This window comes from Monodelphis domestica, chromosome 3, assembly GCF_027887165.1.
Source record: "Monodelphis domestica isolate mMonDom1 chromosome 3, mMonDom1.pri, whole genome shotgun sequence".
In the NCBI taxonomy this organism is placed as follows: domain Eukaryota; kingdom Metazoa; phylum Chordata; class Mammalia; order Didelphimorphia; family Didelphidae; genus Monodelphis; species Monodelphis domestica.
In genome coordinates, this window is record NC_077229.1 from 73,002,387 (window position 1) to 73,132,586 (window position 130,200).

A 130,200-nucleotide genomic window follows, 5' to 3' on the forward strand; every position below is an offset into this window, starting at 1 on the left:
GACAGATAGGAGAGACCCAGAACCCGCTTCCAAAGGTCTCCTTCAGAGAGGAACTTGTGGATTCAAAGTATATTTTCTTCTTTTTTTACTTTTTGTGTTTGGAATATGGCCAGTGAGTTCATTTGTTTTGCATAATTGTAATGGGAAGGAGGAGCTAAGAATTTTTATAGTGCCTACTAAGTGCCATGTGTTATATTAAGCACTTTCCAAATATTATCTTATAAAATATCTTCACAACAACCCTGGGAGGTAGGTGGTTATCATTCCCATTTTATTCTATTTTATTATTTTAAAAATTCCTTTCCTTCTGACTTAGAATCAATACTGTGTATTAGTTTCAAGGCAGAAGAGTGGTAAGGACTAGGCAATGGGGGTCAAGTGACTTGCCCAGGGTCACCCAGCTGGGAAGTGTCTGAGGCCAGATTTGAACCCAGGACCTCCCATCTCTGGTCCTTAATCTCAATCCACGGAGCTACCCAGCTGCCCCCATCATCCTAATTTTATTTTATTTCTTTATTAAAAATTTTTATTTAATTAATTAATTTAGAATATTTTTCCATGGTTCCATGATTCATGTTCTTTCCCTGCCCCCCCCATAGCCAATGTGCAATTCCACTGGGTTTTACATGTGTCATTGATCAAGACCTATTTCCATATTATCGATGTTTGCACCAGGGTGATTGTTTAGAGTCTCCATCCCCAGTCATATCCCATCCACCCATGTGATCAAGCAGTTGTTTTTCTTCTGCGTTTCTACTCCCACAGTTCTTCCTCTGAATGTGGATATCATCCTCATTTTAGAGATGGGGAACCTGAGGCATTCAGAGATTAATCAAGTTGACCAGAGTCATAGATTTAGGAAGTGTCTGAGGTTGGATTTGAATTTGCATCCCTCAGAGTCCAGGCCCACTGCTCTGTGGGCTCTGATAGGGGAAAGTTAGATACACAATTAGCTGGCATTCTGTTCTCTGTGTTTGCAGGAAGCTTTCTGCCATGGTCAAAGCGCTGGGTCATACTGGGAGGCTTGTTCTGTATGGCACTTTGAGGTGAGAAATAAAAGGTAGTCATTAATGGTACTGTAGGCCGCTCTTCATCGCTCTGGGGAAGGCTGCTTGCTGTAGAGTACAGCCTGAAGAGGCCCCAGAGAAGCAGCCTGGACATGAGATGGTGATGGCCTGGATTCGAATCCTGGCACTACCTCACAGGGCCCTTCCGGCCCTGTTTCCTCCTCTACAAAATACAGGCTGCCAAGAAGCCCCTCTGAGCTGCCAGATCAGAGATTAAGGGCTGGGGGGAGGGGGACTTTGGGAGTGATGTAGGCCAACTCCTCCATTTTACCCTTTGGGAAGAATGAGGTCCAGAAAACGGGGTGATAGGGCCAAGGTCACATGTATTCAGCAGCCAGCATCCAAATCCAGATAATGGGAGGTTCTGAACCCACAGCTCATTCCTCTCTGGCCCCCTGAGCAGGCATCCCCCAGGAGGCATCAGCCTTGGCCTAAAGATTCCCAGGAAGGAGCAGCTCACTACTCACTACCTCCCCGGGAAACCTCCTTCCTCAGAGCTCTGGTTTGGAACTTTGCTTTCCACAGAGCCCAGGATGGCTTCCTGCCAACGTTGTCTGCCCAGGCCAGGAGCCTAGAAGGGGAAATAGAGCATGAGTGCCTGCTGGGTCTAGAAGACTCCTGAACGTGGCTCGGAGGCCAAAAAGGACCACCATTATCCTGGGCTTCAGGAAGAGGTCTTTGTGGTGGCCAGGCCTGCCGTGTCCCCTGGGGAGACCCCGCCATTCAAGAATTTATTTAGGTGTAATTGGGAAATATCTAAAGAAACAACTAACAATTTTCTTAAAAGAAGCTTTAGTGTTTCCTTATTATTTCTAGGATCAAATATAAAATGTTCTGTTTGACTTACAAAGCCCTCCATAACTTGGCTCCCTCCTAACCTTTCTAATCTTCTTACACCTTACTCCCATCATGCTACACAGTCCTCTCCTCCAAAACACACCCCACTCTTTGGATCCGGGAGCCCTGGTTCTTCAGTAACAAGACACTCCCTCTGGGGATGCTGGACATTTTCTCTAGATATCTCCCAATCTGGAATGTTCTCGTCCTTTATCTTTGCCTCCTGGTTTTCTCCAGGTCTCAGCTACAATTCCACCTTCTTCAGGAAGCCTTTCCCAAATTCTCTTATTTCTAATGATTGGATAATGGATTATCTCCACCTTATCTTGTATAGGCACCATTTCAACATCAATGGCTTCATCTTGTCTCCTACTTCCAATTGTAAATATCCTGAGAGCAGGGATTGCTTTTTTCCCTTTCCTTGTATTCTCAGAACTTAACACAATGTTGGACATGCATGAGTAATAGATTAATAAATATCTGTTGAACTTTCTAGCTGTGTGACCCTGGGCAAGTCACTTGACCCCCATTGCCTAGCCCTTACCATTCTTCTGCCTTGGAACCAACACACACTATTGATTCCAAGATGGAAGGTAAGGGGTTAAAAATAAAAAAAAATCTGTTGACCTGACATCTAACCTCTTCATTTTACAGAATAATAAAAAGAAATGAGAATTTGCATAGTGCTTTAAGACTAAGAAAGTGCTTTACATGTTTCATTTATTCTTATAATAGTCCTGTAGAGTAGGTGCTATTCTTATCCCCATTTAAATATGAGGAATCTGAAGATGAGAGAAGTTAAGTGACTTGGTCAGGAAGCTAGTGAGAGAGTAGTCCAAGGAAAGTAGACTAAGTGATCACCCTGATGCAAATATCAATAATATGGAAATGGGTCTTGATCAATGACACAAGTAAAACCCAGTGGAATTGCGTGTTGGCTACGGGAGGGGGTGGGGGAGAGCAGGGAAAGAAACATGAATCATGTAACCATGGAAAATATTCTAAATCATCTAATTAAATAAAATTTTTTTAAAAAGAGAGTAGTCCAGAACCTTAGACATTACTCATAATGAGAAATATTGTACTGTACATGGATTCTCAACTCTTTTTGTGTCCTAGACCCATTTGGCAATCCGGTGAAGCTTATAGACCTCTCCTTAGAACAATGTTTGTAAATACATACAATAACAGAGAGACCAATTCTATTAAATTACAGTCATCAACCTCAGTTAGCTAGTGTTCCATAAACCCAAAGACCCCAGCTTTTGGGACAAGAACTCACTATTTGACAAAAACTGCTGGGAAAACTGAAATACAGTATGGGGAAAATTAGGTTTAGATCAACATCTTACACCCTGTACCAAGATAACGTCAAAATAGGTAAATGATTTAAATATAAAGAGAGAAATCATATATAAATTAGGTGAATATAGATTAGTATACCTGGAATTTAAGACCAAGCAAGAGATAGAGAACATAGCAAAATATAAAATGAATGATTTTGATCATATCAAAGTTAACAGTTTTTGTACAAACAAAACCGATGTAATCAAAATTAGAAGGAAAGCAACAAACTGGGAGAAGAACATTTTCATAACAAAACTCTGACAGAGGTTTAATCTCCCAAATATATAAAGAACAAAGTCAAATCTACAAAAAAATCAAGCCATTCTCCAGTCTACAAAAGGTCAAGGGACATGAATAGGCAGTTTTCACAGGATGAAATCAGAACTATCAATAAGCACATGAAAAAAAGTTCCAAATCCCTCCGGATTAGAGAAATGCAAATCAAAACACCTAGCAGATTGGCTAAAATGACAGCAAAGGAAAGTGATAAATGTTGGAGGGGGTGTGGCAAAATTGTGACACTAATACACTGCTGGTGGAGTTGTGAATTGGTCCAACCCTTCTGGAGGGCAATTTGGAACTATGTACAAAGGGCTTAAAATAACTGCCTGCCCTTTGATCCAGCCATACCATTGCTGGGTTTGTATCCCAAAGAGATAATAAGGAAAAAAGACTTGTACAAGAATATTCATAGCTGCGCTCTTTGTGGTGGCAAAAAATTGGAAAATGAGGGGATGCCCATCTATTGGGGAATGGCTAAACAAATTGTGGTACGTTGGTGATGGAATATTATTGTGCAAAAAGGAATAATAAAGTGGAGGAATTCCATGTGAACTGGAACGACCTCCAGGAAGTGATGCAGAGTGAAAGGAGCAGAACCAGGAGAACATTATACACAGAGACTGATATATTATGACAAAATTGAATGTAATAGACTTTTCTGCCAGCAGCAATGCTCAGGACAATCCAGAGGAATTTGGGAGAAAGAAAGCTGTCCACATCCATAGAAAGAATTGTGGAACCAGAAATGCGTTAGAAAAATATATAACAACCACATAGTACAATACAGATGTGATTAGGGTTTTGATTTTTAAAAGATCACTCTACTGTCAATATGAATAATATAGAAATAGGTTTTGAACAAGGATACATATATAACCCAGTGGAATTGCTTGTCAGCTTCGAGAGGGAGGAGGAGGGGGGGGGACATGGATCATGAATCACATAACCAGGGGAAAATATACTAAAGAAAAATTTAAAAAAAGAAAAAAATTATAGTCATCAAAAACATTTTAAAAACTAGATACCTCATATTAAGAGGGCATGGCCTAGCAGAAAGTAAGAACCATGAGGGCAGACCCAGTTTCAGCTACCTATTTGCATTCTGTTTTTTGTTGACCCAGACTTAAGAGTAGATACTTGATCAATGCCTTGTGATTTAGCAATTGATTCATGGAAGGTGAAAGAAAAAAAAAAGATTGGTCAAAGTATTCTCTGAGCAAGGTCTGCCTTTATTGTGCAAGACAAACTAGTCAGAGGTCTGCAGAGTCTCCATTTGAATCTGAGACCCTGATCATGGATTGGTTGGTTTTTAGAGGCAAAAAGAAGAGCTTACAGAGTGGGAGGGGGTAGACCTACAGGGGTCACTCTTGAAAAAAGGAACAGAAATTTACAGATTATGGAAAGTTCAGGACACTTTGACCTGGGCTTCTTACAGGTCATTCTTTTTTTCTTTAATATAATTTTCATTTTATTAAGAATATTTTTTCCCATGATTCCATGATTCATGTTGTCTCCCTCCCCTTTTCCTTCCTGTTTCAGAGCTGACAAGCAATTCCTCTAAGTTATACATATATTATCACTCAATACCTATTTCCATATTATTTATTTTTGTAAAAAAGTAACCTTTTAAACCCCAAAAGCCGAATCATATATCCAAATAAACAAATGATAAATCACGTTTTTCTTCTGTGTTTCTATTCCCACAGTTCTTTCTGGAGATGTGGAGAGCATTCTTTCTCTCACAGGTCATTCTTGACTGAGTACTGCCTAACTCCTATTTCTAAGAAATCCTCCAATCCCTTTCTGAACTTGCTACCTTCCTATATGAATAAATTTGCTGTAAAGAATAGTTGCACACTTATGATTAATGGAGTAACATATTTAAAACTGTGGGGAATAAAAAGAATTAATTTTTTCTTCTCAGGGTGGATATCCATCCTATACCTGGCCCCCTATTAGGAATGAAAGTCTGTTTAGGGTTGACCTCAAGAATAAAACCTCAAGGACATTTCGTTATTGCCTTGGGCCCAGTGAGTTGGGAGGTCTCTTATCTCCAGGAAGAAAAGAATTTGGCAATCCTACCTCCTTATCTCCTCATACCTTCAGGAGCAAGAGGCATCTCTAAGAGAACATGGCTATCTCTCCATAACCTTACACCTCCCAGATGAGAGCTCATGATGAGCTCACATTATATATTTTGCTGTTTTCTGATTGGGTAGAATTTGCACCAGTTCATCTCCAGACAATGGAGTATCAGATGAAGGGGGAAAGAGTTTTTTCACAGGAATAAATATACTGTTTGTATCTGCATCTGTGCATTGGCATTTGCCATTAGGGCATTTTCCCCTTCCTCATGAGAAAGAATGAAGACTGTTTTTTTATACTACCCACTCTCTGACTCCAGGTTATAGTTGTAATTTGGGTGGGTGGTCACTTTTTAAAAAATATTGAATGGAAAATTTTATTTAATTAACTAATTTAGAAAAATTTTCCATGGTTACATGATTCAGGTTCTTTCCCTCCCCTCCTCCCCCATCTCCTATAGTCAATAAACAATTCCACTGGGTTTTACATGTGTCATTGATCAATTATTGATATTTGCACCAGAGTGATCCTTTAGAGTCTACATCCCCAATCATATCTGCATCACTCCATGTGATCAAGCAGTTGTTTTTCTTCTGTGTTTCTACTCCCACAGTTCTATCTCAGGATGTGGATAGTGTTCTTTCTCATAAGTCCCTCAGAATTGTTCTGAATCATTGTATTGTTACTAGTAGAGAAGTCCATTACATGCGATTGTACCACAATGTGTATCAGTCTCTGTGTATAATGTTCTCCTGGTGCTGCTCCTCTCGATCTGGATCACTTCCTGGAGGTCGTTCCAGTTCACATGGAATTCCTCCACTTTATTATTCCTTTGAGCACAATAGTATTCCATCACCAACATATACCACAATTTGTTCCACCATTCCCCAATTAAAGGGCATCCCCTTGTTTTCCAATTTTTTGCCACCACAAAGAGCGCGGCTATGAATATTCTTGTACAAGTCTTTTTCCTTATTATCTCTTTGGGGTACAAACCCAGCAGTGCTCTGACTGGGTCAAAGGGCAGAAAGTCTTTTAGCACCCTTTGGGCATAGTTCCAAATTGCCTTCCAGAATGGTTGGATCAATTCACAACTCTACCAGCAATGCATCAATGTCCCAACTTTGCCACATCCCCTCCAGCAGTCATTACTTTCCTTTGCTGTCATGTTAGCCAATCTGCTAGGTGTGAGGTGATACCTCAGAGTTGCTTTGATTTGCATTTCTCCAATTATAAGAGATTTAGAACACTTTTCATATGCTTATTAATAGTTTTGATTTCTTTAACTGAAAATTGCCTATCCATGTCCCTTGCCCATTTATCAATTGGAGAATGGCTTGAATTTTGTGTACAATTGCTTTAGCTCTTTATAAATTTGAGTAATTAGACCTTTGTCAGAGGTTTTTGTAATGAAGATTGTTTCCCAGTTTGTTGCTTCCCTTCTAATTTTGGATGCATCAGTTTTGTTTGTACAAAGACTTTTTAATTTGATGTAATCCAAATTATCGATTTTCCATTTTGTAATTTTTCCAACTCTTGCTTGGTTTTAAAATCTTTCCCTTCCCAAAGGTCAGACCTGTATACTATTCTGTGTTCACCTAATTTACTTATAGCTTCCTTCTTTATATTCAGGTCATTCACCCATTCTGAGTTTATCTTGGTGTAGGGTGTGAGGTGTTGATCCAAGCCTAATCTCTTCCACACTGTCTTCCAGTTTTCCCAGCAGTTTTTATCAAATACTGGATTTTTGTCTCAAAAGCTGGGATCTTTGGGCTTGTCATAGACTGTCTTGCTGAGGTCACTCACCCCGTCTATTCCACTGATCCTCCTTTCTGTCTCTTAGCCAGTACCAAATTGTTTTGATGACCACTGCTTTGTAATATAGTCTGAGATCTGGGACTGCAAGTCCTTCTTCCTTCGCAGTTTTTTTTTCATTATTTCCCTTGATCTTAATCTAGTTATATACAAAAACTATATTCTTACTACTAATCACACAGTTGCAAGATACCAAAGTAAAGGGATTCTTAAGCTAATACAAAATGAGGGGCTGCTTTCCTTTCTCTTTGATCTCTTTGGGATACAGACCTACTGGAATTGCTAGACAAAGGAATTTTTTAGCCCTTTGAGCATTGTTCCAGATTGTTCTCCAGAACTGATACAAATTTTAATATTGTTTCCTTCCTTCCTTCTCTCCAGCTCTGAAATTCAGTGTTGTCTGTTTTAACATCCCTGACTTTCTGTGTTCTAAGGTCTCTTCCAACTCTCAGTCTCATGATCCGTGGATTGGGTCATTTTCTCTCAATTCCTGGGATTTCCTCCAGTCAGTTGTCTTCATTTCTCTATCTCAGCCACCAACAGGGACTGTAACATAAAGAGGATAAGGTGCTTCTAGGGAGTAGAGTCCAATGTGATTCTTTTCTATGGTAACCTACCTTAATCTCCCCCAAAGTCCAGGGCAAAGTCAAGGGAGTACAGCAAGGAGCCCAGAAGACTCCATCCAGATCCCAAGTGGGGGCTAGCCTGAGACCTCACTTAGCTTGCCCTTAACTCTTAGGCTGTACCTTCTCTGTTGCTTCCTGGAAAGTGGCACAGGATTAGGGACCCCCAGAGAGAGAGGTAGGGGAACCCCAATTCCCAAATTCCTGAGAGCTTTTACCCCCATTGCTAGGTGATCCTGCTCAACCCATCAGGAGTCTTTAGACATATACACATACATAATTATGTTTCTTTTTTCACATTTATTTGGAAAGTTTGGCCTCCCACCTCTCCCTGCTTCCAGGCCCTGCTTGACCCACTGAGAAGGAGACAATAGGATCCCTGCTATGTCTGTGAAGCCATGCAAAGCACATTTCCACCTAGCCCCCTGCTTCTCCTCCCCCCAAAAGCAGACACATGAAATGACAAGACAGCAAAAGGAAGGCCCAGCCTGCAGTCTGAGGTCATCAGTTCTCCCTGGCCTTTTTCTGCAGAGCATTCCTTTGGGATTGCTGTGGCTCCCTATCTCCCCCAGAGTAACTGTTGGCTACCTGCTCCCCAAATCTCTGTGACTGTGTATCAGACTCTCCTGGTCCCCCTCACTGGCTCCCCCTATTTCAGAGAAGCCCTCCTCTTTGAGGGAAGACCCTGGAACCCACTTTTTGGGCCCCCCAGTACCAGAGGACGGTGGTTCTGGAAAGGTTGGGGACTGACTGCTCCAAACCCCTTCATTTGGGGATGAGAAGTCGAGGCCCAAGAGAAGGGTCCCAGGGCAGAGGGTGAGGCCTCCCAGGGGCCTCGGGGCCCCTCCTCCTCGTGCCCTCCTCACCTTCTGGGGCAGCCTGAGGTCCCGAGGTGAGGTCAGAGGGGGAGCAAACTAGGGGGCGGGGCCGGGGCGGGGCGGGGCAGTCCGTCCTCGGCTGGGCCGGGAGGTTAAAGGCTGGGGCTCTCAGCCCCTTTCCACCGCCCCGGCTGTCGCTCCCTCCGACGCTCAGCTCCTCCCGCTCCGCCGGCTGCCGCCACCCAGCACGATGGCTTCGGTCGCCGCTTGGCTTCCCGCCGCCTCTCTGCTGCTCCTGCTGCTCCTGCTGCCCGGGGTGCCAGGGAAGAGCCTCCAAAACCTCGGAGCCGCCCAGCCGGTCTGCACCCAGGCCGTGTACAATTGGTGCTCCTCCTGGGAAGCCGCCAACACCTGCGAGGTACTGGGTCCGGGGCAGACCTGCCGGCTGCCTCCCGGCCGGGATGTGGGCCGGGAATGGAGGCCGAACCTGATTTCTTCCTCCCCGGAAGCCAGCCGGCCACCTGGCAGGGCACAGACAGGCGTCCCGAGGGGGGCCCGTGGGACAGCTCGTATTCCGCGCTCCTCCGGAGGGCCGGGGCCGGCCGGATCAGTCCGCCAGTGCCCGGGGCCAAAGAACCAGGGGCCCCGGGGGAACCGACGGGCGGGCAACTCCCGGAGGAACGAGTCCCGCCGGAGGGAGGGGCAGAAGCGCGGGACCTGGACCTAGAAGCCGGGAGGGCGAGGCCCTTCCCTTCCCCCTGCCCCAGAACCTCGGGGACCCTGGCATGGGTGGAGTTTCAGGCTCAGCCTTTCCCCCTTTCCTGCTTTTCCGGGCCACTCGGAGCACTTAGTTGAAGTTTGGCCTGGAGGGGAGCGGTGCCCAGGGGAGGTTCACCCGGAGTGGGAATTTCCTTCCTCCGGTGGGTCCCTGGACTCTACCTGCCTAGTGTCTCTAGAGGGCTCCTCGGAGAGCAGTGGAAGCCCGGGGCAGGGCTGGGGAGGCCAGGGCTGAGGGGAAGTCCAAGGTGCTGCTGGCTGAAGGGGCAGGACTGGCTCAGAACCCCCATGACAGAGCCCTGGTGACTAACCTTGGGCTGATGGGTACACAAGTAGGAAATGTGCCCCTCCTTCAAAGGGGAACTTAATCCGCCTAAAAGCCATGTCAGTCCATAAGTCCGAGAGGATCTTGGAACAGATCCAGAGCTGGAAGAGGCCTTTGGGCATAGATGGCTAGGCTGGCGGGGCTAGAAGTTCTGGGGCCTCGAATGCCTGGTCCCCCCTTCCTTTTGCACATTGGGGAGGCAGGCCAGACAATCAGGCAGCTGGCATCTCTTAAGCACCTAGCATGTGCCAAGCTTGAAGGCTGAAATACTAAAGGGGCATTGCCCCCCCCCAAGAGACATTAACCCTGTGAGGAGTGAGCTCCATGCAGGGGCTGGAACCTGCTGGCACACAAGCTAACCTGGCCTATAGGGAGGGGAGAGGTACATGGCTGTCTTCATGGGGAGAAGAAACCCTCTGGTGAGCAACCTCCCTCTGCCAGAAAGGGGGCCTTTTCTCTATAGCTTACACTCCCAGTACCGAGGCTAAGGGACTTCCCAAGGCCTGCTGAGCCAGGCCTCTTGAAGGAGGTGTCACTGGGCTGAACCTTCAAGGAAGTCAGGTGTTCTAAGACGGAACTTTGTAAGGAGGTAGAACTTTCCAAGCATCAGGAGCAGACTATGCAAAGACCTGGAGGTGGGAGATGAGGCATTATGTTCTAGGAATAGCAGTTGGCTGTGATCGGGAGTAATGTTTAATCAGTTGAGAAAGAAATCCTGCTGGGCTTTCTGTGCCAGAGGGGCTTGTATTTTCTCCTAAAGGCAAAGGAGGGCTGGTAAAACTTGGTGGATCCAGGGTCCCATGGTCAGAGCTGCCATTTTTGGAACCCCCTTTGGCAGGTGTGTGGAGGATTGAAGAGAGGGGAGGCTGGAGTCAGGGGTCCAAGTATGGAGGGGACTCAGCTGCTCTTGGCTGTCAAGGCCCTTTCATGCTGCCAGTTGGTGGTGGGGAGAAAGAGGAAAGTAGGGTGCAGTTTGGCCTCAGGAGCCTGGGCCACACCAACTGTTGTACTCTGTCCACCACTAATTTGCCCTGACCTGCCCAGTGGGTCCTAGTAAAATTATAGCCATAACTTAGAAACAGCTAGACATGTAGCCTAGGCATCACATGAGGCCCCCCCAACCCCTCTTTTCCTACCCCCCTTCTCCTGTATTTGGTAATAACTAACTGTTCTAGACAAACCCACTGAAGCAAATATTTCCCTGAGAAGCTGGGCTAGATGGTTATATATTTACCTCTGAGTTATTATCCTATAGAAAACTCTGTTTAGAGCCACTGAAGTGATCTAAATCCATTACCTCTGCAAAAGGCTTACCTAATCCCTTAGCCTACATCATTTTCTCCATAAGAATGTACCCCAAATCGTTAAACTCTGTCACTGATCAGCTTGAGACCTTCGTGTCTGTCTTATTCCGTTCCACGGCCCACAAATAAGTTGTTGAGCTGAACGCTACACCGCCCTTCCTGCAGGTGACAAAACGGTGTTCTGCTCGGTGGAGAAATACAAACTCCAGACCTGTCTCTGTAGAAGTCTACTATGAAACGCTGTGCCCCGGCTGCAGGGAGTTTGTGGTAATGGACCTCTTCCCGGTCTGGGTCTTGGTGGGTGATTCCGTCCTCAATGTCACCCTTGTGCCTTTTGGCAATGCCAAGGTGAGTGGTCCGGGGCAGGGCCTGGGGAGCGTCCCAGGGACTATTTGCTGCCTTCTTCATGTGTGCTGTTTTTATGTGTGTTGTAGGAGAGCTATGAGAATGGAACCTGGCAGTTTGATTGTCAACATGGGGAGCTTGAGTGTAAACTCAACACGGTTCAGGTAAAGCTTCTTCTGCCGCAAACCTCTCCTGGAGTTGTGTGGGACAGCGGACAGGCCATTTTACCTCTGGGCTCCATGTTGCTCCCTGGGCACTTTAGGGGGGAGGGTGTGGAACAGGACCCTAAGATAAGGGGATTCTAGTCTGGTGACCTTCAGCTTAGTCTCTGCTTCTACAGGCCTGTCTGTTGGACATCTATAAGAATGACTTTTCTGCCGCCTTTCCTGTGATCAACTGTATGTTGTCATCCTCAGATATTGAGAACTCACTGGAGCCAGTAAGTACCTGTCAGAACAAAGGGGTGGAGGGAAGAGAGAGGAACACTTCCTACCTGTGTGACCCTGGGCAAGTCTCTTAGCCCCAAGACCTGGCCATTGCCATTCTTCTGTCAGAAGAGATGGAGTAAAAGAGAGAGAGAGAGAAGGGAAGAAAGGATCCATCTAGGATCCTTGTCCTTCTCTGCCCTGGAATTAGTGCTGGAGAGATGGCTCTCTGAGCTGAGGCTCCTGGGAATTCATTGTCTTAGGATCACTCAAAGGACTTTAGAGCTTGTTCAGGGTGGATTCTAGCTGCAGGACCTTAGAAAAGTCACTGTTCTTCTTTGGGCATTGATTTCCTCATCATTGAAATGGGAATAGTTGAAATGAGGCAGCTAGTACTAAGTGCCAATACCAACAGGAGGTAAAGGAAACAGAATGAAAGAAGGCACATAGTAACTCATGCTTCTAGAGCTATTACAATTTCCCCAACATGTCCTTTATGTGGGGACAGCTGGGTGGCTCAGTGGATAGAGAACCAGGCCCAGAGATGGGAGGTCCTAGGTTCAGATTTGGCCTCAGACACTTCCTAGCTGTGTGACCCTGGGTTAGTCACTTGACCCCCATTGCCTAGCCCTGACCACTCTTCTGCCTAAGAATCAATACCCAGTGATTCTAAGATGGAAGGTGAGGGTTAAAAAAAATGTTCTTTATAACTTTCCTTATGAGGTGGGTAGTATAAATGTGGCCACTGTTATTATGTAGAGAGCTAATGGTGGGGCAGTGGAAATCCCCCCACAGCCCAAGTTCTAGGTCCTTAAAGTATGAGGCCCGCTTCCAGACTTCTTCCTTTTGGGAGGTTGGGTTTTCTGTTTTAGATGGGTAGAGGACTGGTGATGGTCCCTAAGGAAAAACACAGGCAATTTCCTTGCCAATGAGGCTAATTTGAGGGGGCTCCCTAGAAGTAATACTAGCTCAGACCTTCTCAAGGGGTTTCCTGCAGGGAATGCAACTTCAGTTGAAACTCCTCTGAAAATGTCTCTGTTGCTTGGGGATCCAAAGGAGGAAGGATTTCAGGAGATGAACTTCTTGCTCATCGGAATGTGTCCCTTAGAGTGTGAGTGAGTTCCTTGAAGGCAGAGGCCAGGTCTGTCTGTCTCTCTTTTTTAAAATACTAGGTATAGGTATTGGTTCCAAGGCAGGAGAGCGGTAAGGACTAGACAATTGGGATTAAATGACTTGTCCAGGTCACACAGCTAGGAAGTGTCTGAGGCCAGATTTGAACCCTGATCCTCTTATACTCTATCCACTGGGCCCCACCTGGCAGACCATATGTCTTTGCTTTTCATTCTTCCCAATGCTTAGCACATAGTCTTTGCCTATCGAATGATGAATAAAACTAGTCCAGGCAAGAGGTAATGAACACCAAACTTGTTGACTACGGATGGATTCGTCCATGTCCTTTTATGGCTTCTTCGTAGAGAATTCATGGAAAGCCTCAGCCTTCCCAAATTCCAAAGCACTGGTGCTCCCCTCACTGTCTCCACCTTTACCCCAGACACTTGTTATGTGACTGGCATTTGGCCTTTTCCAATCATATGCCCCCTTCTCCTGGGACAGTTGGATAGTCTGTACATAGACTGCACCCTGTCACCATGTATCTCCCATTATCCTTTGAGTCCCCTGCAGTTATTACTTTCCCAAGATCATGTTTTTCATTGTTTTCCAGGCATAAAACTTATCAAAGAATAGGGGTGTTTTTTTTTTTAGTGGGAGTGGGGTTGTTGGGGGTGGGCACATCCAGGCCTATTCATTTCATCAGTATAGGGAACTCCTGGTATGAAAATGACTCCTGGATTTCAAATTGCCTGTCGCTTAATCTTAAGAGTTTCCCAAGGAAGTTTGGTGACTTGCCCAAGGTCACACAAGTCCATGACAGAGACAGGACCTAGAACCCAGGTCTTTCTGGATCTGAGATCTGCTAAGTCATACCTCTCTCAGAGAATTCTGGTATTAAAAAGAAGGGCTTTGGGGACAGGGTTCAAATCAACCACCATCTACTGAGTGGCAACTGTGTGCATAGCACATTGTACTAGGCACTGAGAGATACAAAGACAAAACAAAATACTAATCCCTTTCATCAAGGAGCTGACATTTTACTAGAGCAACTCATAAACAGACAAGAATTATGATAACTAAGAAGAAGGATTAGAAAAACTCCCATTTCTAGTGTTGGAAGGTTGACCAAGATCTTTGCACACAGCAGCTCAGAGAGGGAGGTTTGGAGAAATTTCTGTTGCCATCTTATTGTTTTAAACAAATTTTCTTTCCAATGAATGGAAATTTATTCTATCTCATGCCTATGCTCTAGTCTACTCCAACTGGGAAAACTAACAACAACCAACTTATAACAAATATACCTAGTTAAGTAAAAGAAATTCCTGCATTAGCCATGTCTAAAAAAAGGGTCTCTTTCTGCATCTTGAGCGCATCCCCTCTCGGTTAGGAGGTAGGCAGCATCCTTCTCCATCCTCAGTTCTCTGCAAGCAGGAGACTGTTTTTTACAGAAGGGAAAACAGAAACTGAAAAATGAAGGGACTTGTCCAGGGCCCCTCAGCTAGTCAGTGCCAGAGGAAAATGACAAAGGGCCATGAGCCTAATGGGACTCTGTGGAAGCTGGCAGACGGCTCCTTCCTAGTCCCCTTTATGAACTGCTGGGTAGCACCCCCACATTCTACACATGAACTCTCCCTCCAGAAAAAGACTTATCTCAAGGAAGGTCAGTTTTTCCTTACTTTCAGATAGAATGGGCAAATTGAGGCAATTTGGAGCTAGAAAAGAGATGGCTCATAGCCTTGTGTAGGGGAAGGAGGAGTGCTCAAAGAGCAGAAAGATAACTGCTCCCCCTCTTCCCTTTCATTCATTGCTTCAGTGACAGTTGAAGAGATAAGGTTGGCCCAGTCTCTCTGGGGAAAGAAGAAAGGTGGGGTAATACTGATGGGCTAAAGTTCACTCCCTTCACCTCTCTGCACAGTGTCTGAAGGTCTATTCCCCCAAAACTTCTGTGGATGAAGTCATGAAATGTGCTAACGGCCCTCAAGGCAACAAGCTGATGCATCAAAATGCCCAAAAGACTTTAAACCTTTCCCCTCCTCACAAATACACACCTTGGGTTCTGCTTGAAAAGGTAAGAGCTGCAGCCCTTTCCCCTGTCACTTAGTGCCTTCCCTGGCCTGCCCTTCTCCCCGGGCCACTACTTACCCCCACCCCATCACTCTTGCCCTTTATTCCCCTCAATGGAGGGAGCTACAGCTTCCTCCAGGTCACATCACAAGGGTTTCTTCTCAGGCTCTTGTGGGTACTGAGCATTGCCTGGGCACAGAAACTTGTCTAGACAAGAGGGCCCACTTGGGAGAATGGAGGGTGAAATGCAGGGTGGAGGGTGGAAGACCTCAGTTTGGAGCCCATTTCTAACATCTGGTTGTGTGAGCTGCTTTATCCTCTGCCTCAGTTTCCTCCCCTGTAAAATAAGGATGATACCGGTTTGAATGCCCTCCCAGGCCAGTTGAGAGGGAACCATGCTGGAAGCAGGAGATGCTTTTATCTGGTCTCCTCCTCTCCTTTACAGATGAGTTCTTTTAAAGAGATTCAGTGAGTTGCCCTAGTCTCTAGGTAGTAAGTGGCACCCAATGTAAGTAAGACTCCCAATGGAGCCCTCCAGGCTGCTGACAGTGTTTACTCTGGCATTGGTCTCCGGGTGCCTTGGAGGAAGCCCCTTCCACCCTCTGAGCCCCTTGTTATTCTCCTCAGCCTTCCTGAGGGTTGTGGTTAGGGTCAGTCCCCAGCTCTAAAAGCCTGGGCATCCTGGTTTTATTGACTTCTTGTACCCTGACAGCTTCTTCTTCTTCTTTTTTTTTTTGAGCAGAAGCTATTAGAAGATCTGGACCAACTCTTAAAATATGTGTGTCAGACATACCAGGTGAGTTGCCATTACCCACATTGAGGAATACTTCCAAAGATGAGGGGGAGCCCCTGAATCGGGTCGGGTCCTTCAATGGAGATGGGCCAGTGGCTGGGCTTGAGGATCAGGGTCTAGTCTTGGGCTCAGGCTCAAAGACCAGAATTCTCTGGGGGAGGAAGGCCAGAAGGAGGAGAGAAGGGGGGTGGGGAGGGAACAAAGGTTAGAGGGCCTAAGAGTAACGGTGTTAATATCTTCTTTAGGGACCCTTACCTGCAGTGTGTGAAAGAAATTCCTTTGTCTTCACTGAGTGAGGCTGGTTGAAATGAACTTGCAGTGTCTCAGGTATAACAGTGCAGGAGGGCTGGCACATTTCCAGTCATACACATCAGCTGGGCCCAGATAGGCAGCTGATTGGGCCAAGAGGTAGCATGGCCCCAGTAGGTGCCCAGAGTTTGATGCATCTGGGTACCCAGATTTTTTTGTATCCTCCTCACAGGTTCAGGAAATCTCATCCTGTCCAGGGTTTGGTTGAAATAAAAGCCTATTTTGATAAACATGGTTAAAGAGTTTCTTTTCTGTTTTTTTAAAGAAGGCTGTAGGACCTACGTCCTTTCAAAGCACTGACATGTTCTAAGGTTGCTTCTAGATGTAACACTGTAGTCTAACACTGTAGTGTAGTAACACTGTAAAGCCTTCCCAGCTTTAACACTCTACAGCAGTAATGGCAAACCTATGGCATGAGTGCCAGAGAGGGTACGCAGAACAATCTCTGTGGGCATGCAAGCCATCCCCCCTGCCTCGAGTTCATTACTAGAAAGGCAGAGGGACTCAAGTAGAGCTGCATCTTTCCCTCTCCCCACCATGCCTGATGACATTTTTTCACATCACCCCCCTCTCTGCCCAGCAGCCCAATGGGAGCACTTTCTCTCTCCCCTGGGTGGGATAAGGGGTGGGCAGGGTGCTCAGCACTCAGAGAGGGGGGTTGGACATGGCACCTGGTCTCCAGGGATGGGGTGTGGCACAAGGTCTCTAAAAGGTTTGCCATCATTGCTCTATAGACTCGATTCCCTTCTCACTTAGACTATGTCCTGGATTCTCTTCTAGCTGCCATTCTCTTCCCTATACTTGGAAGCCCTCCCCAGAAAGGACATTCTGCCAACCTGGAGGGTCAAGCTCCACAGACTCTTCTTACAAATACATACTCATTAATAACATCAATATTTCCCATTTATATGGCACTTTTACTATTTATAGCAAAACCTCTTTTTTTTCCCCTCCCACTTAAGTTCACTTATATACCCAAGGCTGGGTGCCCAAATACTTGGGTTTTGTCTAGGAGATAAACTCAAACACATGGGCAATTAGAGAGCAATTAAATTCTATGATAGTGTTGGGTGATGGGGCCCCCACCCTCTTCGGGGATCTGGGAAAACAGGTCCATTGTAGCATCAGTAGTCTCTGAAAATCACTGTTGGCTGAATGGAGGATGGATTGGTATGGGGAGAGACTTGAAGCAAGAAGACCCTTTGCAATCTTCTATTATACTGAAGTTGGGAGGACCTGGGTTCTACATGACCTCAGACACTTCTTGGCCACGTGGCCCTGGGCAAGTTACTTAACTCTGATTGCCCAGCCCTTGCTACTGTTCCGCTTTAGAACTGATACTAAATCAGAAAGTAAGGGTTTTTTAAAAATAGTCTATTGTAAAGCTGATGAGGTCCTGAAGTGAAGTGGAATAGAGGGAGAAGAGGACTTAGGACAGAGCTTTGTGGGACCCTCAGACTTAGTGGGTGTAATCTGGATGGAGATATGGCAAAGGAGACTGAGGAGCTTACAGACAAATGAGAGAGAACACAATTCCAAGGGTCTCATCAGTAATCAAGATATCCACTTCCAGATAGGAGCTAATGGACTCAAAGGACAGCCTGAAGCATATTTTCTTCTTTTTTGCTTATTTTTGATTTTTGGAACATGACCCATTGGCCAAATTAATTTGTTTTGTATATTTGTAATGGGAAGGAGGAAATAAGCATTTATAAAGTGTTTACTATGTGCTGGGCATTGGTAAACACTTTCCAAATATTATCTGGTTTGATCCTCACAACAACTAGGGGAAGTAGGTGATTATCATCCCATTTTAGAGATGGGGAAACTGAAGCAAACAGTTTAATAGAATTGACCAAGGTCATAGAGCTAGGACGTGTCTGAAGCAGAATTTGAACTTGGATCTCAGGACTTCAGGCCCAGTGCTCTGTGCACTCTGATGCTCCCCACATGCATTGAGAATGGGGTGGTTTATTGACTGAGTTTTATTTTTCTTGGGCTGCTAGGGGGCGCAGTGAATAGATTGCTGAACCCAGTCAGGATGACCTGAATTCAAATATGATCTCAGACACTTATTAGCTGTGCTGCATGACCCTGGGCAAGTCATTTCACCCTCTTTGGCTCAGTTTCCTCATCTGTAAAATGAGCTGGAGAAGGAAATGGCAAACGACTCCAGGATCTTAGCTAAGAAAGCCCTAAATACAGTCATTTAGTGTCGGACACTACTGAAACGTCTGAGCAACAATATTTCTTACCTACTTAGAGGGTGAGGGAGGGGGAGGAGTTAGGTTGAAAATAAAACAAAACGAATTTAAAACAAGTACTTGAGACGCAAATTCAGCCCTTTTGAAAGGCTGCTGCAGGACACGCACAGGGAGGAACTCAGTATGAGTCTGCGCAGTTCCAGCTTCGCTTCCGGAGCCGTTCTGGCCGTGGGACGGGCGGCGGGTCCGTCGCCCGGTGATGTCACAGACGCGTCATAGGCTGTTGCCGGAAGTGGGCGCGTGTGGCAGCAGCGCGGGATCTTTAGGTGTGGAATCTTAGGCTGACGTCCTGGTGGCAGGTTCTGAGAACTTCTGTTTCCTGCTCCTACTCCGGGCCCCACGACTTATGAATCGATTGCTCTCGGTGCGGCCGCTCTTCCGGGGCCGGCTCCTCCTCGTTACCAACACTTTGACCTGCGGGGCGCTCATGGCCGGGGGGGATGGTTTGCGGCAGGCCTGGGAGCGACGGCTGCCTAAGGGTGCCCCCGGGCCGCCCCGGCCCATCGACCTGTGGCGCACTGGTGAGCTCTTGCCCTCTGACCCCTAGCCATTTGTGCCATGTATGACCTGAGTATCACTCCTTTCCAGTTCCTTTCTCCATCCCTCCCCATTCCTTCCCTCCCTCTTACTTTCTCTTTCGCCCTTCCTCTCCCTCTTTCCATTCTCTCTTTTTCGCCTCTCATCACTTTCCCAGTCTTTCTTTTCAACCCCCCTTTCTATTCTCTCCTCTCCCCCTCCCCCTTTCCATTCCCTCTCCTTTCCTTTCTTTCTCTTTTTCCTCTCTCCCTCTCTTTCTCTCCATTCTCTTTCCCAATCTTTCCTTTCCCCCTCACCCCACTGCACTAAAACAGGTACACCTCAACCTCTCATTAACTCTTAAACCCCCTTCACATCCTTCCTTCCCCCTTCCCCTCCGGTTCAGTGTTCTCAGACTTTTATAAGTCCATCCCTGCACTGAAAATTCTCCGACTGCATGACCCCGGCACACCAACACTCCATATTCTGGCCTTGTGCCCTTTTCACCGGTTGTCCCCTCATGCCTAAAATGCTTTCTCAGACTACAGCTAAAATTCTCCCTTATGCCAGGGGCCTTTCCCAGGCCTCTTAATTTTACTGCCTTCCCTTTGCTCCTGGTAGTGCATTCTGTTCGCAGGTTGTTTCTTTTGTCACCCTGTTGAATTCTTCCATTGTTATCTAGACCTTTAGCCTCCAGGCTGTAGTTATGTAGTATCATGGTTCCTAGATAAGTTTGTTAAACTTCACTTTTCATTTATTGTTCACTTGCATCAGACTATTCTAGATTTTCTTGACACAGATAGTAGAGTGGTTTGTCATTTCCGTTTTCAGCTGGTCCCCTTTTTAAAGATGAGGATCTGAGGCAAGTGAATTAAGTGACTTGCCCTGGGTTACACAGCTAGTGTCTGAGGTTTGATTTGAATTTAGGTATTCCTGACTGTAGGCCCAGTGGTTCTATCCACTGTGACACCCAGCTGCCCCTCAGGCTTCAGTTACCACCTCAGTTAAATGATGGAGGGTAGATTAGATGACCTTAGTGGGTCTTTTCAGCCCTGCATTCGGGATCCTATTGTTGTGGGAGAGCTTTAAGGTAAAACCCTGCATCTGGACAGGTTGTTCTTGTCAAGAATGAGAACTCAACAATTGACTTAAAAATAAAAGAAAGATTTATTAATTTGGAAGCAATGTTGAATGGTTGTATGATAGGTACAAGAGTGGACACTATCTCCTATAGGAAATGGGTTCTAGGCTTCTTACACCTTTTAGACAACAGGGGTTCAGAGATGAGGAGATGGGATGATGTTACTACATCAGCAGTGGGGAACTGCTACCTGATTAGGGATGGAGTGATGCTTTGTGTCCTGAAGACACAAGGGGTGACCTGGAGTAGTTCAGGGAACTGTTAGATGTCCTAGATACAACCCAATACTATCAGAGTATAACTAGAAGATGTATATCTGGATCCATCTTGAAAACTAGGGGAGAATCCAAGGGGAATATTTCTCTCAAGTGTTTTTCCTTATTTTGGGTCTCTGATGCTCAGGACTATTACCTTTTCCTCAGCACTTCAAGAATGCAAGGAAAGAAAGAGATTTTCTTATGTCCCTTTTGACCTGGAACACTTCTGGAGTGTCTAGGGGAAAACCTGGGTCCCATGCCACTATGATCCTTAGAGCATGTTCTTTCCAAAAAAATGTCCTGGGTTCCTCCTGGAACACATTTCTTTTCTAACTCAGGATATTTATCCTTTCCTAATCTCAAGTACTTCCTCCCTAAACCCAAAGCTTAACATGTTTCCTTTTACCCCAGCCCCCTGACCTCTCCTCTCTTATCCTTCTTTTGCCCCTGTCTCTCATTTCCCAAGAGCACCTAAAGGGATTCCTGATCAAAATACAGAGTTGCTGTTCTCTGCTTTTCCCAGAGTTTTTTTTTTTTAACTGGTTTGAGAGAGCTCAGGAACTGCTGAAACTGATCTGGCTGTCTGGTTCCATCTTTTCTTTCTGTAGGACGTATGTTTCTGATAGGCTGTAGCATGGGCCCCTTCCTCCACTACTGGTACCAGTGGCTGGACAAAATCTTCCCTGCGATGGGATTTAAAGACATTCAAATCATCTTCAAGAAGGTGCTCCTTGACCAGCTTATCGCATCTCCTCTCTTGTGTGCATGGTATTTCCTGGGTAAGTGTAAAGTTCCTTGTGAAATGTCAGAATGTCTCTTTGGTAAAGCCCACTATAAGTGTGAAAGATGCTAAATGCCCTGTGAAGCCATTCTGATTCTAAAGGTAAGATAAAACTTATGGACTTGGTTTATAGATAATTAATTCATGGGGGAGTGGGCTGACCTGTCCCTCATTAGTCAGAGGAGAGAATTGGTAAAAAAGACTAAAGAGCAGTTACAAAATGGAGTTAGTTTGGTGTGGGAATCAAAAGAACCCATTAGATCTTCTCTCTCTTTTTTTTAAACCCTTACCTTCCATCTTGGAATCAATACTGTGTATTGGTTCCAAGGCAGGAGAGTGGTAAGGGCTAGGCAATGGGGGTGAAGTGACTTGCCCAGGGTCACACAGCTGGGAAGTGTCTGAGGCCAGATTTAAACCTAGGACCTCCCATCTCTAGGCCTGTCTCTCAATCTACTGAGCTACCCAGCTGCCCCCTCTCTCTTTTTTTTTAAAAGGTTAAAATACTTATTTAAAATTGACAGTTTTGATGTTTAACTTTTAATGCTGGAGGAAAATATTTTAAAATATATGAAAAGTTTAAATCTGACATCACTGGCAACACCCCAGCCTCTACAGCAGGAAGTGATGCACTTCTTTTGCCTTTCCTACTGGTTCTCCTTAGCCTTCCGTTCCCAAAATGGCAGTGGGTGTAGTGTGTCTTGACTCAAATGGACAATGGAAAGAATTCCTGGAAAGTGGAAATTTTGGATGAAGTTCTTTAAGAAAATAAAAGGAAGAAGGAACAAGAGGAGAAGGCAGAGACAACATGCATTTAAAATAATGGGAATACTCAGTGGGATTCCCTCAAAGAGGAGATGCTCAGAGATCACCTTGTGGAGAGAAGAATCAAGGATTCACTTCATAGGAAGGAAGATGCTGTGGAAGAGATGGGGAAAGAAGATGACTTGCTGGCCATCAAACCACACCAGGAAATGTCTCATAATTAGGAAAAGGCTCATCATGGGAAAGATGAAAAAAAGGAAAGAAAAATGTTGGCATTGCAGTTTTTCAGAATAATGAAGTATAGAAAAGTGAATAAAGAAGCAAGAAGGCACAGAAAAGGCATTTGGAGGAGCAAGATAAAGTTCTGTGGGAATGGGAAAGGCAGAAAAGGAGGGAGATGGCTTGAGAACATTCCAGGAGAGTTCTTCTTGTTTGTCTTGTGCCACTACATGTATTCTTCTTGTTTTTCTTCAAATCATCCATGGGGAACTAGATGGTATAAGCCAGTGATGGCAAACCTTTTATTTTTTTCCCAGAGCTATAGTGATTCATGATCTTTCCCACTCCTCTTCCCTCCCCCCTCCTGGAGCTGACAAGCAATTCCACTGGATTATATATGTATCATTGTTCAGAACCTATTTCTATATTATTCATATTTGCATTAGAGTGATCTTTTAAAGCCAAAATCCCAATCATATTTCTATTGAACCACATGATCAATCATATGCTTTTCTTCTGCTTTTCTACTCCCACAGTTCTTTCTCTGAATGTGGATAGTGTTCTTTCTCATAAGTTCCTCGGATTGTCCTGGATCATTGCATTGCTACTAGTAGAAAAGTCTGTTACATTTGATTGTGCCAAAATGTTTCAGTTTCTGTGTATGGTGTTCTCCTGGTTCTGCTCATTTTGCTTTGCATCAATTCCTGGAAGTTGTTCCAGTTCACATGGAATTCCTCCAGTTCATCATTCCTTTTAGCACAATAGTATTCCATCACCATCAGATACCACAATTTGTTCAGCTGTTCCCCAATTAATGGATACCCCCTTCATTTTCCATTTTTTGGATGGCAAACCTTTTAGAGGGGTGGGTGTTTTTAAAATGTCTTCAGGAACCTATGGAGAAGGGGAGGAAACAGCCCTGAATCCCTCTGGCTTTCTAGTAATGAATTCTGTGCTGGAGCAACAGCATGCATGCCATAGAGAGGGCTCTGAGTGCCGCGCTCACATTTGCCTTAGGTTTGCCACCACAGTACAAGCCATCCATTGTTTTATAAATTCAGATGGATGCAATTAATCAGCATCTTGCCCTGGAAAAGAAAGACACATGGCAATCCTATTCCACCCCCTCCTAACTCAATAGAAACTTCCTCTTCCCCCTCCCACCTCAACAAACTTCTATTCTTTCCTCTAATTAGAAATCAGATTACCTAAAATTGTATTCTATTTTAGATCCTATTAATTTTTTCTTTTAATTAATCAGTCTTATTTAATTAGCTGTTTTTAGTCCTCAAAAATATTATCTTACTCTATTTTCTATGTCTTTGGTTTGATTATGGAGTCCGTTGTTCCATTTATTATGCCAGCTTTGCTCTGATAAATTGTATAGCTCAGATTGTTTCCTCAGTTATTATGAATTATCCAGCACATCTGGGCTTCTGCCCAGGCTGGCCTCTGAGTCTAGCAGGTCTTCTCTCTCTCTCTTATGAATTCTGACCTACCCTTTGACGTGTAACTCAGGTTTCACCTTTTACCCACAAGATGTTCCCAGATCCTACTGTTTGGCAAAGGTTGTGTGGTATTATTATCTGTGTATGTGTCTTATCCCCATGCCAAACTGAAGTTCATGGAAAAAGAGACTAGACAGTTTCAACTTTATATATCAATTCCTATTTATAGCACAGACTGTGATTGATGTGTGTTGAGTGAATGAATAAATGATGGTGAGAAGGTAAAAAAGCAACTAAAAAAGGATCCGGACCTCAGCCACTTCCCAGCTGTGTGACCCTGGGCAAGTCACTTGACCCCCATTGCCTAGCCCTTACCACTCTTCTGCCTTGGAGCCAATACACAGTATTGACTCCAAGACGGAAGGTAAGGGTTTAAAAAAAAAAAAGGATCCGAAGAAATGTATTTTAAGTCTCTGATCAAAGATCATAAGATTTAGAGTAAGAAGGGAGGTGAATGAATCAATTATAAGGGTAGTAACCTTGCCTATGTTTTTATAGTTGACTTGAATTCAGAACTGATAAGTTCTCTGTTGTTATTGTTGTTCATTCTTTAAAGTTATGTCTGACTCCTGACTCTGAACAATTAATATTAATCTGTACCCCTTTTTGACTCCCCAAAATAACCTTTTAATTTTAAAGCAAAAAACTTTAGAGCTGAAGCTCTGAACTCTTTCTGAGGCCATGGGTAGAGTCCTCCCTCTTTTCATCTATTATGCTAGAAGATGCTTATATGTGCTGTGTGGCCATTCTAAATGTGTTGTGGTCACTCCTGGTATTGTATTGTCCTGACTGAGGTCTGAGTCTTCTAGTTGTGGGGCTCGGGGAAGGGATGTCATGAAGAGAGCATAAAATGGTAGAGGAGACGGGAAGTAGCCCTCTTTTGGTGGAATCATAGACTTGGGAGGGTTCAAGGTCTGACTCAGGGCTGGCTTAGCCTGCTTGCAGAGGAGGCAGCTAAGAGAGCTAGCCAGCCACATGTGGCTCTTGCTCTTTCTTTTTTCCTCTGGTCTGCTTTTTGCTATTTAATAAATAACTACAAAATTAAGATACAGCCTCCAGAGAATTTTAACTGTACCATGACTCCCATTAGGGACTTTTCTTGGCAAAGATAGTGGAGTGGTTTGCCATTCCTACTTCATCTTATTTTACAAATGAGGAAACTGAGGCAAGCAGGATTAAATGAATTCCCCAGAGTTACACAGCTATTAAGTAAGTGCCTGAGGCCAGATTTGAACACAGTTCTTCCTGATGCCAGACCCAGTGCTCTAGCTTCGCCACCTTGCTGCCCAGGGTATGTCTAAACTTAGGAGAATAAGGCATAATTGTAGCACTCCCATTTTGGTGATATATATTTAAATAACTACAGCCAAAAATAGAGCTTGATAAGTGCATGAGGGGGCATATATGTTTCTAACCATTACCTCCTTTAATCCACAATCCACCATCTACTTCGTCACACACACATTCCTTTTCTCTAACCCCTTTTTCCTCCTGTTTCCCTGTTGGGTAAGTGACATTCCTATATACAACTGAGTGTGTATTAATATTCTTCCTTCTTTGAAGCTATTCTGATGAGAATGAGGTTCAAGCATTGCCTGCTACCTGTCAGTCATTTTCCCCTCTTTTGTAAAAGCAATTCCTTGCATGCCTGTTTTATTGGAGAAAATTTTTCTGATTCTATGTCTCCCATTCTCTCGTTCCCAATGCATCTCTCTTTCTTCCCCCTTAATTTTTTCAAAAACTGCCTTCATTTGGTGAGGAGATGAAAAATCATAGGACTCATTTTTGGAGAATACTCTAGATTGGAGATGAATAAGAGCTAGAGAAAGATTTTGGTTAGGGCGGGGTAGGCATTGTCTCCCTACTCTTCTTTCCTTCCCACATTGGGTTTCAGTGGACCTTGAGAGCCTACCAGAAGTATTCCCTAAGACCAGTACCTGCCCTTCATTTGTGGATTGTGGTTTCTTTTAGCCATCACCAAATGGGAGAAATTGACCATGAGATTATAGCCAAGGAGAATTATGAGCCTGTGCATGGTTTCAGGCCTTGATGCTAGAGTGGAGGTTGAGGCTGGCGGATCTTGTGAGTTGCAGAAGAGCTAAAGTTAATTGGGTGCCCACATTAATTCTGGCAGCACAATGGTGAACCCTGGGGAAGTGTGAGCCATTAGGCTGCCTAAGGACAGGCTCTCCAGCTTCAGAAATGGAGCAGGTCATTATTTCTGTGTTGAATAGCAGTGGGATTAGGCCCAGGAGTCACTGCTGCATCTCCAGTGTAGGCAAGATAGACCCATTTTCCAAAAGGGAGGGAATGGGGGAAAGGGGAAGAAAGAAAAGAAAAGAAAAGAAAAGAAAAGAAAAGAAAAGAAAAGAAAAGAAAAGAAAAGAAACAGGTGTCCAAATAAAACTGCTGGGTTTCCAAATGGCCACATGCAGGCCACTCAGGAGTATCTGAGAAACAGGTTTCTATAACCAAGAGGTTATAAGGGGAAATTACAAAATTATTTTGGAGAAGGAATCCTGGCAAGAAAGATAATCCACACAATATTGTTTTAGGGATACTTTAAGATCTGAAGTGGGAGACTGAGAAAAAATTAGGACATCATTCAGGAAAACAGCTTTAGTTGGGTGATGTGGATGGAAGCCATCTTCTAAGGGCTTAAATGGAGAATAAGGAGATATATTCCTTTAATCCTTGATTGCCAGCTGTAGTTGGGAGGATTAGAAATATGACTTTTCTGGGCCTTCTGCTCCTCTGAGCTCTCTTCCTCCTCTGGAGAACTGTGACTGCCACTTCCCCCCTTCTGGGACTTAGACTGTCACTGTTCCCAGCCTGACTCCAGGCAACTCTTCTTCCTCCTCTCCTTTTCTCATTAAAAACCTCCTCTGGGGGAACAGAGAAGCTTATGGGACAGCCCAGGCATGATTCCTGTGGACCCAGAGGTAACTGAAACAGCTCTAGAAGCCAGTCTCCACTTACACACTGAGCCACTCTCTTGTATGTGGGCCTGCCTGTCTGATGGTAAGCCTTCTTCCCAGATTTGGGACTTCTTTGTTATGCTCAGTCTTTCTTGGTAACCTTCTCCAATCTTCTTTGGCTTGTAGGCATGGGGACTTTAGAGGGCCAGAGCCTGGATAATACCTGCCAAGAGCTGCGGGAGAAGTTCTGGGAGGTCTACAAGGTAAAATTCCCATCTAGCCTCATCCCTTTTCCTTATGGTCATCTGTTCAGTCATTTTCAGTAATGACCTTCACTCTTCATGACCCCATTTGAGGTTTTTTTGGCAAGGGCCTAGAGTGGTTTGCCATTTCGTTCTCCAGATCATTTTACAGAGAGGGAAACTAAGGCCAACAGGTTGAAGGAACTTGCCTAGGGTCACCCAGCTAGGAAGTGTCTGAGACCAGATTTGAACTTGGGAAGAGTAGCCTTTGTCCTGACTGTAGACCTGATGCTCTGGGCACTATGATACCCCCCTAATATCCTCATTACAGTCACCTGGCAAGGCCTAAGTCAGCATTGGCAAAGGTTTTCAAGTTTGCATGCCTAAACTGCAACTTCAAGCTGCCTGTGAGCTCCCTGCATTATCCCAGAGAATGAAGGGAGGAAGTGCTCACTTTGGGTGGCTGGACAGAGGGGTGGGGTGTGCAAAAAAATATCTTTGGGTGCTGGGCACACATACCAATACTTCACCAATGCTGGGCATTGGGCTAGGTCATGGGTTTTAAAGTTCACAGTTTCTTTAGAGAACATTTGGTTTAACCTCATTTCATAGAGGAGGAAACTGAGCTACAGACTCCTTCCATGACTTAATAAGAAGTTAAGCTGGGACTTGAACATGCATGCCATCTACTTCCAAATCCAGGATTTTTGACACTGCCTGAAAGCAGTCTAAAACTAAACTTCAGTGTACCATCAGCTGTACCCTGAGGTCTCCACTTTCCAGTGTGCTCCCCAGGTCCAGGGGCTCACCCATGAGCTGCTCTTTGGGCCTATACTTAAGAACTGGAGACAACCATTCCACCTCTAGCCTCAGTTTCCACCTATATCAGTGGAGGAATTCAACAGAATGAGCTTTGAGAATGCTTCTGCTTTGGGGTCCTTGGACTGGCAGTTAACAAAGCTTTTACTTCATTAGGTGGGTCTGGAAAAGAACCAAGTGGCTGAGAGCTTGGACTCCTGAGTGTCCAGGCTGAGCCTTGAGCTTTTCTCTTTTTGGTCCCTGTTGTTGTTTAATGCCCAATGGAAAAGAGCCTACCTGAACTCCCTTTGATACAAGTCACCTTTCAGATCAGTGTGGTGAAGGGGGAGCATTGCTGGGTGTTGAAGGACAGAACTGAGTCTGAATCCTAGTTGAGACCAGTTGTGTGACCTTGGGCAAGTCAGCCCTTCCCTGAGCCTGAACTGGACATCATAATACCTGGGACATGGGATTGATTGCTTAGAGGGACATAACCCATGGTGTCCGAGAACCTGGGATTGTTGTTAGTGCAGTGCTCCTGCAGATGGTCCAACCTGGAGGGAGCTCAGAGAATTGACACCCAGTTTGGGGCCTTTGATAAGCAGTTTTCTTAGAGATGTCAATCTGTTCTACTCTTCCCCAGGCTGATTGGGCTGTGTGGCCAGCAGCTCAGTTGGTGAACTTCCTGTATGTGCCTGCCCAGTACCGAGTGATCTATGTGAACAGCATAACATTGGGCTGGGACACCTACCTCTCCTACCAAAAGCACCGGGTGAGTCCTTGCCCTCCCCTGTTCCTGCTCCCCTGTGCTGGCCAAGCATGAGTCTCCTCCCATTTTCAGTTATCAGCTATTGAATTAGGGCAGGAGGTGGCTAGACTTTAGGCTTCTGTCTTATTTCAGGCCCATCCTCAGGGGGACTGAAATGGTCTTGCCAACGAGAGCCTGGCCAGGGAAATAGAGAGGGGGAAAAGTTGGGGATCTCTGAGCCAGACATGAACCCCTGGACTTTGCTGTTGTCGATGTCAGTGCACTCTGAGTGAGGGGATTATACGGGGTTGGGAGGATAGGCTAGGGCCCAGGGGTCTCCCTCCCTCCCCTCAAGCTCTGCTCAGCACATGAAACATCAGCATGAGCCAGGTAGTCATTTAGGGACAGAAGGCACTGGGTACCAGTCCTGTCTCTCAGCAGCCATTCTCCCATCTAGGAACTCAAAGGCCTGTACTCAGTGATCTCCAAGGTTGCTTGAGCCTAGGCATTAGTGAGATGTGCCCCCAGAGTAAGGCAGCAGCAGTGGAAAGGCTCTGGGAGCCCCTCTGCTGAGCACTGCCACGAGTGATGGTTGGAGAGGTGACTGGCTCTGTTGCTTGAACCCACCTATAGGAGCCTCTCTCTGGCTGTGTGAGCCTGGCCTCCCAAACCGAGAGACTTGGAGAAGCCAAGCACTTGGCAGTGACGTCACAGCAGGTGCCGGCAGGAGCATCTAGGACTGGACCTGGAGCAAGGCAATAACCCCCAAATCTCCAAAGGAACACTGGAGGCCAGAAACCTAATCAACGATCGTCATTTAACTTGTGATTTACTGCCTCGAGGGAAAAAAGAGGAAGATGTACGGAGTGGGCCCATGCCTTGAGTCTTCCAAGCCGGACTGTTTCTCTGGAGAGGAGGAACAGGAACCTCCTGGACCAAGGGCTGGCTGGCATAGAAGGGCCATTCTGCACATCTTTACAAGACCGGCGTCCACCGTGAAAGCATCATGATTAGGCCCTCCCGAGTTACACTGCACCCCAGGATGTAGAGATGAAGAGGCTTTGGATCAAGGGCCAAAGAAAGGACAGATGGATCGATAGCCTTGTGCTTCCTTGGCCAGACCAGACCAGAAAGTGAAAATCATGGCAGCCCTTGGGTGGCTCTGGGCCAGGGCCAAGGCCAGAGGGCAGGGCCAGACCTGGGAAGTGCAACTGTTGCCTTCCCCCTGGGGGAGCCTGAGCTGTTTGCTTCCCTTATCTTAGCAGCAGGTAGGAGGCTTGCTCTAGAGTGGAAGATGTCTTGGGCTAATAAAGATTCTAACCCAGATGAGTTGTGATTAGGTCTCAGGTGTGTGCTTGGAGGTCTGCAAGGGGAGAGGAACTCTGAAAGCTTTGGGCTAGCAGCCTTCACACCTCCAGCCGCCTGGGCTCAGCAGGCTTTTATTGTTCTCACGACACGTCTGTGATACAGTGATTTAGACAACAACCTGTGTTTGACACTTGTCACATCTGTACAGTACAGTGTAGCCGTCCCCATAAGGTCATCAGGAAAACCACACAGAGGAGCTTTTGCTAGGTTCACGTTCAGGGATCTGCATGGGCATGTAACCCTCCCGCCCACCCCCCATCCCCCCAAATGTAAAAGTGATACTTGGAGAGTTCGGTTGCTGAAACAGTCACTAACTCACATGTTCCACGTGAAACAATTAGATGAACACATGGGAGCAGACAGCCCAAAGGAAACATGCTCCTTGGACCCCCACCACCTCCCACCTACCCCCACCCCCCCAAAAAAAGAAAGGAAAGAATCCCAGGACTTGGAAGGGGAGTTGAGGCTGGGCGGGGTCACTCCCCACCCCTGTCCAGAGAATCCTTAGTAATTTAAGCCAAACATACTAATAGCGGAGCCAGACCAGGCCTTCACGATCATGAGTCGAGCCCCTCATGTTGTGCAAACCTAAGCAGGTCCAGAGAGGTCACTCGAAGGGTCAGGGGCTCCCAGCCTCAGGCTCACCCAACCCGCTTCCATTAGAGCATCTATCCCCAGAGACGGTAAGAGGAGCAGTTTGCTTATGAGGCAGCTGACACCATGCTGTCCATCCCTTCTAAGTTCTGCCCTGAAATGCTCAGTTTAAGAATCGATGATAAACCAACACCACATGGCTAAAAGAAACCCATCGGCACAAGTCAGCACAGCATGGAACACACTAGGACCACTCACTAATCCTATGTACAGGGTTCAGTCTTGGCTATGTACAAGGAGGAGGAGGGGGATGGGTTTCTACAAGGAATTGAGGCCAGGAAGTAAGGAGGGACCCAGCAGGAGGGAGGGAATGGAGGGAGCATCCAGGAAGTGGGGCCTGGGTATGGCCCAGTTCTCCCCACTCTGTTTTGGGCTAAGGAGATCGGCCTATTGGAGGATGGGGGATGGAGGCATAAAGAAGGGAAGGATAGGATTGAGGATGTAGAGACAGGCTTTAGGAAGTGGGGCATGGTCCCTTTAACAAGTCTTCAAATAAATAGCTTAATAAATTAATAAATAAGTTAGAGGAATAGAAGCTCCGGGGAGCTGGAGAGACTAAGGGAGGGAGGAGGCTCTAAAGACGTAGTACTAGGCCCATCCTTCCCCACTGGGCCCCACTCTCACCTTGGGCTTTGGGCTCTGCAGCCCTGGAGTGAGGGAGTTGGGGGCACACAAAGAGGGTGACCCATCTGGGGGGAGAGCAGGAGGGGGAATGCTAGTGACCGCTGAAGAGAGGACAGAGCCTGGGCCCAGGGCTTAACAGGCACAGTCCTGGTGTGGGGGTGCCTGTTGGTCTGTGAGCTGGGGGCCCTGCTTGGCTCCAGTCACAGCTGGGTCAGCCGTGTCCAGAGACTCTGACATTTTCTCACAGATGATGTCCACCAGTCGCTCGAAGGTCTGTTTCACATTGATATTGTCCTTGGCGCTGGCCTCAAAGAACTCAAATCCTAGCCGGAAGGAGAGGAAACAAATTATGAGGTGGGATCAGGCACCCTTTAGGGATAACCAGTCCCCCACTATTCCCACTCCCACTAATGGAATTGGGCTAGGATGGGGAAGGCAGATTTGGGCACCTTGACAGCCTCCTTGTTACCTTCTTTGTACTCCCAAGAGTAGGGGCTATGCAATCCCAGAATGCCAGAGTTGAAAGACCTTGAAGTCATTTAGTTCGGGGGACCTTAACCTGGGGTCCACAGTTCCCCAAGGCAGCAAGATCGATTTAAGGAGGTCTGTGAGTCTGCTCTTTTTACTATTTTGATAACTGTTTCAACATAGTTGGTTTCTTTTGTCATCCTAAATACTTCATGTTATGCATTTAGAAATGCTTTGCAAAAGGGTCCATGGCTTCACTGTTAGGGGGATCCGGGACATCAAGGTTAAGAACCCTTGATTTAGTCCAGCTTGCTCATAACAAGGAAATAAATCCAGACAGGTTGATAAAAGGCCATCTGAACTGGAATTTGAACCCAAGTCTAAACTAAGACCAGTGCCCTTCCCACTGTACCACAACTTCAAGGAAAACAGAGTCCAGCCTCCTGGAATTATGAAAGGAAGTCCAGAAGAGAAGAAATTTGCTCAAGGAGATCTAGGAAATTTGGACAAGTGATTTGAACAGGAGTCTCCTGAGGTGCCTCCCTTACTCACCCAGGTGTTCTGCTAGCTGCCGGCCCCTCTCTGAGGAGACCACCCTTTCATCTTCCATGTCACACTTATTTCCCACAAGCAGCACCTGGGCATTGTCCCACGAGTAGGTCTTGATCTGGGTTGACCTGCCAGGCACAGGAAGGAGGCGAGTCAGAGTTGGGGAAGAGGGCAGAACCTGGCTCACTATTAGAATCTCTTCCTTAGAGCTGACAAGGCGTACCCCCATCCAGAAATGCCAAGCCCCCAAAGAGCCCAAGTGGGCCTGTGGCTTACCAGTCCTGCACTGCATTGAAGGATTCCTCGTTGGTGATGTCATACATGAGAATGAAGCCCATGGCCCCCCGGTAGTAGGCTGTGGTGATGGTCCGGTATCGCTCCTGCCCAGCTGTGTCCTGAAGAAGGGTTGAGAGTCTGAGGGGTGTCCTCATTGGGCTGGGCCCTGCTCCTTCGGTGTGAAGAGCTTTTACTGTAACTTTTCCATGAGCCTGGTATCACCAGGGCTTCCATCCAGTCTGCATTCTGGCTATGCTCTCCTTTCTGCCCTTATCTCTTACCGCTCACAAAACGTATCCCAGCCAGGCTGCTAGGCAGAGGCATCCGTGCCCTCCTGAGCATTTCCCCCAGTTTTCTCCTCTTCTCCCGAGCTCTCCCCTGCCACTCTTTACCTAACTGGGCTCCTTCCAGGCCCAGTTTTAGTGCCCTTCCTCCCTGAAGCCTTCTATGGCCACCCCAAATCAAAATGAAATTTTTCTTCTCTGGACTCCAGCCTTGACAATAGGGATCCCTCATTTGGGCTTAACTCCAGACTTAGAGTCCATAGAGATCACTGAAACTGGGAGAAACCTTAAGAAAGCATTTAGACAGGAGCAGATGGGTGGCACAGTGGATTGATAGCCTCGGTTCAGACCAAGTTCAAATCTGACCTCAACCACTTCTTAGCTGTGTGACTGAGCAAATCACTTGGCCCTGTTTACCTGGCTCTTGCCCTTCTGTCTCTGAATTGCTAAGAATGGTAAGGGGGGTTAAGTGACTTGTCCAGGGTCACAGCTAGAAAGTGTCCGAGGCTAGATTTGAATCTGGGAATTTACATCTCTAGATCTGGCTTTCAATCCACTGAGTGCTCAACCTGATTTCTTAGTTGAAGAAACAGGCCTAGGTCAAAGTGAAAGGACTGGTAAGTATGTGAGTGAGGCTGGGTTTGAGCCCAGGTCTTTTCTGACTTCCAGTCTAGCACTATTCTATGCTGCCTTCTGGTGGGGTTCTCTATAGTACCACACTGGCCTCATTACCTACTCCTAACCCAGTAGACTGAGTTCCTGGGAGACATCTATTTTTTCTAGTGGTCAGCTGCCCAGAGCTGCCTGAACAGAAGGACCTGTGGGACACCCCTTCCTTAAGAGGCTGAAGTCCCCACTGTGGTGCCCCGTGAAGTCAGCAGGGCACAAATGATGCACAGAGTAAGGAACCAAGCTGAGGATGTTCTAACTCTCAGGCCCCTTAGTTGCCACCCTGCTTTGTACTCTCCTCCATCTACTCCCAGTATCCCAAGACCGTGTCCTCATCTCTCAGGCTTAAAAATCTATAAAACTCAGTTGGAAAACCCTGGTCAGTGTTGAAACTGGGATTTGACTTGGTAAGGGCAGCAGCACAAGTCCTACTGTCTGCACCCAGGAGAAAATGGGCTCAGAAGAGGGATTTTTACCCAAAAGATTTTCCTCCAGCTAGTAAACAGGATCTGACTCCAAATCCAGAGCTATTTCTACTTCACCAGCACTCGTGGCAAGAGCTAGAGATGGTTAGCTGACAGAACAGGGCACAATACCTGTTCTGATATATCCGACGGGCATCTTGCTGGCTTCTTCCATATCCCTTCACTTAGCACATGGTAGGCATTTAGCAAATGTTTATCCACTGACTGATTATTCTGCTTGCCCATAACAAGCAGAGGGAGAGGCAATGGGTGGGAATTCGAGATCTAAGCTCAGCGTAAGAAAGAATTTACTAATAACCCAAGCTGACCCAAGCCACTGACAGAAGAATGGCTACACAATCCGTGGTTTATGAATGTGATGGGATATTGTTACAGGTTAAGGGATGATAGATGTGAGGAATTCAGGGAAGCATGGGAAGACTTGTATGAACTGAAGCAGAGGGAAGTAAGCAGGACCAGAAGGGCAGAGACAAGAATGATCAGAATGGAAATCCAAATACTGAGTGCTTATAATGACCAATTTTGGCCCCAGAGAAGAAATGAAGAATGATCCCTCTCCTTACAAGAAAGAAGGACAGGACTATGGGCACAGACTATTGCTTAAGGTCACTGGATTGGTTGGTTTTGTGTAACTTTTTTTTTTTGTTAAAGGGGAGGACTCATTGATGGAACTATAAAAGGAAGCACGTTAAAGACAGAAATAGAAAAAAGCATCAACAAAAGCCAACTTAAAAAAAAGCAGAGTAAACGTTTGGAGGCAGCTGGTTGGTTCAGTGGATTGAGAGCCAAGCCTAGAGATGGGAGGTCCTGGGCTCAAATCTGGCCTTAGGCACTTCCCAGCTGTGTGACCCTGGACAAGTCACTTGACCCCCATTGCCTAGCCCTTACCACTCTTCTGCCTTGGAGCCAATACACAGTACAGTATTGACTCCAAGTCCGAAGGTAAGGGTTAAAAAAAACAAAACAGAATGGGCAGTCTTAATACCTTGATGAAGAGGAAGGCAGGGGCTGTAAGCCTTCTCTGTCCCTTGTCAGAGTTGTTGAAAGGGAGTCAGCTGGTGGCACAATAAACAGGGCCCTGGGCTTGGAGTGAGTTCCAATCCAGCCTCAGACTTTTATCTGTGTGACCTTCAGCAAGTAAGTCACTTAACCAGTTTGCCTCAGTTCCCTCAATTGTAAAATGGGGATAATAATTCATTGCACCTTTCTCCCAGAGTTATTAGGATCAAAAGAGATACTATTTGTAAAGAAAAAAGCACTTACTCTCTGTGCCTGGCACAGAGTAGACACAATTCTTTCCTTCCTTTCTTCTTTCCTCTCTTCCTGTCCCCCTCCCTCCCACACCTGGACTAGGTCATAGGGATAACAGACTTATAGATGTAGAAGGCACCTTAGTGGCCATCTAGTCCAGCCCTTTAATTTTACAGATGAGAACAATGAGGCTCAGTAGAGCTTAAGTGATTTGACCCAGTCCCACAAGTAGGATTCATGTCAGCTGGAGTCCTTTTCCAGCTCTACCCACCTTGGATGAGATCCCTATCCCAACGGAACACTGGTGGAACCTGATTTGTTTGCCTGTCTCTTAAGTCTCTCTGCTCCACCTCAGTTGAGGCTCTGGTCTCAGGATGACTTGGGCCAGCCTCTGGCCTAGTTCTTGGCCCCCCCACCGCCCAAACTCACCCAGATCTGAAGCTTGATCCTCTTCTCATTGCGATAGATGGTCTTCACCTTGAAGTCTATGCCCACAGTGCTGACAAACGCTGGGGTGAATGAGTCGTCAGCGTACCGGAAGAGGAAGGACGTCTTCCCTACGCTGCTGTTCCCAATGATAAGAATCTTGAACATGTAATCAAAGTTCTGGTCAGAGGATTCCTTTTGTCCATAGCGGGAATCCGTGGCTGACGCCATCTGCAGATGGGAGAGGCAGAGGCCCCAGGGGGTGGGGTGGGAGGGCTTGGGTGAGCTTTGGAGAGAAGCTAAGATCTCTGGAAAGAGAGAAGGGGTACCCCAGGGGAGATACTCAGCTGTGAAAGAGCTTTTCCAACAACTCCTTGCAAAAGCCACTGACGATATCCCAGTTTTACAAGTGGGGAAACTGTGGCTCAAAGAGGACGACTCACCATAGGCAACAGAATTAGTTAAGTGGTTCTTGAAGAGGAAGGAAAGGATAGTGAATGGGGTGCTAGAAGTAGAGTCAGCAAGATCTGTGCCAAATCCTATCTTTGACACAGCAACTGTGTCATCACGGGCAAGCCAATAAACCTCTCTGAGCCTCAATTTCTTCATCTGTAAAATGGGGATAATAAAAGCATCCACCTCACAGGGTTATTGTAGGAATTAAATGAGATAATAAGGTGTAATACAGCTTTGTAAACTCTAAAGTGCTAGATAAATGTCAGCAGCTGCTGCTACTACCTCTCAGAGCTGTGGTGAGAGTAGAAGTAAAAAATGGGTAGAAAGGATTACACATATGCCAGCTATCATCATCATCATCATCACTGTCAGAGGAAGGACTCCAGTCCTGCTCTCCATTCTGAGGCCAATGTGTTCTCCCTTAAAAGACAGGGGTTCATTTCCTTTAACGGGAAAGTAGGATGGGAAGGCTAGTAGCTATTATCTAAAATCAGGTGCCAAGAAAAGGGTGGTCTTCAGAGACCTTGGGGAACAGGGGGCTCTCAAAACCAATAGGTCACTGTTGTTCCCCCCCCTCCCTCAAGGCTTCCCCTGAGGTTTCTGGGTAGGAGCCCCAGACTGAAAGGGCTCTCTAGTGGGGCTTTGACTTATTTCCCCTACATCATGCATTTAGAACGGGCTCTGAACACTCAAGATGGGCGAATTCTTTGCCTGGTGTAGGAACCAGGGTGGGCAGTTCTGGGTTCTGCCTAAGGCAACTCTAGGGTCTGTAGGGTAGCCCTGGGGGCAGGACAGGTCTAGAAGCCTAGGCAGGGCAAGCCTACGCTTGGTGCAACTTCTATCAGCCCAGAAGAGTAACTCTATCCTCTCCCGTCCCCTTCAGCCAGCGCAGGGAGGTGTCAGGGAGAGGTAGGGAGACAGGGAGACAGGGAGAGGGGAGGAGGCTCTCTGCGCAGCCTCAGCTCCGCCTCTCCATCCATCATTCAAGCTTTGGCCTCCCCAGGCCCTGCAGGGCTTTAGGAGCCCCAGGTGAAGCAGTCTCCCACCCCCATAGAACTGAAACAGTCCCCTAGCCGGGGTCCAGATCCCTACTCTACGGCAGCCCCGGAGGGTTCTCTCCAGGGAGGGGAATCATGTGCACCTTGGACCTGTTGAGGAATGACCCGCGCGCACACACACATCCAGACACAGCCGATTAGGGGCACCCAGGACCAAACGTTCCCTTCATCAAGGCCAAGCCCCGATCGGGGAGCCAGTCGAGAGTCCCGTACCATCGAGTGACTCGGCAAGCTGAGGGTGTAGAGGCGCCGCCACACACGCAGATACACCCGTACACAAAGACTTGCACACCTAGACCCAAAGTCACGGGGATGCACCCATGTTCCCTGCACATAAATGGCATGCAAACGCACACGCTAACCAATACAACATATACACATACAAGAAACACACGCATACCTAGAGACACGCACCACCCAGGCACGCAGCCGCACACCGGCGGACACTCCTCCAAATCCTAATCCCCCGCCCCACTCCATGCCCAATCACACCGGGAGGGGGCTGGGAGGCAAAGGGGGGGAGGGGAGCAGATGGAGTCCCCCCTCCCCCAACTCCCAGGAAAGGATGCGGATCCCCTGGCGCTGGATGGTCCCCATGGCACCTCCCTACTTATGTCAAATGAAGGTTACTGGGCGCAAGGCGGGGACCAGGGACTCCGGGACCCAGAGAGGGGTGGGATGCGGGCCCAAGCCCGGGGTGAGAGGATGCACACACCTTATTGGGGGGAATGCATGGACCTGGGGCGGAGAGAGATGCAAAGCCCAGGACCCGAGTGGGGGAGGTCAGCCCCGAGGGGATTCAGGGCTCCGGCCACAGGGACGCTTCTCCCGGCACTCACCTCGCTCTAGCGCGCAGTCCGCAGCAGCCTGGCTCTCTTGCACCAATGCAGCGGCTCCGGCGGCGGCTCCAGCGGGTCCCGCGGCTCCGGTGGCTCGGGCCCCTGCAGAACCCAGTGACGTCCTGCAAAGAGCGGGGCGGAGCCTCCCATGCAGATGAGCCGCTGACGCACGGGCGCGTAAGGGGCGGGGACTCGCATGCAGCCCCTTCTCTAAAGGAACGCCCCCTTGCACTGGCTGTTCTGGCGTCGAGCATGGGGCGTGGCTTCATGCTTCCCCAATGGGAGAGTCTGCTCGTCGCCTCCTCCCTCTGTCCGGCCCTGACCCGCCTTGCTGGGTGGGTGGGGGTGGGGAGAGAATAAAAGGCTAGGAATGACTAGGGACGGAGACTTTGGGGATGCTGTGTTGTATATCGTGGGGTAGCGTGTGGGCCTGACTGCCCCTTCCCGGGCTTTCAAGCGTCACCCGAAGGCCCCGTCCCCCTATCTCTCTCCTCTGGACCCACAAAGGGAGGAGGACAAAGATGCTGTTTCCCCCGGGAGGCTTTTCCCCCACGTGTGCGGGCAAACCAACCTAACCTCAGGAAAGACAGTTGGCCATGAGTCAGACTGGGAGCCAGAGCCGCCTACCTCACCCACTAAAAAGAAAAAACTCCCACCGCCTCCCCACTTCCTTCCCTCTCCAGAGCTGTCATGGGTGTTGGGGGAGACAGATGGAGCCTCCCATTGAGGGGGTGGGGGGCGGGCAGGGAGGCTCAGAGGGCCCCGCAACCGCTCAGGGAGAAAAGGGGGAGCTAAGAATAGATTCTCCAGGGCGCTCTCTGCCATTGGGGGAAGTGAGGGACGACGGGAGAACTCATTCTGTGAACAACTTTCCCTAGGAAACAGGGGGGACTGGGGCGAAGGAGGGGGGCGAGGGTGAGAGGAAGAAATTATTTGCCCAGAAGGGGATCCTGGATTAGGAGAACTGTGAACTGTGACCCTCAGAGCAACTTTGAACAGTGAGACAGTGAGGAACCCCCGCTGGCCCATCCTCAGTATGGAAAGGACCCCTTAGCCAGTATTCTGCCATATCCAAAGGAATATTTCGAGAACCTACTGTGTGCAGAGCACTGAACTTACTGTGTGCAGAGCACTGGGCACTGATGAAAATTTTAGGTAAAATAAGGTTATATAGATTCTAAGACTTGGAAAAATAGAGGGCTTATCACTTGAATTTAGGTGGGGAAAAATATTACAATTTTGTTTTACTAACCACTGATTAAAATGTAGCATTTTCTTCATTTTTTAAACACTTACCTTCTGTCTTGGAATTAATATTGTGTGTGTTGGTTTCAAGGCAGAAGAGAGGTAAGGGCTAGGCTGTGGAAGTTAAGTTGACTTGCTTAGTCACACAGCCAGGAAGTTAGTATCAGAGGTTAGATTTGAACCTAGGATCCACCCTCTCCCCCACTATCTCTAGCACCTAGCTTCCTCCTTCAGTTAGAACATTCTTAGGCTTCACCAGACTGTCAAAGGGGTCCAGGACACACAGAAGGTGAAGAAGACCCATCTTTGGGACAACTAAGTCCAAAGAAACAGAGGGGCAAATGGAAAAAGTAATAAAGCTGAAGTTACAGAACCTGTAAGAAACATTTGTGAGCTGGTCCCAGGGCTTATGGCTCACAGTTTAATGGGGGAGACACCATGAAAACAACTCTATATACAAATAAGAGAGAGGGAATAAAGTGGAGATATTTGGCAGATGGAGGGCACTAAGGTTAAGGACGTCTGAGAAAGAAGGTGTGACTTTAGCTGAGATTTAAAAGAAACCAGGCAAGAAAAGAGGTAGGGATGAGGAGGGATGGAATTCTGGGCAAGGGGAATTACAAGTGAAAAGGCCCAGGCAGGAGACTGAATGTCCTATGCTAGGGAAAGTGAGGAGGCTAATTTACCTGGATCCCAAAGTATGGGGGATCAGGAGGAATAAGAGGTAAGATGGGAAAGTAAGAGGGCAACAGATTATGGAGGGCTTTTGAAACCAAGCAGAGGATCTCTGTTTGATCCTGGAGTTAATAGGGAGCCTCTGGTATTGGGAGGTGAGGTGAGAATCACATGGTCAAGCCTGAACTTTAGGAAGATCATTATAATAGCTATGGGGAGGGTGGACTGAAGTGAGGAGAGACCTCCAATAGCAGGCTACTGCAAGAGTCCATTCATAAGGGGAGAAGGGCCTGCCCCAGAGTGGTGAGTGTCAGAGAAAAGAAGGGGGCACATAAGACATAGGAATCAATAGGACTCGAGAACTCAGCAAAAGAACTTTCAGGAGCTCTATCTATATCTATATCTATATCTATATATACCTTACCATATTTATATCTTCATCTATAGCAACATCTAAGCTTGTCTATATCTGTATTTTACCTTTTTTTAAAAATATGTGCTATAAACCTGAGTCCACTTTCCTCTGGACATTCTAGGGAGAACGCATGACATAGAGTTTTGAGGAGGAGGATATTTTGTACTAACCTCTTCCTCCCTTCCGCCCTCCTTCCTTTCTTCCTTCCCTCCTTCCTTCTTTCTCTCCTTCCCTCCTTTCTTCCTCTTCCTTCCTTCCTTCCTTCCTTCCTTCCTTCCTTCCTTCCTCTCTTCCTCCCTCCCTCCCTTCCTTCCTTCCTTCCTTCCTTCCTTCCTTCCTTCCTTCCTTCCTTCCTTCCTTCCTTCCTTCCTTCCTTCCTTCCTTCCTTCCTTCCTTCCTTCCTTCCTTCCTTCCTTCCTCCATTGCCTTTCTGTCTTAGAATCAATATTGGCTCCAAGACAGAAGAGTGGTAAGAGCTAGGCAATTGCCCAGGGTCACATTGCTAGGAAGAGTCTGGGACCAGATTTAGACCCAGGACCTTCCATCTCCAGGCATTGTTCTCTATCCACTGAGCCACCTAGTTGCCCCTCAAATACTCCTTTCTAAAGGCTAATTGTATACAATTAATTGGTGTCGACCTGTAGGCATAAGGAGAAGCAGACCTGTTGCAGCTCATGAGCCATAGCATTAGAAAGACACCCCTAATTCCTCGGCAGAATCCCTAGTCTCCTGAATGGAAACATGATAACTGCCTTGTGGGGACCCAACATACCAGTGTTAGTGGGTGCTACAAGCAATTATGTGGACAGACTGTAGGACTTGGAGTCAGGATGACCTGAATTCAAATCCTGCCTCAGACACTAGTTATGTGACCCTGGGCAAGTGCTTCAGCCTCTGCCCACCTCCATTTCCTCATCTATAAAATGGGGATGATAGTGCTTATCTCAAGAATGTTGTGGAGATCAAATCAGAGATAAGATGTTAAGTGTTTTGCAAGTGTTCAAGTGATCTATTCAAATGCCGAGATGATGATGTTGGGGTAGCTGCCCCAGATTATGTGTCAGAAAATGGAATGTCAAAGCCGGAAGGGAGCCAAAATGGATGTGTGGATGTGCTTGAGGGGGTGGTAGGGTTAGTCCTGGGTCCCTTTTTTCAGGTTCCTTTGTCTTGCTGGGCAAAGAAGAAGCATCAAAGAGCCCAGTAACCAAGGCTTAACGCACTGCTGGTTCCTGAGCTCTGCCAAAGCTCAGGTCTCCCTTCTTTCCAGTCACCTGCTCTACCTCCTCCAAGACTAACCTGTTGGCATTCCAGCAGATGAGGGAAAAAGATGGAGATTATAATCCTGGGAGGCTCGGGCTGACTCAGGCTGAATTCCCTTCTCTCTCCCATCCTCCTTACTACATCTCTGGGGCTCTGGCCTCTACAGCTCCGAGAAATCCCAGCAGGGCCAGTACCAGAACACAAGGCCCTGGGGCAGATGGGGAGAAGAGAACACAGTGGAGGAAGCAGTGTCCTGGGTGGGTTTGTGGGGGGCAGGGGATGGGGGAAGGGACAAAGAGAAGGAAAGAAAACCAGGCCCTGAAAGCCAGCGGACATAGGGCCCGGCCGGGCATCTTTCATGGGATCACGGGCAGGCAGGGACCTCAGAACAAGGAACAGTGAACATCAGAGCTCAGGGGACCTTAGAAGACACAATATCAGAGCTGGGAAGGACCTTGGACTGCAGGAAATTTGAGATGGAGAGCCTTTAGGATAAAGAAGGTCAGCATTAGCAGGATCATAGAATATATAGGACATGAAATTCCAGATCAGGAAGGGACTTCAGAGACTACTGAACTCATTTCTCTCACAGATGATAAGAATGAGGCCCAAGAAGGGAAATGACTCACTTAAGGAGTCAGTGACATGGTCAGAACAGAATCCAGATCTGCCTCTCAGTCCAGGCTTTCTTACCAGTGCTCACCCAGAACATCCTTCCCCTCCCTGGGCTATTTTCTTTCTTCTTTCTTTCCCTTCCTTCCTTCCTTCCTTCCTTCCTTCCTTCCTTCCTTCCTTCCTTCCTTCCTTCCTTCCTTCCTTCCTTCCTTCCTTCCTTTCTTTCTTTCTTTCTTTCTTTCTTTCTTTCTTTTTTTCTTTCTTTCTTTCTTTCTTTCATTCTTTTTTTCTTTCTTTCTTTCTTTCTTTCTTTCTTTCTTTCTTTCTTTCTTTCTTTCTTTCTTTCTTTCTTTCTTTCTTTCTTTCTTTCTTTCTTTCTTTCTTTCTTTCTTTCTTTCTTTCTTTCTTTCTTTCTTTCTTTCTTTCTTTCTTTCTTTCTTTCTTTCTTTCTTTCTTTCTTTCTTTCTTTCCCCAGACCTTATGCTTTAGTATGAATTCTAAGACAGAAGAACAGCAAGGTTTAAGCAATTGGGGTTAAATTACTTGCCCAGGGTTACACACCTAGGAAGTATCTAATTCCAGATTTGAACTCAGGTTCTCCCATCTCCAGGCTTAGCTCCCTATCCATTGAGCCACCCAGATGTCCCATTCCCTCCCACCTATCCCCCAACCTCTGTGTGTTCACACAAGTATCCTTTTTCTCCCTCCTCCCTCCTCAACCTGCACTATTTTCTTTAGGAAAACATAAGTCATGGGATTCATAGGCCACACAGGAGGGAATCCTTAATGGAAAAACTACCAAAAAAAAGGACCCATGTTTGTCAACAAGTCAGTTCAATGGAAGAAATGTTTATTAAGTATCTAGTGGGCACAGAGCTTTGTTCTCGAAGCAAATGGCTTTCTGACAGAATAGCCTGAGAAGGCCCTTATACAGCTGGGAGGGAAGCAGAGTTGGTCTGGATCCAAGATTCCTACTGCCCAGATCTTGTCTTGCCTCCCCCTGCCTCCTCTTCTTCCCTGACACTCATCTCTGAGGGTTGATATCCTTCTCTTTCTTCAAGGCCCCCAGCTCAGGAGCCACCTCTTCCAGGATGTCTTCCCTGATACTTGCTTTCCTTTTGGAGAGGGAAGCAACAGAGGGGAAACTGATTGACATCTCCTCCCTCGAATTTTCCTAAAGGTTTTAAACAAAATCTTTGCTTTCCTTCTTTTAAATTTGATCTTGAATGAATGAAAAACTCATTAATGAAGCATTTTAACATACCAGTCCTCAAGCTAGGTTCTAATGCTACAAGAACTGTTCTTGCCCTCAAGGAGCTCATAGTCCATCTAATAGGAGAAGGTGGCAAACTGAGGGGAACAGTGGCCAGGCTGGGAAGACATAGTGCGAGTGAATAGAGCCTCCTAGGGCCACTGCCCCATGGGGAACAGAAGGGTTGATGGGATTGCATCACTTGTTACATGTCCCATCTCTTCTCAGACTCTAGGATGCCTTTCCTTAAACTTGGGGTCTGGAGCTTTGGATGCTGTTCGAGCACTTCCTAGCTGGGTGGAGCTCAATAAGTAAGTCTTCCTGGCTCTCCAAACTTCAACTCCCTTGTCTGTAAAATGAGGATAACATCCTCTACCCTCTACCTCATGGGATAAAAGTGCTTTGTAAACATTCTGAAGGGCCTTAGAAGAGGGAGCTGTCCCTGCATACCCAGCATGCCCCCAAGGCTCCTGGGATGCTTGTGGGGGGGAGGAAAGGATGGCTTAGGGGGCAGCTGGGTGGCTCAGTGGATAGAGAGCCAGGCCTAGAGATGGGGAGGTCCTGGGTTCAAATCTAGACTCAGCTATATGATCCTGGATAAGTCACTTTACCTTCATTAGTCCTTACCACTCTTCTGCCTCAGAACCAATACACAGTATTGATTCTAAGATGGAAGGCAAGGGTTTAAAAAAATAAATCAATAAACCTGGCTTCAGATATTTTCTAGCTGTGTGACCCTGGATAAATCACTTAACCTCCATTGCCTAGCCCTTACCACTCTTCTGCCTTGGAACTAATGCACAGTACTGATTCAAGACAGAAGGAAGGGTTTAAAAAATGTTTACAAATTATCTTAACCTTGGAGTTATCAACATAAGACTTTTTTTTTCACAAACTATTTCAATGTATTTGGTTTCCTTTTATGTATGATACATAATAGATAATTACTATATAACATTACTATCTATAATAACATATAATAGAATACATATTTTATGAATTCAAAATGTCATTTTGGGACGAGGCCCCACAGGCTTCTTCCACCAGAAGACATAAAAAAGTTAAAAACCCTTCATCCGGCCCTAGCAGAGAATTTGTTCTTCTGGGCATCACTAAATCCATATTTATTGTTTGAAGGACTGTTTGGGGATGGTAAAATGGATAGAGTGCTGGGATCAGGAAAACCAGAGTTCAAATCCAGCTGCAGATACTTTTAAGCTATGTGACCTTGGGCAAGTCATTTAACCTCAATCGGCCTCAGTTTCCTCAACTGTAAAAAATGGGGTTAATTATAGTATCTAGTGTGAATATGAGGATGAAATAAGACAAAATTAGTGCTTGGCATATACTGGGCACTTCATAAACACTTGGTTCCCTCCTCCCTTAAGCAAAAAGCCATTTCAGCCTGAGTCTAGGATCCTGGAATTTAGAGCTGAAGGGGTATTAAGAGCAGAGCAGATTAGAACTTGGAATATTAAGTTGGCTAGAATCTCAGAGATGACCAAGTCCATTTGCTCTCATTTTACAGAGGAGGAAAATGAAAAGCACTTTATAACCATTTGTTAAATGGAATTTATTAAGTTTTATCTTTGGCTTCTGGCCCTCAGGCACTGTGGCTTAGTGGATGGAGTCAGGGAGACATGGGTTCAAATCTTAAGAAAGATTTAGGGCTGGATGAGAAAACTCCCTTATTTTGCAGATGAGGAAATCAAGGCCCACATGGGCAAAATAACTTGTTTAAGGCCAGGCAAGGGTGGCAAACGGAAGCATCAAGGCTTGAACCTAGCAAATCCACAGACAATTAAGATGCAAAATACCAGACTGTTTTCACTACATCATTCTTGTCCCTTAGATCCTGCCTGGTACTTTCACCAGCCCACTTTACGCTATAGGGCAGTGACGGTGAACCTTTTAGAAATGTTCTCAGGCATCCGTGGAGAGTGTCTGAGTCCCTCTGGCTTTCCAGTAACAAAGTCTGGTGAGCTCTAACCTGGGGCAACAGCTGTGTGCCCAAGAGAGGGCTCTGAGTTCTTCCTCTGGCATGTGTGCCATAGGTTTGCCAACACGGCTATAGGACTTTATTTTATTTTTTAAAATTTGGTCAATTTCAAACATTATTCTTTGGTTACAAATATAGGGCTTCATGATCCCAAAGCACTTTCTTGTCTGTTTACTGTTTGTTCTCCAACAGAGCTGAGGCAGGTGACCTAGGCACAATTATTTCCCAATCAAGGCCATGAATGGGGTAGTGATTTCCCCAAGGAGCTAGTGGCAAGGCAAAGTTGCAGGGCTCATTCATTATGCTCCATTACTTTTCTTTCCCAGGATGTTCATTTGGAGGGAGGGGGTCTCGTGTATCAAAATGGCATCAGTTCTGCTACTGTTTGTTGAGCCATTGATAGGTCACTTGATTCCCCCCCACCTTCTAGAAGACTGTAATTCTCACATTCCTTAAGACAAAAGTGGCCACTGGGTGGCATCAATGAGCTGATTGTGGGGTTGGTGCCTGGGAGAGGTTAGCTAATGAGAAAGGAATTGAGCCTCAGAACAGGTTAAAAAATATTAGGGAGGGCTTGTCTCCTTCTGGGGTCTTCCCTGGCCCCCACACCTTCACAGAGTGTGGCATACAGTGTGCTGAAGGAAGTCATTCATTCACAGACATTATTAAACACCCACTCTGGGAAATCCTTTCTGATCCAACCAGCATTCATTTTATTCTTTAAAAAACCATTCCTTACCTTCTGGCTTAGTATGAATTCTAAGACAAAAGAATGGAATTCGAGGTTAAGTGACTTTCCCAGGGTCACATTGCTAGGAAGTGTCTGAGGCCAGATTTGAACCCAGGTTTTCAGACTCTAGGCCTTGGCACTCTATCCACTGAGCCAGGTAGCTCTTCCCAATCAACATTTATTAAGCACTTACTATGTGCCCTTGCATAGAAGGTCCAGGGATAGGCATGGGAATTTGACCTGTGAGGTTGCTGGTGTAGGGAACTCCCAAGTGTACTTAGAGTTGCCTAGAACATCTCGGTGAGGTCAGAGGGTCACATAACCAGTACAGCAGAGGCTGGCCTTGAGCCTGGATCTTCCTGGCTTTGAGGTCAGTGCTTTACCTATGGGCATTTTATAAAAGCTTATGACTGACCATCAGGGATACAGAGAAAGAACCCAAAGCAATTCTTGCCCTCAGAGAGCTTGCTTTCATTCTCTTGGGGTGTGTGTGTGTGTATGGTGGTGAAGAGAACAACATGTCAACAAAACACAAACGTACAGGTGATGTGAAGAGGCAAGGGAAGCACTAGACCAAGAACGGAGGAATTTCTCTGGTGAGTGGGTGAGAGAGAGGCCCTGAAGGGGACTTGAGTCTCTAATCTGGAGAAGGGGGAGTGCATCTCCAGTACCGGGGTCAGCCTAGAGAAAGACCTAGAAATGGGAGATGCCAGAGTGCTGATTCTGCCCTCTGCTCCATGAAGGCCCTTCAGAGATTGGGACTGAGCCATCACACCCCTCCCTTGGCCTTCTCATTTGCAGGCAAGACCCTCCTCATTTCAGTGACCCTATGGCCTAATCTTACCATCCAAGTGCCCTTCTCTGGACATTTGTTTGTCCATGTTCCCCCTCGACCTAACTAGACTCAATACTCTAACTGTTGTTGGACCAAGAGAACTGTACAATACTACCCTTTTAAAGGTCTAAAATACAATTATGATGGCTTCGGTTTGGGGTGGGGTGGAGAAGAGGGGCTTCCATGCAACTGGTAGCTCCTATTGAGCATAGTTTCTAAGAATCCCAGATCTTTTTCATGAGTATTTTCTTTTCTAAACCCTTGTTTTGTCTTAGAATCATCAGTAGAGGCTAGGCCATGGGAGTTAAGTGACTTGCACAGGGTCACACAAAGTATCTGAGGCTAGAGTTGAACCCAGGACCTTCCATCTCTAGGCCTGACTCTCCTATGCTGCCCCATGACCATTGTTTTATAAGCATTCTGACCTTATGTAATTGATTTTTTGAGCCTGAGGGTAGGACTTTACATTTATCCCACTTAGATATTTTACTAGATTCACTTAATGTCTGGAATATTGACTAGCCTTAGGAGGGCAGCACTTTGCTGATCTCTTTGAGGTCGCTTGAGCCCCTTCTTCTGCCTTGCCCTCTAGGGCTTTTTTTCCTATCCCATGTTGAAGAGGAACCAGAAGGTCTCTCATGGCCTCGCACACACTAGGGGTTTTATACACAGCTGTTGCACTGCCCTAGTAGGCTTGTTTTTGGCCTTGGCCAATGTGGGGTTGGCTGGGTGTGAGAGCAGACGAAGGTACACAGGGACAGACAGAAACACACAAAGTCAGGCTGTCCAAGATTTTGTTTTTATCTGAAGTCTACCTTACACACAAGAGGTGGGAAAGGAGCCAAGATGGGTGGAGAGGCTGGTGGGGGCTGAGGGGTTGGGGAGGGGAATCTCCCCTCAGGTCCCCCTGCTGAGCCAGGTGTAATGGTGGGCCCCACCTTACTGGTCACATCACGGAGAGCCAAGGGGGAGGCCAGAGCAGACACCAAAGGGTGGCCTCCCCAAGCCCTTAACCAGAGAGCCTTGCAGAAATCCAGGCCACACCATCTTTCCCAACCACCAACTCGGGCTTTCAAGCTCTCCTAAGATCCAAGCCATCCCCCAGCTTCCCCAGATAAGGCTGGGGGAGCCATGGGCCTGGGGAGGGTAGAGAGGAGTAGGGTGGGCCAAAGCCTCTCCCCACAACCCCAGGCTAGGCCTACCTCCCCTCCTATGACTGTGGCCTCTGCAGCCCCGAGGAGTCTCAGCAATGGGTTGGCCCAGGCTTGGGAAATTACAACAGAAGAAACATGAGGGTGGGAGAAAGAGGAGAACGAGACAGGAGCCGGGGCTTAGGTGTCATTCTCAGGATTACACAACAAATAAAGGACTTTAGAATTCAGGACACAATGCTGAGAACACAGAATACACAGAACACAATGCTAGAAGGGACCTCGGAACCCATCACAACACTGGGAGGGATCTTAGAACGCAGATCACAAGGCTGAAGCTGAGCGAGACCTTAGAACATGGAACACAGAGCTGGGAGGACCAGAGAACACAGAATGTCAGACCTGGGAGGGGCCTTTAGGACATGCCAGAGGCAAAAGAAAACTTGAAAATCGAGTTCATCCTGCCTTCTCCCATTTTATCGTTGGGGAAACCGAGACCACCTGAGAGGAAACGGCTTGCCCAGGGTACACAGTGAGGTAGGGGCAAAGCTAGGCTTTGAACCCAGGACTCCCGAGTTGCCCACTACACCAAAAAGCACACCTCTCCCCCCTTTGAGCCAGAGCAGCCATTCCTCTGGACCCTGGGCAAAAAGGCCAGCCTGAGCACTCGGCTCTCTACAGCCCGGGTCCTCCCTGGACAAGCAGGCCTGGAGCTGTGTATGTGCGTGTGTGACCAAGTCTTTACTTAAAAAAAAGTGAGCTACAAAAAAACCTTAAAAACACGTGAGCCAGTGTGAAAATAAATTAAATGGCAGTGTCCAAGGTGCTACCACCCCAGGAGGGGGCTGGGGGAGGAGTGGAGTTCCGTTTGTGCCTGCTGCCTCGTCCCCGCTCCCGGCTGGAATAGGGCTCTGTACCTCTGGGGAAAATGACTACTGGCAACTAGAGCCCCCGATTCCCCCAGCCCGGCCCCGAACCGGAGTATCTCTGACCCCCAGGGATTCAGGGGGGCTCCAGTTCCCCCGTCCAATACCCCTCTACAACCTCCTTGGCACCCGCCCAGTGCTGGAGGGTTCAGTAGACACCACAGCAGCCAGCTCCACTGGAGACCAGCCTTGGTGCTTCTCCACAGTAAGCCAAACTCCATTTCCCAGACTTCCTATCTGCCCCCAGCATCCCTTGCTGCTGCTGCTTTCTCAAGCAGCCCTTTTCCTCACCTTCCAGAGCTTCCAGTCTGTTAGGGGTTGGGGGAGAGCTCAGGAACAGCCCCAGTTCTGAAGACAGCTCTTGGGGGGAGCCACTCTTTCTCCTCCCAGGAGCCATCCGTGGGGACACAGTGAAAGGCACTAGCTACGCTCAGCTATCCCGAGCAGCTGGCAGGGGGGCCGGAGTGCCAGGCACAGGCCAAACTTCGGATGATCGGGTTCTAAGCCACCTTGGTCTAGAACTGGAAGGGGCCTCTGGGATCACCCAATTTAACCACACTTCTACGACTGAGGAAAAGAGGCTCAAAGAGAGCGCAGTGAACCCACGGCCCACACCCCTGCCAAAGAAGCAGGCCGCTCAAATGCCGCGGAATTTTAGAAACGATCTCGTTTCTCCGGAGCAGAAATCCCCCTGCTTGGATACCTCCCGTAGGCCCGGAGGCTTACTTCCTTCTAAGTCAATTCATTCTAATGCTGGATAGCTCTGTTCACCAAGCATTTTTCTTCTTGCCTCAATTTCTCTTCCTGCTCTAGGCTTTTCCCTCCCACCCAGTCGCAGTTCCCCTGAAGAACTCCAAGCACCTGTCTCCTTTATTCCTTCCGTTCTTCCCTTCCCGCCAGGAGCCCAGCCAGGTCTAGACCAAGCATCCCAGCTCTCTCTGGGCCCCAGTTCTGCTTTTAAAGGGACGTGTCCTTGGGTTTTTAGTTGTTTAGATCAGGGCTTTGGGGAGGGAATAGGAGGAGGGGGGAGAGTTGGGGGGATTTTTTCATGTTGTCTCCCCTCCCCTGCCCCAAGTCACAGAGTCTGGGAAGTGGTTCCAGGACCGGAGGGGAGAGGGCCGGCGTGCCCGTTACGTCCCCAGGGGGTAGAACGTGAGGTTGCCCTCCTGATCGACAGCCCCGTCCCCCTCCTGCAGGCTCTTGGCCTCGGCCTGGGACAGCGTCCTCTCGTTATCCAGGGCCACAGACGCCTGGGGCCGATGCTCCTCCACAGGACTCGCCTCCTCTTCTGGAGACAGCGGCTCCACCTCTGCGGATTCTGAGTCATCGGTGGCCAGGGTCTTGGAGTCGCTGCCACTGTTCTCCTCCTCTCCCTCCTCTGCCCGGCTCCCAGGCTCTTCGGCCTCCGAGTCCGACTCTCCTTCCTCCTCCTCCAGGGTCAGCTCAAACTGGAACTTGTCAGCAGCCCCGCCGCCTTTGGCCGGCCCGGCCTCGTGGCCTCCGTCCGGGCTCCGGGGAATCATGCTCTGGTACCACTCGCGATTGTCCTCCAGCGTATCGAGGATCTCCTGGGCGTCCGGGTGCACCAGGTCGGCCCAGGTCTCCCACAGCGGGTGTGCGATGTAGTCGATGAAACCCACCTGTCGAGGGGAGCAGTTGGCGCCTCGGATCGCCCTCCCTGCCCAGCGCGGCCCCTGCGCAGCCAGGCCGTCCCATCCCCCCCGTGCCGGGCCGGCTCTCTGGCCTCTCACCTGGGACTTCTCCACGGAAGCGGTGTGCTTGTCGCACATGGGGCTGATCTCGATGCCTTTCTCGCGCTCCCGGTCTCCTTGCTGGAAGAACTCCACCATGATCCGGTCCGTCCACTGGCGGTACAGCTCCAGCGGCTTGGTGGGGTTGCTAAGGTCGGCGCAGTGCACCATGTTCTGCAGGACCTGAGGCGGCAAGGGGGGCCCGGCCGAGGTCAGACCGCCCCTGGGCCTGGGGGCTGCTCGCGGGGGCCTCCACGGCCCAGGAGAGGGACAGAGCCCTGAGCTTCGGGAGCTCTGGGGACTCTAACACTTTTTCTGACCTGATCTTCCTTGGGACCTTGGGGCAGTCACTTAACTTGTCTGGGCAGACGGCAGCCCGAGGGGGACCCGACACGCATGTTGTGCACCTTCCTCACCCAGCCCCTTCCCTTGGGCTCACCTGAGGAAGCAGCAAGGCCAGGGATGAAAGAGTACTTGGGAGAGTTTAAAGGTGCCATGAACTGGCTCTCCTAAGGATTCTTGCAGAATTGCATCCCTCGGGTGCTGCTCAGTGCCCTGGCTCACTTAGGTGGTCTGATCCAAGCCCCGGGCAAACAGGAATCCCCTCTCCGCCTCCCCCAAAGTGGCCGGCGATCCTTCATCCCCGACGTGGAGGCCCCTCTTGCACAACTCGGATGCTAAAATGATTTTCCTGACATCCTTATCTGACCGTGTCCTTCCCCTACTCTATCAACTTCAGTGGCTCCCAGTTGCCTGCAGGATTAAAGAGAACTCATCTGTGTGGCTTTTCAAGCTCTACATAACTTGCCCCTTTGCTATCTTTCTATCCTCATCAGTCATTGCTCCCTAACACACATTCTTTGATCCAGCCAAACTGGCCTTTTACATGATCCCCACATAAGACACTCCATCTTCCTTCTTGGTGCTTCCTCACATAAGGCAATTCTTTTACTCTTCCTTAATTGTCTCCCTCCCATTGTCCATAGCAGCTAGGTGATGCAATGGATAGAGCTCTGGGTCTGGATTCGGGAAGATCTGAATTCAAATCCAGTCTCAGACACGCACTAGCTGGGTTAAGTGACCCTGGGCAAGTCACTTAACCCTCTCTGCCTTCATTTCCTCACGGTCAAATGAGTTAGAGAAGGAAATGGCAAACCACTCCTGTATCTTTGCCAAGAAAACCCCAAATGGGGTCACGAAGAGTCAGCTGTACTTAAACAACTGAACAACCACTGACGTCATGACTGCCCCTGCCCCAACTTTCTCAGCTGAGAAACTGGCCTCATAATTCACTGAAAAAGTTGAGGTCATTTGACAAGAGCTCCCCCTTCTCCCCTCCTCCTCTCATCTCACGTGACCCCAGTATCTACTGCCATTATCTCTTCATTCCTCCCTCTCTCACATGAAGTGGCCCTTCTCCTTCCCAAGGACAACCCTTCTAGAAATGAGGCCCTTCTGTCTCCTCTTCTAGAGCAGACGGCCCCCGCTGTCACCCCCACCTTCTCACGAACCTTCCATCTCTCTCGGTCTGCCGGCTGCTTCCCTACTCTTACAAACAGGCCCGTCCTTCCCCATCCTCAGAAGTCCCTCACCGGATTCTCCCATCCCTGATGATTATCCCACACCTCTCTTTCCTTTTATAGTTAAACTCCTGGAGAAGCCCATCTACATTAGGCACCTCCACTTCTCTTTCCTCTCTTCTTTTTTAAAACCCTCACCACCTTCCATTATAGAATCCACACTGGGTATTGGGGCCAAGACAGAAGAGTGGTCAGGGCAAGGCCATGGGGTGAAGGGACTTGCTCAGGGTCACCCAGCTGGGAAGTGTCTGAGGCCACATTTGAACCCAGGACCTCCCATCTCCAGGCCTGGCTCCTTCTCCACTGAGCCACCCGGCTGCCCGGCTGCCTCTTTTCTTCAGTCTCTGAGCTTGGATTTGGCTTCTGACCTCACCATTCATCAGAGGCTGCTTTCTCCATAGTTACCAAATCCAATGGCCGTTTTTTGGCCCTCAGCTTTCTGACCGTGTGTCAAGAAGGTCTCTAACACTCTTGTCTCTGGGTCTCTAGGACTCTGCTCTCTCCTGCTTCTCAGCCTGCGAAGATGCCTTCTCAGTCTCTTCTGCTGAATCTCCATACAGGCACCTTCCCAGGGCTCTGTTTGGCCCCGTTCTTCTCCTTTATTTTTCCGCTTGTTCATTGTAACATTCTTATATACATACACACAACACATGTAAGTGTGTATGTGTATATCCCTTGTGGTCCCCTAGTGCCTCTATGCGTGTATAATATATGTTATAACATATATGTGTATATGCACACATATACACACGTGTGTAACACACACAAGTGTAATATCCCCTGTGGTCCCCTAGCGCCTCTATGTGTGCATGCATAACATACACACATGGTTACAACATATATGTATATATGCATACACATACACACATGCGCAACACACACAAGTGTGCATGTGTATATCCCTCGTGGTCCCCTAGCGCCTCTATATGTACATGTAGAACACACATGGTTATAACATATATGTATATATGCATACATATACACACATGTGCAACACACACAAGTGTGCATGTGTATATCCCTCGTGGTCCCCTAGCGCCTCTATATGTACATGTAGAACACACACATGGTCATAACATATATGTATACACACACGTGCAACACACATGTGTATGTGCATGTGTATATATATACTATTACAATAGGAAATACGGCTTAGGACAGAGGAGGGACCGCCGGGTGTGGGCTGAGGATTTTCCCCGGAGTGGGTGGGATAGAATCCCAGAGAAACATGACACAACTGGCAGTCTCTCCGGACCCGGCTGAAGGAGGAGGCTCGAGAAAGCCTCCCTCTGACTACGAGCCTGGGAGGAGCTTTGGCTGCGGAGAAGGCTTCCGCCGGACAGAGAGCCAGACCCCCTCTGGATATTTCTCTTGGGATTTTTGGACTTTGCCCACCAAAAGACTCTGTTGTAAGATGACTAATGCCTAAAGACTTTGCCTTTAATGTGCTTAGAAAGAAGATAGTTTGGGGCAGCTGGGTAGCTCAGTGGATGGAGAGCCAGGCCTAGAGGTCCTGGGTTCCAATCTGGCCTCAGACCCTTCCCCGCTGGGTGACCCTGGGCAAGTCACTGGACCCCCAGTGCCTAGCCCTGGCCACTCTTCTGCCTTGGAGCCAGTACACAGGCCTGATTTTAAGACGGAAGGTGAGGGTTTATAGTAAAAAGAAAAAGGAACTAAGATGGTTTCGTCAGATAGCCCTCATCCAGGTCCAGAGAGACTGCCAGTTGCTAACTTTCTCTGGGCTTCGATCCCACGCCGCCCCGAGCCTGGCTGGCTGCTGCAACAGAGCGTGGCGGCCTGGCACCTCGGCTCCCCCAGAGCCTTCCTAGCCTGACCTCTCCGCACCTTCCCAGGCTTCTTGCACCGACTCCTGCCCCGACGCCTGCGCTCTGCCCTCTGGGGACGCCCCGTCCCGACTGTTCCTCACTCAAGCTCTGGCCATTTCTCCTGCTGCCCTCGCCGGGACGGCCCTCCCTCCTCTCAGGCCTTCCCGGCTTCCTCCGGGTCTCGGCTGGAGCCCCCTTCTACGGCAAGCCTCCCTCCCCTCCCCCATAGCCTGTCTCCCCGGCGAGCCTTTGGGGACGGGGCTGGCTTCTTGGCTTGGTGCCTGGCTCTAAGATCGAAGGGCAAGGGCCAGGCAATCGAGGTTAAGTGACTTGCCCAGGGTCACACAGCTAGAAAGCGTCTGAGGCCAGGTTTGAACCCGCGTCTTCCCAACTCCAGGCTTGGTGCTGCCCCAGTCAATATGGGTGGATTGACTGATGCTGTCTGGAGCTTGTGAGTGTCTGGGGGCTCCTTACCTCATGAGGCCTTCCATTCCCCCACGCTGGGGCTCTAACTATTAAGGCTCTTCTGACCTCCTGCCTGAACTCCTCCCCTGTTCCTCCTCCTTCTGCCCTCTGGGGCCAAGTGGAACACATCGAATCCCGCTTCCAACATGGCAGCCCTTCAAATACCCAAGGGGAGGGGCGAGGAGTGGACGAGGCTGCGGGGAGGACTGCCCACCTGGATCCGGTCCGAGTAGTTGTCCAGCAACAGGACACCCAGGCTCGTCACCTTCTTCGTCTCCACCATGGTCTTCAGGTCGGCCAACAAATTCATATGCTTGGACATATCTGTAGCCAGCACCTGCAAAGGAGGGCAGAACAGGGAGAGGTAGGGCCTTGGGTGGGAGCAGGACCCAGGACCTGGGGTCAAGGTGTCCTCACACGGCCTCCCTCCTCTCTGACAGTCACGTCTAGCAAGGAACCTCGGAGCCTGGTCCAGTGCTATTAGCTCCAAAAAGAAGGGCCACAGAGCTAGGCGGGAAAGAGTGTTCCAAAGGTCCCTAGAACAGAAAATACAGTGTCAGGGCTGAAAGGAATGCCTGAGGTAGAGAGGCCCTTAGAACGCAGAATGCCAGGGTTTGGAGGGAGCTTAGAACAGAGAGTGTCAGAGCTGGGAGGGAGCTTAGAACAGAGAATGTCAGAGCTGGGAGGGAGCTTAGAACAGAGAATGTCAGAGCTGGGAGGGAGCTTAGAACAGAGAATATCAGGACTGGGAGGGAGCGTAGAACAGAGACTGTCAGAGCTGGGAGGGAGCTTAGAACAGAGAGTGTCAGAGCTGGGAGGGGGCTTAGAACAGAGAATGTCAGAGCTGGGAGGGGGCTTAGAACAGAGAATGTCAGAGCTGGGAGGGAGCTTAGAACAGAGAATGTCAGAGCTGGGAGGGAGCTTAGAACAGAGAATGTCAGAGCTGGGAGGGAGCTTAGAACAGAGAATGTCAGAGCTGGGAGGGAGCTTAGAAGAGAGAATGTCAGAGCTGGGAGAGACCTTAGAACAGAGAATGTCAGAGCTGGGAGGGATCTTAGAACAGAGAATATCAGGACTGGGAGGGAGCGTAGAACAGAGACTGTCAGAGCTAGGAGGGAGCTTAGAACAGAGACTGTCAGAGCTGGGAGGGAGCTTAGAACAGAGACTGTCAGAGCTAGGAGGGAGCTTAGAACAGAGAATGTCAGAGCTGGGAGGGAGCTTAGAACAGAGACTGTCAGAGCTGGGAGGGAGCTTAGAACAGAGAATGTCAGAGCTAGGAGGGAGCTTAGAACAGAGAATGCCAGAGCTGGGAGAGACCTTAGAACAGAGAATATCAGGACTGGGAGGGAGCGTAGAACAGAGACTGTCAGAGCTGGGAGGGAGCTTAGAACAGAGAATGTCAGAGCTGGGAGGGCCCTTAGAACAGAGAATGTCAGAGCTAGGAGGGAGCTTAGAACAGAGAATATCAGAGCTGGGAGGGAGCTTAGAACAAAGAATGTCAGAGCTGGGAGGGAGCTTAGAACAGAGAATGTCAGAGCTGGGAGGGAGCTTAGAACAGAGAATATCAGGACTGGGAGGGAGCGTAGAACAGAGACTGTCAGAGCTGGGAGGGAGCTTAGAACAGAGACTGTCAAAGCTAGGAGGGAGCTTAGAACAGAGAGTGTCAGAGCTGGGAGGGAGCTTAGAACAGAGAATGTCAGAGCTGGGAGAGTCCTTAGAACAGAGAATATCAGGACTGGGAGGGAGCGTAGAACAGAGACTGTCAGAGCTGGGAGGGAGCTTAGAACAGAGAATGTCAGAGCTGGGAGGGAACTTAGAACAGAGAATATCAGAGCTGGGAGGGAGCTTAGAACAGAGAATGTCAGAGCTGGGAGGGAGCTTAGAACAGAGAATGTCAGAGCTGGGAGGGAGCTTAGAACAGAGAATGTCAGAGCTGGGAGGGAGCTTAGAAGAGAGAATGTCAGAGCTGGGAGAGACCTTAGAACAGAGAATGTCAGAGCTGGGAGGGATCTTAGAACAGAGAATATCAGGACTGGGAGGGAGCGTAGAACAGAGACTGTCAGAGCTAGGAGGGAGCTTAGAACAGAGACTGTCAGAGCTGGGAGGGAGCTTAGAACAGAGACTGTCAGAGCTAGGAGGGAGCTTAGAACAGAGACTGTCAGAGCTGGGAGGGAGCTTAGAACAGAGAATGTCAGAGCTAGGAGGGAGCTTAGAACAGAGAATGCCAGAGCTGGGAGAGACCTTAGAACAGAGAATATCAGGACTGGGAGGGAGCGTAGAACAGAGACTGTCAGAGCTGGGAGGGAGCTTAGAACAGAGAATGTCAGAGCTGGGAGGGCCCTTAGAACAGAGAATGTCAGAGCTAGGAGGGAGCTTAGAACAGAGAATATCAGAGCTGGGAGGGAGCTTAGAACAAAGAATGTCAGAGCTGGGAGGGAGCTTAGAACAGAGAATGTCAGAGCTGGGAGGGAGCTTAGAACAGAGACTGTCAGAGCTGGGAGGGAGCTTAGAACAGAGACTGTCAAAGCTAGGAGGGAGCTTAGAACAGAGAGTGTCAGAGCTGGGAGGGAGCTTAGAACAGAGAATGTCAGAGCTGGGAGAGTCCTTAGAACAGAGAATATCAGGACTGGGAGGGAGCGTAGAACAGAGACTGTCAGAGCTGGGAGGGAGCTTAGAACAGAGAATGTCAGAGCTGGGAGGGAACTTAGAACAGAGAATATCAGAGCTGGGAGGGAGCTTAGAACAGAGAATGTCAGAGCTGGGAGAACCTTAAGAACAGAGGATGTCAGAGTTGGGAGAGAGCTTAGAACAGAGAATTCAGGGCTGGGAGGACCCTTAGAACAGAGAGTGTCAGAGCTGGGAGGGAGCTTAGAATAGAGAGTGTCGGAGCTGGGAGGGGGCTTAGAACAGAGAATGTCAAAGCTAGGAGGGAGCTTAGAACAGAGAATGTCAGAGCTGGGAGAGTCCTTAGAACAGAGACTGTCAGAGCTAGGAGGGAGCTTAGAACAGAGACTGTCAGAACTGGGAGGGAGCTTAGAACAGAGACTGTCAAAGCTAGGAGGGAGCTTAGAACAGAGAGTGTCAGAGCTGGGAGGGAGCTTAGAACAGAGAATGTCAGAGCTGGGAGGGAGCTTAGAACAGAGAATGTCAGAGCTGGGAGGGAGCTTAGAACAGAGACTGTCAAAGCTAGGAGGGAGCTTAGAACAGAGACTGTCAAAGCTGGGAGGGAGCTTAGAACAGAGGATGTCAGAGCTGAGAGAACCTTAAGAACAGAGAATGTCAAATCTGGGAGGGAACTTAGAACAAAGAATGTCAAAGCTAGGAGGGAGCTTAGAACAGAGACTTCAGAGCTGGGAGGGAGCTTAGAACAGGGAATGTCAGAGCTGGGAGGGAGCTTAGAACAGAGAATGTCAGAGCTGGGAGGGAGCTTAGAACAGAGGATGTCAAAGCTAGGAGGGAGCTTAGAATAGAGACTTCAGAGCTGGGAGGGAGCTTAGAACAGAGAATGTCAAAGCTAGGAGGGAGCTTAGAACAGAGACTTCAGAGCTGGGAGTGAGCTTAGAACAGGGAATGTCAGAGCTGGGAGGGAGCTTAGAACAGAGGATGTCAAAGCTAGGAGGGAGCTTAGAACAGAGACTTCAGAGCTGGGAGGGAGCTTAGAACAGAGAATATCAAAGCTAGGAGGGAGCTTAGAACAGAGAATGTCAGAGCTGGGAGGGAGCTTAGAACAGAGAATGTCAAAGCTAGGAGGGAGCTTAGAACAGAGAATGTCAGAGCTGGGAGAGTCCTTAGAATAGAGACTGTCAGAGCTGGGAGGGAGCTTAGAACAGAGACTGTCAAAGCTAGGAGGGAGCTTAGAACAGAGACTGTCAAAGCTAGGTGGGAGCTTAGAACAGAGAACGTCAGAGCTGGGAGGGAGCTTAGAACAGAGAATGTCAGAGCTGGGAGGGAGCTTAGAACAGAGAATGTCAGAGCTGGGAGAGTTCTTAGAACAGAGAATGTCAGGGCTGGGAGGTCGTTTAGAACCCAGAATCTCAGGGAAAGGAGAGTCTTTACAACACAGAGCTAGGAGAATCCTTAGAGATGAATTTCTCCTTTCATGGATGGAGACACTGAGGTCTAGAGATGATATAGGATTTGTTCAAGGTCCCAGGGTGTGTTGGGGCAGAGTTGGGGCTAGATCTCAGGGCACTGGACCACCAGAGCTGGATTCTGTCCTCTCCCCCATCTTCCCCAGGGCAGAGCCTCCAGCCCTCTCACCATGTCAATGACCATCTTGCGCAGGCTCTGCCGCTGCTTGGGACTGAGGTTCTGGAAGATGTCACAGTTGTCCTCCTGGAGCAACTTGAAGCCCACGGCCAAGTGGTGGTTCTCCAGGACAGAGGCGTCGTTGTACATGAGGGCCAGTTCAGAGTCTGGAACATTTAGGGGCCGTATAAGAATGCCAGGATCACCAATTTAGCAAGGGAAGGGACAGAGGGCCCAGGGCGGGGAGCTTGGAAACTCAGATTTGGGTCTCAACCCCCAACTGTGTGACTTTGGGCAAATTAATTCCTTTCTCTGAGCCCAAGTTTCCTTAAGTGGGTTAGTAATGCTTATATCATTCCCTTTGGAATGATATCTCTGTAAATCTTAAAGGTTGGAACAGCTAGGTGGCTTGGTCAGTGGATACAGCGCCAGGTTTGGAGTCAGGAGGACCTGAGTTCAAATTTAACCTTGGACACTTCCTAGCTGTGGGCAAGTCCTCTAACCACTCAGGTTGTAGTTATTGTTCCTATTGTTCGGCCTTAAGTCATATCTGACTCTTCCTGACCCCATTTGGGGTTTTCTTGTTTAAGATACTGGAGTGCTTCTCCATTTCCTTCTCCAGCTCATTTGACAGATGAGGAAACTGAGGCAAGAAGGATGAAGTGACTTGCCCAGGGTCACACAGCTATCGAGTGTCTGAGGTCAAATTTGAACTCAGGTCCTTCTGACCCCAGGCCTGGTACTCTGTTCACTCTGGTGCCACTTAACTGTTCTAGGAAATCCTCTAAGTTTATAAAGGTCAGAGAGGGTGTCCTCCCACTTCACCTGGAAGTGGGAACTCAGGAAAACAAAGAAGTTAGAGATCTGGCTCAACACCCTCATTTTACAGATGGGAAAACTGAGGCTCAGAGATGTCTTTTCCCTATCCTCTATCCTAATAATGATAATAACCATTGAGGTCTCTCCCAGGTCAAACAATTCGCATTCATGAAAATGTGCTGTGTGTGCAGAGCTCTGTAGGCTGCCCTGATGGAGATGGGCAAGACTTAGCCTCTGCCTGGGGGCTCTCATGATCTGGAGAGCGTCGGGGAGGGGAAACCAAGGCCAGGACACCCAGAGCTACAGTTGGGGACAGACCCAGGGCTACGGGGTGTCCAAGTCAAACAGAAAGAGGCCCTGAATCCAGAGTGAAGGATCCCGAGGGCCACACCCGGACAGTTCTAAAATGTCATGGCATCTCTGTGGGTTGTGCTTTTCTTTGTACTCTTAAATATTTCCGGATTACATTTTGATCTGGTCTGGGCCACCCTCACAGGTCTCCATCTCGGAGATCAGGAAAGGCTTCCTGGTGAAGGCCTTGAAAAAAGTCCCAATTGGATGGGCAGAGATCAGAGATGGACAGCAAGGACGTGAAAAAAAGGCACGAACTGGGCCTCTTTGGAGAAGGCCAAGGAACCCAATTTGCCTGAAGCTTCTCGTTGGAACCACCTTATTTTATGGATGATACAAATCAGGATGGCGTAGTGTCTATAGAGACTTGGATAAGGCAGCTCAGTGGATGGAGAGTCTATATCAAGCCTAGAGAGGGGAAGTCCTGGGTTCAAATCTGGCCTCAGACACTTCCCAGCTATGTGACCCTGGGCAAGTCACTTGACCCCCATTGCCTAGCCCTTACTGCCTTGGAACCGATACTTTAGTATAGATTCTAAGGAAAATGGTAAATGAAAGAGAGAGAGGGAGTCAGAGAGAAAGACTTGGCTGTGAATTCCCAGGACCTAGCTTTGAATTGGTTCTTACTTAGCCACGGTGACCCAGGCAGTCACTGCTCACTTTTTAAAAAAATAAATTTATTTTTAAGTAGTTTTCCAAGGTTACATGATTCACGTTCTCTCTCTCCCCTCTACCGCTCTCTTTTGAGCCTCAGTTTATCCTTCTGGGAAATGAAGACAGTCTCCGAGGTCCCTTCCATCTCTAAATCCCATGATCCTCTGAGGCCCAGAGAAAGGAAGAAAGTCTCCCAAGCTCTGGCAGCACACCAGAAGCAGGGCTGAGACTCACACCCAGAGCTCTTCAGTTACTACGAGGTAGGGCACCTCCTCGTCTATTTCAGGTCCCGCCTTCCCTCCCCTCTGCCCACACTCACTGGTGTTGATCAGAAACTGGTTGGAGACCCCAGGATGATCCACGTCATGGATGGCGCTGGCAAAGATGGCGGCCAAGATTTCCAGGTCGGTGAAAACAGCCTTGAGACCGTACAGGGTTATTGGCAGGGAGGATGGTGGGTGATGGAGAGGGAGAGAAGCCCAATTCATTGTGGAGTCCAGATCCATGCAAGGAGTACCCAGAGCCACCAGAACCATTCCCCAGACTGGGCGAGACAGGGTTCCCCTCTCTAGTTCTGTGGCCTCTGTCCCGTCTGGGCCTGGGGATGGAGGGGGGCCCAATGAGGACAAGGGGAGGAAGGGAGATAAGGAGGGAAGCCGAGGGAGGGAACAAGCCCTTGCTAATGGCCTGCTTTAGGAGTAGGAGCCCTGGGAGCCGGCTCTCTGGGCTCCCTCTTGCACCCGAACCTCAAGCGCTGGCGTGGATAGGAGCACGTGGGTGGACTGGGCTACATCGGCTGCGTGGATGCTGTTGTGATAGGCCACATCAGCGTGGTAATGGTCCTCCAGGGTCAGCAGGTAGGTGACCAGAGTGTCCGCTGGGATCCGGAAGGTCTTTAGCAGGTCTCGCTCCTGGGTGTGGGCCAGGGAAAGAAGAAACTGAGTCAGAGGTTCAGAAGGGGCTTTAGGAATCAGTTGGTCTAAATTTCCCATTTTACAGATGGGAAAATTTCAGATTCAGATTCAGAGATTCAGAGAGGCCATTATTATCTTAGATTTAGAGCTGAGGGACCTGAGAGATAATATTAGTAATCACTAACACTTAACATAGTGCTTTAAAGTTTGTAAAGCAATTTATAGTTAACTCATTTGATCCTTTAAAAAGCCCTTAGAGTGGGGGCAGCTGGGTGGCTCAGTGGATGGAGAGCCAGGCCTAGAGATGGGAGTTCCTAGGTTCAAATCTGGCCTCAGACACCTCCCAGCTGTGTGACCCTGGGCAAGTCACTTGACCCCCATTGCCTAGCCCTTACCACTCTTCTACCTTGGAACCAATACACAGTATTGATTCTAAGACAGAAGGTAAGGGTTTAAAAAAAAAAAGAGCTCTGAGAGGTAAGTGCTATTATTATCCCCATTTTGTTTTATTTTATCTTAATTTATTTTATTTTAAACCCTCACCTTCCGTCTTGGAGTCAATACTGTGTATTGGCTCCAAGGCAAAAGAGTGGTAAGGGCTAGGCAATGGGGGTCAAGGGACTTGCCCAGGGTCACACAGCTGGGAAGTGTCCGAGGCCACATTTGAACCCAGAACCTCTCGTATCTAGACCTGGCTCTCAATCTGCGAGCCACCCAGCTTTCCCCTTATCCCCATTTTATAGAGGGGGAAACTGAGGCTGAGCCAATTATCTTGCCCTGAGTCACAAAGTTCTGAAGTACAGCTGCATCAGCATTCGAACTTGGCTTCCTGTTAGTCTTCCTGACTCCAGGACTGGCATTTTTATCTACTCATTCTATGACCTTCTTGTCCAAACTCATCATTTTACAGATGAGGAAATTGAGATGAAGAGACTTCAAAGAATCCTAGATTTAGAGTCCGAAGTGGCCTTGGAGAACATCTCACTGGAATCCTTTATTTTACAGATGAGGAAATAGAGACCCAGAAAGATCCCAGACTTCTTACAGAAGAGACCTTAAATCTTATCAAACCCCTCACCTCAGAGAGAAGGAATCTGAGGCCTCGAGGGGTCAATGCCTTGCCTCACATCACACAGCACAGAGGTGCCGGCACCACAGTTCATGCCGCCTCCCCGAGAGAGCAGGGACCACTTAATTTTTCCCTTTTGATTTCACCGTTTGGGATAGTTGCCACTTAAGAAACTGTTGCCACGGACGAATTGGAGCCTTCTCCCAGGGTTTGTGGTTGTCTCAAGGACTGTTTGATCAATTAATTATTCAGACTAAGGCTGGATGAGGACCTGTGCGGGCTGAGATAGGAGGGATTCCTACACGGGGAAGGAGTTGGGTCTAGAGAACTCTGAGTTTCCAAGAGACCTGATCCTAAGTGCCTGGGGCCCCACAAAGGTGGGGGGGAGGGAGCCCATCAAGTTCAAGGACCCATACCTGAAAGATGCTATACATGATGGCTGTCAGCGGGCGGTTCCCAGAGAGCTCAGCCACCTTGAACACATCCAGACCCCACTTGTTTGTGTCTTTCAGCTCCTGGAACATAGCATGGGCAGTATAGAAAGAATTAACTTAGAGATCTAATCCAAGTCCTTCATTTTACAGATGAAAAAACTGAAGCCCAGAGAGGGTAACTGATTGATCTTCCCCAGGTCACATTGGTAATTAAGGGAGAAAACAGGGATTCAAATCCAGATTCCAAATTCAGGGCTCTGGTCCTACATATGGCAACTCTACCTTGGCAGAGAAAGTTACCAGCGAGGAGGTCCTCTGCTCCTCTAATCACCTAACCCCAGGAGAAGCTAGGCAGACTCTTCCTAGCCTCCACCTCGCCTGATACTGGCTAATGACTTTGGGCTCTCCTTTGGGAGCGTGTTCGGATTGGAAGGATTTGGGAGCACCTATAAAAGGAACCATGTCCTTTCCTCCCCAGCCCGTCACTTCCAGCCAAAAGTGTACCTTTGCCAACAGCGTTTCGTGGTCAGTCTTAACTCCGAATCTTGGAATGGCGGCTGCTGAGAAGCTGGAGCCGTGTGTTAGCTTCCGGACGCCGCTGATCTGAGACATTGGCCGCTCCTCTTTCTCCTTCTCCCTCTCCTTCACTGGCATGGAGGGAAGCTCCACCTCGTGCTGTTTATCTGAAGGGAGGCAGTGGGTGTGCATGTCTGGGTATCCCCCTACCCATCGTAATCCTCTCTTTAAAGACATTGTTTTTCGATTGTTTGTTTTTACACAATCTGTTTCCCACTCTATCTACCCCTACTCCCATTCATCCTTTATAACAAAAAATGTTTAAATCAGCAAAAGCAATGAACACACTAAAAAAATCTGACAAAATAGGCAATGTTCCACACTTGAGGATCTGTTCCCTCTTGAAATCGGCTCTTCATTGGCCTTCCTTCTCTCCCCACTCCATGCTATCGTTCATACAACTCCCTAAGTGATTTTCCTGAAACCCACGGTGTGCCCTGGTCACCTCCTAAAAACTCCAATGGCTCTCTATTACCTCCAGGATCACAAAGAACCTTTTGTTTCATTCTTCCTAACACGGTCCTCCCTACCTTTCCCACCTTAGCATAAATAACTTCTCTTTCTCTACTGTCCAGCCAGACGGGACTTGATAATAGCCAGCATTTACATGGTGTGTTCAGGCTGGTAATGTGCTTTTCAAATATGCTCTCATTTAATCCTCACAACATCTCTGGGAGTTAGATACTATTATGATCTCCATTTTACAGAAAGGGAAACTGAGGCAGAGGCTAAATGACTTGTCCAAGGTCACACAGCTAGTAGGTGTCTGAGGTTGGATTTTGAACTCAGGTTTTCCAGGCTTCATGTTCACTAAGCTGCCACCTGGGTCCATTGTCCATTTCTGCATCTTTGCATTGGCCGTCCTAACTGGCATGCTCTCCCACCTTCCTTCTCCCTCTGTAATTTTTGTATCCCCAGTACCTAAGATTGCCGGAACAAGGTAGGTGCTTATTACCCATTTGCAGACTCCAAATTCTGCTCCAGTGACCACTCCTACAGGAAGCCTTTCCTGGGCTCGGTCTCACCAGCTACTACTATTGACTATTGTACCCCCCCTCCCCCCATATTTTCCAATGATTTTTCAAAAACTCTTACCTTCCATCCTAGTAACAATTCTAAGACAAAAGAGGGGCAAAGGTTGGGCAAACAGGGTTAAATGACTTGCCCAACATCCCACAGTTAGGAAGTTTCTGAGGCCACATTTGAATCTAGGACTTCCTGCCACTTACTTGCCCCTCTTCCACTGATTTGATGTATACATTGTCATGTACGTATCTTTGCCCTCCCTAGAAAGAAGATTCCTTGAGGACAGGCACTGTCCCATTTTGGGCTTGTTTCCCCAGCACTTATGCCAGTGGCTGCCTGGCACGTAGCGCACACGCGTGCACACACAAACATACAATAAATGACTGTGTGGATTGATGGATGGTTTCCAACCTAAACTTGACTCCTCAGAGTCCAAGTTCAATTCCATTCTGCACCGATTAAGTGACTTCCACATGCATGGCACTAGATGCTGGGGACACACAAACAAATGTTAACTTTTCAGGATCTCAGTTTCCTCGTCTGACAATGAGGGGCCTGAACTGAATGGCCTCTTCAGTCCCTTCCAGTTCTAGGTTCTGGTACTTGGAGCCTAACTTAGTTCAGGGAGCAGGAGGGATATAACACAGACATGTACACATGTAATGTTAATGACTGGGGGATCCAGGAAGTTGTCAGATTATGAGAAGGGTTCAAAAAGACTGATGAGGGAAGGACAGACACAGAGACCTATTGCTGAATTTGGCAAATAGTCCAGGTTGACTGGAAGATAGAACTTGTGATGGGTCATTGCTAAGAAAGAAGCTGGTGCTGGGGGTCAGAAAAGTGGCTCAGTGGATTGAGAGCCAGGCCTAGAAATGGAGAGGGGAGGTGGAGTGTCCTGGGTTCAAATCTAACCTCAGATTAGTTGTGTGACCTGGGCAAGTCACTTAACCCCCATTGCCTAGCCCTTACTGCTCTGCTACCTTGGAACTAATACACAGCATTGATTCTAAGATGGAAAGTAAGGGTTTAAGAAAAAAAGAGAGAATTAAGGCTGGAAACATTTGTGGGATCCAGATTGGGGAAGTGGGGGAAGGTCTTGGGTATCAAGCCAAAGAATCTGTATTGTAACTAGAGGCAAAAGGGACTCACTGAAGATTTTTGAGGAAGGGAATAACCTGGGTGGGTCTTAAGTAGATGATTTTGCAGCTCTGTGGGACTTCATGTAGGAGGTGTTTTTTCTGATCAGTAAGTCTCCAGCCCAGACTGATATTTCATGAGGGGTCCTAGCCTTCATTGGCCCTGGCAGCAGGAAGATTCCCCTTCCTGAGTTCAAGTCTGGCCTCAGACCCTACTAGCTATGTGATCCTGGGCAGGTTCACTTAACCCTTTTGGTCTCAGTTTTCTCATCTGTTAAATGAACTGGAAATGGAAGTGGTAAACCCCTCCAGTATTTTTGCCCCCCCCCAAAAAAAAACCAACAAAAAACCAAATGGGGTCATAACGAGTTGGACATGACTGAAATGACTGAACAAAAAGGCCCGATCATTTCTTTCTCTTCTCAACTTACTCTCGGACTTTCCACTTCATTGCCACCTGCCTTCTTTCCTGCCTCTATCTTTGTAATCTGGCGCTTATCACCATGCTTGGCATGTACTAAATACTTAATAAAAATCATTTTCTCTGATATAATCAGTCTCTCTGTCTCTGCCTCTTTTTTCCTCTCTCATCATAGATCAGGTGAGAAGTAATGAATGGGGACAAGTGGGTGGCTCAGTGGATTGGGAGCCAGGCCTAGAGACTGGAGGTCCTGGGTTCAAATCTAGCCCTTGACACTTCCTAGCTATGAAGTCTTTTACTCCCATTGCCTAGCCTTTACTACTACAGTATTGATAAAGGGTTAAAAAAAAGAAGTAATAAATGAAGGCCTGAGCTAGATTAGTAGCCATGTGAGTGGAAAGAAGGGCAAAAATGGGAAAGGTTGTGGAGGGCAGATTGATAAGTCCTGGCAATTGATTGTATGTGGAGAGTGAGGGAGAACAAGTTAAGGATAGTCCAGAAACCATAAGACTGGGTGCCTGGGAGTATACCCTACAGAATTAGGGGGAAGTCTGGGTCTAGAAGGAAAGATGAATCATCTGGGTTCAAATCTGGCCTCAGACACGTCTTAGCTGTGTGACCTTAGGTAAGTCACATAACTCCTTATTGCTCTTCTGCCTTGGAACTGGTACACGGGGCATCTAGCTGGAGATGTCCACTCAGGAAGCTAAGGATGCAGTGTTGGAGGCAGGAGATAACATAGGCCTGGAGATGATCTTTTGTCCCAAGTCACCTCCACTACCCTTTCCCACTTGGCAGGGAACCATGCTTGCTTTGTACTTAACTGAAATTGATGAGACTATCTGTCACAATCTCCATTCCCCCTGTTCTAAATTTGGACCCCCCTGATCTGATCTCCCATTCCTCCTTTTGGTCCAGTCTCAGAGGAAGAGCTGGTCCTTCTCCTCACCAAAGCCAGCCTCCTTCTTTCTCCTGTGGCAGCTTCTCCCTCAATCATTCCCCTGTCTCCATCAATCTCCCCATCCTCTTGATTACAAATACGTCCAGGTCTCCCCAACCTTAAAAACCCTCACCTGTCCCTGCCAACCCCTCGAGCTGTTGTCTCATATCTCTCTTCCCTTCCATGGCCTGGAGATTTCAAGTGACTTGTCCAGGATCACACCACTAGTGTCTGAGGCAGGTGAGGGGCATCAGTCTTCCTGGTTCCCAAGGTGAGGGTTTTATCTACTATACCCCACTGGGAAGAGCTCTGGTCTTGGAAGACCTCACCATTGAGCCACAGTGGGAGTTCTCTTTCCTTCTACCCTTCTTCCTGACTTCTCTGTGTTTTCTGATTCTCTTGGGCATCTTGTCCCTAAAGGATTCACTTTCCTCTCTTGGCTTTAGAAGCAGCCCACTTTGCTGCTTTCCTCTTTTCTCTCTAATTATGCTGCTCCTTCTCCTTCCTGGCTTGAACCCTTGTCAGAGGTCCCCAGTGGCCAGGTCTCAGCTCTCCATCTTTTAATACTTTTCTCTCCCTTGGTAATCATGGACATGAGTGAGGAGCCCTTTGCAGAAGACTCTTTGGTCTATCCTTAGCCCTGTATTCTCCTCTGAGATCCAGACCCGTATCCTCCCCAACCTCCAGAATGACTCCCTAACCGAGCTGTCTGTCTTTCTTTCTTTAACATTTGCTTTCTTTTTAGAATCAATACAAGGCTCTAATCAAAACAAAGTTCTAAGACTGAGGAGCAGCAAGGGCTTTGGAGTTAAATGACTTGCCTAGGATGACACAGCTAGGGAGTCTCTGAGGACACATTTGAACCCAAGTCCTCTTGTCTCTATCCACTGAGTTGGCTAGTGTGAAGACTGGATTTAGCTATCTCCTGATTGTAACAATGAAGATACTTAGCTCTTCCTTTACTGTGAAGATTAAATTGTAATCCCTTGATTGTAACAATGAAGTGACTCTTCCTTTATTGGGAAGATTGAATTGTAATCCGCAATCTATTTTTAGATTTTAATCCCCAAAAAAGTGATAACTCAGTATTTTAAGTAGATCTACCAATTTTAACTACAAAAAGGTGTTAAGTAACTACAAAAGGTGAACTAACCAAAAAAGATGTTAAGTAACCAAAAAAAGTATAATCTAACCAAAGAAGGTGTGAACTAAAGCATGGGCAGACTTGGAGAAAAGCGTCTGCTGTGATTGGTAGACATGAAATTTAGGGGAGGTGACAAAAGAGAAAAAGATCTTTAAAACAAGGATCAGAGGCCAGAAGGAGATATTCGATTCCAGATTCCAGTTGGATGGAGGATCTCTGACTCAGAGTTGGACTGGAGGAACTCGTGCAGGAGACCTCAGACTGCTTTTCCTTTTAGACGGTCACCGTTGGTGAGTGAAAGGCTGACTTAGTGACCCTGTCTGTGGCCCATTATCTTGGTCCTTAGTATTTGTACCTGTCTCTCTCTCTCTCTCTCTTCCTTCCCTCTATTGTAAATAAAACTACCATAAATTCATTTTACTTTAGTAATTCACTTTGGGATTTAGAAATTAAATCCCTGGTGACCACATATATAAATATATATTTTAGAGTCCAACCACAAATTAAATTTAACACTAGCTGCCCCTTTCCTGCTGTCTTGGTCTTCTTCCTCAGGTCAGTTTCTGAGCCCCCATCCACTTGCTCTCTTGTTCTTAACCTCTGAGTTATCTTTGATTCTGCCCAGTTTCTCACCTCTCAAAGCCAACTGGTGTTCAGAATATCAGATTCTAGGGCTGGAAGGGACCTTAGAGGCCAACAAGTCCAACTCTCCCATTTTATAGATCACAAAATTAAGACTTACAAAGGTGAGGTGACACTTTCATGCTTTCCTCACTTTCTACTAGATTGGGAATTCTGTTAGGGCAGAGGTCAGGACTTATCCACTGCCTTTCCCAAACAGGTCCTCTACTAAGCAGAAGGCAAAAACAAAAAAAAGGAAAAGACCCCAAGGGCCTTGCCCTCAACCACTGGAGGCAGGGTCCTCCAGCTGTTTCTGATCCCAGAAGCCTTAGTGCCTGTGATGTAGGGAAGAATTAGCAAGAAGGGCAGTGACTTAGCCAGTGTTTTACAATGGGTTAATGGCAAAGCTGGGACTCAAACTCCAGCATCCTGGCCCCTGAAGTCTCTCCCAGTCCAGGTTAGCACCCTTAGGAGATCCACTCACCCAGAAAGGTCCGGGAGATATACTCGGACACCTGGTTTCCAGAGCGGCTGGTCTCTGACAGATGAGTCAGCTCCCGGTTAAGCATTCGCTTGAACTGTGGGGGGAAAATTAAAATGTAGCTCACCAGTAGACCTGGGATCCCATCTTCCTTCTAAACCCAATATCACCCCTGACATCCGTTACATTTTTCCTGTAACTGCAATGGGGAGGCGGTAGTCATTGGAAACCTCCCATTCAGGAAAGGAAGACAATGTCCCCTTTGTAGAGCAGAGACACAAGGGCAGCTTGGGTGTTAGGATGCTTGGGATATAACCCAATCCAACTCATAGGCTTGGGTGAGGGGTCCCTAAAAGAATCTGGGCCTCAGTTTCTTCTTAGAGAAAAAGAGAGAGGGAGATTGATATCTGAGTGACGGTAGGCTGGAGCCTAGGAAAAGTGCTAAAATCCTGATGCTCCCCCTTCCTCTCATTTTGCAGAAGACCTTTTCTTCCCCTCACTAAGTCTAAGACTTTTCCCTTGGTAAGATTAGTTTTTAGGAATACCCTTCTCACCTCTGACCTTCTCTGTTGTAGATATTCTCCCAGCTCTCACACGCTCTGTTCTAAGGGTCCTCCCAGCTCTGCCATTCTCTGTTCTAAGCTCCTTCCTAGCTCTGACATCCTCTGTTCTAAGGTCTCTCCCAGCTCTGACATTTTCTGTTCTAAGCTCCCTCCCAGCTCTGACATTCTCTGTTCTAAGGTCTCTCCTAGCTCTGACATTCTCTGTTCTAAGCTCCCTCCCAGCTCTGACCTTCTCTGTTCTAAGGTCTCTCCCAGCTCTGCCATTCTCTGTTCTAAGCTCCCTCCCAGCTCTGACATTCTATGTTCTAAGCTCCCTCCCAGCTCTGACAGTCTCTGTTCTAAGCTCCCTCCCAGCTCTGACCTTCTCTGTTCTAAGGTCTCTCCCAGCTCTGCCATTCTCTGTTCTAAGCTCCCTCCCAGCTCTGACATTCTCTGTTCTAAGCTCCCTCCCAGCTCTGACATTCTCTGTTCTAAGGGTCCTCCCAGCTCTGCCATTCTCTGTTCTAAGCTCCTTCCTAGCTCTGACATCCTCTGTTCTAAGGTCCCTCCCAGCTCTGCCATTCTCTGTTCTAAGCTCCCTCCCAGCTCTGACATCCTCTGTTCTAAGGACTCTCTCAGCTCTGACATCCTCTGTTCTAAGGTCTCTCCCAGCTCTGCCATTCTCTGTTCTAAGCTCCCTCCCAGCTCTGACATCCTCTGTTCTAAGGTCTCTTCCAGCTCTGCCATTCTCTGTTCTAAGCTCCCTCCCAGCTCTGACATCCTCTGTTCTAAGGTCTCTCCCAGCTCTGCCATTCTCTGTTCTAAGCTCCCTCCCAGCTCTGACATCCTCTGTTCTAAGGTCTCTTCCAGCTCTGACATTCTCTGTTCTAAGGACTCTCTCAGCTCTGACATCCTCTGTTCTAAGGTCTCTTCCAGCTCTGACATTCTCTGTTCTAAGGACTCTCTCAGCTCTGACATCCTCTGTTCTAAGGTCTCTTCCAGCTCTGACCCCCTGTGTTCTAAGATGTTGCTCTGCTCTGCTCTCTGGCATATCAACAGTTCTCTCGGCTGACCTCTCTCCCTCATCACCATGCTTACATGCTTACCCTCACAGAAAATTCAGAGGATTCTGAAGAAACAACAGGGCTCCCCCCACCTAACCACTTCTCATCCTCTGCTCCCATTCTGGGGAATAATGTAGGATGCCCCCATACAGCGTCCAGGGGACAAAGGGGACCCTTGTAAAACACAAGATCGCCTTCCTTTTCCCTGTATGGTCTGGCCTCAGGCATCACTGGCCAGGGCAGAAGATGGGAGGGATGATTCAGCCAGGCCTCATGGGCTCTCCCTGGCGCTCAGCAGCTGCATGCAGGGCCAGTGGGAACAGGCTCATGGGGTGGACCTTCCTATGTGCAACAGAGCAGTATTTAATGCAAATACCCATGCAAATCTAATCTCTTCTCAAAGGGAATTTTATGCTTGGCTGAAGTCCTTTGCAAGTTCATCCTTCAAACTGATTTCTGTATTTTCAGGAATTGAGCTTGCAGAGAGACAGAGACACAGAGACAGGGAGAGAAGGAGGTAGAGAAAGACAGAGAGAAACAGACGGAGAGAGAGACAGAGAGGAGAGAGAGAAACAGAGGGAGAGACAGAGACAGAGACAGAGAGGAAGAGAGGAAGAGAGGAGAGCAAGAGAGGGAGGGAGAGTGTGTGGGAGTGAAGAGAGAGAGAGAGAGAGAAGAGAGAGGGAGAGACAGAGACAGAGACAGAGAGAGAGAGGGAGAGAGAGAGACAGAGAGGAGAGAGAGAAACAGGGAGAGAGAGAGAGACAGACAGACAGAGACAGAGAGACAGAGAGAGACAGAGAGAGAGAGAGACAGAGACAGAGACAGAGAGAGAGAGGGAGAGAGAGAGAGACAGAGAGGAGAGAGAGAAACAGGGAGAGAGAGAGACAGACAGACAGAGACAGAGAGACAGAAAAAGAGAGAAACAGACAGAGAGAGGGAGACAGAGGGGGGAGGAAGAGAAGGGAGAGAGAGGAAGAGGAAGCAAGAGGGAAAGAGAGAGGGAGAGAGGGCTGTGTGTGTGTGACTTGCCCACCCTCCTACCTGACCACACTCAGAAGTACAAGGAAGGATAGACACAGAACCATCCTAGACTCTCCAAAGTGACCTCCCTGCCCCTGCCCCGCCTCCCCCCAGCAGCAGAGGCAGCTGCCTCCTGGCCCCTGAGGGATGCCAGGCCCAGCCCGTCTGGGTTCAGCCAGGGAGGTCTTGTTTCTTTGTCGGTTGGGGTTTTAAATCTACTTCAGAGGGATGGGGAGAAAAGGCCAATGACGCACAGAGCCAGCTGTGCCTGGCCGACCACGAACACATCTGTGGAGCAAACAGGAAGGGGGCGGGGGCTGGGGAACTGCTAGGCCCTCACCACTGCGGTGGGGAGGGGAAAAGCCCTGTGCCAGAGAGCAGAGACCAGGGTTCTAGTTCACGTTCAACTACAACTTTGCTGATATGGAATATCCCTCCTCTCACTGGGCCTCAGTTTCCCTATTTGTAAATGTGGGGGTAGGAGTTGGGGGGGATTCTCCAACGTGTGACATTCTGTATTTTTAGAAGTCCCGTTCCACGTGTCTGTTCAGAGTGGAGAGGAGGGTGGCCAGTGGGGAGGCAGGGTGGGCCTGCAGCCCTCTGGCCCATCTTCCCAGGGAAGCTGGTGTTCACTCCCTCACCTTGTTGGAGGCCATCTCACTGACGGAGTGCCGGGTCTGCAGGGTCTCCAGCTGGTCCAGGCACCAGTCCAGCTCCTCCAGGGTCTCCATGGCCAGCTTCTGGCAGGCATCCTCTGTGGGAGGCACCTTCAGGTCACTCGTTGGTCTCCCTAAAACCAGCTCTGGGACCTAGAACTGGGGTTGGCTCTCTTGGGGCAGCTCCCACCAGCAAGCTCATGAGGACATACAAGTGACTTCAGTTCTCTTGGGGTCTGGCTCTATATGTGTAAAGTGAGAACATCTGCCTTTCTCTTTCTGTTTCCTCTAGCTCCAGGAGACTAAAGGAAGTTTGGGACAATGTAAAGAGCACTGGGTTTAGCAGTCAAGAGATTGGGGTTCAAATCTTGTCCCAACATGAATTGGTTGTGTGACTTTGGACAAGATCTCTATGAAAGCAAAATCTTTGGACTGGGTGATCTGTGGGCAGCATGGTGTCATGGAGCTCAGGAGCCCTGGGTCTGAGTCTTTGCTTAGTCATTGACTTGATAAAACCCTTTGGCAGATCATTTAATTCTCTGAGCCTCAGTTTCCCCATGTAATATAAGGGGGTTGAGTTAGACGATCCTGAGGTTCCCTCTTAGCTCTGATACTGTCTCTTAAGGGTCCTCCCAGCTCTTGACATTCTCTGTTCTAAGCTCCCTCCCAGCTCTGACATTCTCTGTTCTAAGCTCCCTCCCAGCTCTGACAGTCTCTGTTCTAAGCTCCCTCCCAGCTCTGACATTCTCTGTTCTAAGGGTCCTCCCAGCTCTGACATTCTCTGTTCTAAGGACTCTCCCAGCTTTGCCATTCTCTGTTCTAAGCTCCCTCCCAGCTCTGACATTCTCTGTTCTAAGGGTCCTCCCAGCTCAGACATTCTCTGTTCTAAGGGTCCTCCCAGCTCTTGACATTCTCTGTTCTAAGCTCCCTCCCAGCTCTGACATTCTCTGTTCTAAGCTCCCTCCCAGCTCTGACATTCTCTGTTCTAAGGGTCCTCCCAGCTCTGACATTCTCTGTTCTAAGGGTCCTTCCAGCTCTGACATTCTCTGTTCTAAGGACTCTCCCAGCTTTGCCATTCTCTGTTCTAAGCTCCCTCCCAGCTCTGACATTCTCTGTTCTAAGGGTCCTCTCAGCTCTTGACATTCTCTGTTCTAAGCTCCCTCCCATCTCTGACAGTCTCTGTTCTAAGCTCCCTCCCAGCTCTGACAGTCTCTGTTCTAAGCTCCCTCCCAGCTCTGACAGTCTCTGTTCTAAGGTCTCTCCCAGCTCTGACATTCTCTGTTCTAAGCTCCCCCCCAGCTCTGACATTCTCTGTTCTAAGCTCCCTCCCAGCTCTGACAGTCTCTGTTCTAAGCTCCCTCCCAGCTCTGACAGTCTCTGTTCTAAGGACTCTCCCAGCTCTGACATTCTCTGTTCTAAGCTCCCTCCCAGCTCTGACATTCTCTGTTCTAAGGTCTCTCCCAGCTCTGACATTCTCTGTTCTAAGGTCTCTCCAGCTCTGACATTCTCTGTTCTAAGCTCCCTCCCAGCTCTGACATTCTCTGTTCTAAGCTCCCTCCCAGCTCTGACATTCTCTGTTCTAAGCTCCCTCCCAGCTCTGACAGTCTCTGTTCTAAGGTCTCTCCAGCTCTGACATTCTCTGTTCTAAGCTCCCTCCCAGCTCTGACATTCTCTGTTCTAAGCTCCCTCCCAGCTCTGACATTCTCTGTTCTAAGGTCTCTCCCAGCTCTGACATTCTCTGTTCTAAGCTCCCTCCCAGCTCTGACATCCTCTGTTCTAAGGTCTCTCCCAGCTCTGACATTCTCTGTTCTAAGCTCTCTCCCAGCTCTGACATCCTCTGTTCTAAGGTCTCTCCCAGCTCTGACATTCTCTGTTCTAAGCTCTCTCCCAGCTCTGACATTCTCTGTTCTAAGCTCCCTCCCAGCTCTGACACTCTCTGTTCTAAGCTCCCTCCCAGATCTGACAGTCTCTGTTCTAAGGTCTCTCCCAGCTCTGACACTCTCTGTTCTAAGCTCCCTCCCAGATCTGACAGTCTCTGTTCTAAGGTCTCTCCCAGCTCTGACATTCTCTGTTCTAAGCTCCCTCCCAGCTCTGACACTCTCTGTTCTAAGGTCTCTCCCAGCTCTGACAGTCTCTGTTCTAAGGTCTCTCCCAGCTCTGACATTCTCTGTTCTAAGCTCCCTCCCAGCTCTGACAGTCTCTGTTCTAAGGTCTCTCCCAGCTCTGACATTCTCTGTTCTAAGCTCCCTCCCAGCTCTGACATTCTCTGTTCTAAGCTCCCTCCCAGCTGACATTCTCTGTTCTAAGCTCCCTCCCAGCTCTGACAGTCTCTGTTCCCTCTAGAGCTGACATTCCATGTTCTCAAGGCCCCTGAGCTCTGACTCTAGGAATCTACTTCCAATTCCTCCCACATTTCTGTAACTGTTACAAATTATATGCAAATAAGCACTGATTGCTTTGGGGTCCAGAGTTCAGAACCTATTTCCAAGTCACTACTGGAAAAAGGCCTGAAATCGAACGTGGTAGATATGTTGGTTGGTTTTCCCCCCTTTTCTGTCATGGCTGCAAGGGAGGCTGAGGGTGGAAGCGGGGAGAAGGGATAGATTGGGAAATCTAGTTAATGTAAAAACGAGATATGAGGGAGAACTTTTAAAAATTAAAAAAAAGAAACCTATCTGAAAACCCGAAAAAGGGAGTAGATGGAGGTGCGGCTGGGAAAGGGGTTCTGGGGGCTCCCTGGGGTGATGCTTCGCCCCCCCTTCTCCCTGGGGAGAGAACTGGGGTGGGGGAGCTCCCAGCGGGAAGGAGGGATGAGGGAAGCCCTGCTAAGGCTCCAAAGGCTGGTGAGTGTGCTGGGGGGAGCAGGATGGGGAGCCCTTCTCCCCCGGACAGTGGAGACAGACAGAGGAGAGGACACTGACTTGGAAACCCGAAAGGCACAGTCAGACGGTTGATTGATTACCTGGCAGCGGTGGGGCCCGGCAGCCAGAAGTCGGGTTACTGCCAGACACTCTCCTGTGGAATACAGAGGCCCACTTAGGGTCAGGCCAGGCTGCTGGAACCCCGAATGGCCCTCCCCCAGCCCTCCATACACGCACGCGCTCACTTGGCCACGCGGTCTTGTAGTCGAGTCAGCACGGCAAAGTTGCTCCTGACCGTGCGCAGACTGGCGAGGACCTGGGAAGGGAGGCACCACCCACTGAACCTCCCAGCCTGAGCACCTACTCCAGTAGCCCAGCTGAGCCAGGTGGGGGCAGAGTGGACCCTGGGACAGGGCTATTTTGGGGAGAGACATCTGGGGCTGGCCAGGGAAGAGGCCTGAGAGCTTTGGCAGCCCCCAAGGGGCCAACCCTGGGGAGATGGAGAGAACAGGAGTTCTGAGGCCTGCCCTGGCCCACTCTACAACCCCCTCCCCATCCCCACTCCCCCCCTACTTTCTCCCCACAGGAGATGGGTACCCACCTGGGCAAACGGAGTCACAATCATGTCTTCTCCATGTCTGTGAGAGAGAGAAAGCATCTAGGTGAAGCAGACAGTGAGGAAGGAACAGGGCAGCATGGAGGCCTAGGTGGGGGCCTGCCTTTTGAGGCTCCCCACAATCTGCTGACTGGGGTGTACACACACATAGAGGTAGGGCCTTTGCCTGTGTCCACATCGCCGTAAATCCCCTCCCTCTGCTCTTTTCTTCCCTTTTCTAAATCTACTCATCCTTCTAGGCCTCACTTGGGCCATTCATTCATTCAACAGATGCTTATAGAGTTTGAACCATGGTAAAATAAACGAGGTGCTGCCCTGCCTCCTCCTGGAAGTCCTCTCTGATTACCTTCCAAGGCACCCTGCTCTCTCCCCTCTCTGTGAATATTCACCCTCTCCTCACCCCCCCCCAATGTTTTACAAGCTGCCCCACATAAGATAGACTCAGCATGTCAGAGGAGAGGGGAACGGGTAGAATATGAAGTCAATTCCCCTTGGGGAAGACTCAATGGCAAAGAGTTGGTCACCCAGTAAGTCTCTTGGGAGAACTGGGGCTAGAAGCCACTTTTCAGCTTTGGTTCGGGGTTACAGTACTCAGACTCTTCCCCTCTCTCTGTCCCCACCTTTTCCCCCAACAAAGATATCCGGGAACAAAGGATTCTCTCCCAGAACCCTTGCTGGCAGCAGCCACCTCTGCCACCCCCAATCCCCAGTTCCCCAATCATACTCACAAGTCACTGGCAGTAGAGGAGTTCCGGGACATGGCCTTGGGGGAGAGGTCATAGTCGCTGTCTGATCGGTAGAGGAAAGACTCTCGCCTTTGACTGTGAGGGAAGTTGCCCTGGATGACGAGTCCTGAGCCAGGGCTGGTCTGGGGATCCAGGGGGCTCCTTCCCGAAGAGAGGCCATTTTCGAGGTCAAAGCTATGGGCAGAGGAAGGACCCAAGACAGCTGAGAGGAGGGAACTGAGGCAGTCTTCAGTCCTTCTCTTACTCCAAACACTTCCCCCCTTTTCATTATGGGCCAATCCCCACTGGCAAACCTATGAAGAGTGTCGCTACCTCTGTGGAATGAGCACCACACCGAGCTCCACGTTAAGGAGACTCCTGCCTGGCTTCCTGCCCAGGCTGGCCAAGCTCAGAGCTCTCAGAATTCTCCATTAGTCCCATTATTCTATGTCGCCGACCTTTCCTTGATGCCTAAAGTCAACCCCCCTGCCCCAAGAATTAGCCTCTTCATCCAGGAGATGGGCTGGCTGTCTCTTGGTCCCAGATGATCCATCCTTGAGAAGGAAGGAATGAGTCACCAAAAGGCTGCAAGTTCTCACTGGAGAGAGAGACAGGGCTCATGGGGCCAGATTTTGTTCCTGTCCCAGGATCATAGGAATTAGAGACAGATGAGGTCTTAGGGATCATTTACTTCAACTTCTTTTTTTTTTAAACAAATAAAGAAACTGAGATCCAGGAAGAGGGAAGGAACATTTCTAAGGTCACACAGAGAGATGTCACAGTCAAGGTTTCAGCCTAGGTCTTCTTGCTTCTTGTAGCTAGAAGAGACCTCAGAGGCCATCAAACCCAACCCATACCCCAACAATAACCCCCTTCACAACTTCCTTGATGATGAGGCCATCCCTTACCTCCTGACACCTCCAACCTGACCCCGTCCCAGAATGCAAACTCTTTGAGGATAGACACTGATTCATTTTGGTCTATATCCTCAGGGCCTACCACAGTGTCTTGTACATTCTAGGGCCGTGTTGGCAAAGGTATGACACGCATGCCTTGGTATGCCGGAGGGGGATGCTCCATTCCCCCTCTCCATTGCGCCTAAGGACAATTTTCACATCCCACACCTCCACCCAATGTGAGCAATTCTTCCCTCTGATGCCCGGGGTAATACGGGGGCTCACAGGCAGCTTGAAGGTACACTTTGGGCACATGATCCCTAAAAGGTTCACCAACATTGTCCTAGGGGGTTTAACAAAAGTTTGCTGAATGGAAGTGGGCCCTCCTTAAAGACCTCCAGTGATGGGGAGCTTATTCTCTTCTGAGGCAGTCCATTCCATGCAGGTATAACTTTGACTACTAGTCTAGGGTTTTTCCTCTGCAGTCTTCCCTCACTGTGATTGGTTCTGTCCTCTGAGGCCAAGCAGAGCAAGTCTGCTTCTTCTAGGAGAGTCCTTTATAGTAAATGTTCCCCTTTCCAGAGAATTACTGACTGAGCAGTAAACATGTGTTAAATGCCTACTGTACAAAGACAAAAAGTTGAGAGAAGACATAGCCTCTGCCCTGGGGAATCTCCCAGTCTAGTGGAGGCCAAATAATAGGGTACAAAATTACATGGTAAAAGTTTCAGAAAGGGGCAAATGAGGCCTAGAGCAAAGGAGATTATGACTGGCAGAGAAGACTGCATGGTGGCATCTCAAGCTTGGGGTATGCCTAATTCTCAGAGAGACATCCATCCTTTTCTCCATCACCTCTTGTCCCATTGATGGCATATCTGAGCCAGAGATTGGGGCCTTCCACCCAAGACCCCAGGGTCCCGGAGGCCAGTTTAGCCCCAGTCACAAGGAAGAGGCCTCACTTCCCTAAGGAACCAGCCGGCAGAGCCCAAGGTGGTGCAACAGGCCTGCATTTCCAGGACTTGGTGTGGCTCTTCCTCCTTCCCATCATCACAGACTAGAGAGCCTGCTCAGGTCCCCTTTCCTTTTCTCTCCTACCCAAGGCTGAAGAGCCCGTCTCTCCCTCTCCTGCATTTTCCCATCCTCTCCCTCCCATCTGCTTCCCCACAGAAATCCGGGGCACATGCCCTAAATCCCTGGGGCTCAGGCTCGGGCAGCTGGGTCTGGGCTGTGCCATGATTGGGGTGGGGGGCTAGGAGGAGTGCAGGGACTGGAGAATGGTCAAGTCCTCTCCCACCAGGAACAGTGGATCCTTGGGGGGACGCGGGGACCACACATCTGGTCTTCCTGCTCCCTACCCCCAGCCGGGAGTACGGGGGGAGGGAGGAGAAGCTATGCTAGTTCTCCAGAAACCACAGTCCACCCCGGACAGTCTGTGGTGAGACCATCTCTGAGGAGGACAGGCAGAAGGGAGTGCTGGGCTGAGTGTGAGTGTGAGTGTGTGTGCACACGCAGGAGCACCGGAACATGTGACAGTGTTTGTGTACCCCAGGGCACGGGGCAGGTGCCAGGGTGTCCTACTGTATGCCGGCAGGTCTACCAGAGACTGTGCCAGGGCTTGTACCCAGTGTTTGTGTACACCACAGCATGTACCAGTGTGTGTGCCAAGGCCTGTGCTAGCACAGGTGCCAGGGGCTATGCCAGGCCACACACCAGCACACAGAGGCTGGGAGATCAACAGCCTCATGGGCCGCTGAGCTGTCTGGAAGGAAATGAAGCAGCAGGCATTTGGGCCGGACTCGGGAGGGAAACCATTGCTGCCCGCAAAGAGCCCACAGTCTGACAGTGCTGGGCGGGGCGTGAGCGTGTGCACGCACACACATGTTAGACACACGCATGCGTCCGTGTCCGTGTGCTGAGGGTGTCTGTGGGCTCAGAGCTCTGTCCGGGTGTCCTCGGTGCCATAGTCTATATATCCCTAGCTGTGCTGCTAGGAAGGACCTTCCCTTCTCAGCTCAAGCTTCCCCTCCAGGCCTGCGCCCAGAAGGGCTCAAGGGGCGTCCTTTCCACCCCCTCCTCTCTTGGGAGGAGCAGAGCCGGGAGCCAGGTCTGTACATAGGTGAGCTCCGGCCCATGCCCCAGCAGCAGGCAGGATACTGACCTTGCCCCTAGGCAGTCCCCTGGGGCTGGCAAAACTCCCAGGCCCCAGGCTGGCCTGGACTTCTGTCCCTGAGGGGCCACCCCGGGGTGCCCCTGCCTGACATTTCCTACCAGTCCTCTCTTCAGGGGGCACCTGTCTCCCCCTCACCTTTCTAAGCCAATCGGCTTCCCCTTTCTCAGTGTCCTGCTCCCTCCCCCTCCCCCAGGGGCTAATCTTAGGCCAGAAGACAGCTGCAGCCCCTGCTTCTCCCTGCCCACGTGGTGCCTAGCCGTAGCCTCCACAGAGGCTTCCCTCCAGAAGGGACGTTCGAACATAGTGTCAGACCCGGGAAATGAAGTTGGGGGAGGGCGGAGATGGCAATAGGCTTGCCTGACTACACAGGACTCGGTTCGGGAGCCCCGTCGCCGCCGTGCTTATCCTGGTCCCCCACTGAGTGGACGAGCCCTCGGAAGAGAGTATCGGGGCTGCGAGCTCCCCCCAAAACAGAACTGGGGTGCTGAAGGGCCGCAGAAAGAATACACAAGGGTGCTGTAGAAGCGATCCGACTATCGGATGTCAGATGGGGGGGGTCCTTAGATCGGGGAACCCCGAATGTCAGAGCCGTATCTGTGTCACGGGACAAAGAACGCCAGACCTGGAAGGAGCCTTGGAGCTTGGAACGACAGAACTGAGGGTCCTTAGAGCAGGGAACGTCAGAACTGGAGGGGACTTTAGAGCAGAAGAGCTGGGAGGGGAGGTCCTCGCAACCTCTCAACTTAGAGCGCCCGAGCTGGAAAGGACCTCCGAAGGTGGGACACGGATTGCCCGAGCTGGAAAGGCCCTTCGACGTAGAACAGGAGGCAAGACTGGAAGGCCCCCCCCCCCCCCAGCCATCCCGATCGGGGCTCCCAACCCGCCCCCAGGGCGTTACCGTCGGCGCTTCCCCACGATGTCAATGGGCCGGTTGACTGCGCAGGGCGAGCCGAGGAGGTGGGAGCCGCCGCCGCCGCCGCTTCCAAGGCGCAGCAGGGTCGGGGGGCCGCCCCCGCTGCCCGGCGGCAGGTTCATAGTGGCGCCCGGTCCGGAGCGCAGGACTCACGCCTTCTGCGCCTTCGCCTCCGCCCCCTTCGCCTCCTCCTCCCCGGGCGGCGGCAGCGCTCGCAGCAGCTGCTGGGGGCCCCGTAGTGCGGCGGGGACATGGCTCGCGGCTCGGGCCGGAGAAGCCGCGGGCCGCCGCGCTGCGCTGCGCTCGAGGCCGGGGGCTCGGGGCTGGGGGCGCATGCTCGGGACTCCTCCCCCTTTTCCCCCCGGCTTCCCACTGCCCCCTCCCGCCTGGCGCTCGGAGCTGGGCAGCGCCTAGCTGCGTGAGGATCCCGAGCCCGGTAGGGGAGGGGGGCGCCGCGCTCCGGGGTAGCCGCTCTCGGCCACGCGCCCCCCTCCCCTTGTCCCTCCCTCCGACCGCGCGCTCCGGCCAGCCCCCCTCCGTGACGTCACCCTGTCGTTCTTAACTCTGCGCTGCCCGGAGACCCGGGCCCAGGCAGCCTCTGGGCTCGAGCCCGGGAGCGTGGGAAGGGTTAAAAAACCGAGCGGGCGGCCCGGGGGCGGGGGAGGAGGGTCTGAGGTCGGGGAAACTCGGGGGCTTAGGGGAAGGTCAGTCCGGGGACGTGTCCGCGCACACGCGCACCCGGTCGGACACATACACACACTGACCACATACTGATGCACACAGACCACATACGGATACACAGAGAAACACAGATGCGGCCAAACTATGCTCGACGTTTAGAATCTTCAAGGTTTGACGAGTTCATCTTTCCAGGCTTATTTGCACATTCTTCCCCTTAACTCAAAATTCGTATTCTCGCTGTTCCTCATCTATCCCATCTCCTGTCGGCACCTTTGCAAACGCTGCCCCCCACGCCTGGAATGCCCTCCCTCGTCACTCCCTCTAGGAACTCCCTAGGTCCCTTCAAGATCCAGCTCAAAGGCAACCTCCTCCCGGAGGCCTTTCCCGACCCCTCCGCCTCACTTCTCAGCCCCCCTCCCCCCTTCCCGCCATTGCCTCGGATTCACTGTACAGAATCCAATACAGTACGGTCTACGCTTATACGTGCGCAGGATTACCCTTATTAGAATGAAAGTTGGCTGCTTAAGGGAAAGGACAGTTTCATTTGCCTTCTCTCTCCGGGTCTACTTTCTAAGACTACAATCTGCAGAGGAGATGCCAACAGAACTGGCAGAAGGAGTTTCCTCACCTGCAATGAGTTTCCTCCCCATGCCAATGAAATCCCGGGGCTAGTCCCTATCCCTGTCTCCGGGGGCTAGCACAGGACTTGGCACATAGAAGGCGCTTGCTTCCTCACTGCTTGTCGATTGATACACCCTGACAAGCTCCATAAAGAGCTGGTCTTGTAGTCCCAGGTCCCAGATGCCCCTTTTTATTATGCCTCAGCCTCCACTGGGGCTCCCGATCACTCAGAGATACGTAGATTTAATAGATGCGGAAGCGCTGAAAGTCCAACGGATATAAGCTATTACCATTCAAACTAGAGACAGGGGAGGAGACTGAGACCTCCCGCCCGAGATCCAGGAGCCCGCTCGCCTCCCAGCCTCCGAGGGATGGGTGAAGTTGGGGGCGGGGGGACGGGAGAGGGGACAACGGGAGGGGGGGAGGGAAGACTAATGGCTCCATGTCGGTGGCGTAGGGAGTGGAAGTCCTATGGGGGGCAGACCTCGCCTCCCTTCAGGACTCGGGCCGGGAAGGTGGGAGGGAACCCTGCTCCGGGGCGGGACCGAGGCCAGCTCAGGCACTAATTGGTCCGCTCCAAGAGGGCGGAGGTCTTGGCCCCCGGACGAGGCAGTTGGGTCCTGAGGATGGAGATCCTCTGCAGGAAGATCTGAGACCATCCTAGAAGCGCTGTGACCAGGGGAAGGCAACGCCCACTGCGAGACCCAGCTCAATCCTAGCCACCCGCGGTGGGCCCCAGTCCCTTAGCCTTCTACCTCAGTTTCCCCCTCAGAGAAGATTCGCAGGGAGACCCTATATGGAGGGGGAAGGGTTAATTAAGCCCTCTCAGGCTGGGCCAGGAGGGTGGGGGAGCTCAGACGTCGCGCCCCGCCCAGGCCGGCCCATCCCGGCCCGGACCGCTGGGGGCCCTGAGGGTCAGAGGCAGCCGCTTTCCATGACGCAGGAAGCTCCGCCGGGCGGCCGCGGGGTTGGGGGCGGGGGTAGGGTGGGGTGAAAGAGGCTGGGTCGCGAAGCTGGAGGCCCACAGTGTCTGGTTCTGAGCACAGTCATCGGCCCTCTGCAAGTCCCGAAGGGGGCAGCCCTGTTCCCTTTCCCCCCCGACTCCTTCCAACCCCAGCGGGTCCTCCCCGATCCACCCCGGGCCCCGAAATTCCTAGGGATAGAGGCAAGGGAAGAGCAACGTTTGTGAGCCCCCTGGCGGGCCGAGGTGGCATTGCTGTGGACTCGGGGCTTAGTGTCCGAGGACGGCTCGCCCCCACCTTTTGCTCCTTCCTCCAACCCAGAGACCCCTCCCTTCCCCCACTCCATAGACCAGGAGTTTCAGTTTCCCCCATCCACAGGCCTAAGGACTCCTCTCACGAATTACGGTTTGAGAGTCGGACGAGTTTTCCTCGGCCTTCTTGGACCTCGCACACAGGAAAGGAATCCCCAATAACTTTCGCCAGTGGCCTAGGGCAACCCGAAAGGTTAATGAGGACCATGCTGTCTCTTCTCCCTTCCAGAGGCTGCTAGCTGCTGGCCCTGCAGGGATCTTGGCTTGCCTTGTTCCAGTCTGACCCTCGTCCTTTTTCTCTCCCGGGATCAGAGCAGAGCGAGCTGAGGTCTCACCATGTCACTCTGCTGGTCATTTAGCCCCAATGACTCCCTAGTGCCTGGTGGATCAAATACACTCTCCTTTGTTTGGCATTTAAAACCTTCCTGAATGGGCTCCAGCCTGCTTTTCTAGGACTGCCACGTTTCTCCTCTTTATACACTCTACAATTCAACAAAACAGGCTTCTAGGTGTCTCTCCTCCCCCTAATCTTAATATTCATTCAGAAAACTAAGGCACAGTCTCTCCCAACCCCTGTCCTTCCTAAAGTTGTATCCTTTCCTCATGCAGTCAGAGGAATCAGCATAGTAGGTGACCCAGAGGGCAGTGGACACATCAGTCCAGTGGGTAAGTAGGCTGCTGTGTTTTTCTTTTTTTTTAAACCTTTACTCTCTGTTTTCTGCTGTTTTACAGCAGAAAGCTGTAAGAGCTAGGTGGTTGAGCTCAAGTAACTCACCCAGGGTCACATAGCTAGGAAGGATCTAAAGTTAAATTCAAACCCAAGACTTCCCATCTCCAGGCCTGGCTCTACCTCCTGAGCCACCTAGCTGCTGCAGGAGTATATTGCTTTTCTTTCTTTTTCTTTCTTCCTTCCCTCCTTCCCTCCTTCCTTCCTTCCTTCCTTCCTTCCTTCCTTCCTTCCTTCCTTCCTTCCTTCCTTCCTTCCTTCCTTCCTCCCTCCCTCCCTCCTTCCTCTTTCTTTCTTTCTTTCTTTCTTTCTTTCTTTCTTTCTTTCTTTCTTTCTTTCTTTCTTTCTTTCTTTCTTTCTTTCTTTCTTTCTTTCTTTCTTTCTTTCTTTCTTTCTTTCTTTCTTTCTTCCTTCCTTCCTTCCTTCCTTCCTTCCTTCCTTCCTTCCTTCCTTCCTTCCTTCCTTCCTTCCTTTCTTTCTTTCTTTCTTTCTTTCTTTCTTTCTTTCTTTCTTTCTTTCTTTCTAAAAAAGATATTCTATTTTGATAATTACATGTAATAGCAATTTTCCACATACATTTTCTGAAATTATAAGATCCAAATTTTCTCCCTTTCTCCCTTCTCCCCTTTCCTGGAGATGATAAGCAATTTCACGGAGTTATACGTATATTATTGCTTTAGTATATATTTCTAATAATAATCAGCAGAATTAGAGAACCTCAGTTAGAAGGGATCTCAATATCCATCTTGTAGTTCAGCCCACAAATGAAGAAAAGGTCCCCAGAAAAGTGTCCCAAAGGATAGATCCTTGGACTCAGAGTCAGGAAAATCCAGCTGTGGACATTCTGGGCAAGGCACATCAACTTAACCTCTGTTTACCTCAGTTTCTTCAATTGTAAAATAGGGATAATAATAGCCTCAAAGGGTTCTTATGAGGATAAAATAATCAGATAATGTCTCTAAGCACTTTAGCAGGAAATTAAGAAATGCTTATTCCGTTCCCCCTTCATTCCAACCTTGAATAGCTAGCACTAAAAGTGGAATCTGAACATAGATCTTCATGATTTTGAGTCTAGCATTCTATCTGCAAAACCACCAGTTTTGCCACCTGTAATCAGCTATGTACAAGAAGTAGCACAAGGAATATAAAACTGCATGGTGGATGTGTCATCTTGGGGAAACTCCAGGTATGGAAGCTCTCTCTATCAGTCAGGGACAAAGTGGAACCCAACCAACTGTTCTGATTCCTTCTCCAGGACTCTGTACTCCGATGGGTCACCTTCTAAGATACTACTGTGGAAGGGAAAAGCAGCAAGGTGGCTCCGTGAATAGAGAGCCAGACCCAGAGATGGAAAGTCCTGGGTTCAAATCTAACCTCAGATACTTCCTATCTGTGTGACTGTGAGAAAGTTACTTAACCCCCATTACCACTTTTCTGCCTTGGAACTAATACACAGTTTTGATTCTAAGATGCAAGGTGAGGATTCAAAAAAATAAAGACACTAGTATGGGTAAAGAGCTTTGGGTTTTAGATAGGAGGTGGAACACAGGAGGGAAGATAATAATAATAACCACTGCTGACCATTGTATTTGCAAGGACCTATGATTTCATCAGAGGCCTGGAAAAATTCCATCGCCAATACATACTGTGATCTCTCTCTGACTTGACAGACAACCCATAGGGAGTTGCTTGGGACAACCTCAATTTCTTTTATGGTCCCATGTCTTTTATGCATTTAATTACAGTGTTCTAAGAAAGTGGTCCTTAGACTTCTCTAGACTGCCAAAGGGGTCCATGAAATAAAAAAGGTTAAGGAACCTGCTAGAAGGGATATTGTGTTTTTATTTTAATTTTTGATATTTTACTTTCCCAATTACATGTAATCATTTTAAACATACACTTTCTGAAATTATAAGATCCAAACTGTTCCCTCTTTCCTTTTCCTTCCTGTTCCAGGAGATAGTAAGCAATTTAATCTAGGTTAGGCACATAGTGAGCAAAATTTGCTAGAAGGTATATTATTGAGGAAATAAGTAATCAGAAAAGGAGCTAAAGTTGGTCATGTAGCAAAAGTGAGAGATGACATCGGGATGGACAGCTGATGGTGCGCTTGTACCCATGAAATGTAAGAGGGCCTCCGTGGAAGATCTGAGGGAGGCACAAGGATGAGATGGGATGGATGGGTTATTCTCTGTGGTGATGAAAGGGGTTGGAAGGGACTTCAGAGGCCATCTAAGTCCTCATTTTAGAAACTGAGGATTGCCCAAGGACATGCAGTTGTCAAGGAGAAGAATCAGGATTCGAACTCAGTTTATATGTCTCTGAATTCAGTGGGTGTGTTTTTAACCCTATCTTCTGTCTTACAATAGATTACTAAGATTCTAAGGCAGAAAAATGGTAAGGGCTAGACAATTGAGTTTAAGTGACTTGCTCAAGGTCACACCACTAGGAAGTGTCTGAGGCCAGATTCAAACCCAGGTCCTCCTGACTCCAGGCCTGGGGCTCTATCCCCTTCACCGCCTAGCTTCCCCTTCAGTGCTCTTTCAACTGAATGAATAAAAGTTGCCTCAATGTAGGATTATAGATTCTTCAATGAGACCAGGGGCTGCCCCTTTCTGTGTAACACTTGTCCTTTCATCTCCATTGAGATCCATCTTTCTCAACTGTTAAACTCCTTGAAGGCAGAGTCCTCTGGCTGTGTACTTGCCTCCCTGGGACCTCATCGGTCAAGCACCGTGGGATATCAAGGAAGGCAAAAATATGGTTCATAGTTTAATGGTAAAACAACCACAAAGCTATATATATACAAGGAGAAACTTGGGGATAATCTCTTGAGGGAAGGCACTAAAGTTTAGGAGGAATGCAAAAAGTTTCTGGGAGAGGCACAGATTTTATCTGAGATCTGAAGGAAGCTAGGGAGGCCAGGAGGTAGAGATGAAGAAGGAGAACATTTGAGGCACAGGAGGACATGCAGGGAAAATGCTTGGAGGCCAGAGATGGAGAGTCTTGTGTGAGGAACAGTTGCCAGATCAGAGAATAGAGGGAAGGGAGTAAGGAGAAAAAAGGTAGGAGGGGGATGCCTTTTGAAGGCCTTTAAAAGTCAATTGGGGTAGAAGGCAGTTAGGTGACTCATTAGATAGAGCACCAGGCCTGAAGTCAGGAGGTCTTGGGTTCAAATTTGGCCTCAGACACTTCTTAACTGTGTGACTGTAGTCAAGTCACTTAATTCCACTTGCTTAGCCTCTTGGGACTAATACCTAGTATCAATTCTAGGACAGAAGGTAAGAGTAAACTCTTACATTTTTTTAAAAAGATTGTTTTAGCAGTTGGGTAGAGGATGGAGGCTTATTATAATGCCTGGCATGCAGTAGGTGATTAATAAATTCTTGTTAATTGATTCCATTGTTAGCGCCTTTCTCATTACTGTCCATATGCTTAGTTGTTCAGTCATGCCTACCTTTCTATGACCCCATTTGGGGTTTTCTTGACAACGATGCTGGAATGGTTTGCCATTTCCTACTCCAGATCATTTTATAGATGAGGAAACTGAGGCAAACAGAGTGAAATGATTTGCCCAGAGTCACACAGCTACTAAGTGTCTGAGGCTGTATTTGAACTCAGCTCCTCCTGATTTGGGGGCCAAGGTTCTATCCCCTGCATTCCTTACTGCCTGGTGTATATAGTTTGTTAATTTACTTAGACACATCCCTATTTTCCCCATAGAATGTAATCTCCTAGAGGGCAGAAACTTCTAGTTCTAAATGGCATTTGATCCCCATGACCCTGAGAAGTATTAAACATAAGGAAACTGAAGGTGAGAGAAAGTTACATTTAAGGGGCTTAACCAACTTCACAAAGCTATCTGAGGCAGGATTAGAACTCAGGCTAAATCCTAGTCCAGTGATAGCGAATTTATGGCAGCAGTGCCAAAGATGGCATGCAGAGGGCTTTCTGTGGGCACTCATCCCCCCCCCCCCCCCCAGTTTGTTACTAGAAAGGCAGAGGGGCTGTGGCAGAGCTGTTCCCCCCTCCTTTCTATGGTGCCTGATGACATTTTTTTAACATCCCCCACCCCAACTGCCCAACAGCCCAATGGGAGCCCTTCCTCCCTCCCCTGTGTGGGGTAAGGGGGGCAGGGTGCTCCAGGCACATGTCAGGGTGGGGCATGGCAGGAGGTCTCTTGGGGGGCAGGCACAGCATTTGGTTTGGGGAGTGAGGGCAGGACCCAGCCCTCCATCTCCAAAAGGCTCACCATCACTGTCTTAGTCCAACATTCTGTCATCTACATTTGATTTTTTTTTTTGCCTCACCTAGCACAGAGTCTAGTAGAGAGAAGGGACTTCATAAATGCTTGTTGACTAGTGATGGTTACACACAGGAAAGCTCAGAGATGGAACTACTTAGCCCAGGCTAACCAAAGTGAATACCTGCTCTCCTGTTCCAGCAAGCTTCATGGATGTCTCCCCCCCCCCCAAACTCAAGCATAATTTCACCTCTCACAACACAGCCCTAGAAGACACTGTCTCTTTTCTTTCCTCTCCTTTATGTCTGTCTCTCCTTCTCTTCCCTTTCTTCTTTCTCTGTCTCTGTCTGTCTGTCTGTCTTTCTCCCTCCCTCCCCCTCACTTTATATCTCTCTCTCCCCACTCCTGCCCTCCCCCTGTCTGTCTGTCTTTCCCTCCCTCCCTCTCTCTTCTCCATCCTCTCTCTCCCCCTCCCTCCTCTCTCTCTCCTTCTCTCTCCCTTTCTCTCTCTCTGTCTCTCTCTCCCTCCCCCTCTCTTCTCTCCTTCTCTCTCCCTCCCTCCCTCCCTTCCTCCCTCTCTCTCTCTCTCTCTCTCTCTCTCTCTCTCTCTCTCTCTCTCTCTCTCTCTCTCTCTCTCTCTCTCTCTCTCTCTCTCTCTCTCTCTCCCTTCTCTCATTTCTCTCTCCCTCCCTCCCTCTCTCTCCCCCTCTCTCCCTTCTCTCTTTCTTTCTTTCTCATTTCTCTCTATCCTTTCTCTCTCCCTCCTTCCCTCCCTCTCTGTCTGCCTCTCCTCTCTCCCCCCTCACTCCCTCTCTGTCTGTCTCCCTCCCTTCCTCTCTCTGTCTCTCTCCCTCCCTCCCTCTCTCTTTCTGTCTCTTTCTCTGTTTCTCTGTCTCTCTCTCTACCTCTCTCTCCCCCTCCCTTCCCCTCACTTTATATCTCTCTCCCCCTCCTGCCTTCCCCCATCTGTCTGTCTTTCCCTCCCTCCCTCTCTCTCTTTTCCATCCTCTCTCTCCCCCTCCCTCCTTTCTCTCTCCTTCTCTCTCCCTTCTCTCTTTCTTTCTTTTTCTCTTTCTTTCTCATTTCTCTCTCTCCCTTCTCTCTCCCTCCTTCCCTCCCTCTCTGTCTGTCTCTCTCCCTCCCTCCCTCTCTCTGTCTCTGTCTCTGTCTCTCTGTCTCTCTGTCTCTCTGTCTCTCTGTCTCTCTGTCTCTCTGTCTCTCTCTGTCTCTCTGTCTCTCTCTCTCTCTCTCTCTCTCTCTCTCTCTCTCTCTCTCTCTCTCTCTCTCTCTCTCTCTCTCTCACACACACACACACACACACACACGCAGTCACACCCTCTGTCCTTCCCATACATATGCTCATTCAGGCAGAGATGCCACATGCTCAGTCAATCCATCACAGGCCCACCTGAGCTCCCTCCCCCGTTCCGGTCCCGCCCAGAGCTCCCTGGGCCTAGGGGTGCCCTAGAGCTTCAGCTGATATTATCACACTGGGACTCCAGCCCAGGCACAAAGGGGCCAGTGTGGAGCTGTGGCAGCTGAAGCCAGAGTCAAAGCCTGGCGGCCAGCCTCTGGCCCTCTGCCTGGCTGCCCGCCCATTCCGGATCCGGGGGTGGGGTGGCACCCCGCAGACAGGGTTCCATCCTCTTTGTTTTCTCCCAGAGCCAGGGATTGAACTTCCCCGCAGGCCGAGCCCTGCCCTTCCGACTCCTGCCACCCCTCTGAATCCCGCGTCTCCCAGCTGAGGAAGCTCCCAGTCCCAGGCTCCCCGGCCCAAGCCTGCTCCCAGTGGAGGTCTCCCTGCTTGTTTAGGCAGGTGCCTCCCGGGCTGGGAAGGGAGCAGGGGCTGAAGAGGAGACTCTGCTGGCTGGCCCCCTGCCTGGCCCCTCAGGAGCCCTGGCTCCGAGCTGAGAGGGCCTGGGAGAGCTGCCTGACCCTGACCCCTGCAGCGTCCATCCCGCCAGTTCCTCCCAATGTCTCCTCCATCCCCAGCTCCCCCCAGGCGCAGCAGAATCCTCCAGGCAGAGAGCAGACTCCGCCAAAGGTTTGGGCCCCGTGGCATTTCTGGGGACACGTCCTGAGAACCAGCACCCAGGGGCGAGGCAGAACCACCCCAGAGAAAGTGCCCAAAGCCATTGGATCATGGGTTCGAGACGGGGCGGAGCACAGGGTGTGAGATCCAAAGAGACGCCCTAGATCGCGGGCAGCCAGGCAGTCAGGCTTGGAGGCGGAGACCCCTGACTCCAAATGGAGCGTTTACCCCATTTGACTGCGCTGAGGAGCAAGGTCCAGGGCCTCCTTGGCTAAGTCGGGGAGCTGCCCGCTCTAAGTTTCATGGCTGAGCCTCAGTTTCTCTGTAAAATCCATAAAACAGTTGGATTGGATAAGCCGACGTCCCTTCCAGCTCTATTCCGCCATCATTTCTTTCCCAATGGCGATGGCAGCTAGACTCCCAGAACCACGAGGCCCAGAGGCTCTTCAGCCTTGCCCTTATCTGCCCAAGGATCCACCTTCAAAATACCCCCAGCAAGATGCAGACTCTACGCGATCACCTTGGTGCAAATATCAATAACACGGAAATAGGTCCTGATCAAGGACGCATGTAAAACCCTGTGGAATTGCCCATTGGCTACGGGAGGGGGGTGATGGGAGGGGAGGGATGGAACCATGGGAAAAGATTCTAAATGAATGAAATAAACAAAATTTTCAATTAAAAAATATCCCTAGCAAGTAGCTTTTGCTCAAAGACATCTAGTGACGGGGAACTCACTCCCTCCCAAAGCGAGCCTACCCATCTACTTTGGGAGAGTCTTTTCCTTACATGGAATTAAAATTTGCTTCCCTGCAGCTCCCCTACAGCCCCCACCCTATTGCTCCCAGATCTGCCCTCTTGCCCCAGCAGAGCAAACCTAATTGTACTTCTAAGTTCTTGCCCTTCAAGTACTGGAAGAGGGCAGCGATGGCCCCCCACATCCATACCCTCCCCCTCTCCCCACCCCAAGGCTTTTCTCCTGGCTATTCTTTGCCGTGGAGCTTCAGCTCAAGCTCCTTCAGTAGCTCCCTTGCATTCCTCTGTATGTTCGAATGTCCTTCCTAACACCTTGCTTGCTCTGAACACTATGTCTCCTTTCATGGAACCCGAGACAGCATTCACTTTGCTTTTTTAAAATCCTTCCTTTCCACCTCGGAATTAGTGCTGTGTATTGGTTCCAAGATAGAAGAGTGGTAAGAGCCAGTTAAGTGACTTGCCCAGGGTCACACAGCTGGGAAGTGTCTGAGGCCAGATTTGAACTCAGGACCTCCCATCTCCAGGCCTGGTTCTCTATCTACCGAACCACTCAGCTGCCCCTGGCATTCACTTTTGGACCCCTTCTGTCCATTTCCCCTGCTCTCTTCTCCCTTCTCCAGCCCCAAGCAGATATGGCAGCCCATTTTCCTCTTAGTTTGATTTGACAGCCTAGAGTCAGAAGGCAAATGGGAGAAAAGGAACCAAAGCAGAAGGAATGGAACTGTTATGAGACTCCTACCTAATGGAGGCCTGGGAGGGGCAGTGTCCTCCTTGTTCAAACCACCCAGGACTGGCTTGGTTGGAGCATTAAAATGAGGACTAGCCTGGGAACTGAGAAGCAGCAAGTGGGTCTACAATGAGCATCTTTAAATGCCACATGCTTGTTCCAAACACCCCTGGCCCTTGGGTGGAAGTATAGCCAGTTTCCTCCTGATGGATCTGGAGTAGATTTCCTTTGAAAAAAAAATTAAGAACCTTACTTTCCATCTTAGAATCAATATTAAGACCGGGCAGGCAATGGGAGTGACTTGTCCAGGGTCACACAGCTAGGAAGTGTCTGAGCCCAGATTTGAACCCAGGACCTCCTAACTTCCAGTCTGGCTCTCTATCCCCTGAGCTACTTTGTTGCCTCTGATTTTTTTTTAGTGGAGATGGTAAGATTTAAAGCTGGAAAGACCCTGAGAGATGGTTGAGCTCTTCTTCCTCATTTTCAGAGGTGTGAACTGAGCCCCAAGGAAATTCAATCAATGACTTGCCAAAGGATTCACAGTAGCAGAAATGGGATCTGAACCCAGGTCCTTTGCAGATGAATTCAAAGCTTTTGACCTTTCCACCTGAGGCACAGAAATGGGGTCTTATGAAGAGAATGGTTCTATCTATCCCACCAGAGAGAGGCAGCTAGGAAAGAGGGAAAAAAGAGAGATTGGGAGGTTTGGGGGGGTAAGTGGGTGGCTCAGGGGATGGAGTGCCAAGTCTGGAGTCAAAAGCTCATCTTCCTGTGTTCAAGTCTAGCCTCAGACACTTACTAACTGTGTGACCCTGCCCAAGTCACTTAACCCTGTTTGCCTCCATTTCCTCATGTATAAGATGAGCTGGAGATGGAAATGGCAAAGCCTTTCAGTAACTTTGCAGAGAAAGCCTCAGATAGGCTCAGGAAGTATGGAACGACAATAATAACAACAAGGTGGATTCTGCTGGTCCAACAGAGGACCAGAGCACTCTGGCAAACGACGGAGCAGTGCTATCAGGTGCAGAGACACCGAGTTCCCCCTAAGCCCTCCCATGATGAGAGAGCCCAGCTCTGCCTGTTCTAAGCCCATCTCATTTCTGGGGTCTTCAGAGGCCTCTCCCAAGTCCATCACTACCTTTGCTGAAGAAGAGAGCTCTACTGTTCCCATAGGCAGGGTCAGAGCCTGGGCCAAGGCTTAGGCTGGACCGGTGCCACAGGGACCCAGGGATCTCAGTAGCTGTCACACAGCCAAGGATGGGGTGGGGCCAAGTGTCCCACAGAGCCAAAGGAGAGAGGACAAGGACACACCACTCACACCCCCACCTCCTGTGCCAGAAGTTGCTCCCTCCCTCCCCCCCCCATCCCTTGTTGGCCTAGCTCTCTGTTCCTCTGTCTGCCCCCTGGTCTCTGCCCCCAGCCTCTGTGGGGGCCACCAGCCCCATGCCAGTTTCCTAGACTCTGAGACCAGCCTCTTGTTTCTTACTGGCTCTCCATCCCCATCACCTTTCCCCTCTGGGAGCCTCTGCTTCTGGCTGGCTGCTTCAGCCTCTTTGGGGGGCTCCAGCTCTTTTGACGGGGTTCTGGCTAGTTCTGTTGCTTTCTGTCTGGCCTGCAGGCTTGAGCCTCCTTTAGTCTCTGCCTCTCTACCTCTGGAGTTCCAGAAGTGTGGAAATTGGCCTTGGGAGCAAATTTAGTTTGCCATCTGTCTCTGGCTCTGCTGCTGTCTACACCTGCCGATATCCTTCTGTCGGGCTTTCCCCCTCTCTCAGCCCTGGTATGTGAGTCTGGTACCTGTCTCCCTGGTAGGTCCCTAAGCTCCTCCCTCTCAGGACCCCTCCCTCCATCTCTGGAGCAGTCCCCTTGCTGGGGGACTGGGGGTGGGCAGGGGACGCTCACCAGAGAGGATGGGCCACCGTGAAGCGACGCTGCAGTCGGATGCTCTGGTTTACCAGCAGTTTCCTGAAGAGCCCAGGAGAGCTGCGCGGGGAGGCCCGGGGAGACCCGACTGGTGAGGAGGGGGTGCCTGGGCCGGGGCCCGGGGGGCTGTGCTGCCCACCCAGCATGGCAGGCTGGCTCTCCGAAGGTTCCCAGACTGCTGCCTCTGGGCTCTCTCTGGTTCTCTCGGGGTGTCTGGGAGTCTCTTTGTCTCGGGGTGTCTCTGGTTGCGTGTCTCTCTCCGTCTCTGTCTCTCCCTCCCCCCACCCCTCTCAGTGTGTCACTCCGTGTGTCTCTGTGTCCCTCTCTCCGCGTTGGGTCTTTTTCTCCGCCCGTCGCCTGGGCGGGGCTTCCGGGGGGGTCCCGGGACAGAGAGCGGGGGTCAGGCCGGCCTGAGGCGGCCGGAAGAATAGAAACACACAGCCCAGGGCCCTCGGCCCCCCACCTCGAAGCTCGCTCCCAAAAAGTCCTTTCCTCCCGCCCGGCCCGCAGCTGGGGACCTGGCCCGGGCCCAGGCGCGGGGAGTCCGCCCCGCCCCACTTTGCTCTTAAGGCTCGCTCTGTCTTTCAGGGTCTCTCTCCAACCCCGGCTCCTCCGGCTCTGTCACTGCTGGTCACTGCCCCCCGCCCCCCTCCCGTCTCTATTGCTGTCCGGCTCTGACTCAGTCTCAGGGCTCTTTGCTAGACTCTGTTTCCCTCTGCCCGAAGCTTGCTTTCTTGGCTTCTCAGTTTCTTGTCCCGGCGCGTTCTCCGTCTCTGTCTCAGACTTTGTTCCTCTCTTTCCAAGCCTTGACTTATCTCTCGGGGTCTGTCTGGAGCCGCATCACCACCAAGCGCGCCTCTGTCTGACTCCGTCTCTGTCTCGGGCTCTTTTTAGTCCTGAGACCCCAAAGAAGCCATGCTGGAGCCGGCCTGGCTTGAACTCCGCTGGACTCATAAAGTGTCTGAGTGCTTCGGACGGGAGCGGGGCGGGCCCCGGGCCAAGGCTGTCCCCATTCCTTTCTCTCCCCCTCCCCACTACAGACTCAGAGAGCCAGAGCCGGAACCCGACCTCCCGGAGGCCTCTATCCCTGTCCGCTCAGAACTGGAGCCGAGATTGGGGAAAGGGGGGAGGGGAGAAAAGGAGTGTGTTGAGGAGAGGCGCACTCCCTGGGACCCAGACTCCTGGCACCCTGAGCAGCCTGTGACACAGACCAGACCCTGCTCCCCTCTCCAGGGCTCATCTTTCTTTCTCTGTCCCGAACTCTGATGTACAAAACATCCGGCCGTCCCTATTCCCCCCCCCCCCTCCCCCAGGGCCTCCGGACTGGACTGGACTGGTGGGGGAGACAGGGGGAGACACAGAGCAGACCCGGCTGTCACCGGCACACAACCCAGCTCATCCTCCTAGGGCTGCCTTTCTTCCGGAGCTCCTGGGGCCAACCCAACACCCTCCTCAGTCCCAAGGTGTCCTCCTCTCCTGGAAGTGCTAGATTTGGTACCAGAGGACCTGGTTTGGGTTCTACTATGACTAGGAACAAGCCATTTAAACTCCCCGAGCCTTAGTTTCTCCACTTGTAAAATGCTAGATCATCTCTAAAGTAGCTTTTAAGGAAAATTCTCAAGAGCTTAAAAAGATTCCTCCTCCCCTACTGTCCAACCATTCGGGCTTCAGAGCAGCTGCTCTAGCTTCCACGGAGGAGGGTGGTGTTAGGGTGCTAAAGGCAAGGACAATAGTCCAGAGACCCCAAAGAAGCCACCTGGAACCCCAAAGGGTTCATCTGCTTGGTGGGTGTGTGCATCAGTCCACATCTGTGAGTCTGGGCTCCTCTGTGTGTGTGAGTGTGTGTGTGTGTGTGTGTGTGTGTGTGTGTGTGTGTGTGTGATTATGCCTAAAGGTGTGTTCTCAGATATTTATTTTTTGGCTGAGGTAGATTTGGGGCTTGGTTGGTAGAGAAGATGATGACATTTCCTTGGTATAAGGAACTCCCTGTACCAACTCAAACTTGTAATTGCTCAGTAAAGTCTTAGCTGCCTCGATCAAGTGTGTCAGAGGCTAGATTTGAATCCAGGATCTGCTGATCTCAAGCTTAGTCTTCTATCTGTCACTTCACACTGTCCCTTACTCAAAGATTCAATCATGATCTCTACCGTATTGTAGCTATCTATGTAGGTATCCCTCTTCTTCTAGGAGCAAGACAATTTTTGGAGTGTTTTTAATCTATACCTTCTATTTAGAATCAATATCAAATATCAGTTCCAAGGCAGTAAAGTTAAGAGCTAAACAACTGGGGTTAAGTGACTTGCCCAGGGTCACATGGCTAGGAAGTATCTGAGGCCAGATTTGAATTGAGGACCTCTGGTCTCCAGGCCTAACTCTCCATCCACTGAGTTACATAGTTGCCCAAGTTTGGGCTTTTAAAAACATTTCTGTAGTACCCCCTGCATAAACAGAGAACCCTACAGGTAGCAGGATTTTCATTAATATTTGAATTTTTTCCAAGGGTGAGGGGAACAGTGTTTTTGTGCCTAGATGTATTTCAGTTTGTGCCTCTGAGTATATCTAGGGATCTCCATTGTTTCTGGATCTTTGTTTAAATATCTACATGTTGGGGCAGCTAGGTGGCTCAGGGGATTTAAAGCCAGGTCTGGAGTACAGAGGACCTGGGTTCAAATCTGTCCTCAGATACTTCCATGCTGTGTGACCCTGGGCAAGTCACTTAATCTCCATTGCCTAGCCCTTACATAGAACCAATACATAGTGTTGCTTCTAAGATGGAAGGTAAGGGTTTGAGAATAAACAAATCAATAAATAAATATCTATGTTTCTAGGTCTGGGTATGAGGGAGTATCAAAGTGTTTCTCTAGCTTGAGCATGTTTCTGGGTCTGGATTTTATGTCTCAGAGTTTCTCTGGATCTGTGCATTTGTCTGCTCAGACCTGGGTGAGTTTTCTAAGTCTGAGGCTGATACTGTGGGCTTTGATGTTTCTGTTTATATGGTATAAAGGGACTGGGGTTAGACCCAAAAGTATGTTTTGGTATTATCAAAGATCCAGTGGGTTTGTATGGGTTTTTGCCTCTGGATAAGGAAACATGAAGTCTCTGAATATGTTTGAGTTGGTTTTTCAGCAGGCTTAGGAGATGCAGGTATATTTCTGGATTAAAGTACAGTAATCCTGGTATTTCTATAAATCCATATCTTTCGGTGTGTGTTGGTAAATATGTTTCTGAGTCTGGATATCTGGATGTCTAGGTGTATGTATGTTTCAGTTTTGTGTTGGTTTCACTGGGTTAGTATATATTTCTGGGTCTGGCTGTTATTGTATGTTTCAGTTTTGTGTTGGTTTCACTAGATTAGTGTATATTTCTGGGTCTGGCTGTTATTGTATGTTTCAGTTTTGTGTTGGTTTCACTAGATTAGTGTATATTTCTGGGTCTGGCTGTTTCTGTATGTTTCAGTGTGTGTGTTTCACTGGATTAGTGTATATTTTGGGGGCTGGCTGTTGTATGTTTCAATGTGTGTTGGTTTCATTGAAGTAGGGTGTATTTCTGGGTCTGGTTGTTTCTATTATGTTTATGTGTGTTGGTTTCAGTGGAGTAGGGTGTGTTTCTGGGTCTGGCTGTGGGGTTCTGATACTTCTGTGGGTCTGTATATTTTGTGTGTGTTGATTACACTGTATTAGTGTGTATTTTGGGGTCTGCCTGGGCGTCTAGGTGTTTCTGAAGGTTGTATGTTTCAAGGTTTTTCTGTAGGTCTCTGTACATATGTCTAGGTTTTGAAGTATGCCTTGCTGATTCTGGATTTTTGTGTTTCTGTGTGGGGTTATGTCTATTTCTGTGGATTTCTGTTTGGGAGTCACATTATGGTGTTTCTGTAGCTTGTGTATTTGCGGGGAAGGGTCTGAGTGTATTGGTCTCAGTGTTTCTGTGTGTGTGTGTAGGTTTGGGTTGGTTTAAGAGTCTACATTCTTATTCTCCCCAGCATCTAATCCCCATTTTCAGAAAGTATCCCCTGGACCAGGGTGCCTCGGTAAAGCCAGACTCAATAGTCTGAAACCAAGGAGCCTCCCAGAGGTACCAGGATAAGCCTTAGTTCCCTCCCCCCCTTACTCCTCCTATCTCTGCAACCAAACACCTGGTGGGAAAGTGCCCTGCTGGCTCTGAGTGGGTAAAAATAATCCCATAGCTGGCCCTGGCCTAATTTTAGCTCCTACCCTTCCCCTGGGAGATGCCCAGGCTTTGAGCCCTGCCCTTTGGAGCATGTCTATGTGTTTGTGGGGTAGAGAGGAGGTGCTTTGGACCCTCTGAAGTCCTCTATGGAATCCTATCACATTAAAAGACTGAAACCCCCTGCCATTCTTCATTCCTATCCTTCTACCTCTTCATTCTCTGGCTATACTTCTCAAGCTCTAGAAGGGGAGGTAGAAAGAACTTGAGCAGGGAAAGGACCAGAGGAGAGGAAGAAATTAAGAGTATAGTTCTCCAAGTAAGGATGGAGGCAGATGAGGGTTCTTAGGAATGAAGAATGAAGAATCCTAGGATCACAGATGTAATGTTAGAAGGGTCCTCAGTGGTCATCTTGTCCAAATGTCCTCATTACAAATGAAGAAACTGAGGCCTAGACAGAGAGGTTGATTTGCCTAGGTAAGGCTGGACCAGGTCCTCTGTGTCCTAATTTAGGCAATCAATAGCATTTATTAAGCTAGGCAGTGTGCCAAGTGCCAGGGATGCAAAAAAAAGAGAAAAGATATCTTTGCCTTCAAGGAGTTTACTGTCTAATAGGGAAGACAACATGCAAACAGCTTTGTACAATCTTAATTGGGGATAATCATCAGAGGAAAGGCACTAGTATTAAGCAGCTTTTTCCACTGAGCCAAGAATTAAAGGATGTCAGTGGTAGAGGAAGTCCCACTCTTCCCAGAGAGCAGGTTGTTTAAATCCCAGATGAGCTTCTCCCATAACTGGCTCCTCCTATTTCAGGAGATTTCTCATCCCCAGGAGGGGACTGGCTTTGCACATTATTTCTTTTGGGGAAGGTACATCAATTTTTTAAAAATCCATACCTTCTTAGAATCAATACATTTAGGTAGGAAATGTCTGAATGCAGATTTGAACCCAGGACCTCCAGTCTTTAGGCCTATCTCAAAATCCATTGAGCCACGTAGATGTCCCTGATCTATCAGTTCTAATTCCTGCCTACAGATTTTGTTTCAAAAATCTACCTTCAACCAGAGCTAGTAATGTCCCTGAGGGCCTAGAGGCCCATGTAGCCTAAACTACCCATTTTGCAGATGAGGAAGCTGCAGATCTGAAAGGGGAAGTGATTTAGCTAAAGTTAACTTTGTGACTGAGATGAGACTAGAACCTCTGAGTCTATTCTGAGACTCATTCATGTATGCCCAGGGGATTCTTTAAAACTTATCAACAGGATCTCTCTCTCTCTCTCTCTCTCTCTCTCTCTCTCTCTCTCTCTCTCTCTCTCTCTCTCTCTCTCTCTCTCTCTCTCTCTCTCTCTCCACTGATTCCTTGAGTGACCGTGGGCAAGCAGGAGAGGCAGCATTAGTAGATATGTGCGTGACCTGAAATGCAGAAGACTTGGGTTCAAATCTCACCTTTGGTGTTTACTTGCTGTGTGTGATCTAGGTCAAATCACTTGATTTCTCTGGGCCTCAGTTGTCTCATCTGTAAAATGAGGGGGTTGAGCTGGATAGCCTCTAGGTTCCCTTATAGCTCCAAATTTTGCATCCTAAACCACTTTCTTCTCTGTAGACCTCAGTTTTCTTATCTGTGAAAAGAGGGAATTGGAACAGATCCTTCCCCTAGCGTTTAGCACAGAGCAGGTGCTTAATAAATGTCTGTTGACTGACTGACATGATCTCTAAGGTCTCTTTCAGCTCGAATTCTCTCAACATGATTTTGGATGTTCAAACCGCTAGTCGACAGTCCCAATTAGTTCACTTAAAAAGGGAAAGGGCTGGAAACCATGGCATTTAAGAGGCACCAGTCCCTGCCTCCCTCCCTAGTTTGGGTGGACCCTGTCCTCAAGTGGAGGGTGATGTGATGGGTTTGCCCTAGGCAGACAGGCAGGCAGAGACTCGCACTGTCGCTCTTCGGCCGCTAGGTGGCGGAGGTGAGTTGTGTGCGGGCGTGGGGGTGGGGCGGGGAAGTCCAGGAGATGGGAGGGGTGGGGAGGGGCAGGGCTCAGCGCGCTCCTGAGACGGCGTGGTGCGCATAAAAGGCTCCTACGTGGTCTTCTGGGCTCCGAGGGCTTTAAGACGAGGTTGCGGGTGCGATCCCTATGGCTCCTCGCTTCCCCACGGTAGCGCGACAATTGTGCTTTGCAAACATTGTCAGTGTAGAAATGGGATTTACTCTCTCGTGGCAGTTAGAAGAGATTCCCAGTTAGATGCCCGCCTCTCCTGCTTCTGACCCGAATTAGCTGTGTGACCCTGGGCGTACTGGCCCCCCTTCAGTTACCTCATCTGTAAAATGGGGCTGAGAATCTTTTTTTCCCCCCCTTAAGAATCTTTGTATTGACTGTGGCTCTGTGATGTTGGGATAATCAGCTGAGATAATAATGTGCGTAAGGCTGTTCAGAACCCCTACGGCAATCGATGATTAGTAGTAGTAGGGTTATACTCTTAGAAATAGGTGACTATTGGTAACGGAGCTTCTAATTTAGGCAGAGGTGGCAGCTGCTTCCCGCAGAGACCCTCCAACTCCCCAGCAAACCCTGTGCAAGAACAGAGATCACTCTCTTACAGTCAAAGCTGGGAGTGTCTTTACAGCCCAGAACACAGAAGAGAAGAAAGCTACCTTAGAAGAGAGAACTGTGGAGCTTGCAGGGCTCTTAGAATACAGAATATCACAGCAGAGAGAGCTATTAGAGCACACAGTGTCAGATCCAGGAGGACCCTTAGAGAATATCAGGGTTGGAAGGGCCCTTAGAACAGAGAAAGTCAGAGGTGGGAGAGCCCTTCAGACACAGAACATCTCAGCTAAGCAGTCCCTTGGAGAACACAACTGCAGAGTAGGAAGGCCCTTAGAACACAGACTTCAGCAATGGGAGGGCTCTCTGTCATAGGCTGCAGAATATCAACTGGAAGGAATATATGGGGACATTTTGTTCAACTCCCTCATTTTCCTGGAGAAGCCCAGAGAGAGGGAGGGTTTGCCCAGTGTCCCCCGGGTAGTGGCAGAACTAGGACTGGAGCTCAAGGCTTGGGACTCCCAGTGCTGGTCTCTTTCTGCATATAGGAAGCAGAGAAGAGTGCCAGAAGGGTGAGATGGAAACTCATTCCCCAAGGAGTTCTAGAACAGTGATGGCAAACCTATGGCACAGATGCCAAAGATGGCATGTAGAGAGCTCTCTGTGGGCATGCAGCCACCCTCCCTCCCCATTCTCCCACTCCCAGAGTTCATTACTAGAAAGACAGAGGGACTTTGGTGGAGCTGCTCCCCTCCTCCTCTCCACCATGCCTGATGATATTTTTTCACATCACAACCCCTCTGTCTGGCAGCCCAATGGGAACTCACAATGGGTAAGGTGAGGGGCTCACAGGCAGCAGAGCTGGACAGGAGCAGAGCACTGGGGCCACTCTCCTCCCCCTCTCTACACACTCTGAAGACATTTCTCACTTCACCTGCCCCTCCACCCAGCAGCCAAATGGGAGTGCTTTCTCTCTCCTGTGTAGGGTAAGGGGAGTCAGGGTGTGCCCACAACTCAGTCTGGGGGGTGGGATCTGGCACTCCACCTCTAAAAGGTTCACCATCACTGTATCTAGAATGAGAACATTGAAGAAAGGGAACCCATGTGATGGGGAGCTCCAAGCGTTACTGGTGATCCCAACTTTTTCCTTTTCCCAAATGGGAGTAAGAAGCTTGTAGGGACAAATAAAGGCAAAGCAAGATTCCCCAAGACAGGCGTTCACTTCTAAGGCTGATGACAAGTAGATTTGAGTAAGAGAATCACAAAACTTAAGAAACAGAAGGCATGTGCATGCATGCGCGCAGTGCACACACACACACAAGTGATAAATTGAGGCCAAGAAGATGAAAAAATTATTAACAACAGTTAATAATGGAGGATCTGTGGAAAGATGGACGCAAAATGTGCTCTTGGTGGAGTTGTGAACTAGTCCAACCATTCTGGAAAGCAATAAGGAATTATTGAAGAAAGTTATTAGAATTTCCATAGCCTTTGACCTAGAGATTGCCCTGCTGGATATATATGGCAAGGAGTCCAGTGATAAGAAATAAAGTCTAGATACACACTGTAAAAATGATGGAGTTGGGGGGCAGCTAGGCAGCACTGTGGAAGAGCCCCAGACCTGGAGTTGGGAGGACTTAAGTTCAAATCTAGTCTCAGACACTTCCTAGCTGTGTGTCCCTGGGCAAGTCACTTAACTCCAACTTCCTAGCCTGCATAGCTAATCAATCCATACTTCTATCAATACATTAATCCAGAAGGTAATGGTTTAGAAAAATGTGATGGGGTAAGGAGGGGAATCTGGTTCCCCTCCTTTCTGCTAAATTGATTTGGCCACCAGCTATAATCACAGACAGCAAAGTTTTAATGTGTTACCTCCTAATATGCCCTTACAGAATAGGAACCCCTCCCTCTGACTGAGTCAGTAGAGAGGAGTTGTTAGATTAGCAAAAATTGGTGGTAATCTTACAGGGCAAAGGGAACAAGTACTTACATGGCACATATTATGTGCCAGGGGCTGTGCTTTTATAAATAGAAAATGGGATATTGTATATATACATTCAGTTGTGTCCAACTTGGCAAAGACACTGAAGTCGTTTGCCATTTCCTTCTCCAGTGGCAAACCAGCAAACAGAAGTTAAGTGACTTGACCAAGGTCACAAAGCTAGTAAGCATCTAAGGCTGGATTTGAACTCAGGTCTTCCTGACTCCAGACCCAGGGCCTTATATATTGAGCTATTTATCTGCCATATATATATATTTAATTCTCTTGAAGGGCTTTAAATAATCAAGGAGGATGGATAGAAGGAGAAAGGAAATAAGCATTTATCAAGCACCTATTATATGCCAGGTAATTTATAAATATTTCACTAGATCCTAATATTAATCAACCTTTGGAGTTAGGCACTATTGTTATTTCCATTTTATGGTTGAAGAAACTGAGGCAGACAGAGATTAAGTGACTTGTCCAGAGTCACATAGTAGGTATGTGAGGCTGAATTTTAGCTCAGGTCTTCCTGCCTTCAGGTCCAGTGCTCTGTCCTCTGGGCCACTGAACTGCCTCATGTGCTTAGCAGTTCCATAAGAATCTATCTTATGGTTAGGGCAGGATGGTAGGAGAAGAAGAAAGGATTTCCTTTCCTCTCTCTCCTTCCTCCTTTGTCCTCTAGTTGAGAAGCTAGATATCCCATCTAGCAACTGGAGAACCGGTTTGGGAGAGCTGGAGGCCTTGTGGAGAGAGTAAAGGCGCACTCCAGACAGATTCAGACAAAGAGTGACAGTTGAGGCCAAGCCTGGAAGCAGCTTCAAGAGGGAAGACCTCTGTCAGCAAAGAAAAAAAGGCAGTGATGAACTCGAGAGAGAGCTACTCCTGGCAATTTAGAGTGGAGTTTTGGACTGCAGCAGACTGAGGCAGAGAGCCTCTTGGGGGGAAGGGGGGACTTTTATGAGGACTCCATTAGGAAAGAAAGAACATTGGGTCCCTTTAGTTCCACAGCTGTGAATTGCTTTGGTCCTGTGGGTTCCTGATTTGTGTGCCTTATTGCTACCGCATGCTGTTCCTGCCCAGTCTTCCCCTGCATGCTGAATAAATGGCCAAGAGCCCAAGAACAAATGGTGTCTCCTGGCTGATTGTTAATGGGAAGTCCATCTGTGGAGATGGACTCAAGCTATAGTGGAAGAGCCGTATGGATGGGGTAACCTAGAAACCATAGCAGCGGCCTTCTGGGAAGGTAGCTTAGGGGGAATAGAATATAACACTGAGGGACGTGTGGAAGAACCAATCCCCTTCCCCCTTAAATAGCGAAAACAGTGTTTTTGTAGTAGCAAAGAACGAGAAACAAAGTATATGTCCATCCGTTGGGAACCAAGTTGCTGTGTCATTAGCAACAATGAATATGATGATTCCAGAGAAGCATGGCAAGATTCATAGGAACTGATACAAAGTGAGGTGAGCAGAACCAGGAAAACAATATACCCAATGACTACAGCAATGGAAAGAACCGCCATGAAACAATAAAAACAGAATTTGTGCAAATATGGTGGCCGTGGCTGGGCGTCCCCAAAGAAGAAAGATGAAAAGGTACTTCCTGCTCTACTTTGTCATATGGATATTACAGAGGATGCCAGGCTTCTTGGTCCACTTCACGGTGGCTCAGTGGACAGAGCACCCGGCCTGGAGTCAGGAGATCCTGACTTCAAATCCAGCCTGAGACACTTAATATTTATGTGACTGATCCTGGGCAGGGCAAATCACTTCAATTTTGCTGGCTCAGTTTTGTCTGCTGTAAAACGAGGATGATGACAGTTGTAAAGTACTTAGTTAGCACAGTGCTTAATAAATACTTACTTTCTTCCTATTTGTGTCAAACTATTTTTCCTCTTTCTTATTCTTTTATTCTCTGGGAGGGAGAGGAAGAAGAGATATATTGGGAAACGTGGATTATATAAAACAAAAGATTTCAATAAAAATGTGTTTAAGAAGCTCTGCCCTCATCTGATCTAATTCTTGCATTTCAGAGATACAAAGGGAAAGTTTTTGGTTTTTTTTTTAAAACCCTCACCTTTCATCTTGGAGTCAATACTGTGTATTGGCTCCAAGGCAGAAAGAGTGGTAAGGGTTAGGCAATGGGGGTCAAGTGACTTGCCCAGGGTCACACAGCTGGGAAGTGTCTGAGGCCAGACTTGAACCTAGGACCTCCCCTCTCTAGGCCTGGCTCTCAATCCACTGAGCTACCCAGCTGCCCCCTCAAAGGAAAAATTTAACCCTCTTTTCTTATGGCTTACTGGACCCCATTGGGGCAGGGGAAGAGAAAGCTAGATAAACAGATACCTTATTAGAACTTTAGGGTCTTCCCATAGGTTCTAAGATAACATACAGATTCCTTAGCTTGGCATTTAAAGCCCTCTCGCCATCTGACACCAGCCTATCTTTGCAGACTTATTTCACATGATTCCCCCTTTTGCACTTTGCCTTACTCAAACTGGTTGGCTTGCTGTTCTTCATAAATGATATTCCATTTCCTGCCTCCTTGACTTTGCTCAGGCTGTTCCCCATGCCTAGAATGCCTTTCCTCATCACTTCTGCTTCCAGGAATCCCTAGGTCTCTTCAAGGTTCATCTCAAGTGCCACCTGAGGCATTCTTCACTCCTCTTCTTGTTAGTGACCTTTTTCCAATATTAGTATTTATTTTATTTCATACATAAATTATATTTCCTTATCTCTGTCTGTATTGTCCCCCCACTCCCCAGTACAATGTAAGCTCCCCAAGAGCAAGATCTGCTTCATTTTTACCTTTGTATTCATTCAATAAGCACTTATTTAGCTCCTACTATTAGCTAGACAAAAATGAGTCATGGCTCTCAAAGAGCTCTGATTCCCCCTGAGTACAAAATGTCAACAGATTAGTATAGTGTCAAGAACACAGTACTTGTTGAGGAATGGATAGGGGCTCAGTGGATAGAGAGCCAGGCCTGGAGGTTCTGGGTTCAAATCTGGACTTGGACACTTCTTATCTGTGTGACCCTGGGCAAGTCATTTAACTCCCATTGCTTAGCCCTTACCACTCTTCCACCTTTGAACTGATATTTAATTTTGATTCTAAGACTAAAATTAAGGGGTAAAAAGCAAAAAATGAACTTAAGATTTCTCTGGATATAAGATGTCCACAGGGTAGCACAGTGTTTGGCACACAGTAGGTGTTTAATAAATACATGTTAACTTCGAAATACATATAAAATACATACAAGGTCAAGATAAAGTCATTTTAATAGAGAAGGACTCTATCATCAAGAAGTATCAGGAAAGGCCTTCTGTAGATGGTGGCATTTGAGCCCTGAAGGAACCTGGGAATTCCCAGAACTGGAGAGCAAAAAGCATATTTTGGCAGAGACAGGAGGTCCTGGGTTCAAATTTGACCTCAGATACTTCCTAGCTGTGTGACCCTGAGCAAGTCACTTGACCCCCATTGCCTAGCCCTTACCACTCTTCTGCCTTAAAACCAATACACAGTATTGATTCTAAAATGGAAGGTAAGGGTTTTAATTTAAAAATAATAATTAAACCAATTTTTAAAGAAGCATATTTTGGGTATGAGGGGGAGACCTATGCAAAAGCACAGAGGTGGGAGATAGATTTGCATGAACAGGGAGCAAGTAGGTCATTTTGGCTGGAAGGCAGAATGCATGAAAGAGTGATGTAGAGTAAGCCTGAAAAGGTAGGACTGAGCAACATTAGCATGGACTTTTTATTTTAACCCTCATTTTCCATCTTAGAATCAATACTGTATATTGGTTCCAAGGCAGAAGAGTAGTAAGGGCTAGGCATTGGGGGTTAAGTGACTTGCCCTGGGTCACACAGCTAGGAAGTTTCTGAGGTCAGATTTGAATCCAGAACCTCCAGTCTCTAGACCTGGTTCTCCATTCACTAAATCACCTAGCTGCTCTCTGCTCTGGGATTTCACTGTAAAGTTAAAAATTGTGCATTTGACCCCAGAGATAATAGGGAGATGCCCATTTCTTGAGCAGAGGAGCAATAAGGTTAGATTTATACTTTGGCCATATTAGTTCAGCAGCTGTGTTGGGGATGGATTGGGAAGAAGAGAGAATGAGACTAATTAGGGGGCTATTGCAAAAGTCTAGGCAAGAGATGAAGACCCCATCTGGGGCTGAGGCTGTGGGATTGGAGAGAAGGGAACGGATGCAAGAGATGTGGTGGAGACAGACCTGACAAGACTTGCCACTGAATGGTTGAGAGGCTTCAGGGAAAAGTGTGAGTCCAGGATGGCTTCAAGGCTGTGGACACCGCTTACTGAAATGATGGCGATGGATGCCAGGAACGGACATCAGGCAGTTAAGAGAGGAATGGGTTAGCCAAGATGAAAACAAGTTCTCTTTTGGACATGTTTGGTTTAAGCTGCCCATGGGCCATCCACTTGGAAATATCTAGTAGGCAGTTGGAGATGTAGGTCTTGGGCTCAGGAAAGAGACTGAGAGGTAAATATATAGAGATCTGGAGTCATCTTCATCCAGATAATTGAGCCCAAGAAAACTGATGAGATCACCAGGAGAGGGGGAGCTATAATAATGATGATGATGATGATGATGATGATGATGATGATAACAACAAGGAGGATTCTACAGCACTTTAAGGTTTGGAAAGAGCTATACAAGGTGCAGCAGTCCTTTTATTATCCCTACTTTACAGATAAGGAAACTGAGGCTGAGAGTGGTCAGGCTACAAATAGTTAACTGACTTGCCCAGAGTCACACTAGTTTGGGTCTGAGGCCGAATTTGAAGTCTGGTCTTCCTGATTCTACTTCCTGTGCCACTTAGCTATAGCAAACAATAGGGTTAAGGAAAGTCTTGGAGGTAGGGAGTGGGTCATGGACAGTGAAAAGGAGATAAAGAAGGAGCAGCCAGATGGGTAGAAATAAAAATGTCAGGAAAACCTAAGGAAAGGAGAATATCTAGGAGAATGGAGCATTGATTTCACAATGGATAAAGCACTGAGCCTGGAGTCAGGAAGTCCTGCATTCAAATCTAGCATCAGATACTTGCTAGCTTATTTGTCACTGGGGAAGTCACTTCACTTTGTATGCCTCAGTTTCCCCATGTGTAAAGTGATCTGGAGAAGGAAATAGAAAACCTTACCAGTATCCTTGCCAAGAGAATCTATAAGGAGATCAGGAAGAGTCAGACATCACTGAAAAAAAAATGACTATGATAACATGGATGGTGATGTGGCAAAGGAGATAAAGGAGAAATAACCAGACAAGTAGAGGTAAAGAATGTCAGGAAAGTCTAAGGAAAGGAGAGCATCCAGGAGAGCAGGATGTTAAATGGTGTCAAATGCTGCAGAGATGTCAAGAAGGGTGATGACAGAACAGGTCATTAGATTTGGCAATTAAGAGATCATTAGTAACCTTGGAGAGAACAGTTTCAGTTCAATGATGAGGTTCAAAGCCATGTAACAAGAGGTTGAGAAAAGTGGAAGGACAGAAGTGGAGGTGAAGGTAGACAGCTTTTTCTAGGAATTTGGCTTGCCTGTGAAAGGGAGCAGAGATATAGGGTAATAGCTTTAGGGGTGGTAGTGCCAAGAACAGGGTTTTTAATTTTTAAACCCTTACCTTCCACTATAGAATTAATACTATACACTGGCTCCAAGACAGAAGAGTGGTAAGGATTAGGCAATGGGGGTTAAGTGACTTGCCCAGGGTCACACAGCTAGGAAGTGTCTGAGGCCACATTTAAACCCAGGACCTCCCATCTCTAGGCCTGGCTGTCAATACACTGAGATGCCCAGCTTCCCCAAGATTTTTTTTTAAGGATGGAAAAGACTGGAACTTGTTCAGAGGCAGTAGAGAAGGAGCCAAGGGAGAGAGACAGACAGTGTCAGAGAAACAGAGAGAAGATAGATGTTAGAGGAGAAAGGATGGGATGAGATTAATGGCATAAAGAGAGGGACTGATCTTGGCAATGAGGGTTGCCTCTTAAGCAGAAGCTGGAGCAAAAGAGGAGAGAATGGGGGATAATGCCAAGGGGTTTGAGATGTGAAGTAGGGGAGACAAGGAGCCTACTGGAGAATGTTTTCTGTTTTCTCACTCAAGTGTGCCAGGAAGCCCTCTGCTGAGAGGGATTAGGCAGGGGATACTGTGGAAGGCCTGAAGAGAAAAGAGTTGTGGAGCAGCCAACATGGTAGGAAAGTCATTCTGGGAAGAGCCTTCAATGAACGCTGGCCAGCACAGTTCTTTGACTTCCTCCAGCTCCATTCGGTTGCATGTGAGGAGGAGTGAGTAAAGCTGATGGTGGGGTTCATACTAGCTGGGCACTGGCCAAGGATTGGCTACAGTAGAAGGGGTGAGGGCACTGAGAGCAGACTCGTCATGTTGGTTAGCTCCAACTGGGAAGGGAAGAAAGTCATGCCAATGCAGTGTGATGGCCTGGGAAGGTAACGGTGAGGGTGGAAGAGGAATGAATTTTGGGAAGAATTGGAGGGGGAGAAGATAAGTCAGAGGGAGGAGTTTTAGATTTTGTTCAAGTCCTTTGCCTAACACAGCACCCAACTAATAGGAAGTATTTAATACACGTTTGCTGAATTAAATTGAATGGACATAGACCTGTGCAGTCAGACTCGTATGTACACACACTCATACCAGCACACAATCATGTAGACACTTAAGGGCTGCTCCTTTTGTGCAGTCCTGAGAACTCCCAGGGTGATATGGTAGAATGAAACTTAGGCTGGGATTTGGGAGACTTTAAGTTTTGAGTTCCAGCTTAGACACTGGCTTTCTCGGTCCTTGGAAGACTCTTTCTTTCTCTGGGCTTCAGCTTTCGCCTTTACAAAATGAAGAAGTCAGATTTGATGACCTTTAAAGATTCTCATAGCTCTGGCACTCTCTGATCTCTGATTCTATGACCTCTTCCATGGATTCCCTCCTTTCTACTCATATGGCAGCACTCTCATTCAGGTCTTCCCTGTTGATTTCCTGCCCAAACTATTGCACCAGGAGGCTAATTGGTTTTCTACCCTTAAATTTCTCCCATCTTCAATCCATCCCCCAAACAGCTGCCATAACAATCTTCTCAAAGCACAATTTTGACCCTGTTACTCCCTTGCTCAATGAGCTCTAGTGGCTCCCTATTACCTCTAGGATCAAATATAGATTCTTCTTTATTGTCAGAATGAAAGCCTGTTTCCAACTTCCTTCTCCAGGCTTATGACATGCTACTCCCTCTCACTTTATGTTCCAGGCAAACTAGCTTTCTTACAAATGACTTTGCATCTCTCATCTCTGTGACTTTGCCTAAGCTGTCCCTCAAGCCTGAAATGCACTTCCTTCCTACCCTGACCTCATAGAATCCTGTGCAGCTCTGCATTGTTTCCATTACTTGGACCATAGCAGGTGCTTATCCTTGGTGAGTGCTTGATCTGTTTTGAGGGCACTCCCAGTCCCTCTGTTCTATACTCTGTGGACTGTTACAGCTTTTACATTATTGAACAGAAGAGGTGTTCAGGGTTCTGAGATTCTCACTGGCTCTGCCTTTCTCATCTAGATGTACACCCTCGTGCCCTCTCCAGCCTTCTCCCTCCTCTCCCTCCCACTCCTAGAACACATTCTGATTTCCCTTAAGCGCTTGCCCGGAGTGCAAGCAGATATTTTTTCATTAGGGGCATTATCTGAGGCTGCTGCCAGATGCGCTAATGGGCACTGATTAAAACAAATTCAGGAGAGGCTCAGTGGGAGCCATCATAGAGGTGGGGGGTGGTGATGAGTTAGCTGCAGGGGGCCCAACAGAGCTGAGAGGGAGGGCTGAGTTTTCCTGAGGTAGGGAAATGAGGTGATAATGGCCTCCATACTGGCTTAGAAGGGGAGAGAAATGACTGTGTCATGGCAAGTCATTATTTCTGGGCAAGACACCAGAGTCCTTCAGCACAAGGGTCAAGAGGGAGGGTCCTATTACTGTTCCCCTTGCCCTCCACCAAGATCCTATAAGCAGGGTCCTGGGCTAGTGTACATCCACCCTGTCATACCCACAGCATGAATGTGCATACACATAAACCTAGATCACACATGTATTCACATGTACAATCACATGCTCCAGCCATGAGTGAATGCCCTAGTGAGGCATATAGGCATCAATCCGCTCGTATCCGCTCATAAGACACACAGCACACACACAATGTTGGAGAACAAGATATCTACATCCACAACACTGAGGCAGGCATCCCCAGCAGACTTGGTTAGAACTAATCTCCATGGTGCTTAAGTGAAAAAAGAGGGGGAAAAGAATTAGTCAGTGGGAAAAAGGAAGGGGAGGGGGAAGACAAGGGGTGGAGGCTCCAGCACATGGAGAAAAGATGGAGAGGTTAGGAACTGATCAGGCTAGAGCAAATTAGTTTTCTGTGTGGGTTCTCCTGTGGGGCTACCCACTCCTGAACAGCTAAGAGACCAATAACCACCGTTCTCCTCTCAGTGAGAGTGTCTAAACATAGAGAAGACTTCCTTCACCTCATGAAACAATTTAATAAAGCTTTATGATGCTAGGCAAGTACCTTAATCTCTCTCAACCTCAGTTTCTTCATTTGTGAAAAGGAAGCAGTGGTAGAGGATGTCTACTGTTTGATACTCTGGCTCAATGTTCAGTTGTTTCAGTCATGTCCATTGCTCTGTGATCACATTTGGGGTTTTCTTGGTAAAGATACTGGAATAGTTTGCCATTTCTTTCTACATTTTACAGATGATAAAACTGAGCCAAAGAGGGTTAAGTGACTTACCCAGGGTCCCACAGCTGCTAGTAGTATCTGAGGCCAGATTTGAACCCAGGAAAATGAGTCATCCTGACTTCGGGCCTAGTCCTCTATCCACTGCACCAATAAATGTAGAAGCAGGCACAAGGTACTGATGAAAATAGTCACATCCCTTCACTTCTATGTATTTTGGCATTTGTCTTTACTTATCTATCCCTGTGTGCTTCTTTTTCTTCTTTCTATGCTTAGTCTCTATCTCAGTCTCTCTTTTCTACAAGCTTATTCATAACTTCTCTCTGTTTTGATCTCCTTCCATCATTTTTCTTCCTTCCTTCCTTCCTTCCTTCCTTCCTTCCTTCCTTCCTTCCTTCCTTCCTTCCTTCCTTCCTTCCTTCCTTCCTTCCTTCCTTCCTTCCTTCCTTCCTTCCTTCTTTCCTTCCTTCCTTCCCTCCCTCCCTTAAGGGACAGCTCTGTTCCATTGCCTCTTTCTTTGTCTTCTCTCTAGGTGTCTCTGTACTCACTGTTTCCCTTACATATGTGTCTAGGTCTTTCCCTTCTCTGGATGTCTTTCTGACCCTCTCTTCTATGCCTGTCTCAGTGCCTTGCTGTTTAATCTGTGCCTTTCTCCTCTCTGGCCTTCAGCATTTTTTCTCTTCTCTTTTTGTCTGTTCTGAGTGGGCACATCTCTCTCAGGCTTGGCTTCTCTATGTCTTCACAGGGTCTTTGAATGGAGAATAGCTTCTTCTCTGGTCTTTCTTATAGGTACATTGGAACATGATGACTCTGAACAAACAGATCATACTCCATTAGCCTGGCAGCCTTCAGGGGATGGGCTTTACCTTTCTAATCCAAACTGGGCTGCTGAAGGGAGGTGTGAGGGTAGAAGAGCGATGACAAAGCAGTATCTTCTCTGGCCTCTTCCCTTGGGGGCAGAGGAGGGGGGGGGGCTTCTTTTATCCTCTCTTTCTCTCTGCTCTGTCTCTGAGGCTCTTTTTTTTTGTCTCTATAGTGCTGGGGTGTAGTGAAGAGGTTCTGGACTTGGAGTTCAATTCCCTCTTCTGGCACTTATTAGATGTGTGACTGTAGACAAGGCACTTAACTTTTTGGGCTTCTCGCTTTTCTAATTTGTAAAATGGGAATGGCAATCCCTGTGGTAATCTACCTCTCATGGCTGTTGTGTCACAAAGGAAATTAAGTATGAAAGGGACAAGGATTAATATTGGACATGTTATTTCTTTAGTGTAGATAGCTCTCAGCTGGAAAAAATAAGAACTTTCTCTACCAATGCAGATCAATACCTCCTCAGCAACTTTGGTGCTGGATAGATGCCCACAGCACTGAGAGATGAACTGACTTGTTCAAATCACATAACCTGGTATGTGTCAGAAGCAAAACTTGAACTTGGATCTTCCTGGCTCTGAGTCCAGCTCTCTTGACACCATACCACTCAGCTTCTCTCAATGTATGGAAAATGGTCTGCAAAATCTCTAGCTCTCTAAAATGTTAGCTAGTATTATTCTCTCTCTCTCTCTCTCTCTCTCTCTCTCTCTCTCTCTCTCTCTCTCTCTCTCTCTCTCTCTCTCTCTCTCTCTTTCCTCCCCCAAACCCCTTACCCTTTCATCTAGTCAGAAGTGCAGTAAGCACTAGGCAATGGGAGTTAAATGACTTGGCCAAGGGCACAGAGCCAAGATGTATCTGAGGTCAAATTTGAACTCAGGACTCGCTGTCTCTAGGCCTGGCTCTCAATCATCTGAATCCCCTGGTTGTCCTCCTCTTCTTCCTCAGTATGTTTCTCTCTCTCAATATCCCTTTCCCTTTCTGCTTTCTCTTATCCCTCCTATTTTGTGTTATTTGTGTATCTCAGTATTCTTCCCTCTCTTCACCACTCCTCCCACTCACTCACAAACATATACATATCAGTTCTACCCTTTCCCTTTCATTATTCTTCCCCTCTCTTTGAAGCAGCCAGGTTTTGCACATTCATTTACACCCATCTATACATGCAGAGGCACATGTGCAGATGAAGGCCTACAAGCCCCCTTACCCAGTACGGTGTGCTACATGCCCATACCCTCTCTCACATACTGACCTATAGGCACCCCTTCCCCATTACACAAGGTCATAGAAGGATACACGATTCTAAAGCTTCATCAAGTCCATTCACTTGAATACTGTCCCATTCCTGGCCCAGGAAACAGCAGACCCCAGACTCAGGAGAACCAAGGACAGAGGCTCCCATTGGTCTCTTCCCAACCCAGCTGATCCCTCCTTTCTGCCATCATAGGAGATAGCTTGGGGTCCTGGGTCTGGGCTGCTTACGGCTGGGATGGGGTGGGGAGGGGAGCTTTGTCTGCGCTGCTTCGGGCCTCTCCTTGCCAATTTACCTACCGCTTATGGAATGAGGAGGGCCATGAGCGCCGGGACTTCCTGAGGCCGGGTCGGGAGCTTCTAGTCGATAGGTACTTGTCCGTGTCCGAATGGAAACGCTGCTGGATGCGGATTCGGGTCCGCGGTTGCCGCCACAGGTGCTTGGGGGGCTTAGCGGAGCCAGCGCCCTCCCGGCTAAGAGCCCGGCACAGCCTGATTGCCTCTGCCACCTCCGCCGCCGCCTCCACTTCACCACTGCCGCCGCCTCCTGGGCTCTCCATGCCAAATATTCCAGCTCCAGAGGCTTAGATTCTGGCTCGGGATTCCGCGCTCGGGAGCTGTCAGCCCTGGATGTTCCGATGCAGCTGCCTCACCCTCAAGGCCAGTTCCTCCCGGCAGCTCAAGCCCCTGGGAGCTGTCCCCGGGACAGTGCTGAATTCTCTGCACCTTGGGCTGGGCGCTTGTAGGCAGGTAGGCTGAAATCTAGTTCAGGAGCCTCGGCGGGTAAACGGAAAGCTGTAAACCCGAGAGCTGTCCTCCTTGTAGATGCTGAAGCGTTCCTGGTACGGGAGGATTGGCTCCCCTCAGCAGGTTGGGCTCCGGGGAGCTGTCTGCTCTTGAGGTGCTGAAGCCATCGATCTGTCTCTTCGAGAAGGCTCCTGCTCCAAGCGGGAAGCTGTCCTCCTTGAAGAAGCTGAATCCCGCCCCTCCTCTCCTCTCCTCCCTCCCCCACCTCGTTCAGTGTCCGGGTCTGGAGGGTGGTGGGCAAAAGGCTCAGTTCCGGGTTCCGGGCGCCGCTGGATCTGGCTATTTACGGAGTGGGCCAGAGCTTCGGGGCGGCCTCTCCTAGACTCCCGGACCACCAACATATAAATGTAGGCTGGGCAGTCCAGTGCCCCGGAAGTGGGGGGTGGGATAGGAACAGAACCCTTGGAGCTTTCTCCCTCGGAGCTCTAAGGAAGGAGAGGAGGGGTTTCTCCGAAGGAATTAGGATGGCTTTTTACCAAGTGCCCTCTAAGACAGAAGAAGCAGAGAACCTAGAGAGGGCAGGATTCGAGGAAGTGGCCGGGTCCCAAAAGGAAAAAGCGCCAACCTGGAGTCCACTCTCCGCTGAAGAGCCAATCGCCGCTATTATAGCGCTCCCGGACTCCCGAGGCCACTTGAGGAGAACAAATTTTATTGGCTCCGCCAGAACCAATCCATAGCCTCTAGTTGGGGGGCAGAACACGTCCCTCTTCGGTACCGTGGCAAGTTTTAGGCACCTCGAATAATCTTTCCCGCCCCCGCAGCAGGAAAGGAAACCAGGCGTCAAAACTCCCGTGATCAGTTTCCACAGTCCTCCCCGAGAGGGAAGAGCTGAGGTGTTTGCCCAGGTGTCCCGGCAAGGGAGCCAGGTCTTTCTCCTCCCAGACACGTAACCTCGACCCTCGGTGGGAAGTGGGACTTGAGTGACTAGGCCAGAAGGCTAGAGGGTGGGGGCAAATAGCGCTCCATGCACTATGAGGAAAGAGAGGGGGCAAGGGGACTAGCAGGGTTCAGGGTGACCCCTGCCGGAGACCGGTCGGAGCTGAAGAGTGGAGCGGGTAAGCAGATTTCACCGGCGCAACTACTGTTCCCGGCAGTCCCACCCTCTCCCCCGGAAAGTTTACCGGGCTCTGATCCTTGTGTGTAGGGACCCCAAACCCTCCCTCTACAAATCCGACCAGAACCAGGCGACACAGACACTTTCCCAGCGGGGCTCGGGATGGGAGTGGGAGGCGAGAAGAACTCGCGGGTTCTGCATAGAATTGAGTTAACATTGGACTTAGAGGATTAAGTACAACAGATGATTTCCCCCTTCTCCAATCGGCTCCTTTCCCACCAGCAGTCTCAGACTCCATCCTACCCCGCTGCCCTTCAAGGCCGGCGCCGGGATCATTCCTGCCCCTCCACCGACCCCAGCCTTGCACTGAGACTCTTTCCTCCCCGCTCGGTCCTCAACTCTGATTTTTCTCTCTGCCCTTCGGGTCCACAACGACGTCCCCATTCTCTTCTCTTACCTGCCGCCAGTCGGGGGGTGGCCGCCGCGCTCGGGCACTCGCTCCTCAATGCTGAACACGACCCGGGCACTGGCTTCGGGCTCTAGGGCCCGGGCGGCCTCTCCCACTGGGCCGTGGCGCCACGTGAGCGGCGGCAGCTGCGGAGTTCCGGAGAAGCGCCTGCGGACAGCGCTGCTGCCTGGGGGGCCGACACCCGCAGCGCCCAACTCGGCTGCCTCTCGGGCCCGCTGCAGAGACAAGAGGAGGCTAGTCGGGGCCAGGTCAGGGCTGGGGCTGGGGGGATGGGAGGATGGGTGCGCCTTGCCGCCATTCCTCCCCGGTGTCTAGAACGTGCCTCAGAAGGGAGAGGGGGCTGCAAGCTTAAAGGGGGGGGGCACTCTGCCCCCTCCCCTCTTTGCGGATCCCCAAGTAAACTCAGTGTACTTCCTTCCTCGTCAATCCCCTCCTCCCCACCTCCCTAGAAGCTGTCCGTAGTGCTGAAGCCTCAGGCCCTTTGACCCACAGAGACTTGGCCCCCAACGCGAAAGCTAGTCTGGCGGGCGAATGGAAGTGGGTGCCAGTCACCTCCCGAGTGCCTGCCTCCGCACACTTGGAAGGTGCTTCTTTTGTTCTGCCACAGGAGTTGAGTGGAGTGGGGGGGGGGGAGAGTCATAAGATCTAGCCTTAGAAGGGGCCTTATAGATAATCTAGCCTATCTTATTATGGTGTGTGTGTGTGTTTTTAAAATAACCTTTACTTTCTTTCCAGCAACAACTCTAGAACTGAAGGGCAAGGACTAGGCAAACAGGGTTAAGTGACTTGCTCAGGGTCACAAAGCTAGTACCTGCCAACTCAAATTTTCTTGTCTCCAGGCCTGGTACTTTATCTACTGGACTACCCAGTTGCCCCCTTATTTTTAATAGGTGTAGAATCTGAGCCCAGAGAAGTAAGATGATTTTCTCAAGGTTACACACTGAATAAATGGCAGCATCAGGATTTCAACCCAGGCCAACCTGACTTCAACTCTAGAACTCTTGGGGACAGCAAGGTGGCTCAGTGGACTGAAAGTCAGACCTGGAGACAGGAAGTCCTGGGTTCAAATTTGGCCTCAGACATCTCCTAACTGTGTGACCCTGGGAAAGTCACTGAACCCTCAATGCCCAGCCCTTAGCCCCTATTCTGTCTTGGGACCAATACACAGTATTGATTTTAAGATAGAAAGCAAGGACTTTTTAAAAAATCTAGGGCTCTTTCCATACTGCCAAATTAAAAACAAAAACAATAACAAACAAACAAACAAAAAAACCAAACCAAAACCTCGAGGTCTACACTGTAGTATTTCCTCTAGCTATTAATCTCCAGTAGGTCCCTTCTCAACTCTGTGCTTCAGTTTTCTCTCTTAGCAAAATTGGATCATTTCACATTCCATGAATTCTAAGATCCCTTCCAGATATGAGTCTGATATCAATTACTTACCCCTCACCCATTAATGGTGAAGGATTGAAAGAGAGAAGGGATGTCTTGCCCTTTTAAAGACTGGTATATAAGTGTGCAATGTCTCAAAGTAATTTCTGGGAACAGAGAGTGGCTGGAGAAGACACACAGGGAAAGGATCATATAATCTCAGAGATTTAAAAACCTCATAGGGCATCTAGTTTAAGTGGTACCTGAACAGGAATCACTTTACAGCATCAAAAGTGGCCATCCAAATTCAACTTGCCTAGTCTCCACTTAAAGCCCTCCAGTGAGGGAGAGCTTACTGCTTTCTGAAAGCATCTGTTCATTTTGAGACAGGTCTAATTTTTAGGAAATCTTTCCTTACAACAAGTTGAAATCTGCCTCTCTTCAACTTCTTTACCATCACCACCATTCCACCCCATAGCCATTTACTTCTAGATCTTCTTTCTTTCTTTTCTGATCCTTTTAAGGCATACATGAATTCAGGCCATGTAAACCAAAGAGTGCTTGACCTACTGGGAGGGAAGGGGTGGGTTCACACCCTCATCATCTTCCGAGGAAGTTTCATCTCTGGAGCATTCCTGCCTATCTGTCTGCCAGCCATCAGGAGGAACCTCCATTTCCTGAGGCCACTCAGTACTAGTGTTAATTAACTCGACTCTTGAAATAAATTGCATTTCAAATTGTGAAGCCTGAAGTGGGAATGTGTGGTAGAGAGAGGCACTGAAGTAGTTTCAGGGAGGAAAGGAGGGGGACCCTTGGGTCTGCAAGAAGGAAGATTGAGGACCTTCCCTCCAATACCCTTTCCCTTCTTCTATACAAAAACAAAAATCTTTTCCTGGTCTAGGCTTAATTCCCTGCTTGGGAAGGGGAGGGAAAATGGCTCTTTCAAGGGGAAGCAGAAAAAAGTGGAAATGTATCAGGTTGAGAAAGAAGGGTGGAAAGGATGGAGAAAAAAGGAGGGGAAAGAAGGAAATCTTCAGGCTGGCGTCTGTGTTAAAAGCAATGAAGGCAGGGAAGAGTGTTGGTATGGGGGAGCTGAGCATATCACAAGTTCTCTCTGACTCATTTTATACACACTTGAGGGATAATAACCTCTACCAGGGATCTTCTCTCTGGAAAAGGATCTTGAACAAATCTCTTTCACTCTCTATGCATCACTTTCCCAAACCATAAAATGATGTTGGAATAGATGATATCCCTCTCAGGTTTAACATTCTATGTTCTAAGGCCTCTTCTAGTTTTGATATTCTATATCATCATGTATACTGTGGTCTAAATTTCCTTCTAAGCTTGACAAGTGAGATAATGTTTATAAAGCCCTTCCCAAAGTTTAAAATATTATCTAAAATTCAATTCAGTTCATCAAATATTTATTATGTATTTATCAAGTGTTGGTGGTAAAAAAGAAGAAAAAAGCAAAAAGTTTCTGCCCTCAGGGAGCTTACATTCTACTCTGGTTATGACATATATACAAGTAAATAAAAACAAAACACTTTTTTTAAACCTTTACCTTCTGTCTTAGAATCAAAACTGTGTGTTGTTTCTATGGCAAAAGAGCAGTAAGGGTTAGGCAATGGGGGTTAAGTGACATGTCTAGGGTCATGTGTCTGGGGCCAAATTTGAATCTAGGATCTCCTGTCTCTAGGTCTGGATCTCAATATACTGGTCTACCTAGCTGCCCCCAACAAAACAATTTCAAGAGCTGTTGTTGTTGTCCATTCTAACTCTTCATGACCTCATTTGGGACTGTTTTAGCAAAATTACTGGGGTGGTTTGCCATTTTCTTCTCCAACTCATTTTACAGATGAGGAAACTGAGGCAAATAGAGTGAAGTGACTTAGTATAACATAGCCATTAAGTGTCCGAGACCAGATTTGAACACAGAAGGGGAGTGTTCCTGGATCCAGGCTTCACATTCTATCCACGGTGACACCTAGCTGTCCCCATTTCAAGAGAAATAGAGCACCAATAACTTGCGGTATCAGGAAAGGCTTCTCATAGCAGATGGTATGTGAGCTTGCTTTGAAGGAAAGTTGGGATTTGAGAAGGAAGAGGTAAAGGTAGAAGGAAAGCATTCCAGACATGGGACACACTTGAGAAAAAATATACACACAGCACTTGGAACATCCCGAGTGGTTTTAAGAGCTAATTAGGCCAGTTTGAATGGAATAGAGAAAGGAGTTGTACACAGTAAGAGCAATATGATGGAACAATCAAATGTGAGAGACTTTGCTACTGGCAGCAATGTAATCATCCAGAACAATTGTGAGGACTTAAGACAAAGAATGCTATCCACCTCCAGAGAAAGAACTGCAATTGAAAGCATGTGATTTATCACTTGTTTATTTAGGTTTATGTTTGGGGTTTTGGTTCTATAAGATTATTCACTTATAAAAATGAATAATATGGAAATATATTTTGTGTCATAGTACATATATAACCATATTGAATTGCTTTGTCAGCTCCAGGAAGGGGTAGAGGAGGGAGACAGACAATTTGAATCATATAACTTTTGGAAAACTTATGTGGAAAATTTTTATTAAAAATAAAAACAACAAATTTAAATTTTTTAAAAGAATAAAGAAAGGAGAGTAATACAAAATATGATAGGAAACATAAGTAGGAGCCTTGTTGTGGGTATAGAGGATCAAGGAGAGAAAAGGGTTAAAGATGACAAGAAACTTGAATGGCTAGAGCAGTGATGGTGAACCTATGTCACACATGACAAAGATGGCATGTGGAGCACTTTCTATGGGCACATAGTCACCTTCCCTACCCACTACCCCCAGAATTTATTACTAAAAAAGCAAAAGGACTTGGGGGGAGCTGCTCCCTTTCCCCTCTCCACTGTGCTTGACAACATTTTTTTCACATCATTCTCCTTTCTGCCCAGCAGTCCTATGGGAACACACAGCAGGTAAGATGGGCAACTCACAGGTGGCAGAGCTGGAAGGGAGCAGAGTGCTGGGGCCACTCCTTTCCCCCTCTCCAAACTCACTGAGAACATTCCTCACTTCATCCACCCCTCCACCCAGCAACCCAATGGGAGTGCTTCCTCTTTCCCCTGTGTGGTAAGGAGGGGCAGGGTGTGCCCACCACTCAGTCTGGGGGGATGAGGTGGGGGCAGCACCTGGCACTTCATCTCTAAAAGGTTCACCATCACTAGTCTAGAGGGATGATGGTTCTAGTAACAGGAATAGGAAAATTTGGAGGAAGAGTGGACTTGGGAAAATTAGAGTTATGTTTTGGACATTAATTAGCAAGAGTTTATTAAGCATCTACTATGTGTCAGGCAATGTGTTGGGCTTGGGGAAAATAAGCAAAAAGACTCTCTATTGACAAGGAACTTTCATATAAGTGAAGTACAAACAAGACACATATAGAAGTCAATAAATACCAATCTATACAAAGTAGTTAAGTACATGGTAGTTTGGGAAAGAGGGCACTAGAAGATGGGGATTAAAAGAGGATTTATTTTTAAAAAGCTCCATCTTAAAGGAAAAGAAAGGAAAGAAGAGAGTATATTCCAGGCATGTAGGGCAGCTGGGCAAAGACAAGGAGATGGGAGATGTCATATAAACAATAGAGAGAAAGGCAGTTTGGTTGGATTGTAGAATTCAAGAGAGCAATAATGTTTAACATGTCTGGAAATATAAATTTGACTAAGGGTGTGAAAGACTTTCAAACTCCCCAGAGGAGTTTATACCTGATCCTAGAGGCAATAGAAAACCATTGAAGTTGCTTGAGCAACTTGAGGTAGGGATCCTTCTTTCTGTCCCCAAAACTTAGCATAGTACATAGGTAAGTACTTAATAAAGACTAGCAGATGATGAAATCTGATTGCAGATCAAAGCACTTTATTTTCTTCATGGTCTTTTTATATGTGTCTTCTTCCACAATATGACATATGGAAATACATCTTATATCATAGTTCATGTAGAAACTATATCAAATTGCCTTAGGGATGGGGATAGAGAGGAAGCAAGAGAATTTGGAAAAAATAAAATAATGCTGAAGATTTTAAAAAAGGAAGTGGGAAAAATAAAGACCGGTTGAGTTGATTCTTTAAGGTAGTAATTTCAGACTCAAATAGAAACAAATCCCTGCAGGTGGCATATTGACTTAGAAAACCATAAATTAACATTATCCATATTTTAGTGTATTTTTATTTATTCGATTAAATATTTCCCAAATACATTTTAGTGGGGTTTGGGCTGCACTTGGGACTTTTTCAGGCATGGGCCCATGGGCCTCAAGTTTGACCCTTCCATTCTAGGGTTTCCAATTTCAAATGTCCAATAGGGAACCGCTGATGTAGGCCTAAAGTTCAAGGGGAAAGACTAGGGTTTGATATAGAACTGTGAATCATTGGAATAGAAATGATCGTTAAATGTATGGAATACTATTGTGCTATAAGAAACAATGATCATGATGATTTCAGAAAAAGCTGGAAAGACCTCCATGAACTGATACGGAGTGAAATGAACAGAACCAGGAGAACATTGTTCACAGTAATAGTAATCTTATGGAATGATTGACTTTTAAAGACTTAGCTACTCTCAGCAAGTATGATCCAGGATAATTCTGAGGAACTTATGTATTTATTATCCATCCAAGGTCCCATTGGAACCTTGTTGGTTCCAAGGCAGAAGAGTGGTAAGGATGAGGCAATAGGGGTAGGGGGCAGGTGGTGGGTAAAGGAATTGCCCAAGGTCACATAGCTAGAAAGTATGTGAGGTCAAATTTGAACCCAGGACCTCCCAATTCCAGGTCTGGCTCTCAATTCACTGAATACCTAGCTTCTCCCTCTAAGGGACAAGGTTTATGGAGAAGAGGAAGATGGTGAGCCAACTACCAAACACCTTAAAAAAAGAGGAAGAATGACTTGGGGCTTGATATAATACAACTTCATAATCAGAATTAGAAGGATATGTTGAGTTTGAGATGCCCATGGACAATCCAAGTGGCACAGCAGGTAGATGATGAAGGTTGGGAGCTCCAGAAAGAAATGAATGCTGGATATATATTGTTTTTGAGAGTTGTCTGTAGAAAGATGGTGACTGAACCCATGAGACCTGATAAAATCGTCAAGAGATAAAAAATAGGGAGAGGAGAAAAGAGCCCAGGAGAGAGACTTTGGGGGAAGAAACACTTTTTAAAAAATATAATGAACATTTATTAAGGTTTATCTATTATTCTTAATATATATTTCCCCCCAAGGCCATACCTATCTGTGTTCTACATTCTAAAAGTTCTCCCAGCTTTGAGGTTCAAGGCTTTATGGTCTCTTCCAGTTTTAAACAAATACCACCCCTTCCATTCTTGATTTTAACTGTAAAATTGGGGATTTGGATTAGATGATCTCTAAAGGTCTCTTCCAGTTCTGTCATTCTTTATTCTAAAGGTCTCAACTCTAAAATTCTCTGTTCTTTGCTCTAAACGTTCTTTCAGTTCTGTCATTCTGGGGTACTTTATGCAAATCCTGACTCTAGGGTTGGGAAACAACTTAGCTCTTCTCCTATTGTAAGAGGTGCTGCCTTGGTCTCCCTCTCTCAGTCCTACCACCACCAAAGTGCCCATTCTTCAGTGCCAAGATTCTCTTAACATTCTCATTTCTTTGCCTAATCTTGAAATTCCTCACCATTCTTTTCTTCTTCTGGATGCGACTCAGTTTAACAAAGTTCTCAAAATGTGGCACCCAACTGAAGAAATACTCAGGGTTTGAAAGGACCAGGGCCAGGACACAGGAGGGCAAGTGTTTGTCTTCCTCTGGACCCTATGCTTTTCTGAATGTAGCCCAAGATGCCATTGGCTCACAGCCACATCATGCTGTTGACTCACTAAGCTTTCAGTGCACTGGAATCTTCAGATTTTTAAAAAACAGATTCTTCTATCTGGTACTTTAGAAACTGATTATTGGACCTCACGTTTATAACTTTATTCTCACCCTTTTAGATTTCATTCTATCATGCTGTATAAATAAATGTTGTCACACGTATGCATCTATAGACATGGAACCCCACAACCTCTTAGGCCATCGTAGGTCTCTGCAACCCTGTTCAATCCACTCACCAGGCTAAGGAAATGGTGAAAAGCCCCAAGGTGGAAGAGGGAGAACAGATGAAGAACACCCTTCCATTCCCCAGGGCACCCTGGACTTTCTGATCTCCATTGAGATAACTAACATCTGCCCTGGAGGCTCTATATATCCCATGTATTAATGATCCTTAGAGTTGGAAGGGGATTTAGAATATAGAATGGCAGATCTGAAAGAAGCCTTGGAACACAGATTAGCAGAGCTGGGAGAATCCTTAGAACAGAGAGAGAGAATGTCAGATCTGGGTAAGCTCTTATTTTAAAAAATTGTTTGGTTTTCTAATAACCCTCATTTTCTGTCTTAAAATCAATATTATATATTGGTTCCAAGGCAGAAGAGCAGAAAGGGCTAGGAAATGGTGGTTAAATGACTTGCCCAGGGTCACACAGCTGGGAAGTGTCTGAGGTCAGAATTGAACCCAGGACTTCCCATCTCTGGGCCTGGCTCTTCATCCACTGGGTCACCTAGCTGCCTTCTAGGGGGAAGACCTTATAAAAGAAAATATTACACTTGGAACAGACTTTTCAACATAAAGTGTCAGGGCTGGGTGAACCATTAGAAAATAAAGAATGCCAGAGCTGGAAAGGACTTCAGAGATGATCTGATCCAACTCCTTCATTTAAATGTAGGAAACTGAAGCCCAGGTAGAGGGAGTTCATTTTTCAATGTGGTCAGAAATCCAGAAGTGTTCTTAGGATTCTCCTTCAACCTCAGCCCAGGCAGAGCCTGAGGTCAATTTGGCAGTTTGGGGAGCTGGATGGAAGAGTATAGGAAAGTAAGCAGGAGGCAGAGAGGAAAGAAAGAGAGCATTAGGGGCTTTTATTATGGAATATCTCATGTTCATTCTCCATCAGAAGACTTTTTGGGTCCTTTCCTTATGTTAAAGTGTTGCCTCTTCTCTTCTCAGACTCCAAGTCCTCAGTAATGATTGTTAAGAGAATTCCTCCCACCCTATGGGCCCTTGACAGGGCCACTCATCAGTCTTGAGAAAGATTGGAGCTTCTGAATTCTGTCTTTCTAGCAGAAATTCTGCCTAGGGCTTCAAGGGCTCTCCACATACATTTCCCAGCCTCCAATGCTGGCTCCTTTCCCTCCCCTGACTGGATCAGCAGCCAGAGGCACCTAGATGGTGTTGTGGGCATGGCACTGAGCTCTGAATCAGGGTTCAAATCTTGTTTCAGACGTTTATTGGCTGTGGGACCCTGGGTAACTCACCTAACCTGAGTTTCCTCACCTGTAAAATGAGAATAATAATTCTCTCTCTACCTCATGTGCTTTAAATGTTATGTAAATATTTCTTAAAGACCCCCTACTCTGGACTTTGGCTCTACCCTCCCTGCTTTCCTAATTCCCAGGCTTCTGCCTCTCTTCTATCACCCTACCTCCCATCAGCAGGTGGTAGAGAAGAGGGAAGGAGGAGAGATGGGGAGGGGGTTAGCAGAGCAGGAAGAAGAGGGAGAACAGGAGAGAGAAGCAAAAAGGAGGAAAGGGGGAGGAAGAAAAGGAAGGGGGGGAGAGAAGGGGAGGGGAGAAGAGGAGGGAGGAGGAGGGAAAGGAAAGAGAAAGGAGAGGGAGGGAAAAAAGAGTGAGGGGGGAGGGGAAGAAGACCGGGGAAGGAAGGAGGAAGGAGAGGGAGAGAGGGGAAAAAAGAAAGGAAGGAGAGGAGGGAAGGGAAGGAGAATGTGAGGAGGAAGGAAGGGAGGGTGTGGGAGGGAGAGAGAAGGAAAAGAGGGGAAGGAGAGGAGGAGAGAAGAGGAGAGAGGGATGAGGGAAGGGAAAGAAAGGATGGAGGTGTAGGGGAAAGGGGAGGGGGAGAAGAAGAAGAGAGAAAAGATTAGAAAAATAGAAAGAAGAGGGAGAACAGAGAGAAGGGAAGGTGGAGAGAGAAAAGGGAAAGTGAGAAAAGGGAGAGGACAGAGAGAAGGGGCAAAAGAAAAAGACTGGGGAAGGACATTGAGAAGGGCGGAACACACAGAGGGAGAGGGCGGTTGAGGAAAAAAAGAAAGGAGGAAGGAGAAGAGGAAGAAGGGGCGGGGGAGAAGGGGGGGCAGTTGTATGGTTAAGACCACCTCTCCACTTTCTCCACTTCCTTCCCTGGCCACCCAGCCCTTGTTTAGCCCCGAGCAGCAGCCCAGGTCTTGCCCTCACCCCACCCCCTCCGCTGTCCAGTCACTGACCCTGCAGCAGCCGCCGCCTGGGTGCGCTGAAAACCTGTTGCTACCCGCAAGTGGCCGCCACACCCCACCTCCTTCCCCTCCCAGTCTCGTTCCCCACCCCCACTAACCCCGCGCCGGCCCTGCCCCTCCGGCCGAACTGGGGCGCAGCTCCTGGGGCCGGCGGCGGGGGCCGCGTCCTGCCAGACCTGGGGCTCTCTCACCTCGTTAGGCAGGAAGGACGCTGCTGTCCGGCTCCGCCTCATGGCTGGGACTCGGGGCCTCTGGGCTGGGCCTGCGGAGAGAAGGGACCCATGAGACCCTGCCATCATCCCCAAGGCAGCCTTCAGGAACGACCCCAATGGGACCAGTATAGACACTTCCACGCACACCACCGCCCCGTAGGTCGGGTGGTATGGACACACCCAGGAGGCACTTCTTGCTCACAACTTGGGCTACATGAGCACCGTGCCTGGCACGCAGCCCTTATCTAGTTTACAGCCAGAAGCACACATACCCACCTTACAAACAGTGTCAGACAGATCCGCCTTAGAGAGCCTCCCAGGGTGTACCCCTGACCGCGAGCCGGGTGAGCGTGCCGAACACACAGCCCGACACTTGGCGAAATAGACACACACTTTTGGGTGCCGCTCAAAATACAGAAACGGGTGTGGGCTCTAACCGAGCCCCCAGGCACGTCTTCCTCTCTGATCCCATACCAGCAGACCTGAGAGAGGGAGCCCCTTCTCTTCCCAAATGGAGGGGCTCATGACCGTGAGCAGGGCCAGAAGGCAAGGATGGAGCGAGAGGACCAGGGCACCACGGCGGCATCTCCGGGGTGTGCTCTCCCTGGTCCTGCCTCCAGAGACCCCGAGAAGTCCAGGAGCATCACCAATGGAGGAGGGGGTCCCCAGTAGGGTTAGGTTCTCTCCTCCCACCCCCATCTTCAGAGATGCTCCCACTGGCCTTGGCTAGGCTCCACCTAGGCACAGTAAGGATGGATGAAACATTCTGCCCTTACCTGTTGCCACGGATGCCCTGTCAGCCTCTCCTTCCCTCCCCAGAGACAAGCGGTGAGTTTAGGGGAGCCAGCTCTTCTGTGCCCCGCTCCAGTCCTGGGCCAGGAATCTTCTTTGTATATAGAACCAGGGGCCAAGTTTAGATTGGGAGTTAAACACGCATGGAAGAGAATGTGAGTCACTGGCCAGGAGGAGCTCAGCAAGGAGTCGGAGCCCAGTTCCAGTCCTCACGGTGGGATCAAGGGAGCTTAGTTCTTGGCAATCACCTCCGCTCTCCCTCCGCCCTCTGAACGGACACAGGCAAGGTCTGGCTCTGCTGGAGGTGCCCCCCCTAGGGGGTCTCCTACCTTTTGCCTGTTGCCTGAGACAGGCGGCTGGGCTGGGTGGGTTAAGGCCAGGAGCTGTGCGGTGGGCACCAGATTGAGCCAGGAATCCTCTAAGGGGAGGTAACCAGGAAGAGTGAGTCCAGGTAGCACCCTGCCCCTTAACCTCCTGTGTACTGGGGCCCTGGGACCCGGCTGGGAGCTTAGTCTACCTCCACCTTCCTCTGGGTGCTCTGGATGATTTGGGCCAGTGAGTTGGCAGAGGCCGGAGACCCAGAGCGTGACTGTGTGTGTGCCCGGCAAGGGAAGGAGAGTGGGGATAGAGGGGGGCGGGGGAGAAAAAGTGTGACATTCCAGAGGGGGAGACCAGGACTTTGGGTATACAACAGGGAAGTGATGATGGATTGTTTATAGGATTCTAGATTTAGAGTTGGAAGGGCCTTCGGAGGCCATCTAGCCCTCCTTTTATAGAGGAGGAAACTAAGGACAGGATCATTGAGTTACTAGCCACATAGGTAACTGGAAGAACTTTGAAATTCAGGTCCCCTCCCTCCAAATCCAAGTAAGTACTCTTTCCCCAAATCTACTCTTTCTCGGCTGCCTCTCTTTCTTTAAACCTTTACCTTGCATCTTAGAATCTGTACCAAGTATTGGTTTCAAAGGCAGAAGAAGAGCTAGGCAATGGAGGCTAAGTGACTTACCCAGAGTCACTAAAGCCAAATTTGAACCCAAGACCTCCCATCCCTACGTCTGGCTCTCTAGCCACTAAACCACCTAGCTACACCCCCTACACTATCTCTTGCGTCAAATCAATAAGCATTTGACTTTTATTTTTAATTTTAATATTTAATTAATTTAGAATATTTTTCTATGGTTACATGATTCATGCTCTTTCCCTCCCCTCCAGCCAACCCCCTCCCGTGGCCGACACACAATTCTACTGGGTTTTACATGTGCATTTGACTCTTATGGGCCCGTTTTTTTACTTTCTTCCTCCCAACAGGCTTCTCTAGATGCCTGTCTGTCTCCAAGGTAGCTATGTGGTCCAGTGGATAGAGTGCTGGCCTGGAATCATGAAGACTTGAGTTCAAACTGAACCTCAGACACTTATCAGCTGTGTGGCCCTGGGCACGTCACTTGATCCTGCTGGCCTCAGTTTCTTCATCTATAAAATGAGCTGAAGAAGGAAATGGCAAACCACTACATTATCTTTGCCAAGAAAACCCCAAATGGAGTCCTGAAGTCAGACATGTCTGAAATGACTGCTTTCCTAGTAGGTGCTGTATAAATATTTATTGCTCACCCTTCCCATACCCTCCAATGGCAAATTTTCAAGCCAGAATGGATCATCTATTCCACCCTCAATGTAGAGATGAGGAAACTGAGCCAGGATTCAGAGCCAAGTCCTTTGGTGCCAATTCCTAATCCACTGCACCTGTCTCTTTGCTCTTTGGTTTTCTTCCCATCCTGGAAGGCATTCAGCTTGGTGCCCAGAGCCTACAGGTAGAACTGATGGAGGGCCCTGAATTATGGGTGCAAGGCTATGCTTGCCAGCCTGGACTCTGACCCTTTCAGGCAGTGGTGAGAGGGAGGGGAGCCAGGCTGGTCTCAAAGGGAAGGTCACTGGCCTCCATCCCTGAGAGAAAAGGGAAAGGAAGCATCTTCAGGAAGCCTAACATAGGGGGAGAAAGTGGGGGGAGATAAAGAATCATACCTGATGCCCAGGTCTCCTCTGAGGTCAGTCAACTCCTTTGACAGAGCTGGTCCTCCAAAGGGGAGGTAGCGGGGGAGGCACCTGACCCAGTGCCAAGGAGAAAGGGCCAGGCTGGAGGGAGAGGTTCTGGCCCCTGCCTCTCCTGAAGCTGGTGGTTAATATTTTACTTCGGTCAGTCCCTCCAGGCTCCTTCCAAGCCTCTGCTCCCTCCCCCCACCCACAGCTGACCGAGGGTAACCCGGTCTGGCCCTTACCTCAGCCTCTGCACACTGTGAGTGTCAGCCAAAGGCCCAAGGGAACGGAAGAGGGCCTCAGTGGGGAAGGAGCCAATGAGAACGTCACCACTCCCTCTCCATAGCTCTCAGGCCCTGGATTTCCTCTAAGATGTAAAAGTAGTTCCTCCCCTCCAGCCTTGTTGGCCTCATGGGGCCATGAGTGCTCTGGGTGCAAGAATTCTTAGCTTTCAAAGCAGCCGGTCAGACTCAGAATTGAGAAAAGAACAGTCTTTTTCAGCTCATTGGACCTCTTGCCAGTACCCTGAGCACTAGTATAGTGGTCTGCTTCTGGGTTTCAGATCTCTTTCCTTTGCCTGTGGGGATAAGCTGAGGGATCCAAAGATCTGAGTGTGAATTCTGGCTCTGCCCTGTGACTAGCCATGTGACTCTGGATAAGTCATTGCCTCCTATTTCCCAACCAGTTAAACGAAAAGGAAGAGAGCCAATCGGTCTTAAAGTTGGAGCCCAAAGGATGGGGGCTTAATCTGGAAGTTAAGTTTCCCAGGAAGTTATTTTATAGATGTGTAACTCTAAAATGGGGATGATAGCATCTGCCTCCAAGGGTTATTGTGAGGGTCAAATAAGATAGCATAGGCTAAATTCTAAAAGTGATAAATAAATACTAGTCATAATTATCATCCTCATTATTACTGTTAGTGTAGAGTGGAAGGCTCTTCCCCAAAGCCATATAGCTAGTGTAATAATTAAAATAGGTTTGACAACTATAAGAATTAAAAAATTGTTGTGGTCGCCATTTATAAAAATCACCTCTTAAGTCACAAGGCTGTTAGTAGTGTTAAATTTTTTATGGAAAAAAGCTTTAGTAGCTTTATTACAGCAAAGTAGAGATAGTAAAGGGGGAAATATAGGAAGGAGGTAGAAAATATTGCCTAGCTAAATCTGGATCCAAGAGCCTCCAGACCAAAGAGAGCACCAAAGACAGAAGATAAGCCAAAGAGCCAGTATCTGGATAGGGTCTCCTCAACCCAATAAAGTTACTGAAGCTGAAGCCACTAGTGCTGAATCCAAAGCAGAATTGAATGCCTAATCAAGCTGAGCCACAAAAGACCAAGCCACCAAAATACCTAGAGGGTCCCAGAGGCTCCTGCTTATACTGTTTTCTCCACTCATCAGCTCTCCCTGTCACATCTCAGGAATCAAAGTTTCTTAATTTGCCTGGCATTGCCTGTAGGATCCACCTCCCATCCTCTGAGGGTGTGAACTTTTACCAAAAGGATCCTTCAGTTCTTGACTGATTACCTGTTGAAAGGGTGGAGCACTGCAAGTACCTGACTGATTAAGTTAAGATAAAAAAAATTTCCTTTCACACTAGTCAGGGAGCAGAGTAAGGATTCAAATTTAGGTCTTCTTGATTGTGAATCTGGTGCTCTTTTTGCCAATATACTAATTTGTTT

The 130,200-nt window shown here is 48.5% G+C and overlaps 4 protein-coding genes across 8 annotated transcripts; 2 read left to right on the top strand and 2 right to left on the bottom strand.

The window, feature by feature from the left end:
* Window positions 1-8,909: 8,909 nt before the first annotated feature.
* Window positions 8,910-16,559, top strand: IFI30 (IFI30 lysosomal thiol reductase). Its single transcript, XM_007489225.3, has 7 exons — window positions 8,910-9,292; window positions 11,446-11,628; window positions 11,715-11,789; window positions 11,966-12,064; window positions 15,079-15,231; window positions 15,970-16,023; window positions 16,266-16,559. Exons 1-7 carry the CDS (start codon window positions 9,125-9,127, stop codon window positions 16,314-16,316), a joined length of 783 nt encoding a protein of 260 aa, XP_007489287.1. The 5' UTR covers window positions 8,910-9,124; the 3' UTR covers window positions 16,317-16,559.
* A 2,159-nt stretch (window positions 16,560-18,718) lies between these two features.
* Window positions 18,719-29,809, top strand: MPV17L2 (MPV17 mitochondrial inner membrane protein like 2). Its single transcript, XM_007489226.3, has 5 exons — window positions 18,719-19,114; window positions 21,116-21,286; window positions 26,882-26,958; window positions 28,379-28,507; window positions 29,117-29,809. The coding sequence occupies exons 1-5, from the start codon at window positions 18,940-18,942 to the stop codon at window positions 29,243-29,245; spliced, it is 681 nt and encodes a 226-aa protein (XP_007489288.1). The 5' UTR covers window positions 18,719-18,939; the 3' UTR covers window positions 29,246-29,809.
* A 79-nt stretch (window positions 29,810-29,888) lies between these two features.
* RAB3A (RAB3A, member RAS oncogene family) lies at window positions 29,889-38,952 on the bottom strand. Its single transcript, XM_001362749.4, has 5 exons — window positions 37,891-38,952; window positions 35,541-35,768; window positions 32,423-32,541; window positions 32,150-32,274; window positions 29,889-31,452 (listed from the first exon to the last, which is right to left on the bottom strand). Exons 2-5 carry the CDS (start codon window positions 35,766-35,768, stop codon window positions 31,262-31,264), a joined length of 663 nt encoding a protein of 220 aa, XP_001362786.1. The 5' UTR covers window positions 37,891-38,952; the 3' UTR covers window positions 29,889-31,261.
* An 8,744-nt stretch (window positions 38,953-47,696) lies between these two features.
* PDE4C (phosphodiesterase 4C) lies at window positions 47,697-94,386 on the bottom strand. Of its 5 annotated transcripts, none has more exons than XM_056822121.1 (15): window positions 93,881-94,369; window positions 76,946-77,137; window positions 76,203-76,239; window positions 75,847-75,917; window positions 75,703-75,755; window positions 72,726-72,838; window positions 69,459-69,552; window positions 63,612-63,790; window positions 63,090-63,188; window positions 61,437-61,601; window positions 61,010-61,109; window positions 58,879-59,033; window positions 54,833-54,955; window positions 50,745-50,927; window positions 47,697-50,633 (listed from the first exon to the last, which is right to left on the bottom strand). In XM_056822121.1, exons 1-15 carry the CDS (start codon window positions 94,045-94,047, stop codon window positions 50,124-50,126), a joined length of 2,241 nt encoding a protein of 746 aa, XP_056678099.1. In that variant the 5' UTR covers window positions 94,048-94,369; the 3' UTR covers window positions 47,697-50,123. The 5 variants fall into 5 exon arrangements, with proteins under 5 accessions (XP_056678099.1, XP_056678100.1, XP_056678097.1 ...); XM_056822122.1 differs by lacking the exon at window positions 93,881-94,369 and adding an exon at window positions 80,907-81,408; XM_056822119.1 differs by having other exon boundaries at window positions 47,697-50,927; window positions 93,881-94,386.
* Window positions 94,387-130,200: the final 35,814 nt, after the last annotated feature.

Coding starts and splice junctions, on each gene's coding strand:
- RAB3A (XM_001362749.4), bottom strand. CDS start 35,768: ATGGCGTCAGCCACGGATTCCCGCTATGGACAAAAGGAATCCTCTGAC. Junction 32,542..35,540: donor GGATCAAGCTTCAGATCTGG/GTGAGTTTGGGC, acceptor ACCCTTCTTCAG/GACACAGCTGGGCAGGAGCG. Junction 32,275..32,422: donor TTCAATGCAGTGCAGGACTG/GTAAGCCACAGG, acceptor TGTGCCTGGCAG/GTCAACCCAGATCAAGACCT.
- MPV17L2 (XM_007489226.3), top strand. CDS start 18,940: ATGAATCGATTGCTCTCGGTGCGGCCGCTCTTCCGGGGCCGGCTCCTC. Junction 21,287..26,881: donor GTGTGCATGGTATTTCCTGG/GTAAGTGTAAAG, acceptor TTTGGCTTGTAG/GCATGGGGACTTTAGAGGGC. Junction 26,959..28,378: donor AGTTCTGGGAGGTCTACAAG/GTAAAATTCCCA, acceptor ACTCTTCCCCAG/GCTGATTGGGCTGTGTGGCC.
- IFI30 (XM_007489225.3), top strand. CDS start 9,125: ATGGCTTCGGTCGCCGCTTGGCTTCCCGCCGCCTCTCTGCTGCTCCTG. Junction 11,629..11,714: donor TGCCTTTTGGCAATGCCAAG/GTGAGTGGTCCG, acceptor TGTGTGTTGTAG/GAGAGCTATGAGAATGGAAC. Junction 12,065..15,078: donor TTGAGAACTCACTGGAGCCA/GTAAGTACCTGT, acceptor CTCTCTGCACAG/TGTCTGAAGGTCTATTCCCC.
- PDE4C (XM_056822119.1), bottom strand. CDS start 94,047: ATGCTGGGTGGGCAGCACAGCCCCCCGGGCCCCGGCCCAGGCACCCCC. Junction 61,110..61,436: donor TATCCACGCCAGCGCTTGAG/GTTCGGGTGCAA, acceptor TACGGTCTCAAG/GCTGTTTTCACCGACCTGGA. Junction 54,956..58,878: donor GCAAGATGGTCATTGACATG/GTGAGAGGGCTG, acceptor CCTCCTTTGCAG/GTGCTGGCTACAGATATGTC.